The sequence below is a fragment of the Rhipicephalus microplus genome, chromosome 8, assembly GCF_043290135.1.
Source record: "Rhipicephalus microplus isolate Deutch F79 chromosome 8, USDA_Rmic, whole genome shotgun sequence".
Lineage (NCBI taxonomy): Eukaryota > Metazoa > Arthropoda > Arachnida > Ixodida > Ixodidae > Rhipicephalus > Rhipicephalus microplus.
This window is the reverse complement of record NC_134707.1, coordinates 31,681,554-31,812,266: the sequence shown is the minus strand read 5'-3', so window position 1 is coordinate 31,812,266 and position 130,713 is coordinate 31,681,554. Positions and strand designations below refer to the sequence as shown.

The 130,713-nt window shown below is 45.0% G+C and overlaps 1 protein-coding gene and 1 long non-coding RNA gene across 2 annotated transcripts; one reads left to right on the top strand and one right to left on the bottom strand.

The window, feature by feature from the left end:
• Positions 1–37,305: 37,305 nt before the first annotated feature.
• LOC142768441 (uncharacterized) lies at positions 37,306–38,011 on the bottom strand. The gene is made up of 3 exons (XR_012885287.1): positions 37,829–38,011; positions 37,552–37,593; positions 37,306–37,399 (listed from the first exon to the last, which is right to left on the bottom strand). It is a non-coding gene; the product is annotated as an uncharacterized LOC142768441 (long non-coding RNA).
• Positions 38,012–57,360: 19,349 nt separating this feature from the next.
• On the top strand, positions 57,361–130,418 carry LOC119165754 (uncharacterized). Its single transcript, XM_075871461.1, has 8 exons — positions 57,361–57,466; positions 64,401–64,534; positions 70,297–70,359; positions 84,770–84,906; positions 102,512–102,546; positions 112,355–112,469; positions 127,528–127,593; positions 130,354–130,418. Exons 1-8 carry the CDS (start codon positions 57,400–57,402, stop codon positions 130,397–130,399), a joined length of 663 nt encoding a protein of 220 aa, XP_075727576.1. The 5' UTR covers positions 57,361–57,399; the 3' UTR covers positions 130,400–130,418.
• Positions 130,419–130,713: the final 295 nt, after the last annotated feature.

Sequence of the window (130,713 nt, the reverse complement as noted above, 5' to 3'; positions counted from 1 at the left end):
CGCTTCGAGTAGTAGATGTGATCTCGCTAAACCTTTCTAAAATCAAGGAGGTTACGCACAGCGAGTATAACGTAGCAACCTTTTCCTGTCAGATAGCTCTCAATGTACATGCCTAAGGCTGCTAATGGGAAAGGAGAGGCAGGAGCATTCGGGTTTTAGTGAACGCGCACGCCGAGAACTTTTTATTGTTCAACAAATCACTGGAGAAATCACCCACCGGCCCCAACTTGCAGGTCCAAATGTAACACTTGTTACACACTATGACTACGACTACGAGGGATGAACGGAGGGCGCTTCAGGAAGCTTCGACCATAAAAACCCGATAGTCTTCCTGAAAAACCAGAGAAATATACAGAAGAGGGGCCACGCAGTCACTCCGGCTACATGAAGTTCAATCGAAGTGAAATGTACTCCAGCAGCACCACGAGATTTTGTCGGTGAGCGGCAATAGAAACTTGGTTCGAGAGGTTGCTAATAAAATTTTTTTCGAATACGAAGGTTGTTAGAGGATAAGCATTTCTCTTCAGATAGGCAGCTTTTTTTTTTTTTGCAATACACTTCCCGTTTCCTCGCTTAAGGAAACTCCCTTTGCTTAAGAAAACAAACAAACCTTAACACACCAACGAGATTCCTTGCACAGGAGATTAATTATTAATCTAGCGCGACTTGCAAAATATAAATCACCTAAACGAAGACCTAAACGACGAAACATAATCCGACAGGGCCAGGCGACTTTTTCAGTGAACCGCAATAGAAACTTCGTTCGAGAGGTTGGTAATACAAATTTATCCGACAAAAGAGGTTGTTAGAGAACAAGAATTTCTCATCAGGAAGGCAGCTTTTTCTTCGGCAATACACTTTCTATTCCTTCGCTTAAGAAAACCTCCTTTTTTTAAGAAAACAAATAAACCTTAACACACCGACGACATTCCTTGCCCAGGAGAGTAATTATTAGCCTAGCGTGACACACTTAAACGAAGACTTAAACGAAGAAACATAATTCGACAGGGCCAAGCGATTTTTTCAGTGAACCGCAATAGAAACTTGGTTCGAGAGGTTGGTAATACAAATTGATCCGACTAGGGAGGTTGTTTGACAACAAGCGTTTCTCTTCAGGAAGGCAGCTTTTTCTTCTGAAATACACTTCCAGTTTCTTCGTTTAAGAAAACCAACATACCTTAACACACCGATAACATTCTTTTTGAGAACAATGACAACAACCAAGCGTACAAAAAGCAGCGAAACAACAAGTAAAATAACCAGAGATCACGTGAATTCAACAGCGCGCGTAAATCTGAGCGTGTTTTAACAAAAATCGCAAAAAGTACCAACTTATTCCAAAGCCTAACCCACATAGCGGTAAAGGTTGTGCTTCGAGACTAGCAATCTGGATGTTAGCAATCTTTGAGGCTACTATAATCTAGGAAAGAAGTGTCTCCTAATGCCAAAGAGCGGCAGCACCCTGCAGGCAGGCTTGCTTAAAATGATAAGGCGCCGCGTTTTTGAACGTGACACGCTGCCGGTTCTGGTAGTAGCGCTTCGGCTATCTCGATTCCACCAGGCGCACGCGATGCCCGTCGTTCTGTGTCTAGCTGCGATAAGCTGCCACGCGAAAGTTTCGATGTACACTTTTTCTGCTTACACTCTTTTTATTTTTTATTTCGCTGCACTGTTGTCGTCTGGGGATTTACGAACAAATGTCAAAGTTTTTGCTGTTTCCTTGGAAGTGGCATCAGCACTCAATGCTACTAGCAAAGGTATATTTTTCTTGCTTATATCGGTAGAGTTCACTAGGAACGCTAGTTTGATGCGAGTACAGAAGTGTAGCAAAGCCACTGGCGGAGAGGGTTAACGGTTATCATCACCAACTTTATCAAGCGAACTACGTTGCAGTGATGGAAACATTGAACAAAATCCACGCGCCAAACGTTACACTTGCCTCAATGGGATGTCGACGGCTCCGTAAAAAAAATTGACAAATACATTGCAACTTCAGAACAATAATTTTTTCGAAAAAGCACTACATCCTTGCAAAACCTTGCATCACGAAAAAAAATATAGGTCACTCGTGCTGAGTTGTTCGTACCACGTTTCTGGCTGTATTCACAAGCGTCGCGCACAGCAACAGCGCCGAGGATGAGGTTGAAACCCGTGCACAGCTCAAAAAGAAAAAGGCATCGCCTTTAATTGTACAGTGGCAACTAATTAAATCTTGATATGAGGTAATTAAGGCAGCAGCCTAATATTCTGGATCTCTTATTTTGTAACACAAGAAAACACAGATTCTAAGAAGACAACAGCTCATGAGACCGAGTGCTGCTTCTCCTCAACGTTCGAATCCTCCGATCTACATCACGCTTCCGATACATTCATCTTTTATATACTTTTTTGCTATTTGAGATGATAACGTTGTATTGTGACACAAAAGAGTACTGTCTTCACCGGATCTTGCATTAGTCTTCGATAAAGTGATTTATACTTAGCAAGTCACGATATGCCAGTGATTACTTTTCTGGTCAAGGAATGTCGTCGATGTGTTAAGGTAAGTTTGTTTTCTTAAACTAAGAAAGGAGACGTGCATTGCAGAAGAAAAAGCTGCCTTCCTGGAGAGAAATACCCGTTCTATAACAACCTTTCTGTTCGGAGAAATTTTATTACAATCCTCTCGAACCAAGTTTCTTTTGCCGCTCATTGAACAAATCGATTGGCCTGTCAAATTATGTTGTTTTTGCTTAAGTCTTTGTTTAGTGATTTATATTTAGCAAGTGGCACTCCGCTAATATTTACGCTCCTGTACAAGGAATGCCGAGTGTGTCAAGGTTTGTTTTATGTCTTAAACAACTGAAGTTTTTTTAAGCGAAGAAACGGGAAGAGTATTGCAGAAGAAAAAGGTGCCTGTCTGAAGAGAGATGGTTTTAAGTCACCCTTCCACCATAGACCTAATGAACAGTTAGTAGCTGAAATAGGACTTCTTCATACCAAGCAATCGGGAAACAGCACATCATTTTGTATCAGTGGATACCAGAATATTGCGGTATATATGGCAACGACCGGGCTGATGAGGCCGCTAGGTCTGCGCACGACGGTAGCCAATTCACAGCCATCCCGTTCTCAAGAACCGACGCAGCTACAAAACTTTGTTCGCTTGTACGAAATCTCATGCTGGTACAGTGGAACTCGACAGACTTCACAAGCGCGCGCCTGCATAACTTGGATCCCGATCTGCAGCTTCGTCTTCCCTCAGGGATATCTTGAGCTGAGGAGACTCTTTTATGCCGCCTGTGGCTTCGAGTGGCCTTCACGAACGCATACTCCTATCTCACTGAAATGGCCAGCTCTTCTACATGCACCTACTGCAGCTACGAAGAAACCATAGCGCGCCTTCTATGTGAGTGCACCCATTTCAATGCGCAAAGACAAGAACTGACAACAGCTCTAGAGACACTGGATGATCGGTCTTTGTCAGAACAAAGAATTCTGGGTCTTGGCCGAGACTATCCTCAGCCCAGAAGTCTTTGAATGCTTTACTACGCTTTTTACGGACAACTGGCCTCAGAGACAGACTTTACTGTCTTATACTTGTTGGTGTGGGCTTTCCTTTGTCGCTATTTGTTTCTAGAGTCTCTCTCTATCTCTCTCTCTTCGCAACATTTCATTTCGCAGTCGTTCATCCCCTTCACCCCTTTCCCCATCACAGCGTAGCCAGCCGGTCTAAGAACTGGCTAACCTCCCTGTCCTTCCGCTTAAGCTTTCCTCCTCCTTGAACTCTAACAAGCTCCGTATTCGAATAAATTTGTATTTCCAATCTCTCGAACCAAGTTTCTATTGCCGCTCACTGAAAAAACCACGAGGAACTGCCGGAGTACGTTTCACCGGGATTTAAGTTCGTGTAACCGGAGTGACTACGTGGCCCCTCCACTGTATATTTCTCTGTTTTTTTCAGGAAGGCTATCGGCACCTTTAGGATTTCACTTTGGCGTATTTTACGCACATCGTTACTTCGTCCAAACGTAAATTTAGTGAGCTAAATCAGAAGAATAATTTACTTCGAAGCTACGCTGTCTATATACTTTCTGATAATCATGCCAAGCATTGGCTAGACAATAAAATTTTCATGAAAACATAGCATTCTTATATTGTGTATATTCCGTAGAGCTAAAGCGCTGAAAAATCGAGACAATGCTAGTGTGTTACGATTCATAAAAATAGGTGGACATATTTGGGTGAAGACCTAGCTTTTGAGAACAATGACAGCACCCAAGCATACATATAGCCGCGAAACAAGTAAAATTACCACAGATCCCGTTAATTACAACAGCGTGAAAAAATGTGACCGTGTGATTCACAAAAATCGCGAAAAGTTGCCAGATTCCAAAGTCTTGCCCGCATAGCGGTAAAGGTTGTGCTCCGAGATTGAAACACTGGGTGGTACTCCTCTTTGAGACTATTATGTTCTCAAAAAGAAGTGTCTCCTAATGCCAAATAGCGGCAGCACTCTGCAGGCAGGCTTGCTTCAAACAAAAAGGGGCAGCGTTTTTTCAATTTGGCGCGCTGCCAATTCTGGTAGCAGCGCTTCTCCTATCTCGATTCCACCAGGGGCACGTAATGCTCATCATTCTGCGTCTAGCTGCGATAAGCTGCCGCGCGATAGTTTCGATGAACACTTTTTCTCCTTACTCTCTTCTTTTCTTTTATTTCTCTGTACTGTTGTCGTCTGGGAACTTACGAACAAATGTCAAAGTTCTCGCTTTCTCTTGGAAGTGGCCTTGGCACTACATTGGCACTACATGCTACTAGAAAAGGAATATTTTTCTTGCCTATACCGGTGGAGTTCATTAGGAACGCTAGTTTCATGCAAGCACTGAAGTGTAGCAAAGCCACAGGCGGAAACAGTTAGCGGTTACCATCACCAACTTTATCAAGCGAACTACGTTGCAATGATGGAAACATTGAACAAGAAACCCGATGCCGAAAGTTACCCATGCCTCAATGGGGCGTTGACGGCTCCCTAAATAAACTTGGCAAATACACAGCAACTTCAGAATCACAATTTTATTTAAAAAAGCACTACATCTTTGCAAAACCTTGCATCAAACAAAAACCATTCGTCAATCGTGCTGAGTTGTTCGCGCCACGTTTCTGGCTGTATTCACAAGCATCGAACACAACAAGAGCGCCGAGGGTGAGGCTGAAACCCGCGCACAGCTCAAAAAGAAAAATACGTCGCCCTTCATTGTAGAGTTGCAAGTAATAAATCTTGATATGAGGTAATTAGGGCAGCAGCCTAATATTCTGGATCCTTTATGTTGTAACACTAGAAAACACAGATTCTATAGAAGACAACAGTTTCTGAGACAAAAAGCTGCCTCTCCCCAAATTTCGAATTCTCCGTTCTCCATCGCGCTTCTGAAACATTTATCTTTTATATACTTTTTGTGAATTGAGATGATAACGTTGTAGTGTAACACAAAAGATCACTGTCCCCACTGGATCTTGCATTAGTCTTCGTTAAAGTGATCTATATTTAGCAAGTCACGCTATGCCAATGATTACTCTCCTTGGCAAAGAATGTCGTCGGTGCGTTAAGGTATGTTTGTTTTTAAACGAAGAAACGGGAAGTGTATTGCAGAAGAAAAAGCTGCCTTCCTGAAGAGAAATACTTGTTCTATAACAACCTTCCTGTTGTTGGTTGGTAAGAACTTTATTGGAAGTCCAGCAGAGCGTTCGCCGACCAGACCTTACATAGGACTCCCGCGTGGGGATGTCAAGACCTTGCCTGACCGTCTCATCGCGGGCCTGCTGGATGGCCCAGAGTTGGTCACCGAGGCTAGGGCAGCACAGGGCAGCGGCCAACCGCGGCGGAAGGGTTCCGGATTTAGCACCTTGTTTATTTCTACCGCAGTCCCAGAGCATGTGATTTAATGTCGCAACCTCACTATGGCATATCTTGCATATATTCGTCGGATATATGTTTGGATAAATTTTTATTACCAACCTCTCGAACCCAGTTTCTATTACCACTCACTGAACAAATTGCGTGGCCCTGTCGAATTATGTTTTTTCTCTGAAGTCCTTGTTTAAGTGATTTATATTTGGCAAGTCGCGCTAGGCTAATTACGCTCCTTGGCAAGGAATGTCGTCATTGTATTAAGGTTTTTTTGATGTCCTAAGCAAATGAAGTTTTCTTAAGCGAAGAAACGGGAAGTGTATTGCAGAAGAAAAAGCTGCCTGTATGAAGAGAGCTGGTCTAATGTCGCCTTTCCACCATAGACCGAATGCACTGTTAGTAGCTGAAATAGGACTTCTTCATCATCAAGCAATCGGGAAACAGCACATCAGTGTGTATCAGTAAATTCCAGAATATTGGCGTATATATGGCAACGACCGCGCAGATAAGGCCGCTAGTTCTGCACACGACGGTACCCAATACACAGCCATCCTGTTATCAACAACCGACGCAGCTACTAGACTTCGTTCGTTTGTACGGGATCTCACGCTGGTACAGTGGAACTCCACAGAATTCACAAACTCGCGCCTGCATAACTTGGATCCCGATCTGCAGTTTCGTCTTCCGTCAGGAATATCTTGAGCTGAGGAGACCCTTTCATGCTGCCTGTGGCTTGGAGTGGCCTTCACGAACGCATACTCCTACCTCATTTGAATAGCCAGCGCTTCTACATGCACCTACTGCCGCTGCGAAGAAACCATAGGGCACCTTCTATGTGAGTGCACCCGTTACAATGCGAAAAGACAAGAACTGACAGCAGCTCTGGATAGTCTGGATGATCTGCCTTTGTCGAAACAAAGAATTCTGGGTCATTGGCCGAGCCCATCCTCAGTCCAGAAGACTTTGAAAGCTTTACTACGCTTGTTGTTGACAACTGGCTTCAGAGACAGGCTTTACTGTCTTATACTCTTTGATGTTGCCTTTTCTTTGTCGCTATTAATTTGTATTTCTCTCTCGCTCTTCGCAACATTTCTTTTTGCCATCTTTTATTCTCCTCATCTGTTTCTCCAGCACAGGGTAGCCAGCCGGTCTAAGAACTGGCTAACTTCCCTGTCCTTCCGCCTAAACGTTGCTCCTCCTTGAACTCTAACAACCTTCGTATTCGAATAAATGTTTATTTCCAACCTCTCGAACCAAGTTTCTATTGCCACTCACTGAAAAAACCGCGTGGCACTGCTAAAGTTCGTTTCGCCAGGATTTAAGTTCGTGTAACCGGAGTGACTGTGTCGCCCCTCCACTGTATATTAATCCCGTTTTTCAGGAAGGCGATTGGGTCCTTTAGAATTTACTTTGGGGGTACTTTACGCAAATCGTAACTTCGTCCAGAAGGAAATTGAGTGAGTTAAGTCAGAGGTATTAGTTTATTTTTATGCTACGCTGCTCATACAATTTCTCCTGATCATGTTACGTATCGGCAAATCATGGAATTCCGAAGAAAACACAGCATTTCTACACTGTACATTTTCCGTAGAGGTAAAGCACAGAAAACTCAAAACAATACTTGTGTTGTCCGATTTATAAAAATAGGTGGACATGTTTGGGTGAAGACCTAGCTTTTGAGAACAATGACAACAACCAAGCGTACAAAAAGCCGCAAAACAACAAGTAGAATTACCACAGATCACGTGAATTCAACAGCGTGAAAAAATCTGTCCGTGTGATTCACAAAAATCGCGAAAAAACCGCCAGATCCAAAGTCTTGCCCGAATGGCGGTAAAAGTTGTGCTCCGAGACTAAACTACTTGGTGGTGTTTGTCTCTGAGGCCATTTAGTTCTCAGACAGAAATGTTTTTATTGCCAAAGAGCGGCAGCACTCTGCAGGCAGTCTTGCTAAAAAAGAGAAGGGGCAGCGTTTTTTCAATTTGGCGCGCTGCCAGTTCTGACAGTAGCGCTTCGACTACCTCGATTCCACCAGGCACACGTAATGCTTGTCATTCTGCGTCTTGCTGCGATAAGCTGCCCCCGGTAGTTTCGATGAACACTTTTTCTCCTTATTCTCCTCTTTTTTTTGTTTCTCTTCACTGTTGTCGCCTGTGGACTCATGAGAGGTAGGAGAGGGAATGCATTGTGTTGCGATGAGTTATAATTGAAATTTCCCATCTCAATGTATTCTATTGTAACTGACCATCTCTTTTCTTTTTCGTTTTTCATTGTTTCGGTTTATATACTCTGTTTACGGAATTGTCGATGTCACTATGACACATGCAGGATTAAAAGCAAGCGTTTTCCTTTAAGCTTTCCATCCCAGGGACGTACTCCTTCTTCGCTTGAGAAATGTTGTGGTGCTAACAGTTTACCGTTACACTACGACAACCACTTCGGGACAAGTTCGCACTGCTATAAGATATGGACGCTGTAAAATTGATATCTACGGGAAGGCTGCAACAACACGCAAAATACTGACACTCCGTCCGAATCTAGTTGTAGCAAGAATGGCAGACTCTGTTAGAATGAATGACAAATAAACAACGGTGCTTGTTTCCTGCAGGTCTTTTGGGAAAGAAAAACAGGCCATGGTAAACGTTATCTTGTAGGAATTGTAGTGTCCTTGAATTGATAATTTCGAAAGTTACAAGTCATTCTGGTATTTAGGTAGTGCATCATGAAGAACTCAACTGTTCCATCGCGTTAGCTAAGCAGAAGAGCGTCCTGCAGGCTCATCCAGGACGTTGCTGCTGTTCTCGCTTGCTATGAATATTCTTGCAATGCCCGTATCAACGGTTTTCATTCACAACTCTAACTCACATCTTCAATATGTTCAGTGGAAGTTTCTCTACGTCTCCTAACGATCCTAGAATTGCTGACATGGACTATATCGGCCACCTTGAGCACTCAATCTACCAGAAGCACACGAACTCTTCCTCCACAGGCCGTCGCGTGATCGACCCGTCACGGGATCGTCGCGTGATCGACCCTGATATACTCAGCGGCAGCGATGACCACGATGTCGGTGATTGGTGGACCACGTATGATCTCATGAGTGTACTCAACATTGCGCATGATGCCACGAGACTGGACACTGTTGGCATTGGTCTTAGATGTACTGCATACTGGTGGCTTCGGAACAATCAAATAGACGTTCCAACCGTGGAAGCGTTCAAGACTAAATACAGTGATCTCTTTGGTCTTCCTATTTTTCACAAACTTCGCGTGCAACACAGACTTCCGTCACAATATCAACTGCTTGGTGAGAACATTTCAAGCTACATAGAGGACGCCATATATCCGTAAAAGCACGCCAATGCGACTATGGCAGGGGTGGCTCTGTCAATCATATCTTGCAGGGCATCGACGAGTATTTCTTATACATGCTAATTTCAAAGAGCCTGGGTATTGTGCGCGAAGTTACCGAGCATCGGCATTCACAAATTCCATTACAGTGTTTGCCGAAGGCATTCCTTTGGCAAACACTATAAGGCTTCCATTTCTCAAGGATGTGCACCGACGGATACAGGAACAATCCCCTTCCTGGCCGCATTGCGGGCCGATTCCAGTTTTAAAGAATCAGACCGACACTCGACGTATGTGTAGAAGTCCCCCTGCTACAGCGTTTAGGAAGAGGAAAAAAGTATAAATAATTCAAGACTTGTTCTTCCAAACAATACTGCTCGCGCTTAATGCGAAGGAACGCAGAATGCTGCAGGTGACGCGGCGCCCCCGTCTTTATCAAGATTGGCGATTCGTTGCCGGGAGAATAGGCCACACTGGGTGTTTGAAGTACCTCTTCCCTCCTTTATTGGCAGCCCACTTGAGGAGTGCTGTCATCTATTTGCTACAATTACACACTTCCAGAGAGCCCGGTATGGTTTCAAAGATAACTAGGACCCATATTGGTGATCTCGAAGCACATGCTTCAACGCTGTATGTTGCAGGCTTGCAATATCTGCTTCTGACCATTCGAGCTTTCTTTTTATTATTATGAGGGTCGTAGGGGAAATAAGGCAAGGAACTGGCTGGCTCAATGTCTAAGACCAGCTTTTAATGGTTTGCTTTGCAGTCCCGCGTTTTTCTTCACTGGGCTTTAGTCTTCGCGATTGCCTAAATTTATGCACCCAGTTATTGTTGAACAAGAAGTGAAGCTTTGTTCTTAAAAACAGTACACTTGACATCTGCCAGCCTATCAATAAAAAATTCGTTTTTTGGGGGGGAATTCGTCGGTCGTCTTGAGGTCTAGATCGCGGTTTAGGTAGATTGATTGGCTCAAGAAAGACTACTACACTTGCAACATTAGACAACCACTATACGAACGGACAACTCAGGTCGTAATTATGCCATGCGTGAGGAAAAATGCAAGAGTTTCAGTAATGTTTAGATTAAAGCTACAGATGAATTACCATTAAACATTTAGTGCAACATAAAGAGCTTAATGATAGAAAAAGGAAGTGTTATTACACATATATGCGCGGTCTACCAAGGGTTCTATGCGATCACTGCAAGAAGGCGAAAAACATAGTTGTCTGCTTGGATTCAACTGCTTGGATATTTTCCAGTGAACGTCATTTGTTCTGGTCTCTTAGAACAGGCATCCGCCTTCTATGCGGGAAGGAAATGTATATTTTTCTTGTATATTTTCTAGATACGACAGCTGTGCAAAGGCACTGGGGCGCGTTTTAGGCAACACTGCGAGCTAGACTAAGAGTACGATGAAGGAATATAGTAAGACAGCGTGCCCAGGAGCGGACCCTGTGTGTGTTCCTCGTGCTTCTGCATCTACGCAGTCGTCATAAACGAAGCCTTACGACAGTAGCCACCTTCGCTACTGTGTCTTTCGCGTTGTGTACACACCACTCGAGGAACGCCACCCACGCTTCCTCGCCCGTGAAGCACGTTAACATGCAACCACTCTAAGTGTGCACGTTGAAAAGTTCCTGTGTGCGCCCTCAGAGCCCCATCACTTTCTAGGGCTGCGAACGCCTTCCGCATGTGGCGTCCAGGCCGCCTCGGTGGCTCAGTAGCAGGCTTACTCTCGAGTCAACAAGACAATGCACGGATAACCATTCCCCGGAAATTCGTACACACTTCCCTCTGCGACTATCCTTCGTTCAATAATTCTAGCACATCTAAGCTGCTCAAGGGTGCTGTTGAAGCTCCTTTGGCCAAGGACACCGTCGCTTTGAGTGAACTGCTCAATAAGTATATACTCGTCGGACATCACCACTGGTTCTGCGTGTTAATCCCCTGAATGTGCAGCCCAGTTTTCTTGCACCATCATAGACACCGCGTTCTTGTCAATGCGTCGACGTACGCATAATAAAAGGCACGTGTTTTTCTTCTGAAGGTTGCAACAGAACTAAGCACTGGGACTCGAGAAGACAGCCGTTTATTAGCGTCCACACGAGCTCAAAACTTAAGTTAGCTTCCCTTTTGATTTTTGGAATGAGCTCATGAGATCACTCACCTTCAGTTTCTCTTTTGATTCTCCCATCACAAACGTACTTTTTACTTTGCTTTAGGAAGACGGTGCCTAGCGTTATTCATTATTTTGAATGGAATTGATACGCTTCGGCAACCTAATGAAGTTTAGAAACTTTAAGGAAGCGTGCCGGTGGATACAATAAAAAAAATTTCCAACTCCCATTCAGGGCCGACGCTGGTTCTAAAGGACTAAATAAAGAATAAGGACTTATTGTGAATTCCCCGAACAAAAGCGGTGCAGAAGGGGGGGGGGGAATAAAAAAAGAAAGCGAGAAGGTACACTTCAAAACCATCTCGCACGCGTTTATTGCAGCTAGACGCAGAATGATACGTATAAGGCAGCGTTTCGCGTCTACGATCAACATTGTCGATAGATCGCTGGGAGAGAAGCGGCGCGCCGCGTTCAAAATAAACCTCACTTTCTCCGTTCAAGCAAGCTCCCCTGCGGAATGCTGCCATTTTTTAGCAAAGCAATGAACTTTTTGCGAGTCCACTGAAGCCTCAAAGACTGCTTCTTGTTGTTGTTAATCTCAAAGACATTGTTAATCTCAAAGCACACGCTTTAGCGCTCGCGTTGCAGGGTTGCAATATTTCCTTTGCCATTCTCGTTTTTTTTATTGTCGCAGTCTAAGATGTGTTTAGGCAAGGAGAACAGCTGTTCAATTTCATATCTCAGCTTTTACATGCTTGCTTTGTAGTCCCGCGTGTTTTGTTGACTGGAATTTGTTCTTTGGCAAACAAGTAAGGCTCCGTACGAGAAAACGGTACGTTTTACATCTGCCAGCCTATCAACAAAAATTTCTTACTCATGGAAACTGTCGACGGTCTTCAGGTTTAAATAGTGATCTAGGCAGTTCGATATGCCTGAAGACTCCAAAATTTCAAACGTGCGTCATTCACAGTGCAAATGGACATGTCGGGTTAATATTATAACATGTTTGAGAAATAATGAAAGAATTTTACTAGAAATAATTTATATCTCAGATGATTTACCCATAACATATAGTGCAGCGCAGACCGCTTCATAATTATTGAAGTTGCTGTTATTCACAAATTAAAAAAACAATCAACATTGTATGAACTAGAATTTTAAGAGGGTTCACACACAGTCTGAACAATGAGAGCTCAAGAGAACGAGAGATCACATGAGTATGAGTTAAAATTTGCGAATCTAGCAGTAGTAAATGTGGCAAACTGATTCATAATGAACGATAAATTTACAACGTGGCTTGTTTGCTGTAGGGCTGTTGATAAAGAAAAGCAGGCCACGGTCCACTACGCCACGCAAGAATAGTTGTGTCGTTGAGCTGATACTTCGTATAGTTGCAAGTAAATCTTGTAATAAAATCGTGCACCATGATGAGCTCAACAATCGCATCGTCGGAGCTAAACAAGAGAGGCTCATGCAGGAAGTTGTTGCTTTTTTCTCTTGCTGGGTCTACCCTCTTGTAGTGTCTGAACTGACAGTTCTCATTGTCAATGCTCTCTCAGATCTTTATTATAAGTGGTGGAAGTTGATAGGTCTGCGAAACAAGATGGAGCTGCGGAGGCAGACTCTATCTGCCACCTTGACGACCGAATTTCCTACAAGCCCACCAACAGTTCCTCCCCAGGCCATCGCATGCTCCCGTACCTTCTCTCAGCGGGACAGGCCCATATTGAGTAAAACTCATGACTACAACGTCGGCGAATTACGGTACACCTATGAACTAGCGGGCGTTCTCAACAAATGGCACGAAGCCACAAGACTGGCCACCGTCAGTATTTACCTCAGGGGCATTGCATACCGGCCGCTTCGGAACCGTCAAACCGACCTTATAACCAGGGCAGCGTTGTAGACTAAGCTCAGCGAAGTCATCGGCCATTCTGCTGTACGAAAATTTTGTGCGGAACAGCGCTTTAGGTGACGATCTTAACTGCCTAGTGAGACTTTTTCCAGCTGCATTGAGAACGTCATTGGTCCAGGCAAACGCGTAAATGCGACAATAGCACGGTGGGACCGCATCAAACATATATTGAAGGTCATCGACAAGGTGCACTCCAGATGCTGATTTTGAAGAGCCCTGGCCCTGTCGTCCTTGTCGCAGAACTCCAGGAACCGCAATACACTAAACCGCAGTGAGCATTCTATTTTTTTTAAGTGCGCCGATGTATACAAGAAAAAAATGACTTTCCTACGCACACTCAGGGCCTATTCCGATTCTAAAGAACCAGAAAAACCATCAGAATTTCTTAGAAAGTCCCCCAGCTACAACGTTTAAGAAAAGAAAAAGTTTATATAAAGTGAAACGGTATCTTTGCAGACAACACTATCTGCGCCTAGTACCACTGCACGAAAAAATGCTGCAAATTATGCCGCACCACGTCTTTAGTAACAAGATTACCTGAGGAGTAGTAGGGCGCACGTAGTTTAAAATACCGCTCTCCTCCTTAAAAGCCAGCCAGTCCGTGAAGTGCTGCCATCTACTCGCTAAATAAAACACTTCTTGAGAGCTCGACATTGCCTCGAAGATAACAAGGACCCAAAATGTTGATATCGAAGCACGTGCTTTACCGCTGTGCACTTGTAGGCTTGCAATATGTGTGCTGCCATTTTGCGCTTGTTTTTTTGTTTTTTTAAAGTGTCGCGATAGTAGATAAGATAGAGCAAGGAACTGTTTTGTTCAATGGGAAAGCCCCCTTCTACGGCCCTCACATTTAGTCCCGCATTTTTGTTTACTGCAGTGCAATATTCGCTCTGACAAAAATAACAGTCGTAGTTATACCTAGAGGGCATATATTAATTTATGAGGCTGCGTTCTTGAAAACAGTACATTTAACATCTGCCAGCCTATCAAGCAAAAGTTTATTTCTCGAGGAAATCGTCGATGGTCTCCAGCTCAAAATCGTGCTTTAAGTAGCTTGATTCGCTCCAAGAAGACTCCTGCATTTACAGTATGCGATATTCACATTACCCTGGGTATCTCTGGTCGTAATCACAACATTCGTCCGAAATACCACAAGACTTTGAATATCGAGTAAATTAACTGTACAGATGAATTACTAGTAAACATTCAGCGCAATTTAACAGCCTAGCAGTAATAAAGATATCCTGATGCCACAATGCGCCACATTGTGCAGAACAAAGTGTCTGAGGTGTTTCTCTACAACTAGCGCCACCAGCTACCACATCATAGACATCAATGCATCATTGAGTACCAGTATTCTATGAAACCAGCGTTTTCTTCATTTACACGAGGTTTGATCAAGAAATTTTAGTTGCCAGTATTGTTGCACATCAAGAAAGAAAATAAAATTAAGGAAAGGCAGGGAGATTAACCAGAAATTGGGGCATCTGGTTTGCTACCCTTCCCTAAAAGAATGGGGAATGGAGAAGAAAGATGAGAAAGAAAGTGGAGAGAGAAATAGACGCCCGAAAAAGAGGAAAAGACAGCGGGGTTGCTATAACCTATTCAATAGGCCGCTACCACGCAAAACTTCATAAATTCCTTTACTGATTTTCTGTGGGAAGACACATCATGCCGTCATTCGAGCACTGACTGTTCTGACAAGGTTCTGTCGTGACGGTGGGCTAACACAGCAGCTCGCGGCTGTCTTTGCACGCTGTAGCCAGGGCAGTGACCCTTCCATTACCAACGGGTTTCAAACATATCTTCGGCATTCTGCCTGCTATCGATGCTCCTGAATGTAGCCAGAAACCTTCTGCGAAGCACTCCCCGTGAGTGTGTCTTTTTTTTTAATTCAATGTGTCACGTTGAGTTATTAGGTGATATTTCCAAAGTAAATGTATTCTATTGTAACTGAATTTCCATTTTTTCTGTCGTTTTATATTTTTATATAGCCTGTTTACATATATAACTATCGGCACCAATATGAAGCATGCGTAATTAAAACCATTCGTTTTCTTTTTTTTCTCTAAGCTTTCCATTCCAGCGACGTGCATATCCTTCTCTTGGGAAAATGTATGGTTCTAACACTGAACCGTCGAAAAGAACTTCGAAACAAGTTTGCATAACCATAATGTTGATGCTATGAAAAGAATTTACATGCGAAGGTTGCAACAAAACGCAAAATACTTACACAACGTCCGCGTTCAGCAGCAATGAAACTGACAAACTCAATTAGAATGAATGCCCAAATAAACGACGGTGCTTGTTCGCTGCACGTATGCTGGGAAAAAGAAACGGGTCATGGTAAATCATGCCACGTACAAATTGTAGTGTTGTGGAGCTGCTACCTTTTTTAGTTACATGTAATTCTTGTGATAAAATATTGCGTCATGAAGGGGTTCACAGTCATATCGTTAGCGCTAAGGTGAGGCTCGTGTGGGAAGCTGTTGTGGTTCTTGCTTGTTGAGCCTACTTCCTGAGGTGTCTGAACGAACAGTTCTCCTTGAAAAAGCTGTCTCAGATCTTCATTATAACTGATCTTCATATTATTGGCTGAAGTTGCTAGGTCTCCTAACCATCCTGGAATGGCGGACTCGACCTGCCACTTTGACCACCGAATCTACCACAAGCCCACAACCTCTTTCTCTGCAGGCCACTGCGTGCTCCAGCACAGTTTGTCAGCGCACCCTCCTATGTTCAGTGGCGCCGATGACCACGAAATCAGGGTCTTGCGCTCTGTTTATGAACTCGTGAGTGTACTGAACAATACGGACAAGTCATAAGACTGGCTGCTGTCGGCACTTACCTTAGCGGCAATGCGCACTGGTGGCTTCGGAAGCATCAAACGGACTTTACAACCTCGGAAGCGTTTAAGACTATCTCGAGTGCAGTCTTCCGTCATCCTGCTGTTCGCAATCTTTGAGTGAGATACCTTCAATCAAGATGTCAACTTCCTGGTGAGAAGCTTTCAAGCTACATAGAGGACGCCGTACCCTGTGCAAACACTTCGATGTGACCATGGCAGTGGCGGACCACTTCAAGCATGCCTTAAAGGGCACCAACGAAGAGACATATTGTAGATGCTGATTTGAAAGAGCACAGGTACTGTGCCCGAAGTTACTGAGCATTGGCAATCACGTTGCACTTTGGCAACCACAATTAGGTTGGCATTTTTAAAGGAATTGAACCGATGGATACAGTAAAAATGTCTTTCCAGTCCGCGTTGAGGGCCAATTCTGGTTCTGAGGAACCAGACACAGAATCATTTTTTTAAACTCCCCCAGCCAGAGCGTTTCAGAAGAGAAAAAAAGCAAAAATAACTTGAAAAGGTATTTTTTCAAACATTAGTCCTTGAGCTTATCGCAAATAAACGTAGAATGCTGCAGATTACGCGGTGCCCCGTCTTTGCTATCAAGATTGGTGCTCCGTTGCCGGGAGAGTACGTCGCACGGTGTGTTTGAAAAACAGTTCCCTTTCTCTTGTGATGCCAACCCGACTGAGGAGTGCTGCCATCTATTTGCGAAATTGAACACTTCCTTGGAACGCAATATAGCCTCAAAGAAAATCAGGTATAAGATTGCTGATCTTCAAGCACATGCTTGCTTTACCGCTCTACGTACTATAGGCTTGCTCTATATGCGCTCCATGTCGCACCAACTCGCCCAAGCAACCACGTTAGCAGCTCACAAACATTTCTCGTTTACGTTTGCCTGTATAAGTACTGCAAAATGTTCCGAGCGCCTATGTGAGTGCGTTCGAAAACAGCGTCACTGGCTCAGGAGTTCAATAATGAAAAATGTCGGTGCAGTTGCGAAGAGAAAGAAGTAAAACTTGTTTTAAAAAGAAAATTGATAAGCTTCATCAGCTTTGTAGCATCTATTATGTAGCAAGTTTGATAAAGTTAGCCATGTTTAGGCATTTTTGAAGTAGTTTTCTTCGCTGTACAAGTTTCAAAGAACGTTTCTTCTCTCTTCGTTGTGCATGTATACAATAATCAAGATGTCTTCTTTGCAACGGTAATATTTGTGTGTTACACCGTTATGAACTTTAGAGAACGACTGTTGTATAAATTCGTCCTTACACGTTGAATACATTGGATATTTTTTGCCTCGTTAATTATACAGTAAAATAAAAAAAACTCCATTTCAAATCAAACTTAAGATATCATTTTTCGGATTTGTGTCAATCTACCTTGGAATTTCCCGTGTGCGGCAGTGGTCGAGCATTGGGTTGGCACTTAGGCTCACGTCCTCACACGTATGCCAAGGCACTAAGGCCCATGGTATACCGTGGGCCTTAGTACTGTACCCCCCCTAATAGCTCAAATAGGTGACCCCCCCCCCCCTAAAAAAAAAACTTCTGCCCAAGCACCTGCCCTGTTATAACAGTGCTTAGGAGACTAACAGTGGTTATGTCTGTAGTATAGCTGCCTATAACAGATGTTAGCCATAGTGTTCGTGTTAAAGGGGCAATAATGTCTTTTAGTTGAAACAGAGGGTAGCGATAAACAGAGCAATCCAAGGTTAACGAGGAAAAAAAGGTAAAGCCATTTTGACCTTCTCAAGAAAAATGCGAAGTTTTGTGCCTCATTTGCGTTCTATTGAGATATTTTATTTCTGCCATGAGGCCATGCCTATTGTCCATGATGTGCGTAATTTTGTTTCAGCAGACTGCATCGGCAGCATTACTGTAGAGCGCCTAAGTAGCCGGCTGTCTCCAGGAGAGGCTAGCATTCCACAAAAAGCTGCTTATGAAATGGGCTCTAAATCTACGATGCCGAACTTCGCCGATTTGGCACGACGGTAGTTAACCATGCTGTGCTCAGCGAGTGTCACACCTGTCCCGTTTATTAGGGAGGCGATCGCCGGGCTAATTCCAAGAGCCGAAGTATCGGCCCCCCGAACCGCACCACGAAAGCGTGGACAATTTAGAAGTGGTCCTTATTGGTGCGCCAGCGGACGCCGGCTGTGGCCCAAAGAACAAGACAGAGCCGAGAGTTGATAAACAAACAAAATTATATTCTCATTAACGGCAGATCAAAAACAATACACACGTATGCACACTCCACGATAGTTACATACAATACGTCACCAAACAGACAATGTACTACACAGTACAATCAACCACACTTGAAACAACGGACACAGACAACAATACGCACTACAATGCAGTCGCATGCATTGAACAACCAAGACACTTAAAGACTAAAGAGATATAAAACCTATTCAGTCCAAAGTCCTTGGAACAAAAGTCTGAATGATACTCTTCCGAGAATCACTCACTCAAAGTCCAGCGTTGTTGTCGTTCCGCAGCTCTCGAAGTTCTCTCCCAGGAAACCTCGCGTCCTCAAATGGCCACTCTCCAAGCTTCAAACTTCTTCGCCGGAAATCCGTCGGCTTCACACACGCAGCTGTTGCCCGCGTCTTCGCTCGATAGCGGTAAACCCACGCTCTTGCCTGTAGCTCGAGCCGTCCCTACGGACCACAAACTTCGCCGACTACACGGCGGACTCTCTACGCACTCTGGCGCTCACTTCCGTCTCCTCCTGTTCTGTCACTACGGGCAGAACCTTCGCCGACTACACGGCGGAATTCCTACGCGCTCCGGCGCTAACTTTCCGTCTCCTCCTGATTTCTCGTCTCGGCTGCTCGGTTAAATACCTTGCGCGCGACTTTCCAGATCTTTCTCGTCATTTCGTCGGCGCGATACGCAGCGAAGGCTGGGGAGAGGCGAGACGGTTTGTCTGCCCTCTGCGTCGGATGACTCAGCTCGGTCTGACCCCGCCCCGTTCGTTCGAGAAAAATCGCGGTCTTGCTGGGCCGCCGATGTGGGGTGAGGAGGATCGTCTGCGAAGCCGTGCTTCTGCGGGGAGAGCGCGCGCCCGGGAGCCCTGGATGTTTGCTTTCTTTTTTTTTTTTTCCTTTTTACCTCGCGGCGTTTCTGCCGCCCGTTGTCGCAAGTATTTGGCGGCGCGCTCTTGTTTAGCGCTCGTTCTGTGACACTGCCCCCCACTTTAAGAATATTATCTCATAATATTCAAAAACCACACAGACGAGCGCGAACAGTCACCACACATTCTCACAGACTGTAACACAATCCGTCGCTCATGACACTTCACATTCACAATATATCACTCAATACAAACGTACATTGTAGTTCAATTCCACAACACATGAAATATAACCACAGGTACATGCCTACAACACTTCCTCACACATTCTAAACAATACAAACGTACAAAGTTCTGTCTATCCAACAATTATACAACACTATACATCACACTATCGCACAGAACACTGACTCACTCGACATACACTTGAGACACAGGATAACAAGAACCTTAACACAACATATGTCACTCAGCCCTGCCGAACACATTCTGATTTCACCTCAGCACCTATCTTGAGTACTTCGAACAGCGCTTGCGCCCCTTTTTGCGGTGCTCGCTCGATCTCTTCTTGTGCTTCCACGTTCTTTTTCGGCGAGCCTTTTCCAACGACGATATCTGAGGCGTCGTCTCAGCCATCGTTGTCTCTTCCGACACCGTTAACGCGTCATTACATTCGACGGGTCCTGTCTGTTTATTTACCCGCTTGATAATGCCTCTACGTTTTGCCCGGCGGGCCAACTCCGTCTCCTTTACACTGTCGGTCGGTTGAGGTCGTGCCGACGTACGTCCAGTTGCTCGGCCTGTGAACTTATTCGACACGATCGTCTTCTCCTTCGCTGTCTCTTGCGCCGCAGCTTCACCTTGGGCTCTAGTGAGACCCGTCACGGGATGCTCCTCCACTGTATCTCGCGGCCGCTGTGTTGGCGAGGGCTCTATCTTCGGGTCTTCTCCCAAACATTCTGGATCACTTGGCCCTCGCGCCCCGTCGATGTTTCCGATGACAAGGTCATACAGGGGGGTCGTCATGCATAACGCAGTAACCTTCCCGCTGAAGTACGGGGTTTCAACTTCAATTTCTGCTTCGGGAAGCATCCGAACTGTACGGTCAATTAAGCAAACCGGCTTCGTTCTGCCTGTCAACTCACTTTCCCGTACCAAATTTCTCCGAACGATAACAGTGGAGCTGCCGGTATCTCTTAACACCGTAATCTTTTTGTCCGCAACTTTTCCAGGCAGCGCTGGCATTCCTGTCGTAACACCGGTTGGCTGTTTTGACATTACAGCACCCACAATAGGAATTTTCTCCCCATTCTTCAATTCTACGAATCCATCGGTGACGGCATTATTATCAGATTTCGGTGCCGCTTGCACACAGGATACCTGGTGAGTTTGACTCGCTCCGTTTCGACATGCATCTGCTTTGTGCCCAGTCTGACCACACTTAAAACATTTTACTACCGTAGGGCTCGTAAAGATCGTTCGACAGTTTTTCGCGCGATGACCTACTCGGTTGCACAGAAAACATCGCTGCATGCTCTCTGGTGCACGCTTCCTTTCTTCGGGAACCAATTTCTTCGAATCATCGGGACACTCCTTCTTGACCTTGGCCAAATTAGTTCCACCTTGCGCTTCCAAGAATTGATCAGCCAATTCAAGCATTCCTTCAAATGACTCCGCCTTCCTCTCTTTCAAATACAGCGACAGGCTTGGGTGGCAACTAGTAAGAAATTGTTCTTTAATTAGCAGCTCTCTAAGCTCATCGTACTCCTTTGCTGTCCCTGAAAGTTCAATCCATCTGTCGAAATAATGGCAAAGTCGGGCAGCATACTGCGTAGCTGTCTCACCATCAGCTGGCTTTCCTGTCCGAAATCTGTCCCGGAATCCTTCCACAGTGAATCTAAATCGCTTCAGCAAAGCAGCTTTCACCTTTGCATAGTTGGCTGCATCGGTCGGCGTCAGCCTACCGTACACACTGAGCGCTTCACCACTCAAGCAAGTACTCAAAGCAGTTGCCCATTGATGTTCCGGCCAATTCTGGCTCTTCGCAATCGTCTCAAATCTGTGGAGGTACGCGTCTAGGTCGTCCTTCCTTTCATCAAACGCTACGAGCAGCTTGCTTGGGTTCAAGCGGAAGCCGTGATCTTCCCGTTCGCTGCTCTCAACTCTAGCTTGGACGGGAGTTTCGTTTCGCTGTTGCAAACGGAGCCGCTCGAGTTCAATTTCGTGCTGCCGCTGCCGTTCCCTTCAGCCATCTCCGCTTCTCTTTCTTCTTTCAGCTGGCGCTCCCTCGCTTCTCTTTCTTCTCTCGCCCTTTCGGCTGCCAACTTCTCTCTCTCCAGCTCCAACTTCAATTGCTGCTCTCTTTCTTCCTTCAGCTGTCGCTCTTTTGCCTCTCTTTCTTCTTTCAGCTGTCGCTCCTTTGCTTCTCTTTCTTCTCTCGCCCTTTCAGCGGCCAGCCTTTCTCTCTCCAACTCAGCTTCTTTTTCCGCTTTGGCTCTTTCGACCGCCAACCTCTCTTTTTCCAGCTCGGCTGCTTTTTCTTCTTTGGCTCTCTCTTTTTCTTCTTTTTCCTTCTGGGTGACCCACTTCCGTAGTTCGACGCCAGAAAGACCCATCTTTTCACCAAGAGCAACTAACTTTTCGAGATCCATTGTGTCTCGCAACTCGCAACTAAAACCTTGCCGCGTGCAAAAAGTATCTGCCTAAATCAGTCTATCGGAACACTCCCCTGCACTCGTTAACGAGAACACTGAACAACACACAAAATCGTTCCGATAGCACTATCAACAACTCGAGGCTCTTTCTCACTACTTTGGACACACTGTGCACCAAAAGGTCCTATGTCGCGGACGCCAGATTAATTGTCACACCTGTCCCGTTTATTAGGGAGGCGATCGCCGGGCTAATTCCAAGAGCCGAAGTATCGGCCCCCCGAACCGCACCACGAAAGCGTGGACAATTTAGAAGTGGTCCTTATTGGTGCGCCAGCGGACGCCGGCTGTGGCCCAAAGAACAAGACAGAGCCGAGAGTTGATAAACAAACAAAATTATATTCTCATTAACGGCAGATCAAAAACAATACACACGTATGCACACTCCACGATAGTTACATACAATACGTCACCAAACAGACAATGTACTACACAGTACAATCAACCACACTTGAAACAACGGACACAGACAACAATACGCACTACAATGCAGTCGCATGCATTGAACAACCAAGACACTTAAAGACTAAAGAGATATAAAACCTATTCAGTCCAAAGTCCTTGGAACAAAAGTCTGAATGATACTCTTCCGAGAATCACTCACTCAAAGTCCAGCGTTGTTGTCGTTCCGCAGCTCTCGAAGTTCTCTCCCAGGAAACCTCGCGTCCTCAAATGGCCACTCTCCAAGCTTCAAACTTCTTCGCCGGAAATCCGTCGGCTTCACACACGCAGCTGTTGCCCGCGTCTTCGCTCGATAGCGGTAAACCCACGCTCTTGCCTGTAGCTCGAGCCGTCCCTACGGACCACAAACTTCGCCGACTACACGGCGGACTCTCTACGCACTCTGGCGCTCACTTCCGTCTCCTCCTGTTCTGTCACTACGGGCAGAACCTTCGCCGACTACACGGCGGAATTCCTACGCGCTCCGGCGCTAACTTTCCGTCTCCTCCTGATTTCTCGTCTCGGCTGCTCGGTTAAATACCTTGCGCGCGACTTTCCAGATCTTTCTCGTCATTTCGTCGGCGCGATACGCAGCGAAGGCTGGGGAGAGGCGAGACGGTTTGTCTGCCCTCTGCGTCGGATGACTCAGCTCGGTCTGACCCCGCCCCGTTCGTTCGAGAAAAATCGCGGTCTTGCTGGGCCGCCGATGTGGGGTGAGGAGGATCGTCTGCGAAGCCGTGCTTCTGCGGGGAGAGCGCGCGCCCGGGAGCCCTGGATGTTTGCTTTCTTTTTTTTTTTCCTTTTTACCTCGCGGCGTTTCTGCCGCCCGTTGTCGCAAGTATTTGGCGGCGCGCTCTTGTTTAGCGCTCGTTCTGTGACAGCGAGTCTACTCTTTTGTCACTCGAACTTGCAGACGTCAGTTTATATTGAAGCAGGCTCTCGAAGTTTGTTTTTTTTTTGCTTTTCCCACGTATGAAGCATGACAATCAGCACGCTACATTGAGTGAACCAGTCTATAGCTTTCTCTTCGGGCAGCCTGTCTTTTGTACATGGAAAGAGGCAGGGGTCAGCTATCCACCTGTTACAATAAAATTCTATCAAAACCATGTTTCTATATATAGTTTGTCATGGCGTATTCCGCACCTTTCTTCAAGCTTTTTGTGGCAATGGTGATTTCTTGGTGAAAACAAGAAGGCGTGTACCTTTCTGACGCTGCGACAAAGAAATTCATTGGGGTGAGCTCTGGGAAAATGGACCTACACGATGAAAAAGTAATGAGTTACGTGACGCCGCCGGTTTCAGAAAAACTGCAACGTGAGCACGTAACGCGTTACAGTTCCCAAGTTGTAACGAGTACGCTACTCAGCAACGGAAATAAGTAACGCGTTACCGGTAATGGCGTTACTTGTAACGCGTTACCGCCAACACTAGATTCCACGCGCATACGTGTTCGTGGTTTAAAGCTTGCGTGTACCCATTACAAAGAACGCAGCCATATCTGAAAGCTTCACTGGCGCAAGTAGACCGGTGCGCTGGTTTCAAAATTACCGGTGGCAGCACGCCGGACTTTCCACCTTGGGCGGCTCGTCGACCCCCGCCCGGTATCGACGCCCACGACTCACTTGCAAGACACGAACGGCACTCACGCTATTAGCGGGAGACTGCATTCTTACTAGGAAAGTGGCGAGTGCCCACAAGACAAAAAAATGCCGCCATATCCACGAAGTGAATGATGATGAGTGGGCGAAGCTCCGGAGGTAAACCTGGTAAACCATGAATCTTCTGTACATTTTGCCCACTCGATTTTATTGCAACGCTCCCCCTAGCGTACGTCGCCGCACTATATCGAACGATGACACGCGCCATATGTGGCATCATTCCTATTTTATAACACCTTGCATTTTTCATAATCAACTACACGTACCGCCGTCTAGTTTATAACATCTTGCATCTTTTGGACGGACGGACGGACGGATGGACGAACGGACGAACGAACGGACGGACGGACGGATGGATGGATGGACGGACGGACGGATGTACGGACGGACGGACGGACGGACGGATGGATGGATGGACGGACGGATGGACGGATGGATGGATGGATGGACGGATGGATGGATGGATGGATGGACGGATGGACGGACGGACGGATAGATGGATGGATGGATGGATGGATGGACGGATGGATATGGCTGTACCCTTTAGATCGGGCGGTGGCTAGCGTAATACTTAGAACCGAACGAGAGGTGGCTACATACAGGGGACGCACAGCCCACGCCTTAAGGAACTTCGCTCCTAAAAGGAAACGAAAAGTCAGCAGCAAAGCAGCCGGCGGAAGATATCTCTTTCGTTGCTATGGCAACGGCAGGAAGGCGCGCTTTGTCGCGTTTCCGCGTTTCGTCGCTGACTTTTTCGCCGTCTCTTGTGAGCACACCGGTTCCCTCCGTCATCGCCTCTTGCCTCCTCCTGTCAGCGAAGAGTTGGGGGGGTGGGGGGGGGGTTCTTATCTTTTGTGTATTTGTAGGTGCGTTGGCATGTGTGCTTGTACCTACACGTGTACAAGCCTGAAAAATATGGAAGGCGTTCAGACAACCCCCTATTCTACCCACACCCAATTTACGCGGGCATACACCATAACTAAAACCCTTTTCTAACAGTTGAAGTTGCTGTATAGGCCGTCCACTTTCACCAACCATTACGTGTTTCTCGTCTTACGTTCGCATAGTAAATTGCATTTCTTTGCAATCTCACTGTGACCAAGAAAGATGTAAGCGAAGTGAGCCGGGTGGCAGAGCCAGCCGGTGTCGCAGTTAAGCTGCGAAATTCCCACGCTTCACACCAATCGAGTGAGTATCTCGTAAATAGGCCCTGCTTTGCAGAATTTTTTTTTCACCTGCAGGTGTAGTGTTATCGTCTGGTTGGGAAAGTTTTAAAGGGAAATAATCAAATTAGTGCAACTTCCTCCAGGGAGATCGAAGGAGCGAGGACTTTTTTTGGTGAAGTTTCCGTGGTGCGATTGCACGTTTCTGCTGCAGTGTGATTGGATAGAATGAGAGTAGCGCCGTGGCTGGAATGGCAAGGAGAAAAACGTATTTCGTTCATGATGTGTTATATGCCATAATTAGGTCTCTCTGAATTGTGGTAACTTCTGAAGCTGTCATAAACTCTCACCAGTGTAATTTTTCACAACTCAGATTTATTGCAAGGTGAATAATAGCTGTCATCAAAACCTTGTTCCACTTTCATTAAAACGGCATGATCTAAATTATCATTGACACGTGTTTCACCACAGACGCGTGGCTCTGTGGTTAAAAAGTTGTTCTCCACGCAAATAAAAAACGAAAAAGTGTTCAATCCTTGCTGAGACCCATAATTTTTTATAATTTACCTATTGCCAGCTTCCTTGATTTTCGGGCTTGATCAAGATGAACTTTCGCTGACAATGAACAACGCCAATGCCAGAATTTTTGCGAAACGAGCTCTTTTCTCGTGATAAAACTCCGAACTCATACAGACGTCACATAAGCTGAGACGTCTCTTCTAACGATAGAAACGGTCACTTTTCAATATATTCCTCAAGTAAGCAGCCTAGGTCCCACACAGCGCGTTCCTTGGTGTGACGAAGAATTTAAGATATAACGCAACGCCCAAAACAAAGACTGGAAGATGCTGCACAATTCAATGAGAACGGCGAATGTAGAGAGATTTAGAAACGATGCTCTCACTGTAGTTTCAGTTTACTGCACTCATAATAAAGAAAGTTTTAAAAAATCAGGGCATATCCACGAAGTGAATCAGGATGATTAAGTGAAGCAGGGGGATCGTTCAGTATTACGGTAAATATTCTGTGACATGTACCACTCACTCATATACAATAAAGACAAAGCATTGTAATTACATGTAATGTTTATGGGTCATAAATAGTGTGTTGGGTTGAGTGGTGAAGTTTCTTTTGCGTTATTTATTACTTGTTTGTGGTGTTCAATCTAGCCCAGAGTTCAGAAATACGAGATCTTTGTACGTTCTGTCGGTGGTTAGTTCTTTTCAGTCACACGAAACACACCGCAGTGCATATGGAGACGTCATATACTGTCCAATCCAATCGTCTGTGATCATGAATGTTGTCTTCTTCATTGTCATCAGCTTCATCGACATTGTCATCAGCTTCATCGACATTATGGCTACAGTGCAACAGAAGACACGCCTTTTTGATAACCGGCATCGCATGAAAAAAAATGGAACGGTTGATGCAGTCTTCGACAACCTATCATCCTCGGTCGTTAGGAAGCACTTTCCTTGTCTTTAAAACATAGGGATTAAACTCAGATGCGTGACATTCGTTCAGATGGCCACTCAGAAGCCTGCCACAATTTTCTAAATGTAAATTTCACAAATTAGGGCTAACGGGTGATCTAATGCAGACTGTGCAATCTTGTGTTACAATGTACCCATCTCACATAAGGGAGGTTGAGTTCACGTAAGAGGATAGGAGATACAAAATCTAATGCAGGACAGACCTTCCGCTAATAGGAGACTGCCAGTGTGAAAACTCCTCATGTCTCGGGAGAGATATCGTATTGAACGAAACCAGCGTTCCCTTCACTTAAATGAGGTGTAATCTAGAAGGTATAGCTGCCAGTATTACATCGTATAAAATTTTAATTGTGGTTGGTTACACTCCTCCGTGAAGAACGCCGTTTTTTTTTTAGAGAGCAGCAAGCGGTTTTGAATGACAGCTTTGGACATTTCCCAGCGCACGATGCTTCTTGTTGTAGCCAGAAACCTGGTGTGAAGAACTCCCCACATGTGTGCTTGTTTTCTTTGCAATGCAATGTGTTGCAATGACTTATCACTTGATATTTCCGGTGAAAACGCATTGTATGGTTGCTAATATTTCTTGCCGTCGTTTTACTTTACAACATTATGTTTTGTAACAGTCGACGTCACCATGAGGCATGTGCAACTACTGGCACGCGTCTTTTTCTCTTCGAGGTTGCCATCCCGGCAACGTACATTTTTCTTTTCGCATGAGAAAGGCAGCGCCGCTAAAAGAACCATGCTAATTTAATTGTTATCATGAGTGCTTTTCCTACACTTTGGCGACTGCATTAAGGCCACCATGTTCTGACGAAGTGCGGAGATGCAGACAACAAAAATTATTATATTCCAACACGCGTTCAGCACCGATCCAATTCTCAAAAAGAAAAAAAAAAACTGTCGACTTTTCTTGCAAACGGCCCCAGGTGCGCAGAAGAAGCGAAAGGAAATAACATGAAAAATTTTTCTTCGAAGGCTTCGCACTTGCGCTAATCTTGGCTAGATCAATGCCACCTAGATAATTTCAAGCCTGCTCACTGTGTCTTCCGCAGTCTCTGACATCACTCCGTTTATACCGGTGTATTTCGCTGCACAGACGTGCCTACGCTTGCGCTCATCGCTCGACGGACATGGATTGCCAAACCAGACGAACATTTCGAGAAGACCACCTTTTTCTGTGTCCATGAACGGAAGCGTTGATATGTGATGCGTTTTGCACTGGTTATTCGCCATCTGTACGGCTGCAAATCCGAACGGTGCGGTGATGCTGAGTGCCGGATTGTGGCGGCAAAGGGACAGAAGATACGAGTGTTCTCGTTTCCTAAGGACAACCGAAGAACGGAATGGGAGCATGTCGTTCTTCAAGCCGACTTCGGCATCCGTCGTCAGCCGACGGTACGTGTGTCCATGCTACATAGTTTTAAGTCGTTTTAATGACCCCATATCCACCATGCTTTGTTCTTGCTCTAAATTAAAGGTGTCATGTGTGCTTCTGACTTGTTGACGTAAGTTCTGGCATCAAAATAATAAATGCGCGTGGCAGTACGTTTTCATAACGGGTGGGTTTACTTCAGGGTCAGTAAACATTTTGCTATTGGCGATTACAGCTGTGGACATGTTGTATGACCTCTGTTCACTTGGTTGAGAAAATCGGAAGAGATGCTGTTGCATTACTTGGTGCATAGGTTTTGGGCATAGTATTTTTTTGCCGGTGTTCGTACGACTTTATTGCTGTAATATAACTTTGCGCCAGTCTCATGAACATTTTAGCCTATTATGTTTCCTTGAAATTTATATGCGCGTAGACACCTATTATAAAACGCTTTATTAATTAATTTTCAGGTGTCAGAGCTATACTTGATGCTAGAATATTTAGGAACCACTATCAAAAATTTACATATCCAAAAACCGGCAGTGCAGTAGAAGCGCCCACTGGGGCTACAAAGTTTCATATAAGCCCAGTACAAAAATTTTTCGCAGGCCTTAGGCTATAGAAGCGACTACACACCAATGCGAGAGGGGCCAGAGCAAAGGATGAATGCCCTTTTTGTGTCAGTCAGAAGAGATTCTTGTGAAATGAAAGATTTTCTTCTTGCAATTGTCATCAGCCTGATAATATGCTGAATTAAAAACTTCTGGGCGCAGCACACTCTCTCCTCAATAACTACGTGTCTATGAAGAGAGATATTCGAAAGAGTACAAATAAAACTGCAGAAACTCTTCAAATTAGTAAAAGCTGTTTCTCGGCATGCTATAGATAGTGTGTGTGCGTGTCAATAAAGAATGAATAAAATTTACCCTAATTATTTTGTCACTTTGTTGGGCCATCAAAATTTGCTCCTACAGATCAACCCCACGTTCGACAGTGAACAATCTTTAACTTTTTTGTTGAAGTCATGGCTCAAAAGTGAGTCTCCCAACGCTCTCAAGTGCAATACATTACTCAAAGCAGCACTTTTGTTTCACCCAAAAGGCAGAATAAATCTATTAGGCATGTAAAACTCGCCAATGGTGGCAATCGATTCACAGCCTCCCGTACAATTGCTCGCTCGTGCAAAACGGGTTACGTCACGGCGGCAGTGAGCAGCCCTGATTATATTATTCTAGGTGGCATTGGCTAGACGCGCAATGCTGCAGGTTATCTGGCAGCTGGCGTCTGCTATCAAGATGGTCAATTCTGTGCAGAGAGAGCTAGCCGCATGTTGTCTTCGAAATACCGCTCCCCTTCTCCTTTCAAACAAGAGCGCCTGAGGAGTGGTGCCACCTTCTTGAAAAAAAAAAAGACACTTCTTGTGAGCCTGTAATAGCCTCGAAGACACTAGAACCAAGATTGTCGGTCTCGGAGCACATGTTCTACCCCTATGCAATGTAGGCTCGCAGTTCCTGCGTTGCCATGTCCATTCTTTTTGGTTTTGTTTATTACTGTCGTGGTGGTATGTTAGGTCAGGCAAAAAGCTGGCTTGTTGAATTTCGAAGAACGGCGTTCATACTTTCGCTTTGTAGTCCCGCCCTTTTCATTCACGCCGGTTTAGTCTTGGCGCTGACATGAATAACACTTAACGTGACTGTTAGATGACGAAAGGCTCCGTACTAGAAAACGGTACATTTGACATCTACCAGCCTGGCAATCAAAAGTTCACTTCTCGAGAAGAGAGGAGAAAAAAATATCAGAAAGGTAGAGAAGTTAACTGGACTAAGTACAGTTGAGAAAATTTTCGATTGCTTTGCGGGATGAATGGTGCTCTAACCAGCTTCATTGACACCCATAGTAAACCCCCTAACATTTCGAGCGTCTGACGCTAAGACTACAAATTGGACCAAAAGTATAAATATATCATGCGTGTATAATACCGCAATAGTTTCAGTATGAATTAGGTGCAATTTAAAAAATAATTTCAAGATGCATCATGTATTGCGTGCTTGTTCTATTGGCATGTCCCGTTTAGCGGCAACACTGAAATTAGGAAAAAGTAAGGAGGTCAACAGCGCATTCCGTAGCCAGTGTAGCGATTTTGTATTCGCCAACCAATGAGTATATACGACATTGCTTTTGCGCCAGTAATCATTGCTATATGCGCGTGACTAAAGCAATACTGCACAAGTGGTTGACAAGATCACTGCGCTCTTTCACAAGCCGAGTATTGTGAGGGAATCTGCCATCACAAAACTTCTTCAAACAGCTGCTAAATTGAACCTCCTCGGCTGAATTTACTCTGTCTGGGAGACCTGGTGTATTAGGAGGCACTTTCTTCCTTCCGGTAGTCAAGCATGAAAGGGACGAAATGTTCATGGGGTATTTTTCTCTGTGACTGTAAGCAATGAGTTTTGTCAGGCAACAACGTCGAATATGGTGAGTTTCACGCTCCGATATGGCTGAATTATAACGCAAGACGTACCTAATTGCCGCTAAAACGTTGTCAACGCAGCTACGGAACGTAGCGTATCTGAAACGTCATGATGTCTTCTGCTAGCATTCGAAGACAAGCTCATACTGATTCGTTTTATTACAGTAGGGCAAAAAGAATACCTCTCTATTCGAACGTCTGAATACATTTTTTGGACGCACCTACGTTTGGGAGTATACTTCACAGTTATTTGAGGGTTCTATCATTTATTTGACGTGAATCGCGAGAAACGAAAAAATTCGTGTCAGTCGCACTTTGAGCATATATTTGACCATAATTGTGACAGCTTGCTCAAGAGAAGCAACAGCCCTGGTCACCTCATGGCTAAAAGGGAAGACTAGACTCGCATGGGCTCAAATCACTATCATATGACGATTATGATGATTATGATTTATACAATGGGCTGTTTTCTACAAAAGGACATTAGCCAAAGCATGCACAACTGCGTTTGAGTTTCTCTTTTTTATAAAGTACGTCTTCATGTTTATAATAGATGTATAAAGGAAAAAAACAGCAAATAAAGGGGACCGTGATGCGCCCATCTATATTTAAAGTATATGATGAAGGCTGGCTTCCTGAGCGTCTTTCGGATAGTTATGCTCAATTAAGTCAAGTCAGTGCTCCGGTTCAAGTTTCATGTTGCTGCACTTATGAAGGCAGATTTTAGAGATCACATCATATCCACGAAGTGAGTTTTGAATAGTGAGCGAAGCAGGAGGATCACTCGGTGATATCTTAAATTACCCGTTACGTTAACCACTCACGCATGCCATTTAGTGAGAAAGGAGTGTGCAATTACATACAGTGTTTATTGGTCATAAAAAGCACATTGTGTCGTCTTACGACTTTTGTTTTTCCTCAATTATAACGGCCTTGTGGTAATAAATCTAGCCTAGAGTTGGCAAAGACGAGGTCAATGCACCTTCTTCTGGTGGTTGTTGATTGTTTCTAGTCGTAGAGGACGAAATTTTTCGTAGAACATATTGTCACCAATCTTGTCTCACTCAAGGAAACCTTCCGCAGAACTGCTCGTCAAGCTAGGACAAAAAGAAAAACTGCTCCAACCCAACCTCTTCGTCCTCTTCCACACCAAAACCACGCGAATTCATGCGGCATTAAAAAGCGGCTCAATCCCAACCTCTTCGTCCTCTTCCACACGAAAACCACGCGAATTCATGCGGCATTAGTCCCCCCTTTTAAAAAGCATCGACTCGATGCTTCTAAATAAAAAGAAGAAGAAAAAAAAACCCATAATTAGAACACGCGTTGACGCAGAGAATGACAAAGTGAGTGCCAGGGAAAACAAAGAGGGCGCACAAGCACTTGGACCATGCGCGAACACAACAGCACCAGTGGAAGAGTCAAGAAAAAAAAAAAAACACCACATGAGATCACTGTCACGTTTGCGAAGTAACTCGCAAGCACAGAGACTATTGTGTGTAGTACGGCTTGAGTCGTACGACATGCACAGTTTCGGGCCGATGTTGTCGACGTGACGACACTGTGCCGTCCGGAAGTACTTCGTATGTAAGGTCACTCACACGTCGGATAACCTTGTATGGTCCGAAATAACGGCTCAGAAGCTTTTCAGACAAGCCTGGTCGTCGGACAGGAGTCCACACCCACACTCGTTCACCCGGGTGGTATGCGACGTTTCGACGGCGAAGGTTGTAACGTCGTGCATCTGCGTCTTGTTGGTGACCGATGTTCACGCGAGCCAGTTGACGAGCCTCTTCGGCGTACTGCGTGTATTGCTCGGCTTCTGGAGAAAGAGCATCGCTATTATCGTACGGCAGCATAGCGTCAAGCATCGTTTGTACGTTGCGTCCATAAACAAGGTGGAAAGGTGAAAATCGGGTTGTTTCCTGCATTGCCGTATTGTATGCGAACGTGACGTATGGGAGGATATCGTCCCAGGTTTTGTGCTGCACGTCCACGTACATTGACAGCATGTCCGCTATGGTCTTGTTGAGCCTTTCCGTCAGTCCATTACTTTGTGGGTGGTAAGCCGTTGTTTTTCGGTGACTCGTGCAGCTCAGTCTGAAAATGTCCTCTAGCATTTGTGCCGTAAATGATGTTCCTCTATCCGTAATCACACATGACGGCGCGCCGTGCCGGAGGACGATGTGCTGCACGAAGAACTTCGCCACTTCAGACGCCGTGCCGCGGGGTAATGCCTTTGTCTCAGCATACCGGGTCAAGTAATCGGTTGCCACTATAATCCATTTGTTACCAGTGGCCGACAAAGGGAAGGGTCCTAGAAGGTCCATTCCCACGAGGTCGAAAGGTGTCCGTGGTGGTGTAATAGGGTGGAGAAGGCCCGCAGGTTTCACGGGTGGCGTCTTGCGACGCTGGCACTCGCGGCAGCCTTGCACGTAGCGGTGTACACTGGTCGAAAGTCGTGGCCAATAGTACTGCTGGCGCACTCTGGCGAGAGTCCGCGAGTAGCCCAAGTGTCCCGACGTGGGCTCGTCATGGCACGCGAGGAGGATGTCATCCCGCATGTCGGCTGGTACAACGAGGAGGAAGGCTTTGTTGCTACCTCGAGCATTTTTCTTGTAAAGAATGCCCCTCCTTAGACAAAAGGATGACAATTCGCGAGCGATGCGCCGAGGAGTGTGAGAATTTCGGCCTTCTAAGGAATCAATAATAGGGCGCAATTCCTGATCGGCTCTCTGTCTAGACATAAAGTCAGAATCACTGAGGGCTCCGAGAAAACCATCAGCATATTCCGAGTCCATATCAGGATGTCCCACGGGTGCTCGAGAAAGTGCGTCGGCATCTTCGTGCTTGCGCCCAGACCTATACACAATCATGATGTCAAACTCTTGCAAGCGCAAACTCCACCGAGCGAGACGACCAGACGGGTCACGGAGATTGGCCAGCCAACACAGCGAATGGTGATCGGTCACCACCTTGAAGGGACGGCCGTAGAGGTAAGGTCGAAACTTTGCCGTTGCCCACACGACTGCGAGGCATTCCTTCTCTGAAGTGGAGTAGTTGGCCTCGGCTCGAGAGAGAGTACGACTGGCGTAAGCTATGACATGTTCTACGCCGTTGTGCCGTTGTACAAGGACAGCGCCAAGTCCGACGTTGCTTGCATCCGTGTGAACTTCGGTATCAGCGTCCTCATCAAAATGCGCAAGAACAGGTGCCTCTTGCATTCGCTGCCGTAACTCTGTGAAAGCTGCTTCTTGCTCTGTAGTCCAGGCAAACGGTACATCATCTCGGGTGAGTCGCGTGAGCGGTTCGGCTATCGTCGAGAAGTTGGTAATGAATCGGCGATAATAAGCACACAAGCCGAGAAAACGCCGTACCGCTTTTTTGTCTGACGGCACAGGAAAGGTGGCGACTGCTGCAGTTTTTTCTGGGTCAGGCCGCACTCCATCCGCACTCACAACATGTCCCAGAAATTTCAGCTCATCGTAGCCGAAATGGCACTTCTGGGGTTTTAGCGTGAGTTCGGCCGAACGAATAGCTTCCAGAACCATTCTTAGACGCTTCAGATGTTCTTCGAAACTCTCGGCAAAGATGACCACATCATCAAGGTATACAAGGCAGCTTTGCCACTTCAAGCCAGCGAGGACGGTATCCATCATTCGCTGGAATGTTGCGGGAGCCGAACAGAGGCCGAAAGGAAGAACTCTGAATTCATAAAGCCCATCGGGAGTTACAAACGCTGTCTTCTCTCTGTCTCGCTCATCGACAGCGTGGTTTTCGTGTGGAAGAGGACGAAGAGGTTGGGATTGAGCCGCTCTTCAAATCTATCGATGAAAAATACTTCGCGTGTCGTAGCCTGTCGAGAGAATCATCAACCCGTGGAAGCGGGTAGACGTCTTTTTTGGTGACGCTATTGAGTTTCCTGTAGTCAACACAGAATCGCAGCGTTCCGTCTTTCTTCTTTACTAGAACGACTGGCGAGGACCACGGGCTGCTCGACGGTTGTATCACCCCGTCGTCAAGCATCTCCTTTACCTGCGTCTGTATAGTCTCGCGTTCTTTAGCCGAAACACGGTAAGGTTGCTGGCGGATTGGGCGAACATCATCGTCGGTAATAATTCGGTGCTTTATGAGGGGTGTTTGACCGACTCTAGATGAAGAGGCGAAGCAAGATTTAAATTCCTTCAGCAGGGTATGCAGTGCGGCCTTCTTCTCGTCCGAAAGCTTCGAACTGACGTCGATGTGGTCCAGAAACTTATCTCCATCAACCATTTCCTCGGATGCGAAGCACTCGGTGACATCCGCTACACGGTCTCCGAAGGCCACGGTGGTGCCGCGGAAAAGATGTCGGTGCTCGAAGTTAAAATTTGTGACGAGTATCTGCGACCGTCCGTCACGCACACGCAGAATGCTTCGCACTGCACACACACCTTGAAGCAGTAAAAGGGATACGTTGCTCTCGGCGACCACGTCACCGTCTTGGAGGTCTTCACAGGTGACTTCTACGAAAGCAGTCGCTCGGGGAGGCAACGTCACGCTTTCGTCGGCAACACGCAGCGCAGGTCTACGACAGCTATCAGCGCCTCGATCGGTTGCAAGTTGCGTCGAGAAAGTCACCATTCGCTCGCGGAGATTTATGATCGCGCCATTCTCTCGAAGGAAGTCCATTCCAAGGATGAGCTGACGAGAACAGTCGCGTAGTACGAGGCAGGTTACCACAAACGTTGACTCGCGTATTTCCACTCTTGCGGTACAGCGACCCAATGGAGTAATAACGTGGCCTCCAGCAGTGCGAATACGCGTCCCATTCCAAGGTGTCATCACTTTCTTAAGACTGGTTGCCAATTTTCCGCTCATAATAGAATAATCTGCACCTGTGTCCACCAATGCGCTGACCTGAAGACCGTCTATCAGCACGGGAATGTCGAGTGAGACTCGGCCACTGGGTTCAGACGCACAATCCGGCATTTCTCTCGCACTGCACTCAGACGTCAATTCAATGTCTGCAGCGTTTTGTGGAAGCGTCGATAGGAGGTCTTCCGCACTTTTAGTCCCAGCGACCTCGCCCCCGAAGGTCGCTGCCTTCAGTTTTCCCGACGAGGGCTTGGGGAACGTCCCCGTGCCATCGTACTGAGACGTGGTCCAATAGCTGCGGGTCGTCGTGGAGATGGAGACCGCGATTGACGCCGTGGGAAAGGCAGACGTTGCTGCGCGAGGTAGTCCTCAATTTCTCTTGGCCTCTGACCAACTAGGGGACGAGGCGAATGAATAGAGAAACCGCGCAGTCCAAGTTGTCGGTATGGACATTCCCGGTAGATGTGACCGGCTTCACCGCAATGGAAGCAGAGGGGTCTTCTATCCGACGTACGCCAAATATCGGACTTCCGCGGAGGGGCACGGCGACCGTCGATGTCCAAACCAGCATGCGCAGATTGAATTGAAACTGGTGGCATCGTCTGGATTGGGACTGCAGGGCTTGAGACCGGCATGGAAGTGCGCAGAGCTTCGGCATATGTGCGGTTCCCAACATCAGTGGACGCAGGAGGTGGTTCTAGATTTGTAACCGTTGGTTGAGGGCGACGGCTGTGAAGCACCTGCTGGACCTCGTCCCGAATAATATTGGTGATGCTGCTTACCTCCGGCTGTCTCGCCCCGTGTAGTTTCGCGATTTCCTCGCGGACGACGGAGCGGACGATTTCGCGAATCCACTCAATGCTGTTGCTCCCGAAGCTGGCGGAAAATTCAGTAGGTGATGCAGAATTCACTTGCCGGTTGAGTAGGGCTGACCGCTGATGAAGTACCCTCTCCATCGTAGTGGCTTCGGTCAGGAATTCTGCTACACTCTTCGGAGGACTCCGCACTAGACCAGCAAAAAGCTGCTCCTTCACGCCTCGCATCAGATAGCGTAGCTTTTTTTCTTCTGGCATTGCCGGATCCGCTCGCCTGAAAAGCTGCGTCATGTCCTCCACGTACATGGTGACGGTCTCATTAGGCATCTGGATGCGTGAATGCAATGCACGTTCAGCACGATCGCGGCGGTCGGGGCTCCGGTAGGTCTCCAAGAGGCGATGCTGGAACTCGCGCCAGGATGTCAAGACATCACTTCTGTTCATGAACCACGTTCGGGCGCCGTCTTTCAAACACGCGTAGACGTTGCGGAGTTTGGCGGCTTCGTCCCAGTAGTTGATCGCTGCGACGTGTTCGAACTCGCTCAGCCAGTCGTCCACATCCTCAAACAGCTCTCCGTGAAAGGGACTAGGCATCAGCGGGTTCTGGACAGTGCAATAAATTGGTGCCGACGACGTAGGAGTTTCCATGACGCCTTGAGGCGAAGTCATAGTCGCTCTATGGATAAGCTGTGCCGGTGTCTCTGGTGGTAGGCCTCGTTGGCGGCGGCTTGTTCTGTGAACTGGCGTGTCCACGGGCACAGGGCTTGTGTTCCGGCTCCTGGATGGGCTCTTGTGCATGGGGTGCGTCGTCAGTTGTCGTACCCAGCACCTCCACCAATCTTGTCACCAATCTTGTCTCACTCAAGGAAACCTTCCGCAGAACTGCTCGTCAAGCTAGGACAAAAAGAAAAACTGCTCCAACCCAACCTCTTCGTCCTCTTCCACACCAAAACCACGCGAATTCATGCGGCAATATCATATACTGCACAAGCAAGTCGCTGTCAGTGATCATGATTGTCTTCACTTCATCGCCGTCAGGGTCATCGTGATCATTATGGTATACGTTGGGTATCTTGCATTAGCTGTGTCGTGGTGGCAGAAATAAAATGAGTAGTCTGAGACGCGCTTTTATATATCGTCATGAAAATCGAGGAAATTTTTAGGGGTGGCTACGGCATAGTAGAATACATCACTTGCTCGTAGGTTGCTTCGCTTCTGAAAAAAGAAAACGGCACAAATTATGCACGCTTCCACAACCTAGACTACTGAGTCGTCAAAAAGCACTTCTCTTTTTTTTTTTGCAAACAATGGAACTCAAAGCAGATGCCTCAGTGCTTAAAGCGGTCAAGTAACGTAATTTCACTTACGACATTTCTTGTTCAGGCGACTACTAAGAAGCCTGCCACGATCTGCAAAGTATAAATTGCGAAAACGGGGCCCATTTAGGTATCTGATGCAGGCGCTCCTCTATTCTGTCACAATGTTACTATTACATATCACAAAAGTTGAGTTCATTTCAAAGTACAAGAGATCTAGAATTCTTGCATAGAAAATACTTTTCGCTTTTAGTAATTTGGCAGCGCGAAAACCGCCTCGGCCTGCGGAGTCGTTGTCTTTTATGAAATCAGTGTTCTCTTGACTTACCTCAGATGGAATCTAGAAGGTCCACATTACTCCATCTAAAAATTTAGTTTGATGACATGGCAACACTCTTCCGTGAAGAGCACCACATCTTGCTTTGAGAGCTGCAAATGAGTTTCAAATACAGTTTCAATTCTCTTCTTGCACATGACGCTCTTTATAACAGCCGGAAACCTGGTGTGAAGAACTCCCGAGAAGTGCTTTTTTTTTTATTTGCAATGAGAAGTGTTGCAGTCAGCTGTTACTTCATAATTCCTGTAAAATATTGTACAGATGTTAATATTCTTTTTCACTAGTGTTTTATTTCATGTCTCCTTATTTAAACTACTATTTTATGGAACTGTCGATGCCACCAGGGGGCATTCATTACCACAGGCACGTGTTTTTTTTTCTGTGAGGTTTCGATCACAGCAACGTACACTTCCTTCGCTTGGGAAAGGCGGTTGGGCTAAGCATCAACTGAGATCGTCAAGGGGTTCACTAGATTTCGGCAAGAGCATTAAGGACACCGTTGTTAAATGCGGAGCATTTCTTTGCCTATTGCAAACACTTTTAGCGTATCTATCTATCTATCTATCTATCTATCTATCTATCTATCTATCTATCTATCTATCTATCTATCTATCTATCTATCTATCTATCTATCTATCTATCTATCTATCTATCTATCTATCTATCTATCTATCTATCTATCTATCTATCTATCTATCTATCTATCTATCTATCTATCTATCTATCTATCTATCTATCTATCTATCTATCTATCTATTTATCTATCTATTCGCATGCATCTGGGAGCTCTCGTGATCACCCCAATAATTCGGCGTGAACCAAAACTAGTATGGCAGGGCAAGAGGTTTTGACGAATGCGACGCACTGGTCAAGACGTGAATAATGTCAAACATTTGTCACGTACACTCAAATAAAAATATCGAGTAAAAAGGGTGTCTTTTTGTCTTACAACACTAATCGTCATCAGGCTTGCGTGCGCTTCCTTTCTTGAAAACTCGGCACTGGCCACTTGCCTGTCGAGAACACAATGTAACCCTGATGATGGACATGCTGATCGTGACCGGAATGTACCGGGCGCGGGGCGATAGCGTAAGAATGGAATGCAATATAGATGACGATTATTGTTGTGGGTCAAAAAGACACCCTTTTTACTCGCTCTTTTTTTAGAGTGTATACGTTGTCAGGCATTTTTAGCCGTACAGCGGCATATGCCCACGGGCAGGTATGTGCCAAAGATGATTGAAACTTAGTATCTACCTAGTAACGATGAGAACACACACGGGCAGTTTTATTAACGCAAGGGCGTTAAGAAAAAGCTGACAGTGGCAGCATCGATTTGAACAATGCAAAAAATGAGTGCCAGGGTCTCAGTAGAAATGGAAGCTCAGTGTTCGGCCCGGAAATCAAGTGTGCTACCGCATAGCTACGACAGTTCTCGGAAATACTTTTCAGATATACTGGGAATGAACACTAAACAGGATCACTGACTTGAATCTGATCGACGAACTTCCCTCTGAGAAATCAAATGCCATATGTTTCACTATCATAGATTGATTATTAGCAGATGAAATCAAGGTTGAAATTTCGTTCTTGAATTAGGTACAAAAGTCTGCGCACGTGATGTAAGTAATTACAAAATGTATTTCGTTACTTTCGTGGCATTCATTCATTCATTCATTCACAAAACATTATTTGTGTGCGGAAGTCCGGTCTTTTCAGACCGAGGCGGGCCTCGTCCACGCAGGTACCGTCAGGCCGAGCCTTGTGGCGGCATCGTGGACCTTCTGGACTGCCCATAGTTGGTCTTGATAAGACGCACTTAGCACCATCGTCTGCCAGTAAAGCCATTGTTCTTCGGGGTCAGCATTGGCTCAATGAAATTTTCCGCAAATTCGTATGCTTAGTCAATGGCGACCACACATAATGATTCAATTAATTGGAAGCTACGTAGGACCAAGTAAACTTCTTCAAAATTTCTTACATCATGGTGTTTTGTGTGATCACCTCAATGTAACCTTTCCAACCGCATTTTCTTTTCGCGTGTTTTCTAGTCTATACTGGGCATCGTAAAGCGAAAAGAATGGTGTTTTTTGGAGTGCTAAGAAATGGTGCTTTTCTGATTCGCGAAAAATGATATCACTTTTTAGAGTCTTTTTAATGTTGATCAAATCTCAATTGTGATTGCAGTGCTAGATATCCACTTTTCTAAACATTAAAGAGGTTTAGAATAGCGTTCACGCATGTTGCGAGCTTTGCTTTAGTTGCGGGTGCCATATGAGATTTAGGATAGCGTTTGCTCCCCCAGGGAAACTCCTAAGAACTTTCGCCCTGACCGCCATTAAAAACACGAAAGCTACACACAGCCCTTCGCGGGCCTCGCGGGCCGCGATCACCGTACGCTATTTCGGATTTTCTGCAGGCAGGCCGCGAACGGTGGCTCGGGTTACGACGCATGTGCAGTGGCAGCGACGGAACCGCAAGGGCTAGTGGTGCGCTATTTTAAACCTCCCTATTATATGTGTACTCCCATGATACAGCGATCACGTGGAGTTAACGTCGATTGTATTTAGGTGACATCCACTCAAGCTGATTTATCTGCCAGCGTCCAGGGCCGCCATCTTCGCTAACGCAAGCGCTACATACCAGCTTATCGCTTCTGGTGGTGCCAATACTCGTGTTCTTGATGAAATCATTGCGCAAGTGCAAACAACAGTTTATATAAACTTCTGACATTGTTCAGCATATTTATCTGCGTGCAACAATTGTACATATAGTTAGCGTCATCTCGTAACGTGTCACTGAACAAAACGGTAAAACATGGTCACTTTCTCTCCACATGCTTCGCATAACGTCGATTCCCAATGTACATGGGATCAACCGAACTTTTTGGGGGAAACGGGCTGATGCATACAACAAAAATATTGTTCTACCCGTATTCAGGGCCCACATCGGTTGTCAAGGTACAGAGTAACAACCGCGAATTATTGCGAGGCTCCCCGCTAGAGTGCTGCACTTGAGGCAAAATGAAATAAATAAAGTAAAAAAATTGTTTTTCGAAGCCTCCATGTGCGCGCTTATTTCGCCTAGCCAAGCAATGCAGCTGATTGTGTGGCACATCGCGTCTATAGTCATGATTACTGATTCATTGCCGGGAGAGCAGGTAGATTATCGTGTTAGATATAATGCTCCTAATCTCTCTTCAAAAAAGCCCGCCTGAGGAGCGCTGCCGTCTTCTTGCAATATAAAACACTTCTTGTGAGCCCGTATGGGCCTCGAGGACGTTTAGCACACATATTTTGATCTCCTAGTGCATTCTTTACCGCTATGCAATGTAAGCTTGCAATATCAAAAGTGTTTAAAATCATGGCGTATCCACGAATTGAATGATGATGAGTGGGTGAAGCAAGGGGGACCGATTGGTGTTACCGTAAATCACCCATGACATTGATCTATAAATAGCATCGCCACTTTCACGTATGAACTGTGATAGCTCCACTCACGTTACAAAGAAAAAGTGGCATGCGAGTTAATAACCAACGAGAAACTGGTGATTTGTTCAATCGTTTTTTGTTTGTTTTTATGAATTGTTTAATGCCCAAAGGTCACTCAGCTGAGTGCTAAGCTGTACGGCAATGCTCCAGGCTATAATTACTCTCTGTAATTTTTTCCCGAGCACTTACAATTCATTGTATAAGCGAGTCAAACACTTTGCCTGGGTAATGATGACGCTGCAGCGGTACGAGTGGAGCCTACCTCTTTCATTTCTGTAGGCGATCACGGTAACCTGTTAGCTACCGCTGCAACATCGATTTCATGTCGTCACAGTTTTAAATGCAACAAAGCTTTGGAACGAGAGCTCAGTTAGCCCACGTTTGTACCGAATGCTCCCGCGTGGTTGCGTCTTAATGCTAATACTGCCTGAAAGTACGAAAGATCCTGGCAGTTGTCATTGTACTACGTTGGTAATTCTTAGGTCTGTTTCAATGCTCGCACTAGCATATTCTCCTTGTACTACGCCTAGATATGATCAATATACCACGTCTTAATGCTCTGTACCTTTATAATGCATTTCGTGCGATCGTTACTGTAGAAGTTTGCTTGATGAACTTGTGTGGAAAGTTCCGTGGATGCTATTCCTCTAAAGAGGTTAAAATAAGTGAGCTTTCGTATTTTAGTGTTATATCAGGAGAAAAAAAAACAGTGAGGCCAGACCTACGCGGAAAGTGAAGCACAGTCGCAGCGAAAGCTGGAAGAGTGACATTTCTAGAACCAGTAAGAATCGCTTTTGGAGCTACTAATTCAAGTATGATTCTAAGATACCCTCTGCGCCATCAAACGTAATTACTCTCGAGTTGGGAAGCACTTACTACGCCGCAACCAGTACGCAGTTGAAAGCCATTGGCAGGCCTTTGTTGATATGGTGGCTGACAATAATAAATGCTCAGGTTTAACGCCACAAATCTACGTTATGTGTATGAGAGGCGCCGTAGTAAAGGGCTGTAGAAATATCGTCCACCTGCGGTTCTTAAACGTGCACGTCAACTTATCTGTCCGGGCCTCGAACATTTTCGCCTCCATGATGGGGTAGCTGCGGACAATAGAGAGTTTTTACTAAGCCCTTTGTAGTGAATTGAAAGCATTCAACGACCCACCTGTATCGCAATTTATATAGTATGACGCCTGGTTACATAATTCGCATGGTGTGATGCCTGGTTGTTATTTCGACCTTCTACCACAATGTATTACATACGTTAACGAGGTTTCTTCTTAACGTAACACCTTAATAGGTACCATTTTTTAGCAGAGTTTCAAGCCCCGACATGGCTCTGTGGTAGAATACCGGAATACCACGAGGAGGATCCAGGTTAGAACCCAAATACACCCCGGACATTCTTCTTTTTACGTCCCCTACTTTACCTCTTTCGAGAAATAGCGATCACGGACACCGAGTGGGATCGCCGCAACTACGGTGCCCCCCCCCCCCCCTCCCCACCAAAAAAAAAAAAACAACGCTTGTTACAATCTCATAAGAGCTTTCTCTGTAAACGGTTGCTCCAGTTTGAGACAAATGTGAAATCGCTATAACTTCCAAAAAACAGGTGTTATGAATCGCCGTGGTTTACTTATCTATAGTCTTTAGAAACTGTCAGTGCTAAGCTCTGGAAAGAGTTATTCTCCATACTTCAGCAGTTTATTGGGTGTCACCACTACTGTCACCACCAGAAATTTTGCTATATACCCCCAAAATCAGTTCAAAAAAGCGAGACCTGACTTGTCGCATCGCTGCGCACGTACAAAGGATACGCAGCCGAAACACGCGTATTCACAGATGGTTCTACAACCGAGCGTTGAGAGTTGTACAGAACTTTGGTGCCCTCTACATAAAAGCCTTTCCTTGTTCGTCTTGAGAGAGACATCGTCTACGTCAGCTGAGAGACGTAGCAATAAGGAGACTTTTATTTTTATTCTACGACAGCAGCTGCCGAAACATGAGCGGTATTTGAAGATTTCAGAGGTGATCTTCAAGATATACAGAACAGGCACGAGCGTGGTAGTCACCAACCTTTAACGGAGCAGGGCATAGGTTTACATTTTTCACTCAAATGATGCAATAGGAGAGGTAGGTGTTATTATAGTGACACCGGCTACCTTGTCACTATGAATCGGTAGCTAATCTAGGATTTTGTAAAAAAAAAAAGAAAGCACCTTAGCTACCAGGAAGGGACTGCAGCACCGGAATTTGAGTAGACTATTTTTTGCCAAAGCTAACGCCTCGAACATCCCAAAGATTTACTCGTGAAGAAAAAAAGACCACCTCGAGAACCTGTCGCTTCATGAAGATAGCTTTCTGTGTTGCATTGACCCTAAAAGAAAGCGAATATTTCACGAACATTCGCTTGCCGCCTATAGAGGCTGTGTCATCGTTTTCGACTGTAGGGTGCACGCGTGAACAGTATTTGTGCTCATAGGGCGTACCCCTGCTGTCAGTCAGGATAACGGTTGCCGCATAGTGACGAAGACGCGATTATTACTTGATTTTTTAGCTTACTGTGACAAAATACACTTGTTAGAGTGAGAAATGAACTTAGTTTGCCCCGTTGATTCAACGTTACACGGCACATTACGTCCCGTGCCCGAACCTTCAAACGGCGACGAGTTCACATTCAGTGTTCTTTTTTTTTTTGGAAAATTGGTCTATTCAGAAAGCTTTTACGATTGACTGAGATATACGCAAAAGAATAATAAAAATGGTTACGCCGTAAGGGGAGGTATTAGTCTTGAAAATTCAAAACAATAGCGGATTAGTAGAAAATAAAGCTTGTTTTACACTTTATAATTCCAGTGCCGTCAAAGGCCACCGCCAATCACCACGCACTTCTTGCAGAAGTATAGCGGACGACTCACCTCGTACTTGCCGTTGTTGAACGCACCTAACATAGTTCCGTAGTTGTTTTCAAAATTTCATCTTTGAAAGAAAATTATTTGTTATCATAGGAATGGGAAGTTCACTCTTCGCAAGTGTTAGCGCACAACAATATGACCTATTCGAGACTATAAATATTACACCCGACTTGTCGCAATAAGGCAATAACAAAAACTGGTCACTGCCATCACTTAAGCCGCTGTGTGCCAGTCTGCTTCAAAACAAATGTGGTTTCTCCGTTGAAATAAACTTAGAGCAGATTTTTAGAGTTCACACTAACGCAAGAATAAGGCACATTTCACAGTTAAAAAAAGCAATGAGAACTGCATGATTAATTTGTATCGAAGCACCCTGTTTTATCTTACACGACACCGTAGTTTCAAATAATTTCACCACATCTACATGGGCATTTCCTATTTTTTACAATCTTTTTTTTATCATTTGCTTCGCTACATTCTGGTATCTTTCATCTTATTACCCAACCTTAGAAAGAGATCATGCCAGTGGTATATGAATGCTGGTAAACATCTTTAATATATATTTTATCCCGCTGAACCTCTCTTGAGCTTGAATGCGTATACGCATTCTCTTGAATGCGTATACGCATTCAAATCCACGCGAATGCTCGAGTCAACGTATTGTTTTTGTGTGCTCTTTTTAGGTGAGATGTTGCAGTGAGGTCAGTTTTATGATACCGTGGTTAGATATTCAATAGGACAGGATGACTATATGAAAAAAAAAGTTTGAAAGAAAAATATTTACAAGTAGCTTACTGTCGTCCTCCCCTATCTAAAAGAATCCAGGCAGCGCTGCTTACGCATGTTAAAATGTCCGCAAAAAGGTCTTTGTCGTCCAAGGTCACTCACTTAGTGGTAACATGTAGTATAAGCAAATGGTGGTATTTTTAGAACACCAAAGACTGCTTGACAGAGCTGTTTCCTTGCGGCGTTTACGGTGAAAAATAAAAGCCTTCACTTTGCATGGCTGGTAGCCCCGCCGCGGTGGTCTAGTGGCTAAGGTACTCGGCTGCTGACCCGCAGGGCGCGGGTTTGAATCCCGGCTGCGGCGGCTGCATTTCCGATGGAGGCGGAAATGTTGTAGGCCCGTGTGCTCAGATTTGGGTGCACGTTAAAGAACCCCAGGTGGTCTAAATTTCCGGAGCCCTCCACTACGGCGTCTCTCATAATCATATAGTGGTTTTGGGACGTTAAACTCCACATATCTATCTTGCATGGCTGGTATTCTCGGTTTTATGAAATGCGATATGCCATCACGTACCACTGCTACTTAAGCGAAAGCGATTCCGCTGAACGGGGCACTAGGGTGATCGGCAATGTTTGTGGGTAGGAATTCTTTTTGAACCTTTTGCATTTTTGCCAATGGTCCTGGTGAAGCACAAATTACAAAACAATAATCGTTATTATTATTATTATTATTATTATTATTATTATTATTATTATTATTATTATTATTATTATTATTATTATATTGTTATTATTGTTGTTGTTGTCATCGTCGTCATTGTTGTTGTTGTTGTTGGTATTTAGACCATTCTACACCAAGTCACTACATAAACAAAGAAAAAAACCTACTAAAGAAGCGCAATAGGTATTATGAGAATCTGGCGGTAGCTCCTGAATGAATAATTATTGGAATTTGTTGCAAAACACTCGTAAATTTTATTGATTTCCAACACTATTACGAGAATTGTGTCTCAATACAAGTCATTCACCATATGTACCATTATCTCACGGACTGCAGATGCTCATTAAAATTTTTTTAGAAACCTATTGAACGTCAAGTTAAACGTAGACAATGCCCTTTCAAATAACATCATTATCAACATAACAAACTATTGCACTTTGGGTAGCTTGATTTCATTATACCCATACATATTTTCAAGCATAAAAAACAGAGCTTGTGACCTGTGATGTCTATCTAACAAAAGTTTTACTTTTTCCCCAGAGCAAAACTGGGGAGACAAAGTGAAATTTGGTTGGGGTCGCTGATCACATGGTTCGTCGTGAACAGTTCCAGAGAACACTTACATCACAATATTCTAGTACATTGGACTTGCCGTACTTTATAGTTAACGCACGATTGTAGGCTGCTCTGAAGAGAACTTCCACGGCAGAGCATTGAAGTGAGGTCAACATAATCGTAGCTCAAAAAAATTATTGTGTTTTTGTCCTGACTAAACTTTTTGGCACATTACGCCAATCATCGTATTAGTGATTTTTGTTAAGGATAGAAAACTTTAGAGACTGTGCTTTGCGTTTGAGGTCAACTTTTAATTTAAAGGTTTCTATATAACCAAGTAACTTGCAGATTATACAGACTTTGTCACATGCAGGTTTAGCGGAAGTGACAAATCTATATCTGAAGTACTTTATTTGCAATTTGGCAGGGCTATCATATAGCAAGAATATTAAGCTCTGAAATGTTTAGCATTTCGGTGATACAAGGAACACTGTAAAGATAAAGCGCAATTGTATATTTCTGAAAGTCAGGTGCAGTAAAGGGAGCAAATTTTTGTGAATACATTATTACTAATATGAAGAACAGAACCTACAACCCACCTAAGTAATTTATGCATTTGCATGGCTTAGAATTTATGGCAGGCTCTTGTCCTATCCTACCGCATCAAGTGTTCGACTAGTATACTATTGTACATCAACGCGTATATAATATTTCTTGGAATGTATAGTTCCAATTGTTCACGCGAGTCTAGTTATAAAGTTCGTGATGAAAGGTATCTTGAAGTCGGAAATCACCTCCTTAAAACTTAACACAATGGTTGAAACAGACAACTTAAGTAATAAAAGCTATCTCGAAATATATATTTAATGTTGATGATTCAACAGTTTTCTAGTTCACTGAACGCTTCACATAAATTATGCCATATGAATATTCACCTCGACAAAGTTCCTGTGATTCTGATTATACGTTCTCTGAAAATAACGAAGTATATGATAATTTACAGGCCAAGACTTTGTACTTGCTCATTCAAAACATAGTGCAATACACTATCATAAACGTAGTGTTGTAGGCTGTAATAAGCGCATATCAATTTAAAAATCATCAGAAGTTCAGTGCTTCGAAAAGGCACATGAATACAAGAAACATTTCAGAAGACTACTGTTGACGTCATACTAACAATGTAGCAATGCGGAATGTTCTATAGTAGGTAAGTAGGGGAATTACGTCAAAGCGTTTCCTTGCCCATTGGTCGAGTCCGAAAGACACGTTTCACAATGTATCAAAAAATACAAATAATTCAATACTGCGCTTCTTACAATTACCTCGCTTTGGTTATTTGCTTATGCGGGAGCAAAGATGTGTGCTGAACAGTACCAGGCATGCAAAATCAGATGGCTTAGGCTGGTATTTTTGTTGTAAAAAGATGCATGGCAATAACCTTGCGATACAAACAATCATAGGATAGTCAAACTAGCTGATGGTATAACGCAAATTTTGTGCTCCCCTTTGGAGATCCACACCCTCTCTGTCTCTGACATACGCAATAATATGTGGTCATGCTTGTGTATTTCGGGGGGGGGGGGGGGGGTTGCGAAAAGGCAAGTGAAGGATTTATCAAATAGTATGATTTAAATAGCTCATTACAACAGGAAAGTGAAGATTGCAAGTGTTGGCAAAGAAATCAGCCAAAGAAATTAGTTTGAAACAGCCCCTCTCATAAAGATGTTGGTGCGTGGCCAAGGTTTCTCATAGCAAAGCCTGGCGCTCTTGCGAAGCAGAGTAGCGTGGCTGCATTGACAAAGTTGTATTTAGCATGCAGCCCGTCTTTTATGGTGACGTAGCGTGGCAATTTCTGATAATGCAACCCTTGTTCTCACGTAAACATGACCAATGCAAAGATCTACTAGAAAATAAAGTTGAGTGGTTCACTTTAGACGACGTATCACTAATTGAAGCATGAATGATATTAAAGAATCGTGGTCTGTGGCTTCAATGAAAGAAAAACTGCTGTGCAGTATTGTTTCGACGGACTTGTTACTTATTTTCGGCAATAGTTCCGTGTTTGTCAATATTTAAACAGCAATGCATAATTTAAAATTGTGATACATCATTACTGATCATTCCACCAGTTTCAACGATCAGCTAAGGTATTTTAAGCGCACACATTATTTGCCGTACCCTCCGCCTATATATTTACCTTCACGTTTTGTGCTCGTCTGGTGCTGTCAGCTTTAACGGTACTTTACACGCGTGGCTGTGCTCTTAGACAATTTTAAACACGGCTCTCCTTCCGCATGAACCAGTTTCTCCTTCATACCGCCTCAGTTATATGAATAAAAAGAAGCGATGATAGGAAGCAGATAGACATTGCACCATATATTATCCACTTTCATTTGCCTGGAGACGGCCATGTGTGGTATCCTCTTTCTTCTCTGCTAGGGTTAACCTGCCTGTTCGACACAATATCCTCGCATCATATTCACTGCCCCAGGAACTTCCGTGTTCAAACGTCACTCTCCATTCATACATCCTGTTGATGAGTAAAGAATACTTGATCTATTTTTGACAATTGGACGTTTTTCGCGAATCGTATATTTATCGATATGACCATTTACAGGACGGGTCAAAAGTTTGTGAGATGAACAGTAAAATTGAGTTCTGAACTAGTTTCGGATGGTAACTTGTGTTTTTCCACATGTGTAAGAAGGTTTACTGGGCGAGCCAAAAGAACAGACGGAAAATCGGAAATAGCAACAGGACAAGGAAGGTGGTGGTGCTCGAGCGCCGATCACGGGGTGTCACCATCTCGTGATTATGCTTGCTCTAGTCTGTTCTTGTATTCGTTCCTTTTTAATTGGCCCCGTGAATAAAGATGAAGTCATTGTGGTGATCCAACAGGTGGAAACGAACGGGTCAAGTGGTCTAAGTGAGCAACATTGTGTCCGCGCCGACGATGGTGACCGAGTGAGTGGCGTAAGTGGTTCAATGGCACAATTTACGGGTGATGTGCGCTGTACCACATGGTATGGACCATGGTCATCGAAGTACAGTTCATCTGATGAGCCATGGTATTTTGATAGCAGAGAGAGCGAGAGAATAAAATGAGGGAAAGGCAGGGAGGTTAACCAGAAAATGGAGCATCCGGTTTGCTACACTGCACTAGGGGAAGGGGAATGGGGAAGAAAGATTGGAAAAAAAGCGAAGAGGGAAATAGACGCGCGCGAAAAAAAAAAGGGGGGGGGGAACTGGGGTGCTACAGTCTATACAATAGGCCACTGCCACGCAAAAAGTTCAGTAAGGCCTTCACTGATTTTCTGTGAGCACACAAATCATGTCGTCTTTCCAGCACTGATTGTTCAGACAAAGGTCTGTCGTCAAGGCGAGCTAACGCAGCAGCTAGTTGCCGTCTTTGCACGCTGTAACGAGGGCAGTGACAGAGAACGTGCTCTATAGTTTTATCGCTGCCGCACCGACCGCAAGCAGCACTGTCTTCTATGCCGATTCGGAAGGCGAAAGCTTTGGTGAAGGCGACACCAAGCCATAGTCGGCAAAGCACTGTTGTCTCGAGTCGAGAGAGTCCAGACGGAGGCCGGAGTCGACGAGATGTGTCCAGTCTACGCAGTCGCGTGTGCCGTAAGCACTCGGTGTTCCACAGAGATTTTAATTCTGCATTTGCGATTTTTCGGATGGTCATTGCAGCATCAGTCCTAGTAGCTTGGTAGACGAATTAGGTGCAGAAGGTGGTACATACAGCCGTACAAGGGTTCCCGGAGAAAACGTCCCGGCAGAAGCGTGGTCGTCATCACAGGCCTCTTTCTGGCTTTGCTGGTCGGCCGTAGTAGACTGCTTCGCTAGTTGGCGGCCTTCTTCTTTATGACGGGTGGTTTCGAACACGGTCGTGCGCTCAGAGGCAAATGATGCGTATGGAAGCAAATTAGGTTGCGTGCTATGACTTGCGACCGTATTGAAAGAATAATATTGAAGAACAACTTATTCAAGGAATACCGTATTGAAGGAAATATTGAAGGAAGACCATATTTAATACTGGTGGTGAGATAGTAGCTGAGGTATACGCGCGTGTAGCAAACAGGAGAACCAGGTCACAGTTTGTTTGGTCATGTTGCAGGCGAGAGGAAGAGAAAGACGTGAGACGACGTCATGTAGGCGGCCGAAGGGGCCGTGCCGAAACTCGCCATTTTGGTCATAACTCAGCGGCGGCGGCTTCCAGCGTGTGACACGCCAGGTGCGTAAGCCCCGTTCTATTCTCGTGCAGCTCTAGCCAGAATCAGCTGCGCGAAATGTGTAGCGTGTAGGTCAGGAAATGATGATGATGACGGTACTACAGGGCCTCCCTCCTCCCCTAGCGCTTTGCGTGATTTGAAGTTATATGGAAAAAGAAAGAGAGTGACAAAAACTATTAGATGAACGCCAATCTGTAAGGTTTCCGATGGGAAGTCCAGGTTGTCAACGTGGGTGGGCCATCGAGAACCAGAGAGTCTCTGGCCGGCGACACTGTGAAAAACGCAGCGGACGAAGCTGATAGCGCCGGGTCGCGGTGGTAATTGACACGTGCGTCTCACGGTGACTTGGCGAGATCGTTCGAAATTGCACCCAGTGGTTCAAGCAGACGTGGCTGACAAAGATACCCACTGGTGGAGCCGTGGAAGGGTGCCGAAGGGGCCGCACTGGCGACGTGGGCGAAACGGTGCGATTCAATGACGCAGAGGCATGACGATTGAGCAGTGAAGTGGAACTGCCGTGGCGGCATCTTCGACAGTGCACATGGTGCTGACATCGCTGTCGACAAGGAGGAGTGGCCCCAGTCATTCTGGTGGGAAGGCCAGCGGCGATGAAACACTGATATCAGCGTTTCATTTCGGCTCGCGCGCCAGCGCGGGTGGTCGAGTCGACGGATGCGCAAGAACCGAGCACAATGGTCAGAAAAGCGCACGATGGTTACAGCGCGCCGGCAGATGCTCGGCGAGCGGTCGATGCAACCCCTGCGCAGATGTAGTTGACGCCTGGGTCATGGAAACGCGTTAACGCTGTTGGCGTATAGGGTGCGCGTCGCCGTAGGTGATAATATGGTGTTTGGTAATTGATGTCTGACGGTCTCTCGATGAACGTGCAAAATAGGCGTGGAATTCCATCAACAGGTCATTTAGTCTTCGTTTGTTTTCGTCAGGTAGTGTTGCAGTTATGTCGACGCCACGGAGAGATGCTTCGGCCCTATCGGTTGCCTCGGAAGCAAAACACTCAGTCACATTGGTTACTGGGTAGGCATAGGAGATGACAGTGCCAGAGAAAAGGTGTCGGTGTTCGTAGCTAAAATTTGTAATAAGAACCTTGCAGTGGCCAGCCTGGAGACCTACTAGGCTTCGTGCTACGCAGACACCTTGGGAAAAGGGTAAGGATTGATTGCTCTCCGCGACCATTTCATCGTGTGCTAATTTGTTGCACACCACTTGAACCATAACATCTTATCGCGGTGGTATTGTCACAGCATCGTCAATTACATGCAGAGATACTCGATCGTGGCTGGGATCATGCTCTGATGGGGCGATTTTTGTTGAGAACGTGACGAGGCGTTGTCGAATGCCGATGATAGTACCGTGCTCCCTCAGGAAGTCCATGCTAATGATCAGGTCTCGAGAACACTGACGGAGAACGCTCAAGATGACAACGAAGGTAGAACCACGAATCTGTATTCGTGCCGTGCAAACGCCGAGCGGTGCGACGATGCGCCCGCCAGCAGTATGAGTTGGCTCGAGGTTCCAAGGTAACGTGACCTTCTCCAGGAAGGCAGCCAGTTTTTCACTTATTGCAGAAAAATCCGCACCCTTGTCCACTAAATCACTTACTTTGCGACCGTCAGGAATGTCTAATGAAATCTTTGCGGAAACAGCTGGTGTAGGCATCGTCGGGGAATCGTAGGTTTGCGGAAGCGTTGATGGGAAAGCTTGGGTTGGTCCAGTATGAGCGGCCTCGCCCCACTGCGACTGGTGCGAGGATGACGGATTTCCGCACTGCTGAGCCACATAATTTTCAATTTCTGGAGGCCGCTGACCGAACCTGGGTGGTGGTGAGTTTGTCGAAAATCCGCGTAGTGCAAGCTGTCGGTAAGAGCGCTGTCTGTACAGATGCTCAGCTTCGCCACAGTGGAAGCAGAGAGGACGTCGATCTGGCGCACGCCAGACGTCTGATTTCCGCGAGATCAGGTGAGGTGCGCTGTAATATGGCGCCGCTTGGACCGTCTGCAGCATGGCTCGGGCCACGGTGGGGTGTGGAATTGCAGGTGTAACAGATTTCTGCAAAGCTTGAGCATATGACATGGGGGAGGAAGTCACTGGTTGGTTGATAATCCCGCATAAAAGGTGGTTCTCTTAAGGCATGCTGGACTTCATCGCGGTCAACGCTGGAAAACGAGGAGATCGTGGACGGCGAGGGCATGGACAGCTTGTGAAGTCCTTCGCGAAGGACTGAACGTATGAGCTCTTCGAAGAAATATATTTGGACACTGAAAGTTTCGAAGTGGTCCATAGTAAAAGCGTTGACGTGCCATTCGTATGACGGAGCGCGGTGCCGAAGAGTGCTTTAGATGGTGACGGCTTCTGTGAGAAATTCCGACACCGTCTTGGATGGACTGCGCACAAGGCCACCGAAAAGCTGCTCTTTCACTCCACACATGAGGTACCGCACCTTCATATCTTCTGGCATGCCGAGGTCAGCTCGGTAAAAAAGACGCATCATGTCCTCGATATACATCGCAACCCTTTCGTTCGGCATTTGTATGTGGGACTGCAGATCACGCTAAGCTCTCTCTCGTTGGTCAAGGCGGGCCTATGCCTCAAGAAGCCGGCGTTTGAAGTCTTTCCATGATGTAAAGATACTAGGCCGGTTCTCATACCATATACGTGCGCCATCCAAAAGACTGAAATAGACGTGCCGCAGTTTGTCCACGTCATCCCACTGGTTGTGCACGGCAACAAACTCGTAGTGAACGAGCCAATCTTCCACAACCTTAGGTGAAGTGCCATGATAGGGATTTGGCGTTCGCGGTTTCAGTAAAGTGCAATGAAACGGCATCTTGCCGGTCATACCGGTTAGGTTGGTGTCAGTAGGGCTGGCCGGAGCCACCATGTTGTCTGTAAGAAGTCCAAACTCAGGGGACTCCCTTCGCATTCTTCTCCTGGTGTGGTCTACAGGAGTGGCCACTGGTACGACGTGGTACGACGGAGGGGTACGGTGCACAAATTACCGAGCACGTCCACCAGTTTGTCACGCAGCAAGAGCCGTAGAGAAGAGACAGGAACACGAGCGCGTAATTTTTAACGAAGCGCTAACACACACTGCGTCTTTGTTCTCTTCAGCGTTTTCGGCCGGCTAAGGTTTGCCGGCGCAAAACCCTAGGTGGCAATATAAGCAGTCAATCACCTCTGGCATAAACGCGAGCACGGGTATATGTCAAATATGTGATAGGAAGAGTTTCGCGACGTACGTGACAGGATAGGGACATTATTGACGTCATGACCAGTGAGTCATATTCAAACCATCTTACCTTTGCATACTATTTTAATGCGATAACAGTTATATGGACACTCTCAGCTGGATTTTGTCACCAGCGTCAGCGTTGGCGTCACTCACCGTATATGTATACGTATCTATATATATGAAATTGCGAGAAAAAAATTAAAGAAAAGACTGCGGGGCCTGGAAACGAACTTGGAACCTCCACATCGTGAGTGCAGCATTACCAGCAATGCCGGTAATGCTGAATATAATTACCAGCAATTCACGAAAGCCAGACGAACGCGCTTCGCAACAGCAGAACCTGCAACCTGCTCATAGGGTTCGCTCCTTCGCGCACGGGCTACCTCGATAGAGGGGGAGGGGGCCCTACGGCAAGCCGTCAGCGTCTCGGAGAAGACGAAGTTGTGCCGCAGCTGCTCCGCTTGTTCAAGCCAGCACGAGAGATGAAGACGCCAGTAAAAACTACAGCGTCTTTGGACGTCCATGCCAGAGCAGGGATAAATAAAATATGTGGGAACCAAACTCCACACGTCTTCCTACTCGTACGTTAGAATGCGGGCCGTGCGAAAGAAACAAGAGATGACATCGCACCTGACGGTGTTTTTTCGGGAGCAATGTCAGTGGTTGTTGCCGTCGCGGTAGCTCGATTACTTGAGTGAAGGAACTAGCGCTACACTGCACGAACTTACTAAAACATTATAGCATGCTGTGTCTACATACTTCTCTGCTTCAGATGCGTCTCGCGATTCGTTTCACGTGTAACTTGCGGTCATTGTGCGTGCCACAATTGTGTTGTTAGCGTGTGGCTGTAGTGGTTACTATTACTCTGGATTAGGAACACTCTTTTCACGAATGTGAGTGAGAGTGTCAGTACTTACCTGCTGTGCACAGCTGTTACAGCGGCGGCTGCATTTCCGATGGAGGCGGAAATGCTGTAGGCCCGTGTACTCAGAATTGGGTGCACGTTAAAGAACCCCAGGTGCTCTAAATTTCCGGAGCCCTCCACTACGGCGTCTCTCATAATCATATAGTGGTTTTGGGACGTTAAACCCCACATGTCAATCAATCAAAGCACAGCTGTTACAAGAAGTGCATTTTGTGTTACTTTTCACACGACAAAGGTGAATCATGTGGACGAGACAGGCATACTGCTCGCGTGCATAATTCCGTCCTAACTCTCAGTGCTGGCATGAGCAACTGAAAACTCATGCGATTGAGAATTTGGTTTAACTGACAGAAGCCATTGGTTTACTTTTCAGAAAAGTGCAGTTATGATGATGTTTAAAACGTTTCTAATTATTTAACATAGTCTGGCAAATAAACGCTCGGTGAAACTCTGCAGCCCGTTTACCTTTCTGCTTTCATCTGCAGTGTTAGCATAGCCTCATTGGATGTGGTGTGGCTATGCGGGAAGACGCAGGTTCGACTCCAGGCCACGGTAGCCGTATGTATATGGGGGGGGGGGGGTGGACGCAAAGAACACCCATGTGCTTATGCTTAGATTCATCGCAAAAAACGTCAGTGGCTATAAATTATTCCGCAGACCCTCACCCCAGCGAGCCTGATAACTATATGATCATGGCGGCACATATAACTCCAGCGATTGTATATGATCGTGCTTACATCCATGGACGATGCAGTGGTATCACGTTTCCTAAAATGTTGAAAAAGTAACTGTGGTGATTTTTTTATGCTACTCGTTGATATGGTGAGTGCTATTGGTGCCGTGCAAAACTTAAAACGTGTATGCTTATCAAGAAGGTCGACACCAAAAAAATACAATATTTCAGAACAGTCTGAGGTAATCAATAAAGCAAGACTGTTTATGGAAGCTGACCTCTATGTATTCGTGACAAATCGGTAGTTTGAAACAACACGAGACACACACGGAAGTGTGGCAAGCATCTTGCTAGTGTCTGGCGATAAAAAAAAAGGTGGCCTTTACGCTACACCCATAAAACAAAATTATAAACGTCACTCCTCTATGGCTTGCATCAATCGCAGGTAAAAGTAATCGCACGTGACTGGCCGCGGGCGGCTAGTCTCAGCGTGCGCATGCGTGTGTGCAAGACCCCGTCGTCGAGGAGAAACTTGAACACTGAAGGAGAAACGTTGCTCCTTTGGTCCTTGCTGCGAGAGGGTACGATGGATAAGGGGTCCAAAAGGGAGGACGTCGCTGTGCCGAAGGAGAAACGGAACTCGTTTCCCCATTCCCGCTCATTTTTTTACAGTGTGGGCACGCTCAACGCTTTAATTTTTGTCCGTGGAGGAAACTCATCGAGACTGCCTCCACAGGAAGAGACTTTCGTGCAGGAACCCCGCCGCGGTGGTATAGTGGCTAATGTACTCGGCTACTGACCCGCGGGTCGTTGGATTGAATCCCGGCTGCGGCGGCTGCATTTCCGATGAGGTGGAAATGTTGTAAGCCCGTGTGCTCAGATTTGGGTACACGTTAAAGAACCCTAGGTGGTTAAAACTTCCGGAGCCCTCTACTACGGCGTCTCTTATATTCATATGGTTGTTTTGGGACATTAAACTACCCATATCTATCTATCTATCTATCTATCTATCTATCTATCTATCTATCTATCTATCTATCTATCTATCTATCTATCTATCTATCTATCTATCTATCTATCTATCTTTCTATCTTTCTATCTATCTATCTATCTATCTATCTATCTATCTATCTATCTATCTATCTATCTATCTATCATCTATCTATCTATCTATCTGTCTATCTGTCTGTCTGTCTGTCTGTCTGTCTGTCTGTCTGTCTGTCTGTCTGTCTGTCTGTCTGTCTGTCTGTCTGTCTGTCTGTCTGTCTGTCTGTCTGTCTGTCTGTCATGCAGGAAGCAGAACAAAAGTGATATACTGTGATCAGCTGTAAAGATTGTGAGGCTGTCAACGATTGTGAAACATATAACTCAATAGTTGCATACTTTTTGCGGGAAACTGAGTGCGTGTGAACAAATAAAAGCACTACAATAAACCAGTTATGAATTAATCAGGCGATTTCCGGCTTATTCGAATGAATCAGGTGTAGAGTGCTCCAAAAGTCGAGTATAACCAGATAAAGCAAGGAAAGATTTGTTTCGGACAAGAGTATGCGCTGTTACGTTGGAATAACAAGAAACCAACTACCAAAACAGCTTTTCACTAACAGCCTGAAAGCAGTCAATTCGATGGTAATGATCTCGAGAAACTCTCAACGCAACCTAGGTACATGCGTGTCCCTCATTTGTGCCCTAATGGAAGTGCGGTGGCTACCTCCAAGAATCAGACGCACGTCTTCAGCATCGCCAGATCTAGGCTTGTTAGGCTAACATGGCTGGTTTGGAGGTTGTGCCGTTTGAGTGCAAATATTTACAAAGATTTGCCGAACGAGCATTCTATGCCATTAAAGCACCATTGGTACAGGCATGTGCAAATACTGTTTCGCCTAGCGTAAATGACCAGATATACGCCATTTATCCCAACCACCTGCTACCTAAAGCGATAATGAACTGCGTTGACGTTTATTGGGGGCAGGCGACTGCACTCACCTTTCCTGAAGGCGCCTATTTAAATGTATAAAAGAGCACATAGCACAGTTACTGGCCATGGAACCTGCAACAGTTCTATAACAATGGAACGAGTTTATTACATTGTCGTGCTTTGCACAGTGTTCTACACAGCACCGTCACGTGCTCAAGGCAAGTCGTCTTTTTATACATACTATTTTACTACTACTTGAGTTGAGATTGCAAAAAGTGTTTACTGCCTCGTAATAATTTGCTTCAAACTCTTCAAGGTGACAGGCATTCACCTACATTTCAAACACGAAGCATTTCTTTAGGTGCAGTAGGTTATTTTGAGCATATGTCTGCGTACATATCTATCTATCCATCTAGTCGCCCACGTCTGGGTAGTCTTTTGATCTCCCTTTTTATTGGATAAACGAAAATTACTGTGCAAGAGTAAGATTAGGCACAAATTTGACTCGCTGGTTATGGTATAAAGTAAAAATTCAGTCGCGTACGTCGCCAAACACTTTCCACAAGATAATGACACATACCCACTGCTGGGTAGGTCCCACTGGTTTGAGGTATGTGCCGCAACTGATTGACCATTTATATTTACCCAGGAACGGCGAGAACAGAATTGCGTTACTTTAATGCTTGAATATTAACTAACAGCTGCCTTAGGCAGCTTTGCTTAGGCATCTAACATGAAGAATAAATGCTAGTGTCCCAGCCGGAATCGAATCCTAGCACTCTGCTTGGCAACCAAGTATTCTACCACACAGCCACGCGAAGTGCAGGAACTACTTTTGAAACAGACGCCAATATTAGTGAAACATAAATTGTGTTTGCTGTGCAGCTGTCCATTTATAAAGATTACATATGTACTCCTATGATGCAGCCGTAACATCGGGTCAAAAGCGATTGGAGGTATGCATCATCCCCTGAAGGTAATTTTTGAAGCAGTGACCAGGTATATTATCCTCGCGAGCACTATCGCTACAAATTAGCTCACTGCTGTTGGTTTTGCTAATACCGATGTGGTTGTTGGCATTGTTACGCAACTATAATCAACTGGTTACATAAAACATATGTGGCTGTTCGCCTTGTGCACAATTTTTGTACACATCCTTATGACACCTCGTACCGTTTCGCTCATTAAAAATTACAAGGCCCTCTTCTTCCATTTGCGTGCTTTGCATAAAATTGAATCTCAAGGTACGTGTGAGCTGCCAATTTTCATCTTCCTTCCGTCCTAACAGCGGCATGAGGCCGGCTCTCAGGCTTCCACTTTGCGGTTCGGCCATAGACGCCGGAAAGGCCTCCACTTCAATTTTTTTTTGTAAGGTGGTTGACTCGTGGGGAGGTCTATATGTAAATATGTTTCAATCCGACTGATGTACTTTTAAAGAAGACACGCAGATTTTGTTAAGAACAGGCATTTCATCAAACAAGGACAAATGCAGGAGTCATCGAAAAGAAACTATAACTAAAACAAAGTTTGCGGAATTAAAAGAACAGATAGGAAAGCAAATTATGCTCTGAAAGAACTTTAGGCAGGTACAAATAAACGCAACGCGAAGTGTTAATAAAATACCTACATCACGAAAGCAAAAAAAAAACACACACACAAAGAACAATCACAAGAAGCTCGTACTCGCGCTTCTCAGTTAAGCGTGCGACGCAGTGCGCACACTACAGCAATATTTAAAAGCTTGAAATATTGAAAGAATGGTTGCTACAAAATCACAATAGAAAGTTTCATTGCAACCCGGCCAGCTCATGGTGTACGTAGTGATTTCGACGGGCTGCCACTGCTGGCCTTGCTAACTAAGTGAGATTATGAGGGTGCCCGGTGTTGCGGCGACTAAATTTCGTTGCGCTGTACACTCCATGGTTGCCGCCTTCGCGAGACTCACGACAATGACGACCGTGCTCCTCGCTGCTTCAACGTCAACTGCCGAAGTAGCCGAATTCTTTTCGTGGCTTACCATCTCAGTTGAGGTTATTTTTGCACATCAGTAGCCCCTTCACTGCAGGTCTAGGAAAGACGTGGCGGCGCCACTGACGAGTAGTTGGTTGCCGGAAGTCTTTTAAGGGCGAAGCTCCTTATAGTGTACCTTTGTGACTAGTCACGCGTAACCGAGAGAAGAAGAGACGAGAAAGAAAAGGAGGCAAAAGAAATGGATGACCATTTCTCGTTTTATTTCCTAGATGGCGTTACTCTGCAGCTGATCTCCGAAGTGCCCTTACTCTCTGATTGGCTGCTGCGCGTGCCGATTGGCCGCTGCGCGGGCTTTGCCAACGAGTGCCTCTCTCAATGCATGGAGTTTCCTAAAATTAACTAGAGGGGACTCTGTCGCTGCTATCATTGAGCTACCATGGGAATGATGGGTAGTACACACGTTTGCCTAGTCTTCGTACTTGCTAGCGGCGAATTGTACTTGCGGCTTCGTTTATTGCTGTGTTTCGGCTTTGTTTTTAAAGACAGGTTCAACCCTTTTGAAATTCGTGACCCGATTTGGAAAGGTAAATCTAAAATAATAGGGTCGTGAAGCGCTACCGCTCAACACTTCCTGATTTTTGTTTTGTGAGAAAACAGCTCCAAGCCACAAGAACACACACGGAGCCAAAAGCAGGCCAGAAGTACGAATATCAGGCAAGTTTGTGTACTACCCACCCTTCCCGTGCTCGCTGAAGCACCGTGCGTTGCAACTCCCAAATACACTAGCGCCAGAGTTCCTTCTAGTGTATATTAGGAAACTTTAAGTCTCACTCTGCACGCAAGGCATTGAGAGCGTTGTTGCGCTTTCTGTGGGCAAGTGCTCTTAGAGTAAGCAGCGTCGTGGATTGTCTGATGACCTTCTGTCTCCTTTTTTCTACAACGTCTCTTTTCTCTCACCCTTTATCCCCCTTACCCCCTTCCCCAGTACAGGGTAGCCAGCCGGTCGGAGAACTGGCTAACCTCCCTGTCCTTCCCCATTTATTCCTCTTCCTTTATGTCTCAGTGTTCTGGATGGTTACCGTACATGGCGGGTCGTTGGTGGGCCATGGACGGAGTGGAGCGGTGGGCACGTTCAAGACGCTTGCGCTCAGCTTCCTTGGCTCGCATGTCGTCGGTGTTACCCGCGTGGCGTCTGCATTCTCAAACGCGATCAGAGGCATGAACGCATGCACGGATGAACGGACGCTTCGCCCCACTCATCCTCATTCACTCCCCGGATATGCTGTGATTTTTTTTCCTGAACACTAAGACGCCCTTCCTTGAACGAAGATGCGCATGGGAGAGAATCGGAGTCGTTTATCACATATGTGTTGTTATGAATAGGTATATTAAACTATTTGCTGGCGATTGTGCTTATACCGCGTAATAACTAATCAGGCAAATAACTTAATTCTTCAACTAGACTTACATGACACATAAAACTGGTGCTCACACTGGCTCCTGCTCTAAAATACCACTAAATGTGAAATGGTTCATTTCTCGCATCACCCTGACTCATTCCCTATGGCATTAATAACACCAACCTCGAGTGCGTGAAACCATATAGATGTCTCAGAATTTAGCTCACCAATAACCCTTCTTAGCGGGAGCACATTGAACATATCACTAACAATGCCAACAGATCTCTCGGGCACATACGCAGAAATTTTTCGAAAGCTTCATGTAATTTAAAGTTACTACTCTACAAAAAAAATAATTACAGCCATGCTAGAGTCTGCTTCTTTTGTTGGGTACCCTTGTCATAAACATTAACATCTATCAATGAATTAGCTCAAAATTGTTCAGTGCGTTCCATCAATCCAAACTATTCCCACACAGCTAGCTTTTTGCTAATAAAATCGTACCTTGCACTAATATAGTTAAAACTTAAAAAAAATTTTCTCGTCTATGTTTTCTCGAAAGATGGTGTACAAAAGGAATTCACCTAAAGAAAAGCACATCTCAGCCACTTCATACCCATCCTCGCGTCTTCATCATCAGAGTAACGTTTCAATTATGTTTTGCCGCACTAATGTTTTTCCGACTCCTTTTTACCAAAAACGAGCATTCAGGAGAACCACCTTTCTCCCTCCATTGCCTGTATGGAGGACACTAGATCATTATTGGCTGTACTAAACAATCACGTTTTCAGCCTAAAATAGGTTCAATTGTTTGAACACATTTAAATTCTATTTAAATATTGTATTTTTTATGTTTTTAAAAGCCCACCCCCCTCTGTAACGGCTTTATGCACTTGAAAAACAAATAACTAAACAAATAAATAAATCAAGACATCTGCGTGGCAAGCAAGTGTTCTATACTTTTTCGCACTGTTTGGAAAAAAGGACACAATACATGAATGTCATGTGGTGGAAGGAGTCTCGTTAATGAATTACATATTTATGTGGAAGAAAGTGATGATCGCGCCAGGCGGCAAAACGAAAATTTGAGGAACGAGTGATGGTTTAAAGGTTCACCTATTACAAAGTGCTCAGATATGTTTATTTGTCATCAGTAGCTAAACCATCAGCTAAGTTAGCTACTGCTAAGGTTCATGCGTTGCCCAGCGGAAGCCTAGCCGACATTTTGCTCATTTGCAATAGCAATATAAAAATCTTTGGCGTAGTCGGCATTTAGCCACTCCGCTTGCAAGATGATTTCAACGATGCTTTAAAATCACCAATGTTACGGGGACAGTGACTCGTTTCTTCACAGCGGTACGGTTGAGGCATGCACCAAGAACCGAAGCAGGTTAGCAATTCCGAAGCCATTCTGCATTAAACCTGATAATTCTATCGCGATCTGCTCTTGAAGGCGAAGCTTTAGCGTCCTCCCATTTTGTCTCAACTTTGAGCGCTTTTGTTTAGTCAGGAAAACGGGTAGTTCTGTGGAGAAGTCTAGTATTTACCGCCCAAGTGGTAGATAATGAGCAACACGTGAGCATGTCAACAATAATTCCTGCATCGAAATATACACATATTTGTATGAATGAGAACATTAGTGAAATAAATGACGTCTATATTAGGCCAAATGCCCTACTCTCACTAAATTCAATGGTGTGAAAGATATAATAGCAAAGTTCACAGCCAACCGCATGAAATAAAATAGTGTGAATGGGATACATGGTAATCACATTCGAATTTTCTGAAGTCTAAAATAAATGTGCTTGAATATCTACACCCCGTCACACACTAAAATATATAGTCCGCAATATCATCTGAAATATTTATTTCAACATAACTTGCCAGATTGTCTAAGTGTTGTGACTTGAAATACGTCGAAATATATATCTATATAAAATTGGCTCCGTATCGGCTGTTACACAGCAAATGTCGTCGAAAGAAGATAGTCTTGCGTCTGGAAAAAGTGAACAAAACGTTTATGTGATATTCTGCGCAAGAAAGTCGGTGAATGGTATACTGGAGGCACTGCGTTAGAGTGCCTCGAGTGTGCAACGGAGGTGAACGAGTGCATCAAGTCACGTCGCACGTGAGACATGAGCGCTATCTGGCAAAAGAAAGCGCGCACGCCCTGCGCGCTCGTCTCGAAGGTGATAAGGTGTAGACGCAAGGCGACGGGTAGGTACCACCACCGTGTCGTCTTAGCAAAGCGTCGGAAACACTTGCCTTTTCGTGCAAGCGTTGCCTGGTCAGCGCGACGTGATGAACTCTGTGGTCCATATAATTACTTCCGTATGCCTTTTCTAGTAAGGGACACACATACAGAATATTGACGTATTGATATGTTGCCACATATATGCTTGCTACTTGCTTGCTTGCTACTTGCTTTCTATTTGACAATCGCACAAGTATGAACGCTAAACGTTGAGCAATATTGGTAGGCGCTGCAGATGGGGTCAGCCGTTTTGAGTATCGTTTGGCCACATTGGTGCCGTTTAGGGTCCCGTTAAGGGCGGACAACAGACAAATGTACATACAGACAGATAAACCAAAATTTTTGCGTCGAAGGTCCCTAGGAAAGACTATCGTCTTAAAATGCTTGAGATATTGTATTGGTAAATGAGAACAACAAAACGAAGCCACAAGCTTTGGCCACAACCTTAAGTACGACACAAAAGACACTTGCATTTACCTGTGCCTTTAACAAGTGTATGAATTCCACGTTAAAAAGGCAACGTAAACTTATCAAAAAAAGCACAAGCTACACAAGTGAAATTATTTTTCAGCAGTGTCTGCACTTCTGCTACTACCCAACAAAAGTGTTGCAATTAAAACACATTGAGTGTACATTGTGAAGCGTGTAGAAGGAAGATGAAAAAATTGAAGTATTCTAAGCGTTCATTTATCACAAAAAGAAAGAAAAGAACGTTATGACATTCACATTGGTGCAAGTACGCTGGAAGAGATCTGCAGTGGTAAAGACAAATGCTTTACCGTTTTTTTTCCCTCTACACTAACTGATAGGGGAGATCTGTTCAGCAGGATACTATATTGTTTTAGGGATGCCTTCGCTTGCGAGAATATACTGCTAATACAGAAAAACACTCAACTTGGCATTGACTGATAGAAGTGCAATCATTGCCGTGCAATGCAGAAGGCATTGCAGCGGAAAATCATAACTCCGGATGTGTAGCAGCGGCAGCAGCAGCAGCAGCAGTGAGGAACATTGGTTGATTGTATAGCATTACTAATTCTTTCGGACTTTCAGCTTACAATACAACGAAGTAGCTCCGAAGCCCTATTTTTTTCTACTTTCGCTTGAGATGAAAAAGAAAAAGTTACGTATGCTGCTCTCTCTGTTAGCGACGAACGATCAACATTTTTCAAAAACTGTGTTTGCACCAGAATAGCGCACGGAAGAGCAGAAGTTTTATAGTTTAAAATCTGCTTGAGTGAACTCAAATAGCAGCTAAGGAACGCGCGCGTCAATAATGAAGGGTAGCTAGTATTACCAACGGGAAGGTATTTCACGCAGACAAAATGCTGATGCAGCACAATTGTAGCTTGGACAGCAGCTCCTAACAATATAAATGAGAATGAAACATGGCGCTGAATCGCCAATTTGCTGTCAGACACTTTATCACGAGATACCTTAATAATTATCTTGTGCGCTCCACTTACCTGTGAGCTACGGAAGAAAAAGCTATTATCTGTCTCAAGAGCTTTCAATCTTTTATTTCAGGACCAGAGCCAAAGTTGGGGGAAAACGTTACGGTGCACGCACAAGTAATGTACGACAAAACTTTTAAAAGAACTTTTCCGAACGGAACGAATGAAACTTTTATGAAGACCTATTTTGAGAACATATTTAAAAAGGTGAACAATTTACTACTTTTTCTTCCAAAAGAACGACATATTTAAGTTCGCAACGAAGCACATATGAGCACACTTACCTACACAATTGTATAATCAAAACTGTCTAGCAATATTAAAACGTTGTTTAACCATTGAAGACACTAAAAACCAGTTCTCTGGGTTAGCCATTGCCGACGTTAAGTATGGAGCCCCGCCACTGTGGTCTAGTGGCTAAGGTACTCGACGGCTGATCCGCAGCTTACGGGATTGAATTGTGGCCACTGTGTTTTCGATGGAGGCGAAAATGCTGTAGGCCCGTGTGCTCAGATTTGGATCCACGTTAAAAACTCCAGGCGCTCAGAATTTCGGGGACCCTTCTCTACGTAGTCTCTTCAGAACTTTGCAAGTGAATCGGGTTTTGCGCTACCGAAGACTGTGCTGAGAGGTGAGGTGACGCTACGTGTCTGCAAAACTCCACATGATGTTTTTCACGACACCTATAAGTAACTTTCACCAGACTATGCTGCAAAGTACCGAAGTTGAAGAATGGCTTACATAAAGCTGGACTCAGCACATCCCTGTTTTGGCAGGTTCGCCTTAATGTTGAGACGATTGAGCGTTTCTTTTAATTCTCTAACCGGTATTTCAATCAAAGAAAAGGATACTTCGTCGCCCTCCTGCAGAAAAAAGTTACAGTGGAAAATCAGTGTAGCGCTAATTACATCAGTTGGTGAGGCTATTCAGGTTATAGCCCCTGGGAGGTCTACTATGCTGTGTTTGATTACATACGTGTAATAGAAAGATTACCATGCCGGTATATATTTGCTCAGGTGGGCAGATATGCTGTTGGGTTGGTAGATGATAATAGGAAGTTTGCGGGTAGAAAGTGGCAAAGGGAAGCACAGGGCCGTTGACTGGCGGCACATAGGAAATGCCTTTGTCCTGCAGTGGGCGTAGTCACGCTGATGATGATGATATTATATTTGCTTGTTTAGGTTTTAATTACAACCTGTATATAACTCCACCATATATCTCCATCTGATAGACTGCCTGTTCTGTGAAGCTTATTTTCTTTCGGACTAAAGGCCCAGTGTTTGTAGCTTGATATGGCTTTGACTCAAATCCTGCCACCTGGTTTCGGGTCCATTATTCCTTGTGGATGAGTGCCATCAGCAAGAGGATATCATCCTCATTATCATCATAAAAAATGTTGGCAAGTTCTGAGATCAGCTGGCTCTACTTTGCTGAGAAGACGGAAGAAAATTACAGATGATAGAAAGAAGATGCTACAACAAAAAAGAAGAGCACAAATTAAAAAAACAAAAAAAGTAGTATGACATTGCCTGAAGTCAGTCCATATAGACAACTGCCTACAAAAAGAAAACTGACCTCATATCTGCATGGTACACCGCAAATGTCATCAAAAGACGATACTCTCGTCTGGGGAGAGTGAACAAAACGTTTTTAGATGTTGTGCCCAAGAAAATCGGTGAAAGGTATTTTGGAGGCGCTGCGTTAGAGTGCCTCGAGCATGCAGCGGAGGCGAACGAGCGCATCAAGCCATGTCACACGTGAGACGTGAGCGCTATGTGGCAGGCATCTTTGAAAACAAAGAGCGCGGGATGCGCGCCCGTCTCGTAGGTGCTAAGGCGTAGAACGCAAGGCGACGGGTTGGTGCCACCACCGCGGTGCCTTAGCAAAGCGTTGGAAACACTTGTCTTTTCGTGAAAGCTTTGCATAAGCTACGACCTTTAGAATAACTTATGTATGCCTTTTCTAGTGAAATCTTGAAGAGAGCCGACAGATGAAAACAACGTAGTGGGATAATTATAAGATGAACAGGTGAAGTGGCTCAGACTGGCTGGCCGACGTTTTGATAGGAGGAGCTATCTTTTTTGAAATAGATAAGTCCTGCTATCGAAACGTCGGCCAGCCAGTCAGGGGCACTTCACCTGTTCATCTTATGATTTTCTCGTAAAAGACAAACATACAAAATATTGGAGTGTTGTTATGGTGCTTCAGATATGAGCAATAGTCGCTTTTCTTTGATAATCGCACAAGTATAAATGCTGAATCTTGAGCAATATTAGTGAACGCTGCGAATGGGGTCAGTCATTTTGGGTATCATTTGGTGCCTTTTAGGGCACCGTTAAGAGCGGACAGACAAATGTACAGACAGACCAAACTTTTTGCGTCAAAGGTCCCCATGAAAGACTAGCATCTTTAAAAGGCGATAATGCTTTCAAAGCTTTCTGGGCTGAGAGTGAACCCGGTCATTAACAAAGATTCTTTTCTTCCAACAGTTAGTCATCATCCAGTTTAACTAGTGTTTCTATGTGTTCTTGTTTTAGCGCATTGAAACGTGTGCGCTCACAAAGGTGAACAATCGTTTTTTTTCTCAGCTGCAGTTATTGTTCGTAGAAGTGCTCGTATTACAGTAAGAGACGGGTTGGCATTTTCGAGGCAACGCCAAGTTACAGTCGGCACAGTAGTGTGTAATCAACTCGCTATATTACAGACAGAAAAAGAAGCTTCAGAGTGGCGCTCAAGCAATGTAGGAGAGCATTTATCAATTTTTTTTGCGTCCCGCTGTGCCAGCAAACGAAGTCCTGTAGCTACGTCGCTTTTTGAGAACGATATGATTGTGAATTGGGTATTGCTTTGGGCAGACTGAATAGCTCATCTGTGTGGTCGTTGCCATATATGGCGCAATGACCTCGTATCCACTGTTATGCTTGTGCGCCGTGCAAACGCTCCACCCGAAGCTATCTGTTAGAGTCCTATAGGGTAAATAGAAATTCACTAGATTTGGAGTTGACTATGGTATAGCGTTACATTTACCGAAGTAAGCTTGTTCTGCATCAAGCTGGCGGACTCGCACCACTGCAGCAATGGGGAAGTGAACGGGAACATCTAGCGCGACCACCTGGGCTAAAAGTTACCGTGCAGCCCTTTACCCCCTCTGTCATGAGATCACCGTTTAAAGATGTATTCACTCGATGTGACAGGTGCTTCTGCTGACACTATCACACCCGTTTGCACTACCGCACTTACAATGTGCTCAGTAGTTCCCAGATCAACTACCCCTTTCCTCTCACTCGTTTTTTTACAACGAGAGCTGTATATGACTCGCAGGAGAAAAATCAAAACAATTCAGCATTGGTGTAATGAGTGGTCTGTGTTGACTGTTTTATCAGCTACGTCATTCGCAGCGTCGGACTCAAGCACGCGTGCCACAGGCTGCGTTGTCACTGACATCGTTTGTCTTGTCACACTCGTGGCCAAAGCACGCGCAAATGAGTATCTACTCAAAGCTTTCACGTAGGTAAGCGACGGACAACTACTAACAGCGCTGACAGTAAAAACGAAAGAGAGCTTGCAATCACCGGATCGATGATGCTGTCTGGGCAAAAAAAATGGCCCAAAAGGCCAAGCGCTCGCAGCAACTAAGTACCGGTTGCCTCGAGCCTTCCAAGCAACGTTAAATTGTGAGCGTAAATGCCAATCTAGGAAACCACGCCACCGAGCTTAGCTAGCGATGCCAAACATTCGCAACCAAGCCCCGATATACTCGCGACGTTGCGGGCACAACTGCGTCAACGTGATGATGACGGTAGAGTGTTCGCCAAACTGCACGCTCAGTTTTGGTGGGAGTTTCTCTTGCGGCAGTTTCGCTTCAGCAGCGACAACTGTGACCACCTGTGGTTCGAGAAGAATACCCTTGATTAACACTTTGCGAAACTAATTTACTCTCTTATTACGTTCCTCCATGACCACAATCATGCGAGGCACAATGTGCTGCATGCGAAATAAGCACTGTGGTAAACCCAAGTGAAACTAACCTCAATAATAAGCAGGAACATGTAGCCAATAATTGGTAAAGTCTTCAGTGAAGCGTCGGGATGAACTTAGTGCAAAACACCAGGGCCGCACGTTTTAGCTTTGGCTGATTAACAATTTGTGCAGAGTGATTTGTACAGAGGATGGTGATTTTTTTACATTCTTGAGCTCAGTGCTCCCTTCGTTCCACCCGTTGAACGCCATTTTTGATGGGGTTGCGACATGGACTAAAGTAGACTTTATGTAATGATAATACTGTTTAAGTATCGTAAACTCTTCGATATTTTGCACTCGAAAACTCCACCTGTGCCTACGCTCATCTTTTTGTCAATAACTAAAGATATATTCTTGTAAGTAAATAAGTTCTGATGTTCCCGCAGACAACCTATCGTACAAAAACCGAACATATAGTAAGTTGATCACGCAATCGTTTTGATTTAAGCCATTGTTATTGCTTTGGGCATGTGTTTCTGGCTGGCCAGTAAAATATTCACTTCGGTATACATGGGAAGTTGTTATTTCTTAATTTACATTTAATTAGTTACTTGTATTGAACCAAAAACGCATAGCTTCTACGCTTGCTGCCTCTTTTTCTATTTTGTTTAGCGTTCGAGAAATACCTGGTGCATTATTATGTGTTTTTGAAAATCAGTGAAGTAGAAAGTTGTCAAGTTCATCATGATGACCCCTCTTGTTGCGAAATCAACTGATCATCATTTCATGTAAAATCAATGCTATAGTCTATATGTTAGTCGCGTGAACAAACACTTACTTTACGACATGTAGCTAAGCGTTATTCTTTTCAAGAGGAGAGAGATAAAGGAGAAAAATTATTGATGGCAAATTCAGGTAATTGAACTCAGCGTGTCGTTGGTTCGAAGGGTCGTGACCAGTAGCTCGCCACGATCATTTCAGACCAGTTAATAACTTGTGCCTCAATATAATGGCCATTTGATACAGTAATGACTCCCATGCCTCACGGGAGGAAGCTGACAGTGCTGCTTTTGGAGGGGCGTTCCCCTACCAATCCCTAGGAAAGTGATTTCGGGTAGCCTTCACGTAGCTGCTATGTCAGCAGTGTGGCTGTATGTTTTTCTGTTATATTTTAGATAGCCGGTGAGGGCTCGGAAAAGTCTGTGTGGATTTTGCTCCAGACCGTAGCCTGTTCTCTTGTGAGGCGTGCACGTGGGGCTACGTACTTTTCAAGAATAAGTATATAATGCCTCATTTTATTTTTTGTGGTGGTTCTTTCCTGGGGAAGTCTAATAATGAGGGTTTATTTAGTAATACATACTTATGTGGGGAGCTTGATTTGTACTTCATGAGCTAAGCTTTCAGGAGTCAGATCTCCCACTTGGTGGCATCGCGGTCGCCATTGCCTTTGCAGTCAGTGGCGCAAAACCGTAACCGGGATGTTGTGTGCGTTCACTCTGAAAAATTACCATAGGTTCCAGACATGCACTAAACAGCGTGACAGGTTTGGGTGCCATAGATTAACCGCAAGTCAGTCTATAACTAAGTGAACAAATACTCCTCCAATGAAAGTAATGACCATAAACACTTTATAACACTTGTCCATGACATTACAATAGTACAACCCTTATACCGATTAGAAGAAGAAGTATAAAAGAAAAGTCATGGCACTAGGAGTATTTAAATAATAAAGGCACATTACAAATGCTCTTTGAAGCATTTTCATAACATAGCTATGGCTAAGTACACTATTACATTCCTCACCTTTCTTCTTCTTAACTGTACAAAATTCACACATTTGCACGATTTCGGTCTTTTTATCAAGTGTTATAACTCTCGCAAGTTAGCGCCTTTGTCACTTTTACAATCCTTTGCCTTGTTGTTCCTTAAGCCTAAACTTAATATTTTCAGTTGCACCCACGTTTTTTTTTTTTTGTTTGCCTAAAAGGAACATTTTATTATCATTTCAGGTTCAAGAAGGTATAAATAAGAAGGGTGTGATGGTAAAAATAAGTGTCGCAAATGTATCTTGTGTAAGTATATTCGAAACATAAGGCCTCAACTAACACTTCACATACCAATTAAATTCAGCTTATTGTAACTCAAGCTGTGAGGGCAATCTATCTGGATACTGCTTCATATTATTCTGATTTATATTGTTCAGCCAGTGATGACTGCTTGTGATATACTGGGGAATATGGTATTGATTGTATGGTATCACATACCAAACTGGTGATATGATTGTCAGAGACGCCATAACAAAGGACTCCGACAGTTTCCACCACCGGGAAATCATTACTTTGCACCCAAATCTATGTGCACGTTTATCTGGCGCTTTCGCCTGCAACAAAATTGTGGCCGCCACGAGCGGGATTCAATCCCATGACCTGCTGGGAAGCACTACAGCACTCACAGGTCGCGGATGTGTTATCGATCGCGTTTGATGCATTGATAAAGGCTTATTCTCTCATCCTTAACCCATTTATCCCTTAACTGAGAAATAACTGCTTATTCCTTCAGCCACAGCCTTTCACAACTCCCTTTGAAGCGCGCCGTAAACGGCATCACCACGCTGAATTCCTAACGCCTTAAAGCACTAAAGCTAGCCTATTCAAGCATTTATCCTTTTCACGTACAATAACCACCTGGAAAAGCTTGCTTTGTAAACATCTGTACAATATGAGCGCTATTGCACAGTTAACTTGTTGAGTTTTTTTTTTAGTTCGTATTCATACTCCTTGTATATGATTAAGTTATATGCAAGATTTGTATTGTTTCTCTGTTTTTTGTTCCATACTTAAAATGTTGTTTCCCTCTTGCCATTATTTTGTATCTCCCGTGCCCCTTCTGCTTGGACCCTTAGCTGGGTCTGCAGTATGTCTCAAATGAAAAAATTAAAGAAAAACATAAATGGCATAAAGTTACGAAGGCAAGGACTAAAAGCTGGAGCCAAGCCATGATATTCATACAGTATTAATCAGCAGTTTTGTACTTTAGAAAGCTTAGGCATAAATAGAACCCACGCGAATAAGAAGATCTGCTTTTCACAGTTTACGAGCATCCCCATACTAAACTTGCCCAGAAGAAGTAAGCAGTTCAGCTCATTCACATCTCATATAGAGTGAGTACACACGACTTCATGACGACGATTGGGCTTTTTTGCGTGACTTCCTTTGCTCAGCTCGAACACCTAGCTTTGTCCAAGCACGTGTATTCTTTTATAGCAATAGCAATTACATGAACACTCTCCACTCGTTTTTGCCGTTGCCGCGTATCTGCGTGCTTCACTGCAAATGTCATCGGATGACTATAGCCTTTGCCCGTCGTAGGACATAAGTGCTTGTCTCATCCGCTGCCACCCGTGATGCTGTTCTCATACCATTTCCTTCCTGGCATGATAAATGAAATGCAGGTTTGTTTGAACACATTTTATATCACCGCATTATCATGCTGGCTCCTCGTGTGTTCCAAAGTTCACGACATGTAAGCAATATTTTGGTGATGTGTGGTACTGTACATCATGAGAGTTTTCATGTTCTTATTGCATGCGAGGGTCAATGACTGCGCACAGTAGCACTGAGGCACTGAAGTAGACGCCTGCCATGCATCACATTGCGTGCATAGTGTCTCATTTTCAGTGTAGCCCAAGAAACACTGGCGTCTTGAGAGATACGTATCTAGGTGCTTGCTAGTAAAGTAACGCACCACCTAATACTTACTAGTGATGTTGCATCTCAGATATGCATAACTTTTGGTTTTTGCGTTATGCGTATTATTAGGATTTACAATGTTCAAAAGTATGAACGAGGCCATCAGTTCAAGATGAATGGGTCTTGAGCTAGTGCTCAATTGTGGATGAATTGTGTGGCAGGTAGAAAGACCGATCAAAATGTTTGTGTGTGCGTCTCGCTCATGTGTGAGTGTGGATCTTGCCGACGCGAGTCGAGCATTTCAGCGGCGTCCCTTCAGTGTCTCAACCGCATTCGGGATATCCGTCGAAAAAACAAACATAGTTGCACGTATACTGTTCCTAAAACGTGGTCTTTGTCGATAAGGTCATGGAGTCTCTCGAAAAGATGAGCGGTATTGATGAGATGCTGTTATTTGCAACTTTCGTGACCTATGGGTGGCGCGTCTGTACATATTCATACAGTATTGAATGCTCATACAGTATTGAATGCTCATACAGTATTGAACGCTTTGAATGAGTGGACCAAAGCTTGCAGAAGGCGTGAAGGCTGTTACATGAGATGATCACCCCGAAAGAGAAGGTGCCGGAAAGTAAATTTCTGGCGAACAGTGCAATTCTTCGCGCTTTGGCTGACCTTTGATTTTTGTTATTGAGAAAGTAGGGGAGTGCTAAGATACTATAATAAGTAAATGATTGTCGCGTAGCACCATTGGGTAGACAACTATGCACGAAATTGTAAACAAGGCACACACGCTCTTAACATTCCAGGCTGTGCGTAATCACGGGCAACGCCTGCTGTGATGTTGGAAAAGTATTTTAATGGGAGCCTTAGTGCAAATTTCTCGGTAATATCAGAAGCATTTTCGGAGACACTCTTTATCTTACAGTTTCGCCTACATGACATTCTGACCCGAAGCCTATTCAGCTCACCTGAAAGCGCGAAGCAGTATCAGCTGATAAAAACATTTTTTTTTCAATACAGAAGCACAGGCACCTACCGAGGCATGTCATATTATCGGCAATATGATTCTAGGGCTATTTCTTTATTAAAAAACACTGCAGAACAATAACAGAATGAAGTCGGCAGGCAACGAATGAAACGAGAGGCAATATTCAAGTTTTACGTATAAGAGGGGACCTTCCTGTTTAACATTTCGGTGTTTAAGAAGTACCATAGATAGCATGGTGCGGGACAAATACGACAAAAGAAGGGCCCTCAGCAAGTAGTACCGATCACACTTTGCTCCAGATGTAAAGGTCATTTAGGCACTTCACACACTCTTCAGATGAGTGAAGATGCGATGAACGTTTTAAAACTGGTTCTTTCAATAGATTTAAGAGGCATAACGCATTCCTAATTAGCTCTGATAATGTTCGCACAGCGACCACGTCTAGCGTGCGAACTGAATGCAAAAACTGCACACTTGAAAATTAATGCAGTCGTACGCAAAATGAGTGCTGCATACAGTCACGGGCCTTGGTTATTTGCCTGCAAAGTTTCACCCTCTTATGCCCTTTGGGAGAGCTAATTTAACCGAGAGGCTTACTGTCCTAGCGCTGTATATAGGCTGTCAGCATCAAGGTTCGCAATGAAATCAGTCGGCTTTTTCTTTTGCTTTATACTTTCCCTTAACTTGAGAAACTCAAAGGGTCATGATAATATCGAGGACATTTACAACGTTGCAAAACGACTACAAACGCGGGTAAACAAGCAGCAACATCTGCTGTTTGAAGCAGGTTCAAAACTTCAATATTCTCAACAGAGCTTCTGGTTGCCACCACTCAGCGGCGCCACGGTACGTGCAAGTTGAGAATTGTAAGCACTTTGAAGTTCTTAGTGGTAATTAGAACAGTGGAACAAGCCAAAAAGCTCAGAGTGAATAAAGGTTTTGTACTTGAGAACAAGAACGTTCAACGGGAAGTCATCGTCCCAATAAGTATACTCGTAAGTGTGTACAGGCGGCCGCCATACGTTCTCGACGACGTGGCCTTTTGGCAAGAGACGTGGTATATCACATGTTTCAGCGCAAAGACGTTAGCCTACGTTTATCCGTACACAAACGGTGACCATACAAATGGCAAAGCCAGCCCCGAACTTCATTTCACTCCTTCGACACCACATAATTAGTACCATGTGTACAGGCGGCCACCATACGTTCTCGACGACGTGGCCTTTTGGCAAGAGACGTGGTATATCACATGTTACCCCGCAAAGAAGTCAGCCTACGTTTATCCGTACACAAACGGTGACCATACAAATGGCAAAGCCAGCCCCGAACTTCATTTCACTCCTTCGGCACCACATAATTAGGACCGTGCCATGCATCGTGTCTGTGCACGTAGCCACAAAGACGGTCACATGGCTGCAGCCTGTTCTTCACGTTTTTTTCGTAGGTTCACCGTGTACGGTTACGCTTTGAATGAGTGGACCAAAGCTCGCAGAAGGCGTGAAGGCTGTTACCTGACTGTCATGAGGTTCTTCGAAATAGTTGAATCAGACCAGCTTCGTTGCGTCATTGACCACAACGTCCATAAAGATGATGGCAAGGGTGTTTTATGTTTCCTTCTCTTTATCAAAAGAACACACCAAAATAGACGCACAACAAAGATGCTATGCAGGAATGCAATGCAGTATTACACAAAAAAATCTCAAAAAGCAACGCACATGCTAAGTCCTACCACATGAACGTCTCATCGATGAGTGCATGAAGGTAATGCGGGGCTCGTCATATACGTAGAGGAGGTGCGGCAGGCATTCCGTGAAGAGCAGGGTGACACCGAGGTTTACGCACCGAACGAGCGGGTAGGTGTCGAAAACAGGGCCTACGAAGTCAGGCAGTCTTCTGAGATGTGCGAACCAGAAACCCCAGCTAGCACTCGGGCCTACGTCCAACATTGAATCTTGTGGCTGCGGTAGTTTCCCGCTGACTTCATGGACCGTCGAAGCTTGACGTCAAGCAAAGCAGGCCACTCCGATTCTTGACCTCTGCCAGGCACTCGGGCCAAACCACGACCATGATGCTGGCGAACTGACTCCACCCGGCTTCCTTCCGTACGAACACCACCTTGCCAACCTGCGTGGTAATGATCGGATCAACTCCTCCACCTTCTCTGTCTAGTCTTCTTTCTCGCACACCCGCCCACTTCTCATTGGTGATACCCGTCCTCATTGGTGATACTGCAGTATTGTGGTATCGCCATGGTGAACTCTTATTGGGCCGCATGCACGTCGATAATTTGTGCCTCGCGGTCTTGTGCTCGACATTACTTGGACGTCATCATTTTCGTTGCTGACACTACTTGCCAGCACCTTTCTAATAATAATGGCAACTTCAAAGGCGCACACTTTAAACGTGCACCACACATCACACCAAGAAAAAGTCTTTGGAACGCAAATAATACGCCGACGCAGCTGACAAGACACCATCACCAAGTGTCCGAAATTTCCCGACGCATGAAGACTTCCCTTCAAGCTCTCCAAGTGGGGCCAAGATATCTGGAACGTATGAAATATTGCGCTCTCGGGAGAAAATGACACGAGCTATGACACCAGATCACTGCGATGACGTCAGCCTGACAGACGCGTACATGACTTACAGTTGGAAGGCGCAACTCACGTCAAACTGACCATGCGCCAGACAGGACAGGCATCGATGAACAGCCCGCTCCGTCGCAACATGAACGCTTGAGTGTGAGTTCCGCGAAAGCCCAGAATGATTTTGAACGTGGGTGCATTTCTAGTCGGGCTATGTCAGACATCGGCGTTGTCCACAGCGGTGTCTGGTATAAGTCTGGGTGCCAGCAGGTGTTATATCTCTCCTCTCACTCCCTCTGCCAAGCAACAGCTGCGGGCGCGTGCGCCTATTCTGCGCCTATCTATCGGCGAGTAAATGCAACTTGAACACAGGAAAGAGGTATTGCTATAACAACCGGCCATTCACGGGAAATTAGAGTTAAGTTACAGTTGGGCATTTTTCCTGCTCAATGAAAATTGATTACTCCTCCCTCAAAGCATGTTGGGGGTTAGAGACATGCGGCAAGCGGGGTCGCTATGCTTCTTCTTAATACGAATGCCGGTATTTGAAGGGGTTTTTTCACGTCCTGTGAACCTAATACTTCTTGGGACGTAACAAATATGTACATGATTGACATCTCTTCCAAACTTTCGTATTTGGCGACTCTCTCTATAAACGCTCAAGTTTTTGTGCATGCGGTGATGGTAAGTTTTGCACTGGGATCAGCAAGATGGATCTTGGGCGTACGCTAACAGCATGGGGGAACTCCCATGCTTTTGATGAACAGTGAAGCATAACTTGAAGGAGATCTTGTGAATGATTTTTAAAATAAAAACAACAACTTAGATACCTACAAGAATTTGTTGGACGGTCACGCGGACGGACGCACAGATGAACGCAGGGACAGACTGACGGATGCTTCGCCCCACCTATGATCCTTCACTCCGTGTATATGCTGTAATGTTTCGGGAAAGGTTTCACATGAAGGTTATTTTTTTTTATTCACAGATGCGTGTGAGATGCGTGTGAGCACAGGAGTTGTTTTCATGAGCGCAAAGCCGAGAATTGGTGCTCACTGCCTTGTTGACACGGAATTCCACATTTTAACAGTAGATGTGCAATCGAGGCAGATTTTTAATGTATATGCGCCCTTATCGAAGTCAGAAAAAAACAGACTCTCTAAAAGTGTTAAATTGTTTACTCGAGCCGATATGATGGGTGCCTGCCGGAACTTTCCATTGCGTGCTCGCTACCACTCGAGATGTCAGGGATCCTGGCCATGGAAGGAATAATTTTAGGCCAAAGACTTCAGCAATTTGTAAAACACGTGAAGCTTGCAGATGGATGTTTAACTGTGAATGGAATCAATTTCGTCGTAACCCCTGCCTGTTGCATTCACCAAAGCCACATTGATAGAGTTTATGTGACCAGCGACTTCATACTGAACCCACAAGCATGTGAGGTAGTTTGAGCTTTCAACTAGAGAGCAGAAACTCAGTGATCACGCTCCGTAACTTTTGACCCTTATCCCTACTACAGGAACAAAATTCCCAAACTATAGATGATGCACCTAACTATTCTTCATGATGAAATTATATCCGTGCTTCAAATTGGGCTGGCGGCCTCATTGGTAGAAGTGGGGTGCATAACTCCGGCACTGACACCACTTGAAACCATGCTGGTGCATCAGAGCTCAGCAGGCAGGACAAGCACGCCACGCTCACCTCATGGCCAAGATTATTCAGGTTCTCCGGCGCATTGAAAAATGAAAGATATCGGTTAAACACGTTCGCAGTACTCGAATACAGTGAAGCACAAAATTAAAAAGTATCGAAATCTCTCAAGGCGGACGTCTCGGGCTGCAAGGCTCGAAAAAACACTCCACTAATCGAGAGACTAAATCAGGAACTTGGCCTTTGCGCAAAAAAAAAAAACATGATCATTGATGCCCGCACTACTGCATCGATAACGCGCTGTCAAAATTGGCAGATCCCTCGTACAGTTAAAATCTATGATATGCGAAGCACGAGTGAAGAAGAATGATATGTCACTTTAAAATCAGCACAATGTCACGAAGTTAATGTAAATTAGGCCCTTCATAGCTTGTATGTCATGATTATCATGTTTGCGCCTGGCGTTTTTGTTCGTCGTCCATCCACGCCACGTACTAAGAAACTTGGTATATGTGAAGTTCGCGAATCGGCCGCGAGCGCGCTATGAGTGTAGCATGTAGTCATGTTTTACCTGATTATCATGTTTCGACGTTTCATTTACATTCGTCGTCCTTTCACGTCACGAAATAACAAATTTGATTTTTGTGAAGCTAGCGAAACGGCTGGGAGTGCATCATGAGCATGGTATGTAGTCATGTTCTTACATGACACGCAAGGCATGGTTATCACGTTTGCACCAGTCAAATAGCTTCGTCATCCATTCACGTCCCGTAAGACCAAATTTGGTTATGTAGAGCCAGCGAAACGACCGGGAGTGCATCATGAATGTGGCCTGTTGTCGTGTTCTTACATGACATACATGTCGTGACTATCATGTTTACCCCAGTCATATACCTTCATCATCCATTGACGTCACATATTACCAAATTTGGTGTATGTGAAGCTAGAGAAACGACCGCGAGCGTATCACGATCATGGCATGTAGTCATGTACTTACGTGACAGGCATGCCGTGATTATCATGGTTACACCAGTTATATACCTTCATCATCCATTCAAGTCGTGTAATACCAAGTTTGGTGTATGTGAAGCAAGCGAAATGACCGTGAGTTCATCCTGAGCATGACATGTAGTCATGTTCTTACATGACACGCATGTCATGATTGCGACGTGAGAGCCCGTCACTTATGTTCACCATGCAGTCATGCCATGCCATACCTGTTTTGCGATGTGTGATGTGAACGAAACCTCCCCAAGACCAGCAGGACCATAACATGTAAACCATAACATACGTGTCATGATTTTCATGTTCCGACTAATCAGTTATGCTCGTCATACAGTCATGCAACGTCATACCATTTTTAACGGAATAGTGTTAGAGAGAACAGCGTGACATGTAGTCATGTTCTTACATGACGCGCATGTCATGATTGCGACGTGAGAGCCCGTCACTTATGTTCACCATGCAGTCATGCCATGCATACCTGTTTTGCGATGTGTGATGTGAACGAAACCACCTCAAGACCAGCAAGACCATTACATGTAAACTATAACATACGTGTCATGATTTTCATGTTCCGACTAATCAGTTATGCTCGTCATACAGTCATGCAACGTCATACCATTTTTTAACGGAATAGTGTTAGAGAGCTCATGCCGAAGAATTTCCACCGCCGGCGTCGGTCCCGTTGGTTGTGAATGAAAAATTGTTCGTGAGCGAAAAATCTCGTTACATAGACCGCAGCGGGAGGCCGCTACTTGTCCACGCATGCACGTGTGACAACACAGAAAAAGCCGTGCTTTCGAAGCAAAAAAAAAAAAAACGGGAATAAATGCTCAAGAAAACGAGGTGCGGGTGACGTGGTTTCTTTGCCCCTGCCACCCTTTTCAGCTTAGCTCCTAGCGCTTTCATCGGGACGAGAGAAGAAAGAATGCGGCTGCAGCATGCGACAAACCTTTGTGTACTCCACTTACACTGCACGGATTCTTAAAATTTTTGCGTCGTTAAATTAATGAGGGAATAAGCTCTTGTGAATTTATTCTATGGTTACTTAAAAAAAGTGTTTCAGGACCCCTTTAGCGCATTTTGTTCGCAGGTGTGACGTCGAAAACGAGCCCATTCGGCGATTTGTAGGCTCATATGAGAGGCCTTCAACTACGTCAAAAAAGGCCAGGATGGTGCAGCCATCACCTCTTAAAACACACAGAAACTTTCAAACAGCTCTAAAAGTAGATAACAATGTCTATCTAGTGGAAAACATATAATGCCTTTCCAGAGGCGTCACATATAATAAATTGGTATTACGCAACGTGAACGGACGACGCAGGTAAATGACCACCCAAACATGATAATCACGACATGCATGTCATGAAACAACATGAATAAATGCTACGCTCATGATGCACTCGAGGCCGTTTCACTATCTTCACATATGCCAAATTTGGTATCACGTGACGCCAATGAATGTCGAAGGTATATGACTGATGCATACATAATAATCCTAAGATGCGTGTTATGTCAGAACGTGACTACATGCCACAGACAAGGCGCTAGTGCGCTTCGACATGACGTGGTGCACGTGCTCGCAGGTGTTCATTTCGTCGCACCACATCGGCTTTGGCACACTAGGCGTCGGTCCTGCTATATACTCGCAGGCGCATGCCGCACTGCGTTGCGTGGACGCATGCGAGTTTCAGCGCGTCCTGCGTCCCTCCGCCACGAAAACAGGGAGACGCAGTGTTGTCGGGGTAACGCATCGGCATAGAGTAATGTTACTCTATGGCATCAGCGAAAACTGCAGGACGTCGCATTTCGCACCGGGTGCTGTCGGGCCGCGCCGACGGACGCTGGTCGCGCTTGGCGTCAGACTACAGAGTGCTCACGTTTTGCTAACGTAGCGTCACTGTGCCAAGCGGGGGCGCTCGTCAACGCTACGTTGGTGTATGTTGGGTTCTTCATGATGCGCTCGCGGACGTTTCGCTAGCTCCCCATATACCAAATTTGGTGTTACTTGACGTCAATAGATGACAAAATGTATGTCTGCTGCAAACATGATACTCCTAACATGCGTGTGATGCAAGAACATGACGACATACCACGCTCATAGCGTGCTTGCGGCCGTTTCGCTAGCTCCACGTATGATAAACTAGGTATCATGCAACGTGAATAGAGGACGAAAGTGAATGGCACATCCAAACATGATAATCATAACGCGGAAGTCATGTACAGCATCATTTACACCCACCTCGTAACGTTGTGCTCACTTTAAAGAGACATATCAACCTTTCTTATTTATGTTTGCATATCATCCATTCCCACTGTACGTGGGAATCTGTCATTTTTTGCTAATAACTCTGAGCAGCTTCTCAAAGAGCAGGGTAAATAATTCTTCTCCAACTTAGCGTACATGGCCTTCGCGCGATCGCAAGCGTGGAAGCTTTCGCAGGCTCTTGATCTCGTTCAGTGTAGTGAAACACCACCTGCTAAAAAGGCTGCTCTGCGCGACCTTGGCGCGGAACTGACGGAATCTTGGGCAGAAAATCCTCCGGGTGAGTCACTCGAGCAGTCACTGGAGTGGCCCGTCGCCGAAGCGACTGGCGCTGTCTCTGTCGGCGGAGGAGACGACATGACGCCAATGGATGAGAGCGAGAGGGGTGCTGCGCTTTCGCTTGTAGCGGGAAGTTGGAGTGAGCTGCTGAGGGTAGATCAAGAAACTCTCATTCGAGAGCAGTTCGAGAACTTTTCGATTAAAGCGCTAATAAAAAGCGTAAACTTAGGAAACAAGAAAAAGAATGTTTCTTTTTTGAGAAGGCAGGGCTCCTGTATCGGATCTACCCAAATGTGCAAGGTCGCAAGTATGAGCAGCTCTTGGTGCCACAAAAGTATTGTTGCGAACTATTGAAAGTGGCGCATGAAAACGCGTGGGAAGGACATCTTGGCATAAAGAAGACCAAAGCTAGAGTTTCCCTTGAGTTTTATTGACATAAATGCTGGAAGGATATCGAAGACTTTGTACTCTCACGTGACACTTGTCAGAGAGCGGTGAAATTCATGGACAAGTGGGAGGCACCCATGAAGCTTGTGCCAATATTACAGAACCTTTTCGGCGCCTCGTAATTGATATCGTCGGAGTAAAGGCAAGGTTGTCGGTGCATCCTGACGGCTCTCTGTGTAGCGACAAAATTTTCAGAAGCGATACCACATAAGGAGCTCAATTCCCCCCATGTTGTGGATGCACTGCTATCTATATTTGCACGCGTCGGATTTCCTTCTGAGATCCAAAGTGACAATGATAGTGTCTTCCCCAGCTGCCTTACTTCTACCTTTTTGGATAAATGCGAAAGAAAAGTAGTGCACAGCTCGATCCACCACCCGCAGTCTAATCTGGTAGAGCGCATGCATTCCGTTCTGAAACGGATTCTGAGGGCTCTTTGCTACGAGCGCAAATGCGACTGGGAAGCGTGTATTCCTCCCACTATGTTCGCTTTGAGATCAGCTCCTCATAAGAGCACTGGTTTTAGCCCTGCACAGCTTGTGTATGACAGGAGTTTGAGAACACCATTGGAAATCCTACGCGAGTCTTGGGAGGAATTCGATGAGTACCCGAATGTAATTTTAAGTTCTAGACCTCCTTCAGAAGTTTGCAAAAACAAAATATCTTGTGCAAAAACACATGAAAGCTGCTCAAGTGTTGTCGAAGGAGTACTACGACAAATCGGTGAAGAAACGTACCTTTGAAGTTGTTCGCCAGAAGCCCAGTAGCTCTTGCACAGCCTTCTTCTGTGATGACCAGTCATGACGATGGCGCAGTGTACTTTCTTTTGACAGCGGCTGGTCATCTAACTTGTTTAGTGTATTAGAAAGGCATTGTTTTTCTAGGTTATATATAGGCTCGTGCACTCCCGAAGAAGATTTATCATGGAAAATAAGTAAAATGGTGACAAGTAGCACACCGAGCAAAGCGGAAGAAAAATAACTGCACAAAAAATGTGAACGAAGGCACTTCGATCACATACCTGACGAGGTGAGCGAGTATCAATGGTTAAAAAGATGGAAGGCATTGCTGAAGTGTGGGAGGTGAGCACAAAGGAGAGTCATTCCAAATGACCACTGTCCAAACTGCGGCAAAAGTGAGGCGGCACAACATGCTATGATTGAGTGCGGTGGCGAAAGGCGTCTAGCACATGGTGCAAAACACCTTTTTGGCTTTCGAACAACCCGGATGAAAAAAGAACATGGGCTGTTTGCAAGACTTGTCTTTACAGTGACCTTGTACGTACTGTATGGCGGCGGCGCTGTTTCGTGGAAATACGGCACAATCCTCATAGGGATGTCTATCCCGCGCTCCACGAAATACGGCTCATTGTGTGAAATTGCCTCGGTGAGCAGCTTGGAACACACGGCGAAGATATTTTCCTTTGATGATGACCTACATTGTTTTACAGTAAGGAAGGGGCAGCTGGAATTTCGAGTTGTTCCATACTAGCTAAGCGCCCACTCTATTCATCAAGCATCGCATACAAGAATTTCTTCGAAATGTGAATAAATTGGTTCATTTATTCTTCTTTTAACTTGCAACATTCAAATTGGGTATAGGGTGGGGTAAACTGAGACACGTAATAAAACGCGACATTTTGCATTTGCAAGCCTCTGTGAATAATAGAAAAAGTACTTTTCTTTGTTTGTATTTTTTCAGCGATAAGTGCTGGCACTTTTCTACCTATTTATGTGTAAATGTTGACGTTTGCTCACAGAATTCACACAAAAAAGATTACTCTGGTGGTGTGAGTGTTTTAGTGAACCTTAAAAAAGTGTTGAAATTCTTCGGGGAAGTTTAACGATCCATGCGTGGCGCGGCTCCACTGTCAGTAAAACAATTCAAGTACTTATTCTGTTACTTTATGCTACTAGCTACACATGACACTAAACTTTTAGTTCATTTCGTGCCCGGAAACAAAGCGCAAATGTTTTTTCGTTTAGTTCGGGCACGTGAGAGGGAAAAAAATGCAACAGAAGACAATGAGTTGGAATTGAAAATGTCTGATGTTATTGTATTATTTGAACCATTCATTTGCACTAATTATATAATATCATTCATTGTGTAAGACGGTTATGAGCTACAAGAGAATAATATATAGAGCTTCCTTGAATGAAAACGACCTGAAAAAGCAAACATTGCCGTTCAGGACAGGACTCACTTCATTGGCGCTGCATCCAGTTTGTTTCGCGTTTCGAAAGATGATCTCTCTTGGCGCGCGAAAAACTTTGAAGAATTACTCAACGTGTTCTCAAAGGCATTTTCGAATACAGGTTTAGCATCATTTCTCCAATACTGATATTTTATAAAAACAAGCTGTGAAAAATCAAATTTTAGGATTGTTTCAAGGCCAGGTTGAAGAAGTTGAAAGCCACAAAAGGCCCATACAGTTCTGCATCAAAATAGCAAAAAAGACAAAGGAGATGTATCAGTATCGAACTAGCCTCATATTAACAAATAACCAAAGATGTGCAGACGTTCAAAAAATATAACATTAGCACGCACACAAAAAAGACAGGATGTTTTTGATATGCAAAGAATTTTGAAGCAGTACGGCTGAAGGTTCTGGATGAACTCAATGCGTGAAGTGCAAGTACTAAGCTTATGAAGACTATGCATGGACCCACGGAGGGATTTTGAAGGGTTTGTAATGAAAAAAAAAACTGGGAGAAAAATGTTTCACGATGTCTCGTTTTGCGCCACGTAGTGTCTTGTTTTGCCCCACATGTTGCTTCAAAGTGAGACATCCGGTCAATTTTTATTTCTAGTTAAAATAAACTTTTTAACAGTGGCATCATGGCTATATTGATGAAGGGCATACCTTGTACCCAAAGGCAAGTTTCTGTATTGATGTTTTATGGCCAAAAGTAAAGTATAAAACATATTCACTATTTACACTTTTTTGTCGCACTTATTCCATTCTACCCCAAAAAGAAGTAAATTTCTGTTTTAGTGCTCAGTTGTAAGATTTGTGAGCCATCAGAATTCTGATTATGTTCGTGGAGCAGGAACACGTTTTTATTGAAGAGGAAACAATGCAAGCACAACTGGTTCTTTCATCATGATTTGCGAAGTGTTAGAGGCTTGTTGGCGCCGAGATAATGCTACCCGTTCGGCGAGGTCACCACGTAATGTACTTGAAATGGGAGGGACAAGAATCATCGGCCTTCACGGGGCAATTTCGGTAAAGATAGGAGTGACTATAAAAGATTTCCCAGCCGTCATGGGCTTCAATGACTGTGACAGGTCGAACACGCAACCATTTTATTTTTCGTTTTGAAATTCCGCTTCTACTCGTTCGTAAGGAGAAAGTTCGATGGCAGCAGCCGCAAAAATTACCCCAGAACAGATGGGTGCGAACAGGGAAATTCCAGCGGGTAACTCGCTGCCAATGGAGCAGCTTCCGTGCTATCGTCCCTGCTGAATGTCTCAGTATTCACGCGACAAAGTGTTCCTACTGCCTGAAATGCACTGCTTTGCTGTGCGTATGTTGGTGTCACATTTTATTAAACATTTTCTTTTTCACAGCGTGACAAACTCGCCAAACACCACCGGTATGGGAAGTACATCGGGAAAATAAATGGGAACAAAACACTGAGAAGATTAATTAAATATGCAGAGTCTATGAATCACTCAAATGACTCAATACATTATCTGTTTGTTGCGTAAGTATTGTTAACTTTATCACTACTCATTGAATATTGCCTAAAATACTGTATATAAATTAGTTATTTTAGAGAGTGGTAGATTTTAGCAGCATGGGGCCCAAAAATATTGTCAAAAATGGCAAATACAAATAGACATACAGTATACAATATCCGCTTGCCTTTTACCCCGATGGCGTCGTCCTGCGAAACATAGTATGATAGTGCCATCCTAACGCCAAAAGGCGTTAAAAACTAGGCAGCATATTTGAATCTCTTACTCGGATGTGTGACTGTTTCAACGTGTCCGCCAGCTTCTTTCTTTTCAATAAAGCACCTGCGTTTCGTTGAGCCACTCTTGGGTATAAAGGTTATGGGAACACAATCAGAACCAATCTCGTGAGCTTCAAAAGTTACTCACTTATGAAACACGTAACAATGAAGATGAAAGGGCTGGAAGACACAAGCAAACATCTTAATTTTACGAGCGAAGAACAAGCGTGGGGCTTGTCTAGAAATCACGAGAGAACGAAAGCATCACACCGAAAATAACAGGGATGCACCGAAATAACAGGGATAACATGGATATACCACTTGACGTAAATGCTCAAGAGAGAGTTCTCAAATGTAAGCCTGAGCTTCAGCAAAAAAAAAAAAAAAATCTGGCTCTCTGCAAGAGGTGTATATTATCTAAACTGTCGCATGGTCACTTATCAGGGCGGCTCGCGATTTATACCAACCCATTAAGTCGGTTTCATAGTTTAAAAAATTCGGCATATCCCACGTACCTGGGAATCGGCGTTATGTGAAACATGTAAAGGGAAAGAGAACATGTTGCAATTTATTTTTAGGAGCGACACGTCATTAAATGACGCTAAATATATGGACAAACGTTGTACACAGAGACATACGTTGAAGAGTTGCAGATGTGTATATAACCAGTTTTTTTTTTGCACTTGCACAATGAAGTCGATTGGAACATGTGCATTAGCAACACCAGAAGCTGATATGAAGCACTGATACTCGCGAGGATGCTTGCCCTAGACACCGCTACATAAATCAACTTCAGTGCATGGCACCTAAACAATTGACGTTAACACGACGTGACAGCTGCATCAAATGATATGTGGGGTTTAACGCCCCAAAACCGTCATATGATTATGAGAGACGCCACAGTGGAGGGCTCCGGAAATTTCGACCACCAAATCTGAGCACACGGGCCTACAACATTTCCGCCTCCATCGGAAATGCAGCCACCGCAGCCAGGATTCGAACCCGCGACCTGCGGGTTAGCAGCCGAGTACCTTAGCCGCTAGACCACCGCGGCGGGGTACAGCTGCATCAAAGGAGTGCATATGTACTCCTTTGGGTAAGCAGCACTTCCACCACTATTAACGTTTCACGAAGATTAGCGTCTGTTTGACTTGTATTTCCGAGACCTGGTGCAGCTCTGTGGTAGAATGCTTGACTGCCACGCAGAATGCTTGGGTTCTATATCTGCTGGGACCCTGAAATTTAGAATTTGCAATAGTCGGGAGTCAACGCTACCTATGCCTGGTTTTTCTTAACACTGACATTTCTTCTATGCTTTCGTTGGGTCGACGCTACTGATGTCATGTATTGCTTAAGGCTCACGCGTTAAAATTGCTCATGTGTGTTCTCGTCATTCCTAGGTAGATACTAAGTATCAATCACCTGTGGCACATACCGCATACCAGCGGCACATACCCACCCGTGCATATGTGCCACTGCCTGGCTGCAAGTGCTTGACGACGTGCGTGACGGAATCGAAACATTATTTATGTCTCTGCCATCGCGTCATATTCGTCAAACCATCCTACCCTCCCATGCTAAATTTGGTTCATGCCAAGCTAGATAGATAGATAGATAGATAGATAGATAGATAGATAGATAGATAGATAGATAGATAGATAGATAGATAGATAGATAGATAGATAGATAGATAGATAGATAGATAGATAGATAGATAGATAGATAGATAGATAGATAGATAGATAGATACGCTCAAAGTCGCCGAAGCTCACTAAGAAATGTTTTGCATTTCAAAGGCACGAGACAATTTCGTCGCGGCACACAGCTTCCCACAGGTGGTGACAAGCGAAGACTGACCATGTGTCTTACAGGAGAGGCTCTGATTGGTGGACTGATTTGTGCACGGCCAGAGACAACAACCAAATATTGGCTTACCTCCATTAGCATTTTTAGGTACATGAGTGGGGAGTCCCCAAACTTTTCCTATGGCAACACCCGGAGATGATTAGGTGGCAATTTAATGTCGATGAAAATAATGTAGAGAAGCATAGACTGTCGGCTGGAAATGCATCATATTGACAAAACTTTCGACACTTTAAGGAATGTCATGATTCTGAATCTTCCTCAAAGAATCGATCTGCAAGACAGAATACTACTTGGGGAAGGATGCCGGTCATATTACAAAGGCCGAAATTCTCACTAACATCGACAAATACGAAAGGTATATAAGAACGGCAGCAAAGTCTGATGCAGTACTTATGCATGACATATAACTGAATGTGGAATTTCATCGATGAATCATGACGTTGATTTGTGGATGTTATTTTGTCGTTCCCAAATGAAAAATGCTGCACTGCATCAGCAAAGCTGCAATCGCCTCCGAAAGGAAAACGTACTAATTTACTGGAAAACTCCAGAGGAGCCCCTTGGAGCAGGAGGAACTTGCGTATGGGGTAAAGAATATGGCTTGTACCAAGTTTGTTCTAGGCAAAACTGCACTTTGACTAAGTATATGACGCGATCCAAGCCAAAAGTGAGCCGGCTGTTTCCTGAACATTTTTAGAGAAGCGGATGATATCGCTCAATAAAGACGTGATCAAGTGGATTGGTGGCCTAGACAAAGGCTGAGTGTACTGGTTGGCCATTCATGTGAAGTCTTGCGATGCTGACAATCTGCGCAAGCAAAGTTGTATTCCCGCAAAGCTGCATGGATTCCGAGGCAGCAGTATGGTCGTTAGACGTAGTTGTAGGTCTTATGAACTCCGGCGCTGGCTCTTCTCGGCTCGACAACAAAAAATGGCGAAACATTTTGTGCGTATGGGGAGCCGCACGACTAGTTCGTACCTCATGCCGAGAGACAACCAATCTTAGTGATAGAAAGTATTGTTTCAAATAGCTGCATGGAAAGCGGGGTGACAAAGAGCTTTTCAGGCAGGAATGAAAGTGAAGTCATTGACAAATTGTTGACTAGATGTTTGCTTCGAGGACACATCGAGTAAGTTTACAGTGACATGGATGTAAGCGAGCCTGCTGAAAATACCATGCCAGAAGCCACTCGCCCGTGACATCGTTTTCCCATTTGAACACTCTAACGAAATTTGAACATCTAGTTACCTGTTCCGTTGAAGATTTCCTAAATATACCGGGGGGGGGGGGGGGGGGGGTTGGTGATGCCGGTAACAAGAATGGCCGGAAGTACTGATTGCTTGATGTCCATTAATATGCTAATGTTGTCGATGAAAATGAAGGGTCCAGGTTAGTAATTTCAGAATCGTTCTTGCAATATGTCTGCGTCAATGAAGTGCGCCATGATTTCTCCACTGTGTAAACGTCCAGGAACGTAAGCGAGTGATATGAAGAGCAAGCGTGAACAACACTGGACATTAGGTAGCCCTATTTCTGAAAACCTACAGTTCGTGTCAATAGGCTATGTGACACTGTGCATTTCTTATACATGCATCCACGCAAGGTCATCTATGATTGATTCTGTATACAATGTTGCACTCTCTATTTATGGGTGGTGTGGCGCGTAGTATACATCTTCACGAAGCTAAGTGCGGCACTCAATTGACGAGGATGGGACAGGGAGATCATACAGACAACGCTATGCCTATCTCCCACCCTCGTCAGTTTTGTGCTGCACTTAACGTCGTTATTAACATAATTCACCAAAAAGGTCAATGATCCACCTTTACTATAATTATACATCACCACACATGGTGTATGTATGAACTTCATCCGCGCTACAATATTATTTCGTGATGCTAGGTCGGCTAATCCATGCTGTGGCTTCTGCCTTTGAGGTCAATCACAGTCTTTCCTGCGTATCCGTAACCTTTTTACGTCAAATTTCAGCATTGATGATTTACCTTAGCTGAAAGAGAGCTATTCAGAATGTTAGCACAAAACAAATGTATGATCGCATCCAGGTTGAAGCCCTGTGCTAATCAAGTGCCATGCCTTATTGCTGAAGACGAACATTTAGACAAATGCCTACTTTGTTTCTTGCGTTCCTCTCATGCGACTTTCATATATCGATTTGAATTAGAGGCTAAATATTGCTTTAACGGGTATTTATAGTGAATATAATTGCATATTTTTCACGTTTGTGCCTAAATTTCTATAAAAGCCTCAAAATGCCTATTTTCAAAATCAGTGTAAATGTGAACTCTATTTAACCTCGAATTTTGCTTTTTAGTACAGTTTGAGAACGTTATTTATGTTGACGGGCAAAACTGACCTTTCGAAACTCTATGCGGTGTAAGCTAGTTCTCTAGTTCAACAAACTTTTAGGAACAACCACAAGCAGCCATCAAATGTGTCGTGCTGGCCACCTTAGTCATGTCGTAAGTGAGTGCAGGAGCGGGAAGTGAAGAAAAGAAGACGATATTTATGGTACTCTAAATGGGAGAACTTCCTTGCGTATATAGAAGAATTCGAGAGGAAAATAAAGGCTCGAAGAAAAGAGGTGAAGAACAGGAGAGTGGCGTCCATAGCCGAGGACGCAGCGGATGGCTTTTATAGCCAGTTAGTTTTCCAGCCCAGTGTTCTCAAGATTTAATCACTTGAGTGAAGACATGAGTGTAGTGGGGGCAGAGAACAGGGCTTCCGCAGGAACATGAACAACGAATGCGAAACCATCGAGCGCCGTCAGGGGAAAGTAGAAAAGTGAAGCTTGGGTAGAAAAAAAATATAAGCAGATGTACACGTGGCATATCTTTTGTTTGCAATTGATCTCTTCGAAAGTGCTTCACCAGGTCACATGAGATTGATTACACTAGATGGTGTTGCACGCCTAATGGATATATTTGTACAACAAGCATAGTTCAATTGACTCATTATGACCCGCGAAAGCGTCATGAGAGCAGGTGAGCTTGCAGCATTTGCCACTCGCCCCGTGTAGACTTCACACTCCGAATCCTTTTGCAGCCCTCTTAGGTACTGGGGCAACTAGAAGCCGGAACATCACACAACGCAAATGCATCCACACTTATATGCGCATGCGATGGCCAAGCCAGGTAATCAGACAAGTGGTGTTGAGTCGTTTCAGCGTTTTCTGTAGAGTACAGGTTTTTGCTGCGGGGTGGATCCACACATTTGGAGAGGCTTGTATGAATCACCTATGTTTACCACGATACATAGCATCGCACCACTGGAACTGTTCTTAGGAATCGGTTCACCGAAACTACGTCAGGTGTTGTCAGGGCTCACGCCGGCACGCCCGCAAGAATGGCGAGAACAGGAACGCAAACATGATGGAGGTGGTCTAGTGTCGCATCTCACTCGAATTTAAGTGAATAATAATAAGAATAATAAAAAGGTGCGCAGATATGTGTATGTTTGAACATTTAAAAAAACTTTCATCACTTTGTTCAAGAAATAGATTGCACAAACTACATATTGTGACTCGATTAATTTTAGCGGTGTCACGTACAACTGGGACGTATTCAGTACCATATTGAGTACCATACCTTCTGCGTTACCTGAGGCCGGTAGCCAGGAATATTTTCGGAGGAGGTGGGGACCTGTTGTGAGCCCTGAAAAAAAACAAATTTCAATAATGAATCGGTAAAACACACACCTACATCCAAAATTCACATGCGTGAGGGGGACTGGTCTCAAGGTGCACCTTAATCCATCGCACCGACATGCACCCTCCCCCTTCTTGGCTACGGGCCTGCATTCTCCATCCTAATAGGGCGCGTGCTCATGAGATGAAGAACAAGTAGTATTCAGTCCGACATTTCACTTTCATCTGGGGAGCGCAATATTGAAAATCTTAGCAGAAGTGACCATGAGTGCCTAGCGCAAGCCTTACACTTGCCAGCTCGAAGTTCTCAATTCTTGTGAGGGGCCCTTTAAGCAAATACGAGGATAAAAGACACTTCTGGCTTTCTAGAAAACTGGCTATTTGTTCCTGCGCTGCCCATCTCCGCCATACCGAAAGGGACACAGGAGCGAGTGTTTTTTTATGATAGATACTGAGCTCACGATATTTATGAATAAAAGGAGATACCGTTGATTGATATATGAGGTTTAACGTCCCAAAACCACCATATGATTATGAGAGACGCCGTAGTGGAGGGCTTCGGAAATTTCAAACACCTGGGGTTCTTTGACGTGCACCCAAATCTGAGCACACAGGCCTACAACATTCCCGCCTCCATGGGAAATGCAGCTGCCGCAGTCGGGATTCGAACCCGCGATCTGCGGGTCAGCAACCGAGTACCTTAGCCACTTTGCCACCGCGGCGGAGCAAAGAAGAAACCGTGTTCTGCAGACATTGCGGGAAAAGCGACAATTTCGCATAGCTAAGATAATCGATTGGCGCCTTCGTGCCATCGTAAACTACATAATTTTTAAAGGTCCATCTTTAAGCCGTGGGTCAAGCGTCCGCGACGTATGTAGTAGTAGTAGTAGTAGTAGTAGTAGTAGTAGTAGTAGTAGTAGTAGTAGTAGTAGTAGGTAGAAACCTCTCGTCTAGTCCTTGAATGTTCGCTGGATGGCGGTACTTCTTTATGAAGAATATATGATGAAAAGATGCGAGATGGTGGTACTTTGAGTGTTTTCTAGAAGGATGGATGGAAGAAAGCACGGATGTACACACAGACAAGCAGACGCATGGATGGACGGATGGACGGATGCACAGACGACGCGTGGCCGTACGCAAGTATGGACGGAAGCAAAAAGGAACGGACGTACGGAAGCGTGGATGGACTGACAGACGCTTCGCTTCTCCCATCCTAATTCACTCTGTAGATATGCCGTGTTTTTTTCTAAACAGAGGCTAAGGTACAGATTTGTTGCTTTCGGAGACACACATCATAAACATCGCTCTTTCAAAATTTCAAGTGCCTATTTTTGTGTTTTCAGGGCATAAACCTGTGTTTTGCCTGCCTATTTTGGGCACCTAAAACGCGATTTTTAGCTCCTTAAATCCGGCCTCTACTTATGACGAACGCAGTGTCGCGATGAATAGTGATGTTTACCAGTTTGCTTCTTTACTTTGGCCTGCTTCTCTTAAGCCCTTCATAATTTTCTCAATATATTGGTCCAATGAAGCGGCACGGTATTCTGTGCGCCGCTAGTTATTGGACTACTGAAAAAAACTATAGCGATGGAAATTACATACTTTCTAAAACTAAAAGATCCCTGGAAGGCTGTCAACATGCAGTTAACACGGCCCGTCTTGCAAAATGAACTCGGTAGACTCACGATACTTACAGAATTGTTCTCAGCGTGGATGAAGTGCATTTGCCGAGATATTGAAGCCTTCCTATTCGATGATAATATTAGGACATATAAATCAGCTGTACTTTTTGGGAGAGTGTTCACTTAAAAATCAGACATGAAATGACAAGTGATCATAAATGCATGCAGTACAGCCAACGCTACAGATTCAACATAAAATATTACCTGCATATATATGACGTCTTATCTAGTCAAACAAGTCTAGCTGTACTATTCTAGGAACAGTTAGGCATAAGAGGTAAGGGAGAGCACCTTAGTAACCTGTGCTTCGTTGATGACGTTGTATTGCTGAGAAACTCAGGGGACGAATTGCAACTCATGATTACAGAGTTAGACATGGAGAGCTGAAAGGTAGGTCATAAAATTAATCTGCAGAAAACGAAAGTAATGTGCAACAAATTCGGAAGAGAACAGTGCTTTGAGATAGGTAATAGTGCACTTGAAAGTGTAGAAAACTATCTCGACTTAGAAAAGGTAATAACCACGAAGCCGAACCACAACACTGAAGTAACTAGAAGAATAAGAATAGGGTGGAACACGTTTGGCAACCACTCTCAAATTATGACAGGTAGATTGCCACTATCCCTCAAGAAGAAGGTATATATCAGCTGTATCTTGCCGGTACTTAGCTACGGAGCAGAAAGCTTGAGACATACACATAAGGGTTCAGCCTAACTTGAGAACGACGCAGCGAGCATTGGAAAGAAAAATGGTAGGTGTAACCTTAAGAGACAAGAAGAGAGCAGAGGGGATTAGGGAACAAACCGGGGTTAAGAAAATCATAGTTCAAATCAAGAAGAGGAAATGGGCATGGGCCGGGCATGTAGCACGTAGACAGGATAACCGCTGGTCATTAAGGGTAACCAACTGGATTCCTAGAAAGACAAGCGGGTTAGGGGGAGACAAAAGGCTAGGTGGACAGATGAGATTAAGAAGTTTGCGGGTATAAATTGAGAGCAGGAAGCACAGGACCAAGTTGACTGGTGGAACATGGGAGAGGCCTTTGTCCTGCAATGCAAGTAGTCAGGCTGGTGATGATGATTCTGATGATGATGATGATGATGATGATGATGATTGTCACAAGTCTCGTTAATTAGGGAGGCAATCGCCGGGCTAATTCCAAGGGCCGAAGTATCGGCCCCCCGAACCGCACCACGAAAGCGTGGACAATTTAGAAGTGGTCCTTTTTGGCGCGCCAGCGGACGCTGGCTGTGGCCCAAAGAAAAAGTCAGAGCCGAGAGTTGATAAACAAACAAAATTATATTCTCAATAATGGCGGATCGAAAACAACACACGAGAATGCACACTCCACAATAGTTGCATATAATATGTCACCAATCAAACAACGTACTACACAGTACAATCAGCCACACTCGAAACAACGGACACAGACAACAATACGCACTACAATGCAGTCGCATGCATTGAACAACCAAGACACTTAAAGACTAAAGAGATAAAAAAACCTATTCAGTCCAAAGTTTTTGGAACAAAAGTCTGGATGATACTCTTCCGAGAATCACTCACTCAAAGTCCAGCGTTGTTGTCGTTCCGCTGCCCCTGAAGTTTCTCTTCCAGGAAACCTCGCGTCTTCAGTTGGCCTCTCTCCAAGCTTACAACTTCTTCGCCGGAAACACGTCGGCTTCACACACGCAGCTGTTGCCACTCGTCTTCGCTCGATAGCGGTAGACACACGCTCTTGCTTGTAGCTCGAGCCTTCACCCCTCAGGGGGAAATCCTCTTCTTCTTCTCCCGCTTTGTCGCTACGGACAAAACCTTCGCCGACTACCCGGCGGAATCCCTATGCGCTCGGGCGCTAACTTCCGTCTTCTCCTGATCGCTCATCTCGGCTGCTCGATTAAATACCCTCCGCGCAAGATTCCAGAAAGTTCTCATCAGTTTGTCGGCGCGATGCGCAGCGAAGGCTGGGGGAAGGCGCGAGACTGTACGAGGGCCGTCCCCGACAGATGACTCGAACCGGCATAACACGCCCCTTTCCATCTAGAAATTTCCAGTGCTTGCTCGGCCGCCGATGTGGGGTGAGGAGGTTCGTCGGTGAAGCCACGCTTCCGAGGGGAGAAGCGCGCGCCCGGGGAGCCTTGGATGGTTGTTTTCTTCTTTTTTTTATCGTTGATCTCGCGGCGTCACTCAGGCGTTCCGTCGCGAGGAGTTGGCGGCGCGCTCTTTTTGAGCGCTCGTTCTGTGACACTGCCCCCCACTTTAAGAATATTATCTCATAATATTCAAAACCACACAAACGAGCGCGATCAGTCACCACACACTCTGAAAGACTGTAACACAAACCGTAGCTCATGACACTTCACATTCACAATAGATCGCTCAATACAATCGTACATTGTAGTTCAATTCCACAACACATGAAATATAGCCGCAGGTACATGACTGCAACACTTCATCACACATTCCAAACAATACAAACGTACAAAGTTCTGTCTTTACAACAATTATACAACACTATACATCACATCATCGCACAGAACACTTTGACTCGCTCGACATACACTTGTGACACAGGATAACAAGAACATTAACACAACATATGTCACTCAGCCCTGCCAAACACATTCCGATTCCACCTCAGCACCTTTCCTGTGTATTTCGAGCTGCGCTTGCGCCCTTTCTTGCGGTGCTCGCTCGATCTCTTCTGGTTTTTCCTTGTTCTTTTTCGGCGAGCCTTTTCCAACGACGGGGTCTGAGGTGGCGTCTCAGCCATCGTTGTCACTTCTGACACTGTTAACGGGTGATAACGCTCAACCGATCCTGTCACCCGCTTGTTCATGTCACGACATTGGACCTGGTTGGCCGACTCCGTCACCTTTACACTGTCTGTCGGTTGAGGTCGTGCCGACGTACGTCCAGCTTCCCTGCACGTGAACTCATTCAACTCGATCATCTTCTCATTCACTGTCTCTTGCGCCGCGGCTTCACCTTGGGCTCTAGTGAGATCCGTCACGTGATTTTTCGCCGCTGTATCTCGCGGTCCCTGTGTCGGCGGCGGATCCATCTTCGGGTCTTCCCCCAAACATTCTGGATCCTCCGGCCCTAGCGCCCCGTCGATGTTTCCGATGACTAGGTCGTACAGAGGGGTCGTCATGCATAGAGCGTTAACCTTCCCGCTGAAGTACGGGGTTTCAACCTCAATCTCTGCTTCGGGAAGCATCCGAAGCGTACGGTCAATTAGGCAAACCGGTTTCGTTCTGCCTGTCAACTCACTTTCCCGTACCAAATTTCTCCGCACGATAATCGTGGAGCTACCGGTGTCTCTTAGAACCGTAATCATTTTGCCCGCAACCTTTCCAGGCATCACAGGCATCCCCTTCATAGCACCTCTTTGCTGTTTTGTCACCACAGCACGCACAATAGAATTTTTTTTCCTATTTTTCGATTCTACGAATCCGTCGGTGACGGCATTATCATCGGATTTCGGTGCTGTTAGCACACAGGATACCTGGTGAGTTTGACTCGCTCCGTTACGACATGCGTCTGCTTTGTGCCCAGTCTGACCACACTTAAATCATTTTACTACCGTAGGGCTCGTAAAGTTAGTACGACAGTTGCTCGCGCGATGACCCACTCGGTTACACAGAAAACATCGCGGAACACTCTCTGGTGCACGCTTCTTTTGTTCGGGTGCCGAATTTTTTGAATCTTCAGGACACTCCTTCTTGACCTTGGCCAAATTAGTTCCACCTTACGCTTCCAAGAATTGATCAGCCAATTCAAGCATTCCTTCAAGTGACTCAGCCTTCCTCTCTTTCAAGTACAGCGACAGGCTTGGGTGGCAACTAGTAAGAAATTGTTCTCTAATTAAGAGCTCTCTAAGCTCATCGTACTCCTGCGCTGTCCCTGAAAGTTCAATCCATTTGTCGAAATAATGGCTAAGTCGGGCGGCGTACTGCGTAGCCGTCTCACCATCAGCTGGCTTTCCTGTCCGAAATCTGTCCCGGAATCCTTCCACAGTAAATCTAAATCGCTTCAGCAAAGCAGCTTTCAATTTTGCGTAGTTCGCTGCATCGGTCGGCGTCAGCCTGCCGTACACACTGAGCGCTTCACCACTCAAGCAAGTGCTCAAAGCAGTTGCCCATTGATGTTCCGGCCAATTCTGGCTCCTTGCAATAGTCTCAAATCAGTGAAGGTACGCGTCAAGGTCGTCCTTCCTTTCATCAAACGCTACGAGCAGCTTGCTCGGGTTCAAGCGGAAGCCATGATCTTCCCGTTCGCTGCTTTCAACTCTAGCTTGGACGGGAGTTTCACTTCGCTGTTGCAAACGGAGCCGCTCGAGTTCCATCTCGTGCTGCTGCTGCCGTTCCCTTTCAGCCATCTCCGCTTCTCTTTCTTCTTTCGCCCTCTCAGCTGCCAGTTTTTCTCTCTCCAGCTCCCACTTCAATTGTTGTTCTCTTTCTTCCTTCAGCTGTCGCTCCTTGGCCTCTCTTTCTTCTCTCGCCCTTTCGGCTGCCATATTTTCTTTTTCCAGCTCCAACTTCAATTGCTGCTCTCTTTCTTCTTTCAGCTGTCGCTCCTTTGCCTCTCTTTCTTCTTTCTCTCTCTCAGCTGCCAACTTCTCTCTCTCCAACTCAGCTGCTTTTTCTTCCTTGGCCCTCTAAGCTGCCAACCTCTCTCTCTCCAACTCAGCTGCTTTTTCTTCCTTGGCTCTCTCAGCTGCCAACCTCTCTCTCCAACTCAGCTGCTTTTTATTCCTTGGTTCTCTCAGCTGCCAACCTCTCTCTCTCTCTCCACTGCCTCTTTCTCCTTCTGGCTTACCCATTTCCGTAGTTCGACGCCAGAAAGACCCATCTTCTCACCAAGAGCGACTAACTTTTCGAGATCCATTTTGTCTCACAACTCGCAAATAAAACCTTGCCGCGTGCAAAAAGTATCTGCCTAAATCAGTCTATCGGAACACTCCCCTGCACTCGTTAACGAGAACACTGAACAACACACAAAATCGTTCCGATAGCACTATCAACAACTCGAGGCTCTTTCTCACTACTTTGGACACACTGTGCACCAAAAGGTCTTGTGTCACGGACGCCAGATTAATTGTCACAAGTCCCGTTAATTAGGGAGGCGATCGCCGGGCTAATTCCAAGGGCCGAAGTATCGGCCCCCCGAACCGCACCACGAAAGCGTGGACAATTTAGGAGTGGTCCTTTTTGGTGCGCCAGCAGACGCTGGCTGTGGCCCAAAGGATAAGTCAGAGCCGAGAGTTGATAAACAAACAAAATTATATTCTCAATAATGGCAGATCGAAAACAACACACGAGAATGCACACTCCACAATAGTTGCATACAATATGTCACGAATCAAACAACGTACTACACAGTACAATCAGCCACACTCGAAACAACGGACACAGACAACAATACGCACTACAATGCAGTCGCATGCATTGAACAACCAAGACACTTAAAGACTAAAGAGATAAAAAAACCAATTCAGTCCAAAGTCCTTGGAACAAAAGTCTGGATGATACTCTTCCGAGAATCACTCACTCAAAGTCCAGCGTTGTTGTCGTTCCGCTGCCCCTGAAGTTTCTCTTCCAGGAAACCTCGCGTCTTCAGTTGGCCTCTCTCCAAGCTTATAACTTCTTCGCCGGAAACACGTCGGCTGCACACACGCAGCTGTTGCCACGCGTCTTCGCTCGATAGCGGTAGACACACGCTCTTGCTTGTAGCTCGAGCCTTCACCCCTCAGGTGGAAATCCTCTTCTTCTTCTCCCGCTTTGTCGCTATGGGCAAAACCTTCGCCGACTACCCGGCGGAATCCCTACGCGCTCGGGCGCTAACTTCCGTCTTCTCCTGATCGCTCATCTCGGCTGCTCGATTAAATACCCTCCGTGCGAGATTCCAGAAAGTTCTCATCAGTTCGTCGGCGCGATGCGCAGCGAAGGCTGGGGGAAGGCGCGAGACTGTACGAGGGCCGTCCCCGACAGATGACTCAAACCGGCATAACACGCCCCTTTCCATCTAGAAATTTCCAGTGCTTGCTCGGCCGCCGATGGGGGGTGAGGAGGTTCGTCGGCGAAGCCACGCTTCCGAGGGGAGAAGCGCGCGCCCGGGAAGCCTTGGATGTTTGTTTTCTTCTTTTTTTTATCGTTGACCTCGCGGCGTCACTCCGGCGTTTCGTCGCGAGGAGTTGGCGGCGCGCTCTTTTTGAGCGCTCGTTCTGTGACAATGATATATGGCGTCTGTTAGAGGAGAATTTGTCTTTTCGCTAAAGTAAAACAACCTGCCATGAATGCGTCGCATCAGAGTACTCTCTTTGCGAGTCCAGACACTTCTCTTACTGATGCTGCTATTAGAGGAAGCATTACGAGCACCCCTTTTTGGAATCGAGTTTTGTTCAGCTGTGGTTGCAGCTGTAATGTCCGTTCTTCTAAAAAATTACGGTCGGTTCAATAGACTCTAGATTTTTGAACGCAGCCAGAAACCACAAGTGCTCAATTTTGAATTGAAGTGCGTATAATCCGCCCAAACATTGTCTTGATGGATGCGCCAATTTGCTGTTAGATCAGAACTCCGGTTTCGGTTTTTGTTATTTTTGCGTGGCACGGAATCACTTAGGCGATGGATGAAATCCTTGTAGTACTATTTTGTGGTTTGTAACCTTGTGCGACTTTCTCTTGGTGTACCACACCGCCAGAGCGAAAGAAAGCAGTCGTCACCAATTTGACGTTGCGGCGCACTTGGCGAACCTTCTATGAACTTCGTGGCGTGAAACCACTGTGACGAATCATGTTTAGTTACCGTGTCATACCCCTACGCCCAAGTCTTGTCCTCATAACCATGAAGTCAGTGTCATTGTTTGTGGAATCCAGCATGTCATGTGAGACTTCAATACGAAGTTGCTTTTGAGTAAGTGTGAACAGCTAGGTACGAAATTCACCGCAACACTCACGTTGCAGAATCGTGATGTAACGTGCAGAAAGAATGCTTATTCCTAGCCCTTTTGTAATTTCTCAACTAGTCACACGACCATCCCGCATCACCACAATAGTCTTTTGGATATCATTGCGGCCTGTTGATGGCTGATCATAGCGTGTGTCACTTTCGTCTGGGGTGCCCCTGTCTTCAAACCAGTTATCATCATCAGCCTGACTGTGCTTACTGCTGGACAGAGGCCTCTTCCGTGTTCCACCAGTTAACATGGTTCTTTGCTTGCTACTGCAACTCTATACCCGCTAACTTCCTCTCTTCTGCCCACGTAACTTTCTGTCTCCCCCTAACCCACTTGCATTCTTTGGAAAACCATTCAGGTGTTCTTAATCACCAGTGGTTATCGGTTATCCTGCCCACGCGCTACGTGCCCGGCTCATGTTTATTTCTTCTTCTTGATTCCAACTATGACATCGTTAACCCCAGTTTGTTCCCTGACCACCTCTGCTCTCATGTCTATTAAGATTGCACCTATAATGTCCATTTCATCGCTCACTGCGTCGTCCTCACTTCCAGCTGAACTTTGTTTGTAAGCCTCCAGATTTCTGCTACTGGCAAGATGCAGCTGTTGTATACCTTCATCTTGAGAGACAGTGGCAATCTACAAGTTATGATTTGAGAATATACTCTACTCATTCTTATTCTGCTAGTTACTTCAATCTCGTGGTTCGACTCTACGGTTACTACCTGTTCTAAGTACCTACTGTTATACAACTTGAAGTGCGCTGCAAGCCAACTGGAAACGCTGTTCTCTTCCGAGGTTGTTGTACAGGCTTTCGTTTTCTGCAGAATAATTTCAACATCTAACGTCCTGCTCTCCCTTTATATTTCAGTATTTATGAATTGCAGATCGGCGCCTGAGTCACTCAGCAATGCAATGACATCGGCGAAGCGCAGGTTATTATTGTACTCTTCATTACCTTTTATTCCCAACTCTCCTTATTCTAGCCCTTTGAAAATCACTTGTAAGCACGTGGTGAACAGCATTGGGGAAAACGTATTCCGTTAACTTACACCCTTCTTTATTGGTATCCTGTCACTTTCTTTACGGAGCATGAAGGTGGCAGTTGATAATCTGTAGATTTCGTTCGGAATGTTTATATGTGTTTCGTCGACACCCAAGATACCTCAGTGTCTGCTTGATTGCTGATTTCTCTACTGAATCAATTGCTTTCTTGTCATCCATAAAGATTGCTAATAGTGGTTGGATGTATTCTGAGTATTTGTCTATCACCTGATTGATAGTAAGAACGTGGTGGATTGTTGAGTAGCCTGTTCGAAATGCTGCTTGTTTCTTTGGTTGATTGAAATATATTGTTGTGTGAATTCCGTTAGCAATTACCTTTGTAAACAGCGTGTATACGACGGACAACAAGCTGATTGTTCTGTAATTGTTCAAGTTCTTGTCGTCCCCTTTCTGATGAATTAGGGTGACGTTCGCATTCTAGCATTCTTCCAAGATTCTGGTACCCTTTCTGTCAAAAGTCACTTCGTAAACGGTTTTTCTAACACGATCTGGCCTCCGTCTTTCAGTAGATCTGAAGGGACCTGATCCTCACTAGCAGCTTTGTCTCTTTGAATTTCCTCCAGGGCTCTCCTGACTTCTGTCTTCCCTGGTGGGATGTCTTCTGGTTTACTGCTAGTTATTGCATGAGGGTCGTGGTTGTCCCGGCTACTGTACAGATCTGTGTGGAACTCGTCCGCTATAATAACTATTTTATCCGTATTGGTAGTCACTTTGCCTTCCTTATCGCTTAGTGCAAACACATGATTTTTGCTATCGCAAGATTTCTCTTCACCGCTTTGACTTTTTTTCCGTTCTTTAGAACCGAAAAATTAAATTCTCTCCGGAAGTTAAATTCGGAAGTTAAATTCTCTCCATGTTCTTTGAAGGCTCTGCAAGTTTTATTTGATGGTATGCTCAGGCATTCGTGCTTTGACGTTTCTAATAAGGTTCTTCGTCTTCAGAGACAGCTTGATTGTGTCCTGTCTAACTACCGTACCTCCAACTTCCACTGCACACTCCGTAATGATAGTCGTCAGATTATCGTTCATTGCACTAACGCAAAGACTGGTTTCCTCAGTAAGAGCCGAGTATCTGTTCTGAAGCGAGACCCAGAATTCCTGTTCTTTTCTTCTCAATGCTAGCTCACTGATTGGCTTCTTTTGTATCAGCTTCTCTCATTTTTTCTTCAAGTTTAGGTGAAATCGAGACCTTATTATTCTGTGGTCGCGGCATCGTACTTTGCCAGTCACTTCCACACCCTCCTTGATGCCTTGGTGTGCACTCAGGATAAAGTCTATTTCATTCTTACTTTTGCTATTACGGCTTCTGCATGTCCATTTACTGTTCACTGGCTTTCGGTAGCAGGTATTTAAGGTTCATAAATTATTACGTTTTGTGTATTCTTCTGATAACTCCCGTCAGGCGTTTTTAGTACCGATGCCATAATCTCTTAATTTCTGGTCTCCAGCATGTTTGTTCCCTACCTTGGTATTAAAGTCACCCATCAGTATAGTACCCTGTGTTTTACCTTACTCATTGCCGATATCAAGTCTTCATAGAAGCTTTCAACTGACGCGTCATCATGGCTGGATCTAGGCGCATAAGCTTGTACTACCTTAATCTTGTACCTCTTGTATAGTTTATTTACAATGCCTACCACCCTTTTATTATTGTTGTAGTATTTCTGTATGTTACCACCTATATTTTGGTGGATAAGAAAACCAAGCCCCAGTTCTCTTATGTCAGTCAAGAATCAAAAGCAAAAGACATGCCCATTCTGTAGCACTGCATAGACCTCATCTGTCCTCGTCACCCCACTCAGCCCCTTTACATCCCAATCAATACACTCTATCTCCTCGAAAAGCACAGTTATACTCGCCTCACTAGATAAGGTTTCAGCATTAAACATTGCCAAGTTCTGGCTTCGATGGCAGCCTGTCCGGATCATCACTGACGCTATCTGCAGGTGGGAAAATTTCTCGCATACACACGAAGTTTCACGGTTGGCTGATGTTATTGTTGTGTTTCATCACCTCCAGTTCTTGGCGAAAATAATAAATTATATGATACTTTTGTTACACATCTCTATAATGAAGTGACTCTACCCTAACGTGAAAATACAATTTGTTGTTTTTACAGGGGTCCCTTCGACGTGCCAAGAATACAGACTGATGGTAAGAGATACGTTGTGTTGAACCATGCATTATGTCATTACGTATGTGTGCCAGTATCACGGACGTGTTATAGCTACTAAAACAACAAGACACAGAAAGATAGAACAGACTGAAAAAAAAACTACACTCAGAACCACTGGTATTTTATCTTTCTTATTTTCCGAACATAAAAAATAAACATAATCCCCCTAAATATTTAGTAAAATAACTTAGCAAGATTAGCTGTACATCAGTTCATTTCATACTAGTCTGTCTCTGATATCAAATTATTTGGCCTCTCCACCTAGTCTTCGAACTATGGTCTGTCAGGCGTAGATCATAGAGTACACGACATGCTTCTTTATCCGCCTGCTCAGTTATAATAGTCGTGTGGACAGTTGGACGACGTACAGGGCTGATTAAAGTTTTTGAGACCATGGGAGTGCGTTGTGAAAAGCACCGTGGCGTTTTCTCCCTGCACAAGTGCATACGATTCTATTTGCCAGCCTGCGTTTTCACTCCCTTCATATTCACCCACACCGGAACGCCAGAAAAAGCGCAAGGTGTCATTTTCGCAGACGCCGCGGAAGCACCGAGTGATGATATCGTGATATAAATAGCTCATTTGTAGTGGCAGTGCTTGGGGCGCTTGGGGCGCACAGTGTCTGTCTGCACTGTTGGATCCAAGGTTTGCAGGATTCGATTGCGGCCACGAGCGGTTGAGTTGTTAGGAATTTGTCGTTACTGGCATTGGGTACCCGGGCGGGAGCCGCCGAACATGAAGAAAACTGATGAGGAAAGCTGTACAGAGGTTTCATCATCATAGTCATCACCATCTTCATCATCATTGTCGTCGTCGTCGTCGGCGTACGTACATCCACTTCTCTGAACTTTCACGTGTTGCAGTCTTGGCTTATGTAATCACATGAGTGTCAAACATCAACACAAAAACAAGTGATTAATCTAAATGTGTACATGGACGTCTTGTTAGTCCTATAACCTACAATTTCCTTAAATAGATGTGCTATTATACTTCTGAGCTTTTCACGTCGTAGACTTCTCACGTCCACTCAGAACACAAGTGATAAAAACAATAAAGAACAGAAACATTATGCATGAAGTCCGGAAAACTCGCAAAGATAATACTTATTTCTTCACTATAATTGAAAATTAGCTTGCGGCGCTGCCCTTATCAAATTTCTTGTAAGAAATAAAAACACAAACTCCGGTGCATGTTATTAGGCAACCGCACAACGCTTATTTTTAAAGAAAAAAAAACATACAACAGCTTAGAAAGAGTAAGAACCTGAAAGCGATCGCCTAAACACTATCTCGTACAAAAAATACCACAGAAAAATTAGTTTCAACCCCAAAATAAGCAATCAAAACAGAACTTCAAAAAGAGCAAACGAATTCCGTTGCAACCATTTCTCAAAACCATGCAACTGTTCAATAATTTTTCGGGCGCACACACGGCGGTCGCGCTCTGTGGACCTTATCGAACGCACACTACCACAATCGCAAAACCAATTTGCTTCGCCACCCAATCCTATCACCTTCCTCGCTTGCAAATAAGTTCCCATCTTTTTTTGAGAAGTTCTCGCAGTTCGCGACGTTTCCGTTCTTCACCTCCAGAGAAAATTCTACCTGTATCTCACTGTCGATTTCGCTTTTCTCAACTGATATGCCCAAGCACCTGAATAACGCTTCCTTAGCGACTTCATATTTTACGAAGTACTCGTTAGAAAAGTGAGCAAATGCACTGGCCACGTTACTTGGAAGAATGCATAAACCAACAGACCAACAATCATGGTCTAGCCCCACTTCGGCGCAAACACACTCAAAAAAGTAAGAAAACGTTCGATGTTCTCGCCGGCATTGAATGCGCGTAGCTTAGACTGCATTCACTAGACCCGCACAGGTTGTATTCCTCTTCCATGCCCTTCCATCTGAACCCTGTGTTCACCTTCGCTCTCCTACTCGCACATTTCTTGTTCTCGTTCACTTGCTCTCAAAGGATGTCACTCACTTTTTAATTAACAGCGGAACGCTGTCTCTCAACTTCGAGCTCTAACCTGATTTCCTTTTCCTCTCTTTTTCAAACTGTCTCAATTTTTGCTTCTTCAGAGTTTCTGAGGTAGTTCACAAGCGATTTCTGGGCTTTACCCAGTGCTACCACTTTTGTCTATTTCTTTCAATTGATCACACTGTTGGAAATTGTTTGAACCTCCCGCGCGAATAGCGCGCGCACCAAGAGACGGAGAACGACGAGGAAGAGGAAGAGACCAGCCGGAATAGAACACGCTCTTTTACCATGGATGCTGGCGTTTGCGTCTCCTTCATTTGGTGCCTTTAAACTCCGAAGCGTGGTTTTCCCACATCGATTTTGGTGCCGACGACCCGGGAATCAAGCCTACAACGACCCGAGCCTTTCATTCCTGGTGTGGGTGAGCTGCGCTGCGAGCTAGACCGACATGGAGCGAGCGAAGAGCAAGCGGGCCTCGCGGCGATCGATGAACACGAGAATCATCAACGAGGTCAACCAGGTGCTCCAGTCCAATGAGTTCGAGCTTTCTGGACTTCGAATGCTGCACGGCCGCCTACGCGCCAGCAACGTGGAACTTAAAGCCTTGAACAACGAGGTTGAAACCCTGATCACTGACGACCTGGCGGCAGACGACTATGAGGTGGTCATGCAATACGATGACGCCGCTAACAGTACTCTGGCGTTGCTCGAGCACCACATTGAAGTTCTGAAGACTTCTGCTACGCCGGCGTCGTCTACAACTCCAGCCATGGGCGCAAGGACCTGTGAGGGTGCACCGAGCGAGCATGAACGACTTCCACAACGTGAGTTCGGCGCACGACTTCCCAAGCTGGAGCTTCTTCGTTTCGATGGAAACGTGATCAAGTGGCAACCCTTTTGGGATATGTTCCTGCACTCCGTGCACGAGAACCCAAGGCTGTCCAACACAGACCGGTTTCACTACTTGGCCTCACTTCTAGATGGACCTGCAGCTCAGGCCGTCGCCGGTATTCAGGTGACAGATTCTTGTTACGATGACGCGCTGGAAATTTTGAAACGTCGGTTTGGAAACAAGAAAGTCATTGAGCAGAAGTACTTAGGAAATTTGCGCACGCTCAAACCAGTGAAATTAGCGAGTGATGTCACTGCTCTGCGCAAGCTTTTCGACACAGTTCAACTAAACAGGAGGGGACTGCGTAGTCTTGGAATCACGGAGTCATCCTACGCGGCTATGCTGAATGAAGTTCTGCTCAAAGTCATACCAGCTGACATTGTCGTAGAATACTTCAAAAAAGAAAGTATGGAGAACACGACGGAAACGAGCCAGGCTTCATCTGATCAGGAACTTGAGCAGCTGATGAAATTTCTCCGCATCGAAGTTGAATGTCGAGAAAAGAGTTCTTTAGTGAACAATTTGCCAACGACATCGAACAACAGCGTACCTGTATTAAATAGATCATTCAAGAAGCAGTCCGCGACTCCTACAGCATCCGTTCTTCAAAACAAGACACTATCTTCCCCCTCGTCCTGTTTTTTCTGCGCTGCTACCGATCACAAGACAGAGGACTGCACGAGTGACATGACTCTGGCCGAGAAGCGCAACAAACTTGTAACAGACGGTCGATGCTTCCGGTGCACGTCAAAAGGACATCTGGTCCGCAATTGCCGGCGGAGAGTGCACTGCCAAGCATGCAAGCGCAGACACGCCTCCTCGATGTGCAATGCTAGTAGTTCTGAAACACCATCAGTGACTAATGCTCAGAAGAAACCGAATGCTACGGTGCAAGTTTCCACTCAGAGAGCTTCAGTTCCCCGACTCATCAATGATGTTCTTCTCCAGACTTTTCGAGCTTGGGTAACGACTTCATCTCATTGTTGCTATATACGCGGTGTTCTCGACAACGGAAGCCAGCGAACGTTCGTCACTGAGAGCGTCGCTTCCAAGCTAAGTCTACCTGCTGTTGCCGAGACCGAACTCGCCATCAGTGCGTTTGGTAGAGCGAGCGACCCAACCCGACGATTCAAAATGGTCAAGATCACGCTCCGCAGTCAGCACGACGACCTAACCATTGACATTGAGGCCATAGTGGTGCCCTTTATTTGCGAGGAGATGATTGAAGCACCAAGGCAGAGTCGTCTTCTTCAAGCCATCGCAGCGGAGGGGAAACATCTGGCTGACGCAGTCGTTTACCCGAGTGTAGATTGTGAGCCAGGTGTGAGTGTCCTCATTGGATCGGACCAGCTTTGGAAGTTGATGCCCAACACGAGTGAAGTGAGGTGGGATGAAGAAAACCCTGCCTTACTCGCCATTAACACAAAGATGGGCTGGACTCTCCAAGGCCCCTTATCTGGTGGTGGAAGCACGAGTAACAAAGCAAGCACCCAAGTATGTGTTCTTCGAACAGGTTCCCACGAAGACGACCAGATCGCCTTCCCATTACAAAGATTTTGGGACCTCGATGCTATCGGAATTGCCGACACGCCGACGTCTCAGTGCAACGCAGATATTTTGGAAGAATTCAACAACACTACCAGGCTTCGGAAAGGACGCTATGAAGTTGCGTTGCCATGGAAATCACCTCTCGTCGACATGGCCGACAATCGCAAAGTAGCCCTTTCGAGGCTCCATGGACTCGTCAAGCGGCTGTCACCAAACGACGAAGCCATGAGAGCCTACGATAAGGCTATCAGGCAGTATGAGGTGGACGGTCATGCTGAAAAAGTTGAAGATGCCCCTTATTGTACACAGCACCTATACTACATGCCGCATCGAGAGGTAATCCGCGAAACATCTACGACGACGAGACTTCGCGTAGTCTTCGACGCATCATCGCATGCATCAGGAGCTTGTTCTCTCAACGAACAACTCGAAAAAGGTCCTAATCTGAATGCTGACCTTTTCAAGGTTTTGATCCGGTTTCGCCTTTTCGCCATCGGAATTACAGCAGACGTGCAGAAGGCGTTTCTACAAATCAGCATTCGAGAAGAAGACAGAGATGCTCTTCGTTTCTTGTGGTTTGAAGGGCTACCAATGTCAGGCAGACCACTGCCAAAAATACAAGAAATGCGAATGACCAGAGTTCCATTCGGCACCTCCGCAAGCCCTTTCCTATTATCTGCAACGTTGAAATACCATTTCGATCACGTTGAACAAATTTACCAAGTAACGGCCGCAAAACTGAAGGCAAGCTTCTACGTCGATGACCTAGTTTTCGGAGCTTCAACGACAAAAGAAGCGCTACAACTCTACGAAGAGACGAAGGCCATAATGGAGCTGGCCGGAATGAAAATGCAGAAGTGGTCAACAAACTGCGACCTGTTAAGAGAGAAGCTCAAGCAAGCAGGAGAGACGTCAGCTGAGCAGGTCACACAATCTAAGGTTCTTGGGCTATCCTGGAACTACACCGACGACACCATTTCGGTGAAAATTGACTCTGTGACGAAAGTCTTAAAAGCGGGACTTTGTACCAAGCGAACTGTGCTTCAGGCTTCATCACGAATTTTCGACCCCTTGGGACTGCTAGCACCGTTCACCATTCGAGTTAAAATACTTTTTCAGAAGATATGGATGCAAGGACTCGATTGGGAAAGCGTTCTCCCCGAGACATTGAAGATCGAGTGGGACAAGTGGACTGTCGAACTTCAAGACCTCAAAGACTTTAGAACCAAGAGGTATCAACTAGACAACAGCAGCCCTGATAAAAGCACTCACCAGCTGCATATATTCACGGACGCTAGCCCGTGTGCCTACGGAGTAGTGGCATACATACGAGTGGAAGACAGTACCGGAGCGGTTCGACTCCAGCAGCTGCTCGCTAAGTCTCGGGTCGCTCCAATCAAGGGTCTCACTTTACCACGCCTGGAACTCGTCGCTGCGGTTCTTGGAGCTCGACTTCTTAAGCTACTTGTGGATACTTTGCCACACACAAATATAGAATACTTCTGCTGGACCGACTCCCAAGTTTGCTTGAGTTGGATCAAGTCTACAGCCACCAAGTGGAAGCCCTTCGTTTGTAACAGGGTAATTGAGATCCAAGGGCTCACAGACCCGAGTCGCTGGAGACATTGCTCTGGAAAGACAAACCCAGCCGACTTAGTTACAAGAGGGATATCAGCGCATCACCTTTGTACTAGCGATTTATGGTGGCATGGGCCTGACTGGCTATCTGGTACCCAAGAAACGTGGCCGGCAAGTGAAGCTGGTCCTCATGAGTCAACGGATGAACTATGTAGATCAAACGACGAAGACACAACAGTTTTGGCTTGTCAATGCTCGCAAGCAGAGCCACTTTTCGAGCTCGACAAGTACAGCAGCTGGATACGAGTTGTTAGAATCACAGCTTGGATTCGAAGATTTATTCACAATTGTCGAGTGCACACCAGTCGTCGTCTGATGGGCCCACTCACTGCCCCTGAGATAAAAGAAGGCGAGTTTACATGGATGAAGAATGCACAAGCGGAAGCCTTTAGTATAGAACTCGCCTCATTGTTAAAAAACCAACCATTAGCTAAGGCATCCCGAATTCGTAATCTGCATCCATTCCTGGACAATGATGGGATTTTAAGAATCAAGACCCGGCTTGACAACGTAAAAACATCAGAATACGTGAGGTGCCCGATTCTACTACCAGCTGACCACCGCTGCACATACCTCATCATCGACCGCACGCACCGGCGCCTGCTGCACAGTGGTGTAAACGATACCCTTTCAGAGCTACGCGAGTGTTTTTGGGTGATTAAGGGCCGCCAGTGTGTGAAAAAAGTGCTCTCTAGGTGCAAAGTGTGTGCTAGATTCAAGCTCCAACCTGCAACAGCCCCTACCGCACCACTGCCGACCGACAGGGTTAAGAGATCACACCCTTTTCAAGTTGTGGGTGTTGACTTTGCTGGTCCCGTTTTTGTGAAAGGAACCAGTCCCGTGAAGGCCTATATCGTTATTTTTACGTGTGCCGTCGTTCGGGCGATCCATTTGGAGTTGTGCTCCGATATGACGGCGGGGTCATTTTTAATGGCTTTCCGTCGGTTTGTGTCGCGACGCGGCTTGCCTAGTGTTATTTATTCCGACAATGCTCTAGCTTTTCATGCTGCCAGTCGCGACTTAAAAGTGATGTACAGAGCTTTGAGAGACTTCCAAGTACAGGACTTTTGCTCTAATAACCACATTACCAAGGACTACGTTCTGCAATGAATTTCCAGGTAATGTGGTTATTAGAGCAAAAGTCCTGTACTTGGAAGTCTCTCAAAGCTCTGTACACACACTTTTCTTAGCTTCATCCCTGTTGAAGTTCAACTCCTCACAGAACATCAACGATTTCGCCCTCCACAACTTCACTAAGTCCATGGTCACTGCTTTGAAACGCTGGCTTTGTTTTCTCAATGATGCTCGAAAAACTGCACTTGGCATCAGAATATTTCTCACTTTCATAGAATTCAAATTTTGAACCAATAATTCGAAAAGCCTGGGAAATCTCGATGCGAAAACCAATCGCCCACCTCCAAATGCAGTGCCATGTCACCAGTAGCATCTAAACAGCAGACCACCAGCTGTTGAGTTCCGAATAACAGCAGCGTGCCCCGGCTGCCATCCAGTAAGTGGGAACTGGGGGCTAATATAATTTCACTGCCGCCACCAGTTGTTGGAAGCGGGGGTTGACAGTATCCCAACGCTGCCACTAGCGGCTGAGTTGTTGGGACTTTGCCGTTACCGGCACCGGGGACTCGGGCAGAATACGCTGAGCATGAACAGAACTGATACAAAAACTGCAAAGTGGTTTATTTTAGGGAGCATGTCTCGCCACATGACGATAATCTACACGGGGATGTTACGAGGATATCATCTAAGGTTCTCTCAGGTGTCTACTGAGACTGGTCATCAAGAGTCCCTTTTCCCCTCATCTTAGATGGGGGATTGGCCTTAACATTTTAAAGACGACGAAAGAATTACTAGTAGGACTTTATTGAGATTTCGCGCATCTAATTAAGTGCAACAAACAACAACATAGGGTTTCATTAGCTTTTCAAAACGTTACGCAGGGAATATTTTGTTTTTGCTGAAGCACAAGCAGTCCGTATTTTTCAACGTGTTATTTGGGAAACCTGAAACAAATTTAGGAATAAAAGTATGGACACGTGCGTTTGGCGAACTCTTGGTTTCCTAATGTTATTCGACTCAAAAAATAGAAAAACTAATACAGAGTCAATATTTCAAGTTAGCATTACCTTGCTGCAAACCTTGGCATCGAAAATTCCAGTTAAAGTTTAGAGTATTGCGTTATCTACCTTTCATTTCCGAATAATGAGCTGTACCTTGTAAGCTACACTGGTCCCTAATAGGTTTTCGCTGTCCAACCATAGGTCGAACATAACTTATTGGGTGCCCCCCACTCCCCAATCAACGTCTTCAACTAAGGCGTCACCTACCGCCGCTTCTCCGGCACCAAGGTGTTTTTTCTCTGTGCTGAGAAAGCTGGGTGCTTGGTACCATGCTCGTACTACTAGATTCATCAAAAGTAACCACCAGACGCCATGCTTAATTAGCGGGTGTGGTTGTAATCAATGCTGACGCCCCCATTTCTGCAAGAAGGGTGGCACGACCAAAACCATTTTGGTGATATTGCTGTATACTTTGCGGCGTAATGACTGCATGGCTCCATCTTTAACGCCTTGAAGACAATACACATAATTGGGGCTATCAGCAGGCCCACATTCTTCCGGTGACTTGTCCGCAGAACCACGAACACTCCCTTCCCCTTGGTTCAGGCTCGAATCTTAACAGCGCCTTGGTTCCAAACGCTCCGTGGCGGTGAAACCCCGTACATTGAGTCATTTTTCTTAATGGACACATGTGATGAGATTACTGAGCAGTGTTGTCTCTTCGTGAAGCACTCTATATAGGTAGTTCACCATGCACCCCCGTGGTTTCGAAAATTTTGATCTCCATTGCACAAAGATGGGGTCGTTGGCGTAGCTACGACATCATCAGTTAGCTATACTACTAAGTTTCTCCTGTAATCGCTCTGCGGTAGCTACCGTAGTGGGGGATGCTGAAAGTAAAACGTAGTTTACCCCTTCCCACTTATTTCATTAAAATAAGCTCACCCACTACCCCAATGCTATTGGAAGCCCAAAGTCACTCTCATGACCACCAAGACTTTGGTATATAGTGGTACGTGCTTTATTGAGATCAAGAAAAAAAGGCCCTTGCGCGCAAGTTAAGAACACTTGTAAAACTATACCTTGCTAGTGTATCAGAAAAACAGAAATAATGGTAAGAATAGCAAAAGAAAATGAAAGAAAACGTAACTGACACAAACTGCGGAAAACATTGCAAATGAAATAGAAGAAAGGGAGGAACAGAGAAAGAGAAAGTCGAATAAAAACAAGAAAATGCCCAACCCTGCAGTACCTTCCCTCTTGGCACCACTAATTGGAAGCACATGCTTTACAAAAAGACAAACAGGCTCGGTTAGTGGGTGAGGTTCCATGATAAAAAAATATAAAAGAGCACTTCATTACAGGATTTGAGAACGAAGCGACAGACATGGCGCTGTACTTGCAACTCAAGATCTACTTCACTACCGCGTTTGACTCTTCTTTTCTGTGTCCTGTGTTGAAGTGCCCTTTCTATTTTTATCATAGAAGCTGCCTTATTTTATGAACAAAAAAAGATGGCGTGAAATTTGAAACCATTAGTATTCTCGCAAACTTAAAGGCGCTTTCATTACTTGCAAATGACCATGCTTGTAAATGAAAATAAAATTGGCTGTTTTATCTCGAATGATCTGATAACATCGTTTCCTGCAGACCTGCACACCAACAATACGTTTTGTACAAAGAATGCAAGTGCGGCAGTCGTCGAAACTAGTATTTTTCCGAAGCACTTCTATCACTATACTACACAGAAGATGACGGCATTGACGTAAGTGACATATCTTTAATTCCAATTCAGAAGAATAATAGAAACTGATAATTGCCGCATGAATTAGGACAACAGAATACAATGCATGGGTGAAAAAAGCATGCGGGACGATTTACCTACGTTTTATCAGTGATTATGACCAGGTTTTCATAAAAACTTGGATTTTAACTAAGACATTATCGGTGATCTGATTAGCTTATGGCATTTGCTCTTGTCTGCCAGTATGACCACACGACAAGTCATAACACAGCCACATACGTCGACGAAACTATTTGTTTGATTCAATGTGAACATTGGCTACTATGCACAGCCCGTTTTCAATGACAAAAATACCTAAAAATTTGGTGAACACGGCTCGGATAGCCTCAAAATTTTTTCCGTTTTGTGCGTATTTTGTTTTTAGGCACATATATGAAGATATGCATTCATTGGTGGCCAAACTTCATTCTCAATTTTTATTATACCTATCAACAGCAGGTCTTCCTGGCAGTCTTTGCTAAAGAACATTTTTGTGTATTACATATTTTTACTCGTAACATTGTATTGAATATTACATATTCGTGATAAATAAACATATTCACTGTTTATTCGAATGATTACGGAAGGTCATGTCTATGTGAAGGCCATATATTTAGGAACAACAATAGTCCCTGCATGTCGGTATAGCAATGAATTAAGGCAATATCTTTAGGAAACACCTTTCGGAGAACTTTTAGTGGAGAAACTCCGCGGTGGATTGCATCTTTTTTTATGAGTAAAAAGTCATCATATTGCCACGTTTCAGAGGACAAACTTCTTTCATAGTCTGGTTGAGTGGACTAGCCAAACAGCAGCTCAGGCAGGTCTTCTTTGTCCTCTTGCATTAATGGTTCTCAAGTAAGCAGACCATTTGAAAGCATTCACTTGGTGGTCGGAACAGACAGACAGACAGACAGACAGACAGACAGACAGACAGACAGACAGGCAGACAGACAGGCAGGCAGGCAGGCAGGCAGGCAGGCAGGCAGGCAGGCAGGCAGGCAGGCAGAGAACGTTATTGAGGTCGTGAGGAACACTACCTCAAGGAGGTAGAGCAGCGGGCCGCCTCCACGTCGGAACGGGTAGGCCGGGCCTCACCGCCGCGTCGTGGGCCCTCTAGACAGCCACATACACATGTCGCATACACATCCTGATGTAGACAATCAAAGAGGGAGAGTGCCAGTACCCACGGCGACAATAAGAAAATTGTGTCAACAGTTGCACAAAACAGACAAAAAAACGGCAGATTCCGCGCATCTGGGAATCGACGTTATGCGAAGCATGCGGAGGAAATATGAGCTCGTTGCATTTTTTTTATTGAGAGACACGTCATTAAATGACCCTAAATATATGTACAAATGTTATGTACAAAATCGGGTAGTGAGGTTAACGTAACTAATTATTGCCCAATATTCTTGACAAGCACTACTTGAAAAACACTAGAGCACATCATTCTTAAGCATATCACGGCTTACCTTGAAAAAGAACCCATTTAGTGAACATTTTAGCACGGGATTTGTGAAGGCATATCCACCGTTACGCAACTCACTGAATTAATACATGAGTTGTCATCGACCAGTGACCATCAAAAGCAGGTCGACTTCATTTTGAACTGGCTAACCTCCCTGTCCTTCCTCTTTCATTCCTCATTCCTTTCGACTTTATTTCACTCGACTTTTCAAAAGCATTCAACCGAGTTTTGCATCAAGAAGTAATAATAAACTGCAGGCGACAATAAGTAAAGGACCAATCACAAAATGGAGTAGCGCACATCTGACCGAGCGAACGCAGTTCGTGAAAATACCCAAGCAAACATGAGAGCTATCAAAAGTTACATCAGGTGTACCGCAGGGCAGCGGGTTAGCCCCTATTCTATTTTTTATATTTATTAACGATTTGCCCCAGTTCATTGAAACGAACATCAAGCTTTTTGTCGATGGTTGTATCATTTATAAAAAAATTAACTCTCCTTCAGACCGTATTGCCCTTAGCAGTGCCCTCTTATCAGTATCTAATTGGTGAACGAAATAGCATAAGACCCTAAACGTAAAAAAATCGGCTTCGTTAAGAATATCACGTAAAAAACGCTATCACATTTTGATTCGACTATTGACGACACACCGCTAACTTCCCTAAAACAGCATAAGTGCCTAGGACTAGTGATTTCTAATTATCTTAGGGGGGAAGCGCATGTTAACTATGTCACATCTTCAGCCTTAAAAAGATTATTCTTCCTAAAAAGACATATACGTTCCGCCCCACCTCAAACAAAACTCTTTGCCGATAAAACCGTAATCCGTTCATTATTAGAATACGCCAACTCCGTCTAGTTTGCGGCAACAAAGAACATAATTAAAAACCACAAGGGGTACAAAGAAAAGCATGCAGTTAGATCTACCTCTAATAAATACTGTTTGCTCGACTCACCCTTTCAACTGATCGTAAGAGCCGGGCTACAAACATTACGAAATCGCGCTTAACTCGCACGCCTAAAAATGCTCTTCCAACCTATTCATAGGCAGCTAGACATCGGCAGCTCGAGATTCATATCTATTTCAGAAACCAGACAGTCACGCCATAAACATCCACTAACATTACAAGAATGATGTTTCAGCACCAACTGCTTCAAGTATTCCTTCTTCCACAGCCAATTAGAGAATGGAATAGATTGCCCACTTGTCTGACTAATACGAAAAATTTGAATACCTTTTTAACATTACTTGAAAATACTAAAGATTCGAATACTTTTTTAAATTTCCTTGAAAACCAAATTCGTAACACTCATAGCTGAAATGATGTTTTTCTCTGCTTCTTTTCTCGCTTGTACAGTTCTTGGTTGCTTTTTGAATATGTCAGTGTGATCAAAGAATTTCGTAGTATAATATTTTCGCGTATATCTGCCGGACTTGGGTTTTGCTTGCATACTCTTTATGTATAAACGTAGCATAGGTGTACTCACGCATTTTCACATGTAAGTGTAAGTGTATCTGTTGCGTATTCGGTTGTATATGTATTTCTTGTGTATTTTGTTTGCCCTCCTGCAATTTTATATACTACCAGTCCCCGTTGGGACTGGCAGTATATAAAATTTAAAAATAAACAAATAAATATTACCCGCCCAGACATATGTTGAAGAGCTGCAGATGTCTATATAACCAGTTCATTGCACCTGCACAACTATGCCAACTGGAAGATGCGTATTAGCAACACCAGAAGCTCATATGAAGAGCTGATGCTCGCGAGGATGCTCGCCCTGGACACTGCTACATAAATCAACTTCAGCGCATGAGAACTAACCACAATTGACGTGAACGCGACGTGACGGCTGTATCGAAGGAGTACATATGTACTGTTTGTGAAATTAGATAGGCAGGGCTGCAGCCCCCATGGACGTTTCACGGAGATTGGCGTCTATTTGAAAAGAAGTTCCGAGACCGGGCGTAGTTCTGAGGTAAAATGCTTCATTGCCACGCAGAATGCTTGGGTTGGATTCGGACTGGGACCCTGAGATTTATTCTTTGCATTCGTCGGGTCAACGCTACTAATGTCGGGTATTTCTTAATGCTCGTGCGTTAAAATTGCCCATGTGGGAGGAAAAGGAGGAAGACAGTTTAAGCAGAAAGCCAGGGAGGTTTGCCAGTTTTTAGACCAGCTGGCTACCCTGTGCTGGGAAAACGGGTGAGGAGAATAAAAGATGTTAAAATGAAATGTTGCGGAGAGAGAGAGAAATTACAAAAATATGCGACAGAGGAAAGGCAACATCAAAGAGTATAAGATACTAAAGTCTGTCTCTGAGGCCAGTTGTCCGCAAAAAGCACAGCAAAGCTTTCAAAGCCTTCTGGGCTGAGGATGGGCTCAGCCTATGACTCAGAATCCTTTGTTTCAACAAAGGCCGATCGTCCAGTCTATCTAAAGCTGCAGTCAGTTCTTCTCTTTGCGCGTTAAAATTGGTGCACCCACACAGAAGGTGCGCGATGGTTTCTTCCCAACTGCACTAAGTGCATGTAGAAGAGCTGGCCATTCCAATGAGATAAGAGTATGCGTTCGTGAAGGCCACTCCAAGCCACAAGCGGCATAGAAGTGTCTCCTCAGCTCGAGATATGCTTGGGGGAAGACGAAGCTGCAGATCGGGATCCAAGTTATGCAGGCGCGCGTTTGTGAAGTCTGTTGAGTTCCACTGAACCATTGTGAGGTCATGCGCAAGCGAACGAAGTATTGTAGCTTTGTCGGTTCTTGAGAACGGGATGGCTGTGTATTGGGTACCGTCGTCTGCAGATCTAGCAGCTTCATCTGCGCAGCCATTGCCATATATACCGCAATGACCTGGTATCCACTGATACACTATGCTGTGCTGTTTCTCGATTGCTTGATGATTAAGAAGCCTTATTTCAGCCACTAACTGTTCTTTAGGTTCATGTCGAAAGGGTGACGTAAGACATTGACCTTCGGGACCAAGAAGATAGACCAAGTTCCCGAAGGTTCTTCAACTATAAACTCCAGTGCTGCACGTATGGTGGCGAGTTCTGCAGCTGTCGACAACGTCAAATGCGATGTCATGAATTTAATTGTAATGTGCTTTGCGGGAATAACCACCACCCCTGCAGAGCTTACTGAAGACACCGAGCCATCCGTGTAAATGTGAACGCGTCGGTTGTGCTTCTCTTGCGGGAAGAGTAATGGGCCCTGTTTCAGCGCTAGATGCGACGGTGTTTTCTTATTTTGGATGCCAGGAATTGTAAGAAGGGCTTTGAGTGGGAGTAGGCACCATAATGGTATCGGCAGCCATGCTGAATGCGTGAAGTGCAATGGAAGAACTGCGCAATGATGAGCTCCAGTTGTGCTGAACGCTGAGTGGGGCCTAGAAGTTCGTAGTGAGGCGAGGTGATGAGATGGAAGCCGAGCGAAATGTCTTATGTGCGAGAGAGAAAGAGAGATAAATAGAGAGGAAAGGCAGGGAGGTTAACCAAGCTTGGCTCGGCTGGCTACGCTACACTTGGGGTGGGGGAAAAGGAGCATAATAGTGCATTCTCAAAGCGTCTACGTGGATGTATGCGTTGGCTGGATAATCACGCGCAATGATGACTGTCACTGCTGTAGACACGCATCTCGGGAGACCAAGGCATATTCTCAGTGCTTGGGCTTGGATCGACTGGAGGACGCGCAAGTTTGTTCTTCGCATCCCGCAAAGCACGGGTAAGCGGTATCGCATATAACCGAGGAACAGAACAGTGTAGAGTTGAAGCATTGCTCGTACCTATGCTCCCCATGTTCTTCCAGCAAGAAACCTCAGCACGTGGGTGGTCTTGGTAAGTTCAGTTTTCATGTGGGCGATGTGAGGGCTCCAGGAGAGGTCGCGATTAACTATGACTCCGAGGAATCGGTGGGTCTTCACGTAGTTCATCGTGTGTCCGTTTATTTTAATAACATATGGGCTCATCACCTTATACGTGAATGCTATAAGCAAGTACTTCTCTGATGACAGCTCTAGTCGCCGTTCTTCCAGGTACTTTGTCGCTAGTGCAGCTGCTCTTTGAAGCCGGGCACGCAAATGGAGGCCGGTTACGCCTTATGCCCAGATGCAGATGTCATCTGCATATATTTATAGATGGACAGATTTTGGAAGTGCGTCAACCAGCCCAAGGAGCGCTAGATTGAAAGTGTGGGGCTGAGAACACCACCTTGAAGCACACCACGAAAGATGCAATGATGCGTTGTTGTGCCATTCTCTGTCTGTACAAAGAAAGTTCTGCCTTTCAAATAGCTGTCGATGCATTGGTAAACCCGACCCCCTAATTCAACATTTTCCATGATATCCAGAATGGCTTCATGTGACACGTTATCGTATGCACCTTTCACGTCCAAGAACAACGCCGCAGATAAACGTTTCAGTCTTTTTTGATGCTGAACAGATGAGACCAGGTCTATAACGTTATCAATTGCCAACCGCCCACGCCAAAAGCCCGTCATAGCATAAGGGTAGATACCTCGTGGTGCTCCAGGTACCACTCTAGGCGAGTCAAAATCATCCTCTTCATCACATTCCCGAAACAGCTGGTAAGCGCGATGGGGCGATAAGAGGTGAAGTCCGGAGGGAATTTACCTGGTCTAAGCACAGGGACGAGGCAGCTGGATTTCCACGAATGAGCGACAAATCCGCTACTCCACGAGTCGTTGTACATGGATAGAAGAGCCCGTCGAGCTGCTTCGCCGAGGTTGCATAGAGCCATGTGCCTGATCCCTTCCGGACCAGGCGATAAAGATCGTTTGCATGCCGTCAAGGCTGCTTGGAGTTCCTCTAGAGAGAAAAAGGTGTCAATTCATGAATCTCTGGAGACTGGAGCGTTTTATTGGTGACGCGTGGTGTACGCGGACGCCTGACCAGCAACTTTCATGCAGCAATCTTCTGCTACTTCAATTTCGGTGCGGCCTTGTTGGAGAGATGGACACTTGAAGGGGCGATGTTGATGTGGCGATGTTCGTAGGCCACGAACAATCCTCCATGTCTGCGTCAAAGGCTTGTGTGGATCCAACAGTTCGCACAGAGGTTTCCACCGAAAGGACTGAAGTGAATTGATTCGCCGCTGAATTTTTTCTGTAGACGCCTTGCCTCCCTCAAGTCGTGAATGCACTTAGTGCGCCCATATCTTCGTTCGGCACGACGACGGATCGCTCTGAGCCGTTCCAGTTCCGCTTCATATTGACAATATTTTGAAGTATGTTCAATATGATAAGTCGCTTCTTGAGTAGTAACTCTAATCATATCCTCGAGGGTGTCAAGAGGAGGCGCTTCATTTCCTTGACACCTCTTTTCCGTCAGTGCATGACCTGAACTAAGTAGCTACCAAGTGGCCATCGCCTGTGGCACATAGCCGCATACTAGAGGCACACACCCACCCATGGTTATGTGCCACTGTCTCACGGGAAGTGTTAGACGACGTTCGTGAAGGAATTGTGACATTACTCATGTCTTCACCAGTGCGTCATATTTGTCAAGCCATCTTACCCTCCCATTCTGATTTTGGTTGACGCCAAGTCAGAATGGTGACCACGAGAGCACCCAAACGTAAGCGGCTGGATAGATAGATAGATAGATAGATAGATAGATAGATAGATAGATAGATAGATAGATAGATACGCTCAAGGTCGCCGAAGTTCACTAAGAATTGCTTCGCGTTTAAAATGTCCTCCATCATTTGCGCTGCAAACGACGTCCCTTAGAACGTGATTGCGCATGACGGGGCCCCATGCCCTAAGACTGTTTCGTAGGCGAAGAACTTTCCAACTTCAGAGGCCGCTCCATGGGGTTACACTTTTCTTTCGGCCTAAACAGTGGGATATACTGTCGCAACTATAATCTATTTGTCCCCGCATGACAACAAAAGGAGGGGTCCTAGACGAACTTTTCCCTCAAGGTCCAAATGTGTCCGCGGTGATGTGAACGTTTGGAGCAGGCCCGCGGGTCTCACAGGCGCAGTCTGGCGGTGCTGGTACTCCCTGCAGCCTTTCACACAGCGATGTACGCTGTGTGAAAGGCTGTGTTTGAGTTGATAGTGGTGGCCAAAAATACTGCTGGCGCGCTCTGGGGAGAGTCCGCGAATAGGTCAAATGTCCTGACGTGAGTACGTCGCGGCACGCAAAGAGGATGTCATCACGCATGTCGGTAGGGTCAACACGCAGGAATGCTTTGTCGCTACTAAGAGGGTTTTTCTTGTAAAAAAGGTCACTTTTCAGACAAAAGGAGGACAGCTCGCGAGCAATGTGTCGCTAAACCTGGTAGTTTCGTCGTTCCTTGGAATCAAAAACAGGGCGCAATTCTTGGTATACTCACTGTCTTGACATAGGGCCCGAATCACCGACTTCTCCAAAAATCCATTTTCATCTTCGGAGTTCATGACAGCGTGTCGCACAGGTGCTCGACAAAATGCGTCTGCATCCTCGTGTTTGCGCCCCGATCTGTACTGAATCGTAATGTCGAACTCCTGCTAGTGCAAACTCCAACTTCCTAAACAGCCAGGTGGATCTCTGGGATTGGCCAGCTACCAGAGCGAGTGGTAGTCAGTCACTACTTTGAAGGAACGACCGCAGAGGTAAGGCTGGAGTTTAGTCGTCACCCACACGACTGCGAGGTATTCTCATTTGATGTACAAGTGTACATCAATAGCTCAAAAAAGAGTATGACTGGCGTGAGCTATCAAATTAACAAAAACACCATGTCATCGTACATAGACTGCGCCAAGTTTTTTTTGTTCACTAGAACAACTTGCGAGGACCAGGGGCTGCTGGGTGGTTGAATAACCCTATGGTCGAGCATCTGCTTTACTTTTGTCTAAATTGTCTTACGTTTTTTTGGCAGGAACGCGCGAAGCCTGCTGCATGATGGGGCGAACATAATCGTCGATAATAATTCGATGCTTCGTTAGGTGTGTTTGATGGACTTCAAGAGAAAAGGGGAAATATGTTTGTAACTCCCTCAATAGGTCATGAAGTGTAGCCTTCATCTCTTGTGACAGCGTCGAATTAGCGTCGTTGTGGTTTGGAAATTTCTCATGGTCACTCGTTTCCTCGGACATGAAGCGCTCTGTGACATTGGCAACAAGGTCTCCATACGCTATGGTAGTTCAGCAAAAAAGTGTGCTGGCGTTCGTAGTTGAAATTTGTATCTGGTATCCGAGTGTTCGTCACGGATATGCACGACGCCTATGGTGGCGCATGCACTTTGGATCATCAGAAGTTATAAGTTGTTTTCGGCCACTACCCCACTGTCTCGGTCGTCTTCGCAAGTGACTTCGATGGAAACAGTCACTCGAGGTGGCATCATCACACTGTTGCCAGCAAGCCGCAGTGGAGTTCTATGGCAGTTATAAGTGTCTCGATCTGCTGCGCCTTAAGTAAAAAAGGTCATGATGAGCTGATTGGTATTCATGATGATGCCGTGTTCTCGAAAAACGTCCCTGTCGAGAATCTGCTGACGTGAATAGTCTCGAAGAACGAGGAAGGTGACAACGAACATTGAAGCACAAATTTTCACTCTCGCCGTATAACGACCCAGTGGTCTTACAACGGGAACACCAGCTGTTCGAATACGCATTCCATTTCACGGCGTAATCAATTTCCCGAGATCTTTTGCTAGCCTCCCGGTCATAATCGAATAGGCTGAAACAGTGTCCCCTAAGGCACTGAACTGAAAATCATCAATGAGCACAGATATTTCTAGTGACACTCGGTAATAGTGTGTGGATGTGGGGTATTGGTGATTATTCATTACTGCTCTCAAACTCTCACAAAATGTCTTCGGCGTTGCGTACAAGTGTAGATGTGAGGTCTTCGTTCCTCTCAGTCCCAGTGACCTTGCCCCAAAAGACCGCTACCTTCAGTTTTCCCGACTAGGGCTCAGAACGCGTCGCCGTGCCGTCATCTCGAAACGTTGCCTAGTGGTTTCGGGTCTCCTCTGAGATGATGACCGTAAATACCGTCGTAAATGGTGCACGCTGCTACGTGAGATACTCTACGATTTCCCTTGGCCTTAGACCGATTTGGAGATGAGGGGAATTAATTTAAAACCCGTGCAGTCCAAGTGGCCGGTATGGGCAGTCGCGCTAAATGTGACCAGCCTCGACGCAATGGAAGATTTTGGGCCGTCTGTCCGACGTACGCCAGAGGTTGAACTTGCGCGAGAGTGCTTCGCGACAATCGAAAGTCCAAACGACAGCGCGCTGAATGAATCACGACTGACGGCATCATTGTCTAGATGAATACGTATGACATCGTCTTGATCGGTATAAGTGGCACTGTGGAGGTTGGGGCTGCTGGACTAGAAAGAGGCGTCGCATAGCACTAGGCTTTCACGTACGTACGGCGGCGACTGTCGGTAGACACAAGAGCCGTTTTCGAATCAGGGCATGCAGCACCTCCTGGACCTCATCATGGATGACACTGGTGATATAACCAACCTCGGTTGGTCTTGTCGCCGATGATTTTGCGAATCCTTTCAGTGCTCGTACTTCCAGAATGCCGAAAAAATCGGGACTTGATGCGGAATTCACTTGATGGTCAAACAGGGTAAACCGTTTGGGCAGCAGTTTCTCCATTGTTGCTGCTTCTGTAGAAAACTCAGCTACACTCTTGCTTGAACTACGCACCAAACCATTAAAGAGTTGTTTGTTTACGCCATGCATCAGGTGGCATGGATTTTTTCTTCTGCCATAGCACAATCCGCTTGCTTGAAAAGCCGTGTCATGTCCCCGACGTGCATCGAGATGGTCTCGTTTGGCATCTGGATGCATGATTGCAGTGCACGCTTCACCCGTTCATGGTGATCGGGACTCCAGGAGGTCTCCCGATGGTGACTGGAACTCGCGCCAAGGTGTCAAAACATCATAACTGTTCAGAAACGACGTCCTGGCACCATTATTTAAGCAAGTGTGCACGTTGCGGAGCTTCGCCACTTCATTTCAGTAATTGATCACTGCGACATGTTTAAACTTATTCAGCCAGTCATAAACATCATCATGCTGCTCTCCGTGAAAAGGGCTAGGCATGAGCGGGTTCTCAGCGATGCAGTAGATTGGCGTAGAAGGTGTCGGAGCTTGCTCGGCAGCTTGTGTCTAAGTCATAGTCGCTGTGTCAGTAGTCTGTGCCGGTGTTCAAGTGGTGGGTCTCGTTGGCGGCGGCTTGCTCCGTGAACAGGGTTGTCCGCGAGCACAGGGCTTGCGTTTATGCTGCTGGGCGGAGTCTTGTGCATCGGGCGAACCGCAAGTCTGTACCCAGCTCCTCCATTAATCTAACATAAACATAGCGACATGCGTGCATTCGTACACAGCAATCTGTTCACAGGTGTTTATGAATTTGCGCCAGTTCTGCCTGTATCACCCAATCTTGTCACATTTCTGATGACAAACATGCCTTTAGAGGCTCGTTGAGTAGAATAGCCAAGCAGCAGCTCAGGCCGATTTTCTTTGTCCTCTTCAACTCATGGTCCTCACAGAAGCAGACCATGTGGCAATATTGTCACGTACGTCCTGCGAGAAAGACGAAGGCGACAGAACATACGCACGTCTGCACGCTTTTATGCAGAAAGCAACAGCGGGTTGGTCTTTTTATTTACCGTGTGCCAGAGAGTTCCTCTTCTGTCTCGTTATGCAGAAGCATAACGAGAAAGGTGAAGAATGACATCTATCATCGCCTCTAATGACCTCTAACAACCAGTGGTCACGTCGAACCCAAACTGTGCACGTTGCCCGGCTGAAGCATTATCATAGTCGGGCTACCTAACTCGCTCGGAGAGCTTCGTCTCGACCCGGAGAAATCGTCTCACGACAAGACTCCACCGAAGCAAGGAAGGGGAGAAAGAAGCGCGCGCGAGCAGTGAGCCGTTGTAGGGCTGATCGTCCTGTCCGTAGCACTGCGCTGCGCATCTCTCACTTTTCACCTTGTAAATAAATCAATTCCATCGTTACAGTGACCTTTCGAAAAGCATGTGCAACGTTTACTTATAGTTCCTTTGCATTACGAATAGGCATGCACCGTTTTCCAAATATCTTTAGTTTTTACTTCAGGTGGGTGATTTCACGCGTCCTCAATTATATCGGCTTTCGAAATATTTTTTGTTTGGTTGGTACAAATATATCTCCACAGTAATGACGCACCATTGAAACGACGTAAAGTGAGTTGACATCAGTGTCCGTAAAATTAGTTAGGCTCGTTTTCAAATGTTCGATTATGGATGCACCGTCTCCACTTTTGTAGTCTTTGAATGCACGCTTCGCAAAATTATTCGATTTCATAGCAGCAACAAAGCGAAAGCAAACACTGACAAGAAGGTGACCAGAAACACGTTCCACAATTTCAGCTGTACGCTCTGGTAACAGGTCGGCGAAATAAATGAAATCCGCTTCAAGTTTCCAAGTTACTTGTATGCGTATTCGTTTCCGCAGTATTAGGATTAAGTCATGAGTTGGCTATATGTTCAGCATACAACATAAATGCTTGCTGTTTTCTGGAAGCGATTGCAAGCGCTTCCAAATAACGCCTGGTAAGTTAAGGTCCACCTTAGGAGCACTATATAACTGTATATTTGAGAAAAGTATTTTTCTAGTTTATCTAGATAGTCATGGGTGGCATCAGGAGGCCTATAAATGGGGCACAGCAAAACGTTATGGCTCAAGCACGTGGTATTTCTGCATGAACATTCTAAGCCGGCACTATGTTCTAAGATAACAGCATCTATCGGGTTTCAATGTGGGCATTCTTCATTGTGAAGAAAGAGAAAGGAAACTCTCAATTCTCACCATAAACCTATTGCAGGCAACGCCTATTAGAAAAGAAAAATAAACAGGGCAAAGCCAAGTGAAACTTGGAGGGAGAAAGATTCGCAGGAGAAGCGGACTTCACCCCCAGTCAAACCAGACAAACAAAAAAAAAGTTCTTAGTTTTCTATACAATGTTATCTTGCTTTTGGCATGTTTGACCGAGTTGATCTTCAGTGCAGAATCTTGCGATGTGAAGCTTAATGGGGCTGTCTTGGAGATCCTGCTTTCCTGTCGGTTGATAGATAGGAGTTGCTTGTTGATTTAAACTTGTCTTCGTAAATTACTACAGCCACATCACGTCCTCTAGAAGCTCTATCCTTAAGAAAAACTTGACAATAGCTGGGACAGCGTCCCTGTCAGTTGTTTCTGTCCGCAGCTATGTTTCAGTCATGACGGCAATGTGAGCATCTTCCTCTGGTAACGAAATTTCAAAAGGTACTTTTTTCAAATAATTACGCTACGAGAGTTTAGGTTGATTATACGCAACACTTGTCATAATCATTGAAAAAGGGTCATGCGTCAGACTGCTGGAATCGCTTGTTCTTCATCTTGACGCACATATTTTTTGTCTAATACCAACAAAAAAAGTAACTCTTTATCGACCTTCATTTTGTGCTGAAGCAAATGCACTTTTTTACCTTGTAGTTTTTCTGCTTTCGAACTTTACTACAGAAGCTTCCCTTTCTTCAGAGTCGCTTTTGAATAGTCATTTTAAAGACATACGCTTGATTCTTTAAGCCTGTGACAGCTATCAAGTATCAGCTTCTTTTCGTTAAAATTTTGTAGATAGAGAACGACCACACGTTTGCCGGCCTAGTGTTCAATCCTGTGAGTGCCCCCCTCCCCCCCCCCCCCCCGCCGTGATGGTCTAGTGGCTAAGGTACTCGGCTGCTGAACCTCAGGTCGTGTGAACCTCAGCACGTTGCACATAATTAATGACACACTCACTGGATAACCACAATTCACTTTATAATTCATAAAACATTGCATATTATCCCCACCTGGTTTGTTTACTTTCGTACTGTGTCGCGTAGTACGTTTTCTGTTGAATGTTTTTTTTCTCATGCCTTGTCCGTGACTCACATCACTCATATGGGCGTACAATACAGTGCATGTCGCAGAATATCACCAAGGTTCCCACGGCCTCGCCGCGGTGGTCTAGTGCCAAAGGTACTCGGCTGCTGACCCGCAGTTCGCGGGATTGAATCCCGGCTTCGGCTGCTACATTTTCGATGGAGGCGGAAATGTTGTAGGCCAATGTGCTCAGACTTGGGTGCACGTTAAAGAACTCCAGTTGGTGGAAATTTCCGGAGCCCTTCACTACTGCGTGTCTCATAATCATATGGTGCTTTTGGGACGTTGAACCCCACATATCAATCAATCCTGTGAGTGTGGCCGATAGATTCACAGTGTGCATTCATCTTATCCCGCAATACCGCCGTTATAACTTTTTCCTTGAGAAGTGCTTCCGTTTTCTGGGGGAATTCATAAATGCCATAAATAATTATCTTTGATCGCCTGTTTTTGTAATTGATATCAGTTAGTTTCTTTGACAGGAATGTCATAACGGGTTCTATGTATTTCGGCACATTTTGAACCTCTTATACCGAAGCTGAAGGTACTTCAGACGGCTTTTCGTCAATATGAACGACCATCTGCTGAAGGTTACTGAATTGAGTTTTGACATTACGTGGTTACGCTTTCATTTCTGCAATATTATTGCAGATTACAGTTTGACCTTCAATAGATTGCTCGAACAATTCCTTTTGCGTGGGACCAGGTTTACTTTTAATGTCCTTGCAGAGAAGCAACTTTGCACACGAAAAGACATTCAAAGGCAATATCAAGGCACTTCCATGGGCACGGAAATACAATAATACAACGAAAATCTCTACGAAGAGAATAACTGTTACGACGGTCCTCCAGAACGAAAACCAGAGTCCTGGTTAGTGTCATGGCCGATCCACGTCCTTTGTGACCACAGAAGACAAGCAGAAAGGTGTTTCTTGTATAGCAGTGTCTCCAAATGATGTAACGAAGTGACTGCTGATTGGTGCGGCCAGCGGAGTCAAATTACAAGTGTTGAACCACTGTGGTATCTGGTCAGCGATGATATCCGGTGGAACTTGATACATGTCGAAGATGCCCTTCTTTCCAAGCACCTGTAGTCGCTCACTGATGAAGATGCCCTGAACTGCTAAATGCCTTGCAGAGTGCTGAACAGAACCCTGGTTAGTGACATGGCCAAACCGGGTCCTTCATGCCCTCTTTATAAACTTTTTATGAAGTTCGCAAAGAGAGAAAATTCTGTTGCGCAAACAACAAGCTGCCAATACACGAATATCAGAAACTCAGTCCTACTGTTATTCTTTAAAAGAAATATATTTTTACAGCAATTACTTCAGCAATTGAAGTAATTATCTGAACAACAATCCCAATGAAATACAGTCTTTTTTATCGATCATTATTGATATCGAATCACCGATTGTTCTGAACCGAGTTTTACCTACCCTACAAAAGTTTTATTTAATGCAGTTTCGCTTCACTTCCTTTTCATTTATCACTCCGGTTCAGTCGTATGTTTAACATATGTGTACTCACTCTTATTATGTCATATTTTTTTACTCTTTTCAAAAACACCTAGCGGCTACTGTTTCGCCAATGATCTCTAACAAAAAGTAAGTTTAGTTTGACCTAAATGATAATGTTTTGTTTTGTGGTTCGTTACATAGGCTCGGCTTCAAAAGCCCAACGAGTTTGTCAGAGCAAGACGAAAAAAATTTGACGGAAATATTCAAGTAAGTAGCACTAGTTTTTGCTGCACATAAATAACACTATAGTATAATCTGCAATGCGAGAATTAAGTTGTCCGTCTGAATTGCACATGAGCAAAATTATTCTGAGAACCAGTAACATCCAAAGTGTATATCTCAAGGCGCAGCTACACCACTGGTGCCTCGCGGTACGCTGGAAAACTACCTAATGTGAATATTCTGGACTGCTACATATTAGAATGCAAATCAAAACGCGGAATAACATTGAAGTAAGTTCACAACGAGCAGCACAAACAGCATAAGATAAACAAAAAAGCATCCCACACCGTACACGACACAAGCAGGTTATAATTTTCTTGTGTTGCTTTCACTGGTCATCCTGAGCACTATATTCAAAGTAGCCCATCGAGCTTGATTGGTTAGGCACATTGTTAAATTACCAGTACTGCACAGTAAAGATAATATGTGCGTTGACAAAGTAGAAATTGATGTGCATAAAAAATAATTTTTTCCGTGAATATTTTGTCAAGGTACATAAACGAAACTTTTCGCCGTTAGAGTGTTATTAGCCCCACTTTCATGAATATATGCGAAAAGAAATAGGTCTTTTTAAAAGTTGTTGCAAGAATTTTAAATTTCTGCCCGTGTGACGTTTGAGCGCCCTTTCTTCAGTACTGATGTAAAAAGTCTGTTCTCATATAACACTCATGAGAGGAGACTTAGAATGAGTAAATGTAGTTCTTTTATTCACATTGCCCTTCTTGGCGCCTTTTTAAAGACACCTTCCAACTTTCGCCGCCAGTCTCATAAAAGCACCACTGCATCAAATTTTCCTAATTAAAGCATGGCGCTCTAAAGTGATGGTCACGTTCTGAGGATATGAACACATCTCTCTCAGCAGCATCATGTTCGCCGCGTTATAACGCTCAGCAGATTAACAGTCCGTCATGTGCACTTAAGTTGCAAATCAGAGCCCCGCGTTCATTTAATGGATGGTCGCTGTGTTCGGTGTCCGAGTGTCCCGCAATGCTTTGCGCCCACCAGATGGTCGTACGAAGTGCTGACGGAAGTGTTCTAGTCAACACCGTCATGCGTTTCCTAAATCGTGCTCCCACGAAAGAACTGCCGCAACTAGCTGATATGTGCCACAGCTCTGTTTTTTTATATGAGTTGAATGCGCCGTGCCACTCCACCCGACAGCCCTGCACACAATTCTACAAAATTAATTTCGCAGTTGTAGCTAATAAAACTAAGTTACAAATTATATTTATAACCAGTTAGACGAGTTGTCGTATAATATGTTGCATGTAAAAGTACGCAGGAGAAACCCAGAGTTACACCTAACTACAGCTTTATCGCACCCATTTTGGCAAAAGTGGAAAATGTTCCGATTATACTCTCTAACTCTCCTATAATGGTAACAGCAAACCTAAAAGGGCAGTTATTCACTACTTATAACTGTATTTCAATTAAATAATATTACGTGGCTGGCTAGTAAGCATACCTATAAATAGATGTGGGTAATACAGGGAGCGCTGAGTAGATATTAGTCTTACACTACCCGATAACTTTCGTTCATAATCTTCGCAGCACGATGTATATAATAAAGTTGGACATGATGCGTAAGAAAAATCCATACCAATATCCGGGGTAAAAACGTCCTGAAACCACCAAATGGTTATGAGAGACGCTGTATAGTGGAGGGCTCCAAAAATGATGAATATCTGGTGTTCTTTAACGTGCATCGAAGTCTAAGCACACGCTCCTCAAGCAGTTTCCCCTGCATTGAAAATGCGGCTGGTGCGGCTGGGATGTGATCCTGCAAACTGCGGGTCAGCAGCCAAGTTCCTTTGCCACTAGAGCCGTGGAGGATAAGAAAAATGTATGGGAATGAAACATAAGAGAGGCTGCTGTTTTCCAGTAATTATCATAGCCATGGTTCATTAGTAGTACTGTTAAGCTTGAATGAACAGTGAACCTGTGTACGGGTGTTTTATTCGTTATTACTAAAAATTGCTTTGGTATAGTTTTTTCATCCCAATTTTGTAAAAAATACGTTTCTTAAATTATGTATGCCTCAGAATACGAAAGCGCTTAATCACCTTTAATTAGTACACGTGCTACTGCTGCAAAGTGTTTCCTCCACTTCTGACTAGGATATGAAACCAAGGTCATGCGCAAAGAGGTGGAGAAGCGCGGCCTCATGAAGCTTTCTGATAATTTACTCTAAATTATGGGTCAAATTGTAGCTAAGAAACAATTGTCGAAAAAGAAGCATGTTATAAGGAGTCACTAAACGTTTTGTCTTTGTATTCGTAATCTCCCCATCTTATGTTCGATTGAAACAAAGAATCTCGTGATTTTTCTTAGTCAATAGCTCAACTGTTTTTGGCCCAAGAGTTCCGAACAAAAGGAGATACACGGCTTGCCTGCACCTGGTGGCTAGATTTTACTTATTGCTCATAAAGAAGGATCCGGGAGTGGAGTCACAGGATTAGCGCTTAACCTATAACATTTCACACATGTCACAAGCATTCTTCTCACTAGCACTCACAGAATATGAATATTTTTAATATGAGCACTAAAGTTCAAATCAGTCGCCTACTATTTTCTGATAGAAGTAGCGTCATGCCAATATAGCAACTGATTATTGCCACCATAATTTTTATACACAAGTAATAAGTCACCTGTATCATTATTTATTTGTGAACTGAAATCATTTTACAATTGGGTAACCGTCCTTGTGAAAAAAATGTCTAAATCTGTATTCTTTGTGTTCTTCAGGAGATGCCCCAAGAAGAGTACGGAAGAAAATAAGGCAGGCAAATAAACAACGACCACTATTCGAACACATGAAATGTTAAATTTGCACTGTGGCCTAACACTAATAATTTATAACATATATATTAACTACAAAAAGCGTTTTATTCAGTCTCCTATCATTCACTACTCTCTTGAAGTGCACGGAGCTTTTATATAAAGAATTGATTGGTATGTGGGGTTTAACATTTCAAAACCACCATGTGATTATGAGAGACACCGTAATGGAGGAGTCCGGAAGTATAGACCACCTGGGCTTTTTTAATATGCAGCCATACCTGAGCACACGGGCCTACAGCATTTTCACTTCCATCAAAAATTCAG

Coding starts and splice junctions, on each gene's coding strand:
- LOC119165754 (XM_075871461.1), top strand. CDS start 57,400: ATGGAACGAGTTTATTACATTGTCGTGCTTTGCACAGTGTTCTACACA. Junction 64,535..70,296: donor TTGAGAACATATTTAAAAAG/GTGAACAATTTA, acceptor TTATCATTTCAG/GTTCAAGAAGGTATAAATAA. Junction 102,547..112,354: donor GCCAAGAATACAGACTGATG/GTAAGAGATACG, acceptor CGTTTCCTGCAG/ACCTGCACACCAACAATACG.